The following is a 142,362-nucleotide window of genomic DNA, read 5'->3' as shown; positions in this document are numbered from 1 at the left end:
ACCGAGGATGCAGACTTCCTCCCAGGAGAAAAGACGGTGCACAGTTTCCTCGAAGTGGCCTCATCCTCCCTGGAAGTCCTCCACTGCTGCAGGCTTCTCGCGGCCCCCGAATCTGCTCATGGGCAGTCTCCTGCAGTGGAAGGTGAGCTCCTCCAGGGCTGCAAATATGTCTTTTGCATCCCAAGTGCTTGCTCAGTGCTTGGCATATAGAAGGTCCTTAAACAATGTTTATCCAGTGATCCGGGGAATGAAACCAAAAAACAAAAAAGCGGGACATCAAAGAATAAGGTACAGAACCACACTTCCAAAATAGAAATTTCCTCCAGGACAGGAAAAAGGCATGAAGGCACTGAGGCTCATTGCATACAGCTGCCGTGAAGATTTTGTGTTTGCACAGAGGAACACCTCGAGTGTAGAGCCAAGAAAGAAACAGTGAGTGACACCCCATAATGGCCAGGGTCAGCAAGGCCTCAAATGGCTCCAAAGCCCCCAGGAGACAGACACAATGCACCACCAGTCAGAGTTCTAGCAGATGTCTTAGATCATTCTGGAATAGAGTTAGCTATAACCCTTTCCCTGAATAGATGGTACAGCTGAGGCTCAGGATGCAGGGGGATTGTGTCCAACCACACAGCTAGTCTAGTAACACAAGCTGGACCAGAACCCAGGTCCCCTGATTCTCAGCCCAGGGCTCTTGCCAAAGAACCCTGGACTAGGAGCAGGGCAGGAGCTGGGATGAGGCAGGCAGGGTGCAAAATGTAAGAGGGAGCCGGATGTGGTGGTTCACACCTGTAATCCCAGCACTTTGGGAGGCTGAGGAGGGCAGATCACCTGGGGTCAGGAGTTCAAGACCAGCCTGGCCAACATGGTCAAATCTCGTCTCTACAAAAAATAGAAAAATTAGCCAGGTGAGGTGGCAGGGTGTCGGTAATCCCAGCTACTCAGGAGCCTGAGGCAAGAGAATTGCTTGAATCCGGGAGGCAGAGGTTGCAGTGAGCCAAGGTCGTGCTACTGCACTTCAGTCAGGGCAACAAGAGCGAAACTCCATCTCAAAAAAAATAAAAAAAGAAAAGAAAAAAAAAGTAAGGGGGAGCCCAAAACCTCAGTCATCAAGGTAAATAACATTTTGAAACAATATTTTTTAAAAATCAAAATTAGTCCACAAAAATCCACAAGAAGCAAAATATCATATTTTAAAAGAAAGACTTCAATAAAGTCATGCCCTTGCATTCCTCAATCTCACCTACTGCAACCTAACCCCAGCCCAGACCAGGAATCCCAAGGTGACAATGGGCTGACACCTGCAGGAAGTGGCTATATGGAAATCTGCGGGAAGGTGACAGGATTTGGGGAATTAGAGGAACAGAAAGGGAAAGTGCCTGGGGCAGAGTGTCTGTGGAGAGAGAGCAGAAGAATGCCCCCATCCCAATCCCTGCCTTGACTCAAAGACCAGCCTTCACCCCACAGACACCCAGTGGGATCCCCTGCCCAAAGAGCTAACTCCAAACCAAGAAAATCCCACACCACCCACCACTCTCAACAGATTCCTCCCAAACTCCAACCAAATCCAAGCCTTTTCATCTCAAGGAGGAGATGGGTTTAAAAAAAAAAAAAATGGACAGCTCTGGATAACTTTTCCTGCCCTGGAAAAACAGCCCAGAACTTTATGGCTTACTGACAGCTGGTTATGAATGGGAAGGAAGGCATATTCTTAAACTGCTGACAGTAACTCCCTTTTAAGGTATTTCCTCAGGGCCAGCAATGTCACATTCTCCTCCTGCCCGAAAAATTAACAGCAGTTTTTATTTCAGTGACAAGCTTGGGCTTTTGGGTTAGGCAGGCCTGGGTTCCGATCTGGCTCTGCCATTTACCGCGCGACCCTAGACAATCTGCCAAGATGAAAATTCACCAACTCTTGCTTCCAGGGGCCTGGCAGTAACCGAGACGGCACGATGTGGGTAGGGGGCACACCGCAGGGAGCAGAAGCCACTGCCCAGTGCCAGCACACTGCGTGGGTAAAGGATGTTGGCCAGATCTCCCAGTGTTTCAAAAGAAAAAATTTTACATGAAATCTCCCAGTTTTTAAAGGTCAGCAACTAATTTTAAATTAATTTTTAAAAATTTTAACTCAGTAGGGACAAATAAAACAGGTCTCTGTGCCAGAGTCCACCTCCGGGCCCAGTTGTGGCTCTGATGTCTTCAAATCACCCAGCAACCACCTGGCACCTCGTAGGTGCCCAGCAAGCACCGATGGTTCCCATTTTCTCAGGAAGCTTCCATGGGCATCATCAACATCTCTTTCCACACAACAGCTTGGGGAAGGATGCTTTTCAAGAGGAAAATGAAGATATGAGGAGAAGAGTGAAAAATCTGGAAGGCTCTAAGGGAGGGAGGAACTGCAAAGAGGGAATTCCTTAAAAGGACTTAAAAGGATTTTATTGGACATTGTTTAGCACAGTCAGGGATAAGATCAGGCAGTAATTTAACTCCTGGGTACAGCAAGTGAGTGTGTATGTTGCAGGTAGGCAGGACCAGGCGGAAGTCATTGTTCTCACTGACGGTCTCCACACAGTGTACCAGGTCTTCTGTCTGCAGGTCACTGTGAAATTTGACTCAAGTGCATAGTGTTCTAATAAGCCCAGTCCCATCTCTAGAGGTGGCCATTAGTTCCTATGGATCCTACATGAGAAGAAGCTGGCTTGAGTCTGTCCCGGGACCTCATGAGGGCTCTGAAGTCAGACCCAGCTGGGTGGGGGTTCAAGTCTTCAATATCAGTGGTTCTCAAAGTGGGATCCCCAGACCTGATGCATGAGCATCAGCAGGGAACTCCTCAGAAGGACCCTACGCCAGACCCACTGAATCAGCCACTCCAGGGTGGGGGCCAGCCATCTGGGTTTTAACAAGCCCTCAGGGGGATTCAGATGCACAGTAAAGTCTGAGAGCCCCTGCTCTGCATCCTTACCCTGTGATCATCAGTGAGGAGTCTGACTCTCTGAGGCAGTCACGTCTATTCCAGAAAACTGTCCTGAATTCTCCCAGGAATCACTTCCAGGAATCATTTAAGAAGCCTGCTCTGTATGTGCCTAGCAGAGTGGGGGCTGCTGGAGAGGGGAGAGACAGCACACAGTCCTTGCCCTGATGGAGCTTCATCCCCAGTGGGGACACAGATAATACGCAAGTAAAAAAGATAGAAACATGGCCAGGTGCAGTGGCTCACATCTGTAATCCCAGCACTTTGGGAGGCCTAGGTGGGTGGATGTCTTGAGCCTAGGAGTTCCAGACCAGCCTGTCTCTGCAAAAAATATATTTTGTTTTAAATTGGTGGTGCATGGTGGTGCGTGGTAGTCCCAGCTACTCGGAAGTCTGAGGCAGGAGGATCCCTAGAGCCCAGGAGTTAGAGGTTACAGTGAGCTATGATTGCACCACTGCATTCCAGCAGGTGACAGAGCCAGACCCTGTCTCAAAAACAAGATAGAGAGCAATTTTCTGGCTGGGTGCCGTGGCTCATGCCTGTAATTCCAGCATTTTGAGAGGCTGAGGCTGGCAGATCACTTGAGGTTGCGAGTTCAAAACTAGCCTGGCTAACATGGTGAAACTCCGTCTCTACTAAAAATACAAAAATTAGCTGGGCATGGTGGCACACACCTGTAGTCCCAGCTACTCAGAAGGCTGAGGCAGGAAAATCGCTTGAACCCAGGGGGATGGAAGTTGCAGTGAGCTGAGATCACGCCACTGCACTCCAGCCTGGGAGACACAGAGAGACTATGTTTCAAAAAAAAAAAAAAAAAGACAACAATTTTCAGATGGGAGAGGAAGGCAGAAGCCTGATCCACCAGAAGAGGAGTGTTTCTCAATATGTAATCCAGGGACCCTCTGACAACAAAAGCCCACCCCCACCCCACTCGGGCCCCTTCCCCACACTGCTGGTTGGTCTCTTTGCTGTTTCTCAGACATGCCTCCCTCTCTCCTGCTTGAAGGCCAGTGCCTTTGATGTTCTGTCCACCTAGAAAGCTCTCTTCCCACCTTGCGAGATGGGCTCCTTCTCCTGGCTCAGGGCTCCATGTAACCATCACCTCCACAGGAGCCCTCCCCCATTATTCTATCTAAAGTGGCCTCTCTGGCTTCATTCTGCAATCACGTATTTCAGCAGTTTCCCAGTTCTGCCAAGCCCCCAGTAGAAGGTGAGCTGTTGGAAACTGGTCCTTAGGCAGATCCTTGTCTGTCCAGGCGTCCACCTCACCAGTAAGCCAGTGTTTTTATTCTTGTTGTTTTAGAGGCTGGATCTCGCTCAGTCACTCAGGCTGGAGTGCAGTGGTGCCATCACAGCGCACTATAACCTGGAACTCCTATGCTCCACCCAGCTGGGACTGCCGCGCAGGCTAGTGTGCCCTGCGCTCATTTCTTAGGGTTAACCCTAACCCACTTAATGAGCACCCGCGACTCCCCAACTCGCGCCCCACTCTTAAGCAGAAGGCCTCAGGCTGGTCGGCAGCAGGGTTTCTTCATGTCCTTTCTTGGTTCTCTGATGATAGGCAAAGGCAGTAGAGACAGAAAGGAAAAGAGGAACGGAGTGCAAGGCAAGCGACCCTAAGAGGCCAGCCCTGCCAACAGCACAGATCCCTCCAACTCAATAGATGCCTCCAACCCAATAGATCCCTCCAACCCAATCTCCAGCATCTGTGCAGCATCCTACCAACTCCGAGGCTAGGCGGCCACACTGGGCGCAAGACCCCAAGACCCCAAGACCCCAGGACCTGGTCCAAGTGCCTTGCACCGGCCAGGGGAGTGGACGACGAAGTGCGGGTCTGCTGGCCCGGGAGGGCTCTGGGGCCTCGGCCCCGCGGGACTGGAAGGGAAAACACCTGGCACGGTACGTACTGGTCCTAGGAAGTTGGCACAGCAAGGTGCTGGCAGTCCCTAGGTGCCGGTGGCAGGAAGGGCCCAAGGGCAACATTGGTCTAGGAGGTCGAGAAAAGGCGCGCGATATGTGGCCCCCAGGATGTGGAAGCTTGCTTGGAGCGTTCGGCTCCAGGGCAGCAGCGCGTGGAGGGTCTTAAGGATGCAGTACTTGCCCGGGGTAGGGGGGCGAGGGACCCAGAGGCAGCGGTGCACTTGGACTTCCAGGACTTCCAGGGAAAGGCAGGAGACATGGCGCATGTGGTTCCCAGGATGTGGAAGCGCGTGGAGCGCGGCCCCGGGGCAGCGGAGAGTGAGGCTTTAATATCTGGCACATGTAGACCCTGGGGCGGTGTTGCTAGGGGCCCGGACCCGGGACCACCGGCGCACTTGCACCGCGGGGAAAGCTGACAGGGGGCGCGACCCTAGGAGGCTGCCGCGCCGCCTGGTGCGTGAAGCTCCAGGGCAGCGGAGCGCGGGGACCTTGAAGGCTGGTGCGTGCAGGCGAAGGGGCCGCAGGGTGGTCGCTCCTGAGACAGCAGACGGGGAAGAAGGCAAGGGGAGGGAGGGCGTAGCCCGAGCAGTCCCGGACGCGGGCTCGGGAACTGGCCGCGAGGAGCGCAATCCAGCAGGCGCGCCAGGGCCCCCGGATCCAAGGTGCGGGGTCCCGATTGGGCGCGTGGACGCCCAGTGACGGTGGCGCCGCTGCCACTGTCCCGAAGCGGGGCGAGGCCAGGCGCTGCGCTCTCGGCTGCCCGCCCCTTCTCCCCGCCCCGCGCTCAGTCCCCTCCCTCCGTCCCGCCTCCTGCCTCGCTCCCTCCCTCGGCGGTTGCTGCGCCGCGCTCCCGGCGCACTCGGAGCCCGGCGGGGACCGGGAGGCAGAGACGGGGCGGCCGTGGCTCCGAGGGCGGGAGCTGAGCCAGGCCCCGGGACCGAAGTTTGGCGGCGGCTCCGGGAGGCAGAGCGGGCGCCCCGGGCGGCTTCTAGGCCCCTCTCGCGTCCTCGCCCCGGACCCGTGGGCAGCCGGAGGGGACGGAAGCCGCGGCCGGGCCAACTCCGAGGCGGGGACGCCGCGACGGGAACTTGAGGTGGGAACTTTGCGCGCTGCAGCCTCGCCGGGCGCCACCGAAGCGCGAACCGGACCCCGAGCCTGCAAACTGGGGCTCGGGGGCGGCTGCACGTGGCCGTGGCCCCGAACTCCCTGCGGGGGCCTCAAAACCCGCCTGCGGGGAGGCCAGGGCGACAGAGGACTCGGGAGACACCGCTGGTGCGTGGCGGCGTGGAGCGCGCTTGCTACGGCCAAGGTGCGGGTCCGGCTTCGGTTCATCCCAAGGGGTCCCCGGGATGCGAAGTCTGGGACGTTCGCCGCCGCGGTGACCCCGGCGGGGGCGCATCCCGGCTGTGGGCCGAGGTTTCTCCCCGGATCCCGGGAGGAAGGAGAGTTAGGGATTGGGGTGGGGGAGTGTGTGTCACTTGCTCATTCACTGTATCCTTAGGTACAGTATGGAGCCCCCCTTCACCCCCACCGTGGGCCTGATTGAGTCATTCATTATGAACACAGCAAGCGTTTATTGAGCGCCTACTGTGTGCTAGGCGCTGGGGATACTGAGACAGTTCACTGGGCACCCCAGGAACTGGTAGGAAGGTGGTGGTCTCAGCCTTAGGGTTTCCATGTGGGAGAGAGGCTCAGCCCGGAGGTATGGAAGGAAAAGTTCATTCATTCATTCATAGATTGGACAAAGATTGGTTGAGCACCTATTATAAGCAGCTCATCATACCAAGCGCTCAACAGTCATTCATCCAGTTCACAAACATTTATGGAGGCGCTATGCTGGGGAGAAGTGAAGAGGGATGGGATGGGGGTAGGATAGAATGGGGGCACCCTTCATGCAGCTTAGAGAGAAGTAAGGATTAAGACCCAGGCCCCCCCTTGGGAGGCCGCAGACTTCCGGGGCGGCCAACTGTAGCAGCCCATGTATATAGGCAGAAGTCTTGGTTCATCTAATGCATTCCTTCTCAAGGTGGGAGGTGTGGAAGCTGGAATTGGTTCTAGAATAGGAAGAAAAGATCTTTTCAAGGCTCCTTAGGGGCGGGTGATGGGGTAGGGTGGGGAGGAGTTGGGAAACACTGATCCGACATTACTGAGGAATGCAGGTTCCCACCAATGGGGTTTATGAGTTAAGTTGTCCATTCAGCAGGCATTTTCTTAAGCACTTGCTGTTATTAAGCACTTAAAGGGTGCCAGGCACCAAAGTTACCCAGGTAAATGACAGACACATAGAAGAGGGAGACAGACACATACGCCCCCACCCCCTTTGCTGACTCCCTGAGATAAGTACAGGGGGAAGTGAGAGGAGGGAGCAGGAACTGGTCTGATTCATTGTGGGGTGGGGGAACTTCCTGCCCTATGAATCTGAGCAGAGGTTTATTCATTAGTGTGTGTTTGATACCCCCACACCCATGACGGCAGAGTCCCTATGGAGAGCCTCACCGGCAGCACACCTCCAAGAAAAGTTTGGCACTGCTGATTGGGGCCATGCAGTGGGCACTGTGGCTAGGGCATGCTGTCCTTCTTTGGGGGATTTTTCAGGCTCTGCCAGACCTGAGCTCTACTTGTGCCTCCCCCGGCTTTTGGAGCCCTGCAGAGTCACCTGCTAGGAGGGGAAGGAGGGAAGGTATGTTTGAAAAACAGGCAAGCACTGGCCCCTGGGGATCACCCTCCTCAGTCATTCTCCATTCTCGAAGCCAGCCCGTTCCAGGGGAAAGATGTCTGTCGTGGGACACACTCCTAACCTGCGCGGAACTGCAAGCACACTGGAAAGGAGGCAACCTAGGTTCTTCTCCTGAGACTTGAGAGCCCAGGCCCACAGCCTACAGCCTGGGTTGTCAAGCCTTGGGAGTAAAAAAATCAACAAAACCCCTAGTTTTGCCAAACTCTGGGTTGCCTTTTTGGCCTCTGGGAGGGAGATGTGACAATGGAGGCAGAGGTTACTTGCTTCTCCCCATCCCCAAAGACTTTCCCGAAGCTTGTCCTGGAGCCTGATTGGGGCAGATCTGAGCACCACTTTGAATTCTCTGCACCAGACGCACAGCTGGGCTCTGGCAAGAGGTGAGGGAGGTGCCTCAGGAAACAGAAGAACAAAGAGATGTGTGCTGGATGCAGGGCTAAGTGACGCAAACCAGCTCCAAGGAACTCACCTCCTGGAGCCTCAGTAGGTACCTTGGCTTGGCTGTCCTTTCTCCACCCTGCTTTCCAATGTTGATGAAGAGTCAACATTGCCTGTTGCCAGAGGTCTAGTGGTACAGGAATCTACCCTTGGTTGATGCATTAAGCCCAGAAATGGAGCCCGTGGGTGGAAAATGGCAGCTGGCAAAGCCCCTCTAAATAGAATTAATAAAAAGGGAGAGGCGAAGAACCTAGCTGAAGCACTCCATCGCTGTGGACCGTTTTTATCATCCAGCAGACTGTATTTGATTAACGAAATCAGAAATGAAGTGACTTTGCTACAAATAGGATCTGAATTGTGCCTAAGACTGTCCCTTGCCCTGAGGTGAGTCTTCAGTCTCACACCCACACCTCCCTGGGCAGGTCCGATCATGCTCTCCCTCCAGAGGACTCTGGTAAGCAGGTGTCTCCCTTCCTGCCGTCCTGAGGTCCCCACTGCTCCCCCGAGCCTGCTTCTCTGCTTAATTTTGAGCTACAAGGAGGCAAAGAGAAAAGGATATTCTGGCTCCAGTCCCCAAACACCTCCCCGTAGAAGAAGGCAAACGCGAACGTGCATTTGGTGTTATTTTGCTTGCCTGCAGCACAGCAGGGAGGCTCCCGAGGCAGCCTGTCTTTTTTATAGGGGAGAGGGACACTGGCACTTTTTCTTATTTGGGGGCAAGTGAGGGATGGAGGGAAGAGCCCAGCTCCCAGCGCATAATCTCCCCAGGAACTTGGGCCCCAGCTTTCAGGAGGCTGGGCCAAGGCCCAGGGTGGTGGGACTGTGGCGAGAACGGATGGCAGGTGGCTAAGAAAGATATATTCTCCACCAGGGCACAGCAGCTCTTGGAAATCTAACATGCCAGGACCCGGGCCAGGCTAATGGTTGGATCCATTTTGATTAACGTTTTAATTGGGGATTAATGCAGCCTGACCCGCCTCTGAGTCAGCTCGGCCAGGAGCCCTAATCCTGACAGATGAAGCTATGCTGGCAGTGAAACGCCACAGGGCCTGGGAAAGAGTGGCATGGAGAGAGATGGACGGGTCCCCGAGACGTCCACTAGGAGTGAGGGAATGGCACAGGTTGAGAGGCATGGTACCAGAGAGAGAAACCAAAGCCTGCAGAGTGCAGGAGAGAAATGCTTTCCTCTGGAAAGTTGCCTTGGAAGCTGTGTTAATTTCCTCCTTTCACATACTTGCACACATTTAGTGGCTTAAAGCAATATAAATTTTGTATTATTATTATTATTATTTTTGGAAGACAGGGTCTTGCTCTATCACCCAGCTGGAGTGTAGTGTCACTCTCATGGCCCACCACAGCCTTGACCTCCTGGGCTCAAGTGATCCTCCCACCTCAGCCTCCTGAGTCACTGGGACTAGAGGTATACACCACCACACTCAGCTGATTTTTTTTTAATTGTAGAAACAGGGTCTCACTATGTTGCCCAGGCTGGCCTTGAACTCTGGAACTCAAGCAGTTCTCTCACCTTGGCCTCCCAAAGTGCTAGGATTCCAGGCGTAAGCCACTGTGCCCAGCCTGCATTTATTATCTCATAGTTTCTGGAGATCAGAAGACCAAATGAGACTCATTGGGCCAAAATCAAGGTTATCAGCAGGGCTTCCGGAGATGACTCCACCCTCTGCCTCCATTGTCAACATCTCCTTCCCAGAGGCCAAAATGGCAATGCTGAGTTCGGCAAAACTAGGGGTTTTGTCGATTTTTTTAACTCTGCTCTCTTGCAAATATAAAATAGTGATAAATATGTTTCCCCAGCCATGGACAATTGCCTGCCTCTCCCCATCCTCAGAAACATTCCAAAATCTTGTCCATATGAAATAGAGACTAGAAACCCAGTCCCTGACTCACTGCAAGGGATGGAGACACCACACCAGCTCCCCGAAAGGAAGAAGTGGTTCAAGGAGGCAGTAAAAGGTAGGGGTAAAAGAGGTTTGGCCTGGAGTCCCACAGATCTAGTTTAATTCTGGCTTCATCGCTTATTGCCAGATGTAAGTTTTCACTTCTCAGAGCCTCAGTTTCTTCATTTGTAAAATGGGGGTAGTAGTGATAATGCCCGCCTTTTTAGGAAAGGATGGAGACTCGGGCAATTAAGGCTCCTAGCACAGCACCTGGCACTTAGTGAGTTTGCAGTGGAGGAAGGCTGTGGTTGCTGCTATTTATAACACTTTGTGCAGTTAGCACTCTCTCTACATTCCCTGCTGCCACTCGGAAGAGGGACGGAGAGTATTAGACAGAAAGAACAGGGTCCAGAGAGGCCCGCAGCTTGTTGGAACCCCGGAGACAGACCTGAAAGCAGTTGGGGTCAGCCCAGGACCATCTGTAGAACCATTTCATGCCCCTGATGGAATGTAGCCATGGGGACAGGAGGCCCAGTGACACTGCTCATCCCTGCAGCAAACCTCCGTTCACCAGATCCCCATAATAGCCCCGTGAGGTCGGCAATCTTATCCCCATCTTCTAGAGGAGGAGGCAAGCTCAGAGAGGCCAGCGGTTCAGTGGGTGTGATGACCTGCTCAGGCCACAGCGTTATTAGCAGGAGCAGCAGGGACGACTAGCCACGCCTGGCTTGGACCTTCACTCCATCCCATTCCGCCCTCTCAAATCCCACCCCACAGGTCCTGCACCTGTACCCTCAGTCATGTGCTGACTTCAGGGTGGTCACATGAGAACTGCCACTCAGAACGCCTTATGGTCTCAATGATCATTTATCTTTGGAAGTATGTTCTCAGCCCTCAGCCATAGCTTATAAGCATCACCTTTTTCCTCAAAGGAAGGATAGAAAAATTGCAAGGAGAGTGTCAGTGGATCTCTGAGCTCCTGAATGGAAATGTAATCAAGGCAGCCCCAGTGCAGAAGATTTTTCCCACGAACCAGAAGGGATTCCATTTCTCCAATGAAGCGGGACTCACAGAGCCTTCCAGAGCCTCTAGGAGATTGACACATTGGGCAGGGGAGTCCTGGTGAAAGCCCAGAGCAGCTCCTGTGCCTCCAGCCCCTGGGAGAGCTCCAGGCATTCCCGGTCCCCTCCCTCACACAGAATCTCCAGGAGAGCCTGTGAAAATGCTCATTCCTGGGCCTCCCCTTCAGGTATTCCGACTGGGAAGGGAGGGTCCCAGGAATCTGTATCTCCACCGAGCACCCCGAGCAATTCAGAAGGTTCTGTTGTTTTTGTGCTCTTCATTTTTCTTTTTAAACCTGGGTTAAAACCCGGAGTTGTACAAACCAGCACGCCTCCTCATTGGCCTGTGCCAGGCTGTCTCATCGTACTCATTTTTCTTCTTTGTTCCAATCCCCGTGCTTCTTCCCCTTCCTTTGCCCTTCCAGGCACCCTCCATGTGGTTGATATAGATCCTCACATGTGCTTGAGACCTTGTAAAATATGTAATGTGTGTGTGTTCATTTACATAAATAGCACAGTGCTAGAAACTTCTGTTTCTTTTTCCACTCGGCACACTGTTTCTAAGACCTAAATGTGTTGCTAAATCTCCACCCAGTCCATTGCTTCTGATTCCTGGGCAATCTGCAGGATTCCAAAATCTGCCTCTACGAAGACTTGCCTGTCCACTCCCCTGGGGATGGATGCTAGGGGACCTCCTGGTACCATAAACAACAGAGAACACACATTCTTGTACCTTGTTTGTTACTCTCTTCCATCTGGTTCCCCAGAAGCAAACCCTGAGTGAAGGATTTGAGTGCAAATAATTTATTACTGACAATGTCTGCCACAGCCCTTTGTGGTCCCAGGTCTGGGAAATAGACCCAGAAGTGGGATTCCTGGGTCACAGGGCAGCAGCATCTTCATTTCCCTCATTACCGCCCAGTGGCTTTCCCAGAGTGCTAGGCCAGCCCGCATACCCTCCAGCAACTGGATCCGGGGGTCAGATGATGCTGGATCCAAATCCCAGTGGGTCAGATCAGAAAAGAAGATTCTCTTGGGAAGCAGGGAGGGGGGCAGCCGACTCTTCTCATAGCTTGTGAGAATTCCGAGGCGACTATTGAGGGTTCACTGAGCGTCAGGCATGGAGCCAAGCGCATCACCTATGCCGTCTGCTTTTGTCCTCACCATAACTCAAGGAGGCAGGAGCTGTTTGTAGCCTCATTATAGAGATAAAGAAACTGAGTCTCAGGGGTAGGGCACAACTTGCCTAAAGTCACAGAGCAACTGGCCTTGAACCCAGGTCTCCTGATTTTAAAGCCTGTGCACCCTTCTGCCTCCTCAGCTTAGGGTGGTTGGCACATTGTCCCCCGAGCTGGAGGAGAACCAGAACCAGAACCAGCTTTTTTTTTCAACATCCCCCCATTTTTTTTTTTTTTTTCAAGACAGAGTCTCACTCTGTCGCCCAGGCTGGAGTGAAGTGGCGCCATCTCCGCTCACTGCAACCTCTGCCTCCCAGGTTCAAGCGATTCTCCTGCCTCAGTCTTCCCAGTAGCTGGAATTACCGGCGCCCGCCACCATGCCCGGCTTAATTTTGTATTTTTAGTAGAGATGGGGTTTCACCATGTTGGCCAGGCTGGACTCAAACTCCTGGCCTCAAGTGATCCGCCCGCCTCGGCCTCCCAAAGTGCTGGGATTACAGGCGTGAGCCACCATGCCTGGCCTCAGCATCCCACTTCCTATTGCAACTGTCACAAATTGCCACAAACTGAGTGGCTTAAGACAGCCCAACTGTATTATCTTACAGGTCTGGAGGTCAGAGGTTGGAAATGGGTCTGGCTGGGCTAATATCGAGTGTTGGCAAGGCCGTGCTCCTTTCTGCAGGCTCCAGGGAGCTCATTTCCTGGCCTCCAGCCTTTGGAGGCCACCTACATTCCTTGACTCATGGCCCCTTCCTCCATCTTCAAAGCCAGCAGTGGCCAGTGGAGTCATTCTCATGCCACAGCGCTCTGCCGCTCCATCTCCTGCTTTCTTTTTCCACAAATAAGGACTCTGTTGATTACACTGGGCCCACCCAGATCATCCAAGATAATTTCCCATCTCAGGTCAGCTGTGGCAGCCTGAATTCCATCTGTAACCTTCATTCCTCCTTGCCATGCAGTCTAACATAGTCACAGCTTCCAGGGATTAGGATTAGGACATGGGCATCTAGGGGAATGTGGGGACATTTTTCTGCCTACCGTATGCCCTGCACTGACCACTCTGGCCTGATGTGATGCAGCTTCAGTGGCTACCGGGCACAGGGCACAGGTGAGGCCCCTGCCTCTGACTTCACCATAGCTTTACTACCCCTGCCAGCCTAGCCAGGTCAAAGCTGCCAGGTGACACCCTCACCCCCCGCAAACACACACCCATCAGCTCAGCATTGATGGTCTGGCCCCATCCTGTGGAGACACCCATCTCCACCCTCTCTCCTGGATTTTGCCTGCTTCTTCTTCTGTCCATAATCCCACAGCCAGGAATGGCTTCCTCTGACTCAGCTCACCATAGCGCCACCTATCTGTCGCCTCGGTAAATGGCACCCCTGGAATCCTGATTCTTCTCTTTTCCCCCTCCCCCAGGCCCTATTCCTCAGCCAGTCCTGAGGGCTCTTCCTCCAAAGTTCATCCCAAATCCCTCCTGTTCTCTGGGACTTCCACCACTGCAAACCTTAGTCATTTCCAGAATGACTTCCATAGCCTCCAGCCTGGGCTCCCCAGCCCACCCGTTGTCCACTGACCTGACAGGCACACATGGACTCCTTGTCCCTTGCAGAATAAGCCCCAGCTCCTTATTGTCAGCCCCTTGGCCCTGCTGCACCTGGCCCCTGCCCCTCTCCTCTTCTCCCAGCTTCCCCTCGCTCTGTGCTCGGCATTCTCTGGTCTTTGATCATCCAAGCCCACCCCCAAGCCAGGGAGCAAATTCTTGCCACTCCCTCTGCCAGGTCCTCACAGGACTGGATCCATCCATGCGGCTCAACCCCATGACCCCTCCTCCAAGAAGCCCTCCTTCACCCCTCCAGCCAATATTGCCCCACACCCCACAATAGTCATTCTCCATCTCTCACTTTGCTCTGTCAACAACACTGTAGTCGCTGCAGCCTGAAATGACTTGTGTGCTCATTTAGAAACAGTCTTCCCCACCAGAAGGTCACCTCCATGAGGACAGGGCCTGGGTCTGTCTTGTTCTCTGCCGTGTCTCCGGCTCTAATACAGAGTCTGACACGTGGTGAGTGTTCAGTAACTATTGAATAAACAAACAAATGAGTGAATGAATGACACCTGCCTCCGGACTTCACCTCATCTCCCCCATCGCAGCCTCTGCCTCAAACAGCTTCCTCTCCCCAAGCATCCACAGACCCTCAGAGGCAAAATCACTTAAACCCACCATGCTGTAGAACTAACAGAACTAACACCACGGAGAAATAAAAAATTTCTTGTGAGGATATCAGGCTGCGCGGAAAGCAGTATTATTTTTCAGAAGCCCAGGCTTTGGGGCCTCTTTGATTTATGAACTTTAGTGTAGGGTATAGAGGTGCTGAGCCATCCATCTCACATCAGACCAGGTATCTGCAAAACCAAAGGCCATGGAGAAATATGCCCGTTCTTCCTTTGGCAAGTTCTGGCCTCAGCATTTCCCCAGGGGACTCTGGCTTTAAGAACAAGGTCGTTACTCTGTTTATTACCCTCCTGTTTATTACCCTCCGAGTAGCATCAGCCTCTCCATACTCACCGTGCTCGTGCTGCCAAGACAGGATCACTTTCCACACAGGAAACTCACGTGGGGGCAGGGCGTGAAGGAAATAAATCACTAATTGGGGGAGTTTTCTGCTGGAGGGAAAACTGGGAGGGTTGAAAGAAGAAATTCCTAAAAAGAAGAGGTGATTACAGCCACGGGGATTCACAAGAGCCCTCCAGGGCTTGTGTGAGGCATTTTCCCTTTACCTCCATCACCATTCTTGCCAAACAGAATGTCACTTTTTCTCTTTTCTGTGGTAGCAAAGATGAAACAGCAGAGCTGAAAAGAGAGATCACCAAGGAAAGTGCCTGAAAGGGATTATTCCCACGCCTCCAAAGGATCCTGGCAGGCTGTGCCTGAGGAGATGGGTTCCAATTTTAGGTGAAGTTAAAAACACTCTAACCGTCTAAAATCAAATCACTTTTCTTTCAAACACAGGTGTACCCTAGTTTTCCAAACCCTGATCTATGCAATTGTAGCCTTCCCCAAAGATCAGTGAGTAGTAGAGGGATGATGTGCTTTTGTAAAGCAATTCCTCTTAGGAAGGAGCCCCTTTTAAGTGTGAAACACCCTCCCTCCCCTTCCAGCACCTATTAAAACACTTTCTCATTCATACATACATGTGTTTGTGTATGTGTGTGTTTGTGAGCGAGTGTTTTCCTGAACATGTCCACAGCACCGACCCATATTTAAGTGTTGGAAATGGGTTTCCATTTGGAATTGATAGACTTTTACCACTTGATTCCATCGGGGATTTGTCTAGGGAGAGGGCTGGTGATTTTGTGTTTTTGATTTGTTTCGTTTTGTTTTTTTTAGACAGAGTCTTGCTCTGTCACCAGGCTGCAGTGCAGTGGCACCATCTCAGCTCACTGCAACCTCCACCTCCTGGGTTCAAAGGATTCTCCTGCCTCAGCCTCCCGAGTAGCTGGGATTTCAGGCGCGTGCCACCACACCTGGCTAATTTTTGTATTTTTAGTAGAGATGGAGTTTCACCTTGTTGGCCAGGATGGTCTCGATCTTATGACCTCGTGATCCACCCACCTCGGCCTCCCAAAGTGCTGGGATTACAGGCCTGAGCCACCGCACCCAGCCAAGGGCTGGTGATTTTTAAAAGCAGAGTATTTGACTCCTAGTAACTTTTCTATGCATCGGCTTAATTCCAGAGAGCTCTATAGCTATAATGTAAGGGTCTCAAACTCAAATGCCTATAGGGCCGGGAAGGAAACACACATGAGTGGAATAGAGTGGGTGTTAGGAAGACAATAGTTGGGGATGGGGACTGTGGTGGATTGGAGCATGTGCTGCCTAAAGGAGTAGCCATTTCTCAGTTGGCGTTTGGGCCAAGTGTTGCCAGATATCCTGATTTTTTAAGAGAAGCCAAGGATATGGATTTTTACATGAAATTTCTCAACTTTCAAAAACTTCTCCAAGCCAAGCAAAATATTTGTGAACCAAATTCAGCCCATGAGCTGGTAATGAATAAGCAATCTTGTTCCAGTAGCAGAAACCCTTAGCTTTGAGGGTTGGGAAGGAAGGAGTCCATGCAAGTTGATATTTTGACCTCAGTTCCCCAGAAGTCGCCTTATCATGTTGGTCTCATCAACAGGAAATGTACTCATTTAGCAAGCACTTCTTTGAGCCTTTACAGTGCTGAGCATAGCGATTCAGAGACGACTAAAGCACGTTTCTTCCCCCAGGGAGCAGGCTGCCTAATGAAGGAGCCAGGCTTGCACACAGACAGTTCTAGAACTGGTGGTAAGTGCCGTGAAGACGGATGCACCAGTTGTAAGGGGAGGGGTGCTCAATTTAGCTGGAAGAGCCAAGGAAGGCTTCCCGGATGAACATGGCTGTCCAGTTCACCCCTGCATCCTCAAGGTGATGTTTGCCAACCCCTGAGCAAACATGGCATTGCTTTCATAGTTGTGCATTTCTTTGTCCATTGCTTCTGATTTATGGCAAGTGGTATCTGTTTTCCATTAATGGAAACAATATAAGTTGTCCCTTTAAGATAAATAATAGTAGTCTGGGCACAGTAGCTCACACCTGTAATCCCAGCACTTTGGGAGACCAAGGTGGGCAGATCACCTGAGGTCAGGAGTTCAAGACCAGCCTTGCCAACATGGCAAAACCACGTCTACTAAAAATACAAAAATTAACCAGGTGTGGTGGCACATCTGTAGTCCCAGCTATTCGGGAGGCTGAGGCATGAGAATTGCTTGAACCTGTGGCACGGAGGTTGCAATGAGCCAAGATCGTGCCACTGCACTCCAGCCTAGGCAAAAGAGCGAGGATCTGCCTCAAAAATAATAATAATAATAATAATAGACAATAATTACTGAATACCTACTATGTGCCAGGCACTGCATTAAATGCTCCTATGTACATAATTCACTTAGACCTCCCAGTAATCTTATCAAGTAGGTCACGTGGCTATACCCATTTTACAGACAAGGAAATTGAGACACATCAAGGTTGAGTCACTTGCCCAGGCTGTGTGGCTCCAAAGTCTACGTTCATAACCATTAACCAGGCTTCTCCACCTCAGCATTAAGGACACTTGGGACCAGATAAGTGTCTGTTGTGGGGACTGTCCTGTGCATTGTAGGACATGCAACAGCATTCCCTGGCCTCTACCTACTAATTGCCAATAGCAACCCCAGTCACGACCAGCAGAAATGCTCCCAGGCATTGCCACATGTCTTTTGGGGGACTAAATCAGCCCTATGAGAACTGTAGATCTACACTAAATTGTTTTTTCCAAGCCAAATAAATACCAAAAAACAAAAAAGGTTAATTTAAAATAAAATGTTAAGTAAATAACAGTACATGTGTCACCTGAAAATCCACTAGGATGTCAGCAGCCTGAGATCAGAGACCCCTTGACATTCTGCACACGGCTGCATCCCCAGTGCATAGATGGATATGGGAGAATTGTGAAGGCTGGGAGATGCTGAACAATGTTGTTGCTATTTCACTATTAGGTGAATGTCTTTGTCAGCTCAGGCTGATGTAACCAAATATTAATACCACAGACTGGGTGGCTTCAGCAACACTTATTTCTCCCAGTTCTGTCGGCTGCAAGTCTGAGAGCAGGGCGCCAGCAGCACTCCTCCGGGTTTCACACTTAGATGCCTCCCTGAGTGCTCACATGGCAGAGAGAAAGCCCTAGTGTCTCTTCCTCTTCTTCTTCTTTTTTGTTTTGTTTTGTTTTGTTTTTATTTTTTGAGATGGAGTCTCGCTCTGTCACCCAGGATGGAGTGCAGTGGCACCATCTCGGCTCACTGCAACCTTCGCCTCCCAGGTTCAAGCTATTCTCGTGCCTCAGCCTCCCTAGTAGTTAGGATTACAGGTGCACGCCACCATGCCTGGCTAGTTTTTGTATTTTTAGTAGAGACAGGGTTTCACCATGTTGGCCAGGCCGATCTCAAACTCCTGACCTCAGGTGATCCACCCGCCTCAGCCCCCCAAATTGCTGGGATTACAGGCGTGAGCTACTGCGCCCAGCCTGTCTTCCTCCTCTTATAAGAACAGGAATCCCATCGTGGAGGCTTTGCTCTCATAACCACATCTGAACTAAATGACATCTCAAAGGTCCCACCTCCTAATACCATCCCATTGAGGACTAGGGCCTGCAACCTATGGATGTGGGGGACAAAGATTCCATCCCTAACAGTGAATACCTGCGGAATCTGCATTCTCAGCAAGGTGAAGCTAGGGGTGGCCACTGAGGGTCTTTCCTCCCTTCTCCCCACAGGCCCGAGAGGGATGTGAAGGCCCAAAATGACCCTCTTACCGGGAGACAATTCTGACTACGACTACAGCGCGCTGAGCTGCACCTCGGACGCCTCCTTCCACCCGGCCTTCCTCCCGCAGCGCCAGGCCATCAAGGGCGCGTTCTACCGCCGGGCGCAGCGGCTGCGGCCTCAGGATGAGCCCCGCCAGGGCTGTCAGCCCGAGGACCGCCGCCGTCGGATCATCATCAACGTGGGCGGCATCAAGTACTCGCTGCCCTGGACCACGCTGGATGAGTTCCCGCTGACGCGCCTGGGCCAGCTCAAGGCCTGCACCAACTTCGACGACATCCTCAACGTGTGCGATGACTACGACGTCACCTGCAACGAGTTCTTCTTCGACCGCAACCCGGGGGCCTTCGGCACTATCCTGACCTTCCTGCGCGCAGGCAAGCTGCGGCTGCTACGCGAGATGTGCGCACTGTCCTTCCAGGAGGAGCTGCTGTACTGGGGCATCGCGGAGGACCACCTGGACGGCTGCTGCAAGCGCCGCTACCTGCAGAAGATTGAGGAGTTCGCGGAGATGGTGGAGCGAGAGGAAGAGGACGACGCGCTGGACAGCGAGGGCCGCGACAGTGAGGGCCCAGCCGAGGGCGAGGGCCGCCTGGGGCGCTGCATGCGGCGACTGCGCGACATGGTGGAGAGGCCGCACTCGGGGCTGCCTGGCAAGGTGTTCGCCTGCCTGTCGGTGCTCTTCGTGACCGTCACCGCCGTCAACCTCTCCGTCAGCACCTTGCCCAGCCTGAGGGAGGAGGAGGAGCAGGTAAGAGCCCACGCCCCGCGGGGAAACGCGCCACCACGAGGGAAGGGACTCTGAGCATTGTCACCTCCTCCAGGAAGCCTCTGCTGATTGCACACTGGCTGACTAGCATCCCTGGTCCCTCCTGACATCAGGAATGTTTGTGTGCATGATCTGCCTCCCTGTTAATATGTGAGCATCATGGGGGTCCACGCCTGTGCCTGTCTTGGCCTCCACTGTGCCTGCCGCTGCCCTCCCCCTTGCCAGTGTCTAGAACAGTGTCCAGCACAAACAGGCACTCAACCACTCTTTGTTGAATGAACAAATGAGTGAATAAATGGATGGCGTGAGTTTTGACGTGCCTGGCCTTGCGCGAAGCACATTACATATATCATCAAATTTATCTCAACCACTCCGCCCTTTCTCAACCTTCCTAATCATTTGCATCATAGTAGCCCAGACACATTTTCTGGGTCCTGAAGATAATTTTTATTGATGGGTACATGTGTGTCTACAAATGGTGAGCATTTCTTTTTGTTACATAAGAGAATGGATGGAAAGTTTAGTTACTCCAGGGCCTGACACGGGGTGTGTGCTACAGTCTAAGGGCTCCCACTCATCTGGGAGTTCACGGGAGCCGGAGCTCGGCTGCATGTGCCACCTACATCTTATCTCCCCAGGGAATGCTCCGGCAACCCTGTGGGGGAAGTGTTTTCACACCCACTCGGTATTTGAGGACACTGCTCAACCCCAGTTCTAAGTCCAGTCTGTGTTTGTAAGCATGGAAATACGGTTCCCATGTGGCAGCGTGGGGACCTAATGTAGCCCCACAGGACTATGTGATTGGCCCACACAAGGTTTCCCAAATATTTGACTTGGTTGCCAATATTAAAAGTGAAGTTTTTTCACATAAAAATTTAAAATCTCAGCTTCTTTTAAAAAATCATAAGATCAGGCCAGGTGTGGTGGCTCACACCTATAATTCCAACACTTTGGGAGCTGGAGGCAGAAGGATCGCTTGAGCCCAGGAGTTCAAAATCAGCCTGTGCAATGTAGTGAGACCCCATCTTTATGGAAAAAAAAAAAAATTTAATTAGCCAGGTGTGGTGGCTTGTACCTGTAGTCCTAGCTACTTGGGAGGCTGAGGCAGGAGGATTGCTTGAGCCTCGGAGGTGAGGCTGCAGTGAGCCATGATCACGCCACTGCACTCCTGCCTGGGCAACAGAGTGAGACTCCATCTCTAAAAAACAAAATTTTTAAAAAAATTTTAAGGTTGGGTCCCTCCCCTCCCCCTGCCCCGCCACCAACATACACACCAGCCTGCAGTCCTACACGGCAGCTCCTGGGGACAGCCAAGTCCACAGGGGCCCAGTTCAGTCTCCTTGTGTATGAGACCATGGGCCTTTGAGTTGGTGACTCCTTCCCTGTATATGGGGATTCTGGAAGATTCAAGAAAGACCGAAAGGTCTCAGAGGTACAAATTGTACAGGCAGTGGAGAAATAGGTATGGCAGTGTGAACTGAACGTAAATATCATGCCAGCCAATATTTATTGAGCACTGACTGTGTACCCTGCATGTGCTAAGTGCTTTACGTGCACTCTCGAATTTAACATTAGAAGTACTCACCATGTCAGGAAGTAGCAATAGCTGTTGCATTAATAATCCACAGAGGCTTGCTGGTACTTTTTGTATACATTGAGTTTATTTATTTCTTTTTAAGAGACGGGGTCTTGCTTTGCTGCCCAGGCTGGCCTCAAAGTCCTGGCTTCAAGTGATCCTCCCACCTCTGCCTCCCAAAGTGCTAAGATTACACTGTACTGGAGTACAGTGGTGCGATATTGGCTCACTGCAACCTCCACCTCCCAGATTGAAGCGATTCTCATGTCTTATTTACATGCACTCTCGAATTTAACATTAGAAGTACTCACCGTGTCACGATTTTTCCACTTATGTATGTGAAGAAAGTGGGCCCCCATGCCTGGCTTACAAGTTGAATTTTTAAATGGGTATTAAGAAAATAGCATTCAACTAGTAAGGTTAACTTTTTAAACTTTTTTAAATGAAAAAAACAATTTTAGGCCACGTGTGGTGGCTCACGCCTGTAATCCCAGCACTTTGGGAGGCTGAGGCAGGTGGATCACTTCAGGTCAGGAGTTCAAGACCAGCCTGGCCAACATGGCAAAACCCCATCTCTGCTAAAAATACAAAAATTCGCTGGGCGTGTTGGCACTCGCTTGTAATCCTAGCTACTTGGGAGGCTGAGACATCAGAATTGTTTCAATCTGGGAGGTGGAGGTTGCAGTGAGCCAAGATTGCACCACTGTACTCAAGTCTGGGCAACAGAGTGAGACCCTGTCTCAAAAAAAAAAAAAAATTAGAGATGGAGTGTTGCTATGTTGCCGAGGTTGGACTCGAACTCTTGGACTCAAGCATTCCTCCTGCCTCAGCCTCCTGAATAGCTGGGACTAAAGGCACATGCCATCACACCCAACTGGTAAAATTAACTTTCAATAAGCATGAAGAGTAGTGATGAAGAGGTCAGGGCTAGAGCCAGATGGCCTGAATTTAAATCCTGCTTTCTCCTCTCTAGCTGTGTAGTAGCTGTGGGCAAGTTATTTAAACTCTTTGAGCCTCTGATTTCTCACCTGTCCAGGGCGGATATGAACAGGCCCACCTAACAGTGTTGCAAGGATTCAGTGAGTTCACATGAAGTGATTAGAAGTGATTGGGGCCAGGTGCGGTGGCTTACGCCTGTAATCTCAGAACTTTGGGAGGCCGAGGCAGGAAGATCACTTGAGGTCGGGAGTTCGAGACCAGCCTGACCAACATGGAGAAACCCCGTCTCCACTAAAAATACAAAATTAGGCAGACGTGGTAGCACATGCCTGTAATCCCAGCTACTCGGGAGGCTGAGGCAGGAGAATCGCTTGAACCTGGGAAGCAGAGGTTGCAGTGAGCCGAGATTGCGCCATTGCACTCCAGCCTGGGCAACAAGAGCAAAAAAAAAGAAGTGATTGGGCTGACTGAGTCCACACCACATGAAGGGATTAGAAGTGATGCATAGTGGATGTGCAGAAAGTCCTCTCTTAAGGATTAGGGTCAAGAAGAAAAAGAAAGGAAAGGGAAAATGCTCACCATTTGAGACCTGTCTGGAAATTGCTGTACTTACTATAAATTTCTTCTCAGCTCCAACATCTTTGATCGTGATTTTATCAGGAAAATACTAATAAAGCCACTGTTTTGTTCAACTTCTGACACTTGCTTTTTGAAAAAATAATAATACCTTTGCCTTTTTAAGGATTCAGTGAAAATGCTGTTCTTCAACTTCATTTTGGGGTGCAGTGGGATTCACTGCTTCACATGCTCCTTGTGCACACATTTGAGTGCCTACTGTATGCAGGCACTACAGGGGAGACAGGGTGACCAGGACAAGTCTTCCGACCTCAAGAAGCTTCAAGTCTATTGGGGTTGGGATGGAGTAGTGACACCGCCCACCCCCCCCATCACCATAAGTGTGAGACACAAGCCAAGGAGGCTCTGTGTGGGAGGCCCACTGACACTGCTGGAGCTACTTAGTGGGGCACGCTCCAGGAAGGCTTCCCAGAGGAAGGGGCTTCCCATCCCAGAGGTCTAAGACCTTAAAGCCCCACCAGGTATTAGCTCATATCTCCAGCCTCTAACATATTCCTAGAGACAGAATTGTTCAAGTGGGACTTGTAGAACTCAGCTGTGCCCCAGAACCTCCAAGATGCCCCAGGTTGGAACCACGCTGGCCTCTCCTCTCTGCCAAAGGCCCCTTCAAGGATGAGGCCCAAATCCACTAAAGGACTGTTTACCACCCAGTTATATTCCAGACCAGAGAGGCAAGCTGGCAGCCTGCATGCCAAACCCAACAAAAATACGTGTTTTAGTGGCCCATAGAGTATTTCTTTGCACTGAATTATCACCAGGACTTAAATCAACATTTTATCTATTTAACCAACATTATCACCAACATTTGTCACCAGGAGAGTTCATGTAAAACTGCACATTTCCAGCCTCTTTTGAAAGCTTCGGTGAGGCAGCCTTAGCCTAAATTTGCCCGGGGCAGTGATGGGGGCACTGAACAAGACTATTCCTCAGAGTCCATCGGGAGCCATGGAGGGTGCTAAGCAGAGGAGGAACAGGATCCCTCTGGCTATGTGTGGAAAATGGACTGCAGGGATGAGGGAGCCCAGCGGGGAGGTGACTGCAACCGTCCAGGCAAGAAAGGATGGTAGCCAGACCAGGTGGGAGCAGTGCGGCAGTGGGTTTGGTTCTCTCGCTGTTTTAAATGAAGAGACTTCCTGGGGGTTATACACAAGGTGGTAAGGATGATGCCAGGTCTCCTGTCCTGAGCCATTGGAAAGATGGGATTGCCAAAGGCTAGGGAGGGAAACCACCAGTGGGCAGAGGAAACCAGGATCCCATGGGGAGTTCGAGATGCCCCTCAGACACCCAGGTGGGAGCGTCAGGGAGGCAACCTGTTGGGGGTCTGGAGTTCAGGGCCGAGGTGGGGGCTGGAGAGAGAGATGAGGAGCGGCCAGTGTAGAGATGGTGCTTAGTGCCCCAGGCCTCAGAGTTGGCACAACTAGGGAGAGGGCCCGGGGCCACTCAACCTGGAGAGGTCACCGTCCGCCTGAGAAGCCCAGCAGGGCACAGGGCAGAGCTTCTGTGCTCCTTCCCTGGTGGGCCCGCTGACCTCTCCGGCGTCCCTTCCCCTCTCTCCCAGGGCCACTGTTCCCAGATGTGCCACAACGTCTTCATCGTGGAGTCGGTGTGCGTGGGCTGGTTCTCCCTGGAGTTCCTCCTGCGGCTCATTCAGGCGCCCAGCAAGTTCGCCTTCCTGCGGAGCCCGCTGACGCTGATCGACCTGGTGGCCATCCTGCCGTACTATATCACGCTGCTGGTGGACGGCGCCGCCGCGGGCCGCCGCAAGCCCGGCGCGGGCAACAGCTACCTGGACAAGGTGGGGCTGGTGCTGCGCGTGCTGCGGGCGCTGCGCATCCTGTACGTGATGCGCCTGGCGCGCCACTCCCTGGGGCTGCAGACGCTGGGGCTCACGGCCCGCCGCTGCACCCGCGAGTTCGGGCTCCTGCTGCTCTTCCTCTGCGTGGCCATCGCCCTCTTCGCGCCCCTGCTCTACGTCATCGAGAACGAGATGGCCGACAGCCCCGAGTTCACCAGCATCCCTGCCTGCTACTGGTGGGCCGTCATCACCATGACGACAGTGGGCTATGGCGACATGGTCCCCAGGAGCACCCCGGGCCAGGTAGTGGCCCTGAGCAGCATCCTGAGCGGCATCCTGCTCATGGCCTTCCCAGTCACCTCCATCTTCCACACCTTCTCCCGCTCCTACCTGGAGCTCAAGCAGGAGCAGGAGAGGGTGATGTTCCGGAGGGCGCAGTTCCTCATCAAAACCAAGTCGCAGCTGAGCGTGTCCCAGGACAGTGACATCTTGTTCGGAAGTGCCTCCTCGGACACCAGAGACAATAACTGAGCGCGGAGGACACGCCTGCCCTGCCTGCCATCTGTGGCCCGAAGCCATTGCCATCCACTGCAGACGCCTGGAGAGGGACAGGCCGCTTCCGAGTGCAGTCCTGGCGCAGCACCGACTCCCACGCACCCGGGGAAGGACACCCTCACTCCCACACCCCGGGAAGGACACCCGCACATCAGCAGAGGGGCCCTACCCCTCTGCCTGCAGCCGTGAAAGGAAGCTGGGTCATCAGCCCAGCCCCGCCCACCCCAGCCCTTATGTGTGTTTCCCTCAATAAGGAGATGCCTTGTTCTTTTCACCATGCAAATAACATGCCCAGCAAAAACTTGCTTTATGGGTCTGCCTGGAGAAAAAAATACAAACAGCAGCAACAGCATGTCTGTCTCTAATGTGGATCATGTCCAGGGAAAAGAAATTGATGAAAAAGAGAGAATGCCTTCCATGGGGCTCTTTTAAAAGAGGGAGCTGGGTTTCCCAGCAAAGCCAGCGTGTGGGGACTGGAAGTAAAGGGCCCTGTGTGCTTGGGTTGCTCAGGCCCGGTGGGGCCCTACTGGGGTTGTAGAAAAAGAGAGAGAACAGACACTTTTAGGAAAATGACCTGTGAATACTGTGCTCACTCCCTCGTTTCTCTTTGACGACCCCCCCCTCCGCCGCGCGCCTTTCTTTCTCCCTTTTCCCTTTTATCCTTTTTTCCTTCTCTTCCATCCTCTATTCACCTCTTTCACCCCTTAGGGCTGGTTTTTCAAACTTTCACACAAAGGCACCCCTGACAGTTGACAGGTCATCAGGGGGCCTGTCAGCGTTGTTGACTATGAGGTGAAATCAGTTCATTTTATCTTTAAAAAATCATGTGGGGTTTTTATTCTACTCTGCATTTATTTTAATCTGTGAAAAAAAAATACTTTACATCATATACCTGCATATAAATCTAAACCTAGAGCGGGGACAGATGTTTTTGAAAGGGGGTTTACAGTTCCCTGGGCAGACTGAGAAGCACAATCTGCAGCCCCCACAGGCCTCCCTGTGCCCCCAAAGACCTGCAGAGCACCCACCCGACCTGCGACCTTCAGAGTACCCACCCCACCCGCAACAGGTCCCCGACTTCATATAGCATATGTGACCCACAGTAGAGACAGCGCCCAGGCCAGTCCAGCAGATTCTACTCCAGCTGGCAGGACATAGAGCCCCTCAGTGCCAGGCGTGGGGAGGGGGCTTCCCACTCAGGTCACAGTCACAAGCTTGTCCTAACCCTCAAGGACACAGCCACATCATTCTCATCCCAGCACCTTCACACCTGCTCATCCCTCTGCCAGGGATGCCCTTCCTGCGGAACACTGCATGGCTGGCTCCTTCCCAGAAAGGCCTTCCCTGACCACCTCTCAAAGAATCCACATCAGCACCACCACCACCACTCTCCTCTTAGCCGGCTTGGTCTTCTATATCCACTCATCAACCTCTGAAATTGACTCATGTATTCCTCTTCTTAGTTACAGGACTCAGCAATATGGCTCACCATTGACCCCCAGCACCTCGCACAGGGCCTGCACCTAGTAGGTGCTCAATAAACATTTATTGAAGGAATGTTAGCCAGGTGTGGTGTAGTCCCAGCTACTTGGGAGGCTGAGGCAGGAGAATCCCTTGAATCCAGGAGCTGGAGGCTGCAGTGAGCTGTTATTACACCTGAGAATAGCCGCTACATTCCAGCCTCAGCAACAGAGCAAGACCCTGACTTTAAGTAAAATTAGTAAATTAATTTAAAAAAGAAGGAAGGGAAACAGGAAAGAGGGCCAAAAAGCAGAAGGCATTTATTTTTAACACTGGATACTGAGTTCTCCAAGCACCTCTCTCTCTCTCTCTCTTTCTCTCACCCCTCGCTACTCTTTGTCCTCCTCTCTCTCCCTCTCTGTCTTTCTCTTCTCCTCTCTCTCCCTCTCTGTCTTTCTCTTCTCTTCCTCTCTCTCTCTCTCCTCTGCCCTCTGTCTCTGGTGGCGAGGCCACCGCGATCTCAGTACGATATACACACAGTGATGCAGAGTGGAAATATCAGCTGAGTCACGAGGGCCTCGTTAAAGGCTCCCTTGACACCTGCTTCCAATGACTCACGCCTGAAAAGTAAGTTTTCTGACTAATTAGCGCTACCTTCCCCAGCCCGGTGGGTGTCAAGCAATCGTGCACTGCCGTCATCTTTAATAATGCCTGAGATTTATGGAATGACTTTTTATTCCCCTTGAAAGGGGCTATGAGAGGCAGGAGGCCACTGATAATGCTAAACAGACAGAAATATGGTACCGAAAGAAATATAAAACGGAGCCCTTTAAAATTCAGGGGAGCAGGGAAGTAAAGCCATGTGGGGTTGGGGAGGGATCCCTGAACGGAACAGCACTGGGAGGGAGGAGGAACAGAGGCTGGGGTTGTGCAGGGAAGCCGGGGCCCCTGAGTGGTCAAAGTTTCTGGCATCATCTTGCAGGTTCTGACCTGTCCTGGTGGCTGAGGCAGAGGCACGAACTTGGGCACCTCTCAAGACCTCACTTGAGAGAGGGACAAAGGTACTCCCGATCCTGACCCTCATGCCTGGAGCGGGCCTTAGGGGCTCTTGGCCCTAAGTCCAAAGCTAGGAGGCTTCTGGACACCTAACAATCTGCTTCCAGGACTGCTACTCTAAGATTGTGACTTTTCTACCTCTTTTTAGCAATGGAACCTATCTTTTGCATGGAATCTGATGCAGAAAGCCCAGATATAAATCATATGGATTAAGAGCTGTTCTGATCAAAGTGTGGGGACACAGTTCCTTATGGGAGGTCCCTAATGGGACTCCCTTTTGACCCTGGTACAGACAACTAATTCCATACATGCAGGGGACCATCACTCCTCTGGGGGAAACAGCAAAACAGACCTTTCCAAATGTGTTTTATTTTGTAGGTCATATGGTTTATCCCCTGATTAGCTCAGTGCTTCTCTGGGACTCACAGTTGAGGTCGGAAAGGCTGATTTAAGAATACAGATTCTCAGGTCCCACCTCTGAGCGGGGCCGGGAATAGTGAGGCTCTTGCCTTTGCCCCAAAATGCAAGGGAAAGCCCAAGAAATCAGTAGTGGAGATCAATCATACTTTAATGTAATATTTTTAAAAATCAAAATTACTGCCAAAAAATTCACAATGCATAACATTTCAAAATTGCAAAGGATCTGTCTTTCCACTTACCTTTGTTCTGGTCTTGTCCCGACGCCCCTGGTGTGTCCTAGCAAGACAGCTCTAATCAGTCGTTCTCCAAAGAAGTACAGGTGGGGGTCTTTGGCACTGAATACCACAGCTGCTGGGGCACAGGCGTCCCATCGCATTGATAGGCATCAGGGTGGGTACCGGTGACACCCCCTCCAATGCTGCAGTGAGCATCGGAGACCAGGCCCTTGCCTTCGTGGGGTCCACACAGGGATGGCAAGAGAGACAGACAGTGAACCTGTGACCAGAAGAAAACAATTTCTGATGTTGGTGAACACAAGGGTGACCTGGCAAAGAGTAAGCAGGTGGGGCACAGCCACTTCCGATGGTGCAATGAAGGAAGGACCTGCTGAGGAGGTGGCATTTAAATGGAGACCTGGAGGAGAGGGAGAGGCAGCAGTCCAGGCAGAGGAGACAGACAGTGCAAAGGCCCAGAGGTGGAGAAGACTGGGACATTCCACCAGCCGTCGAGGGAACACGTGGTCAGAGACACAGCCCTCTGCTGGGATGCGCCCAGGGAGAAGTCTCAGAGGTGCATTTCCAGAGTCCCTACTGTGAACCAGGCCCTGTCACAGCAGCAGGGACAAAACTGGACTCCAGTTCTGGGGCCAGAACTGGACTCAGTCCCTGCCCTGGAGTTGCTGGTAATTTGGTGGAGGGAGGAAACTGAGTGAATAAAATATTTCCGCACATGTGGGATGACAGAGGGATGAGGCCACAGAAGCCTAGAAAGACATCAGCTAAAGAAAGCAGGATTTTCACTCAGATTCTACCATTTGCTAAAATGGCCTCACATCTGTTTTCATTCTGAAAAAAGAAATAGGATTCCCACTAATACTTATCTCTCACTCTCGTCCCTCACCCCCTCCCCATCCAGTCCTGTTACCCTATATCCAGAATCCTACCACTCTCCTTCTCCTCCTGTCCTCTCCCTCCTGGATGGCGGCAGGAGCGACTCCTGGTCTCCCTGCTCCCCTGCCTCTCCCCTACAGCAGCAGGAGGACCCTGTTAGAACCTCAGTCTGATCACACTCCACCTCTGCTCAGAGTCCCACCCCTGCACCTCCCCAACCCCAACCCTGACAGTCTATCTTGCTCACAGTCCAAGCCAGAGTCTCTCTCAGCCCCAGCCCCCGACCTGGTCTCCTTGCCTCCCCTTCGCCTCTCCTTTCTGGCTACACTGACCTCTTTTCTATGCATTGAACAAACCAAGCACTATCCTACCTCAGGGCCTTTGCACTTGCTGTTCCCTCTGTCTGGAGGACACTTCCCGAAGATAGACATGCATCACTCACTCACTCTCCTCACTCAGGTCTCTGCGCCAATGTCACCTAAACAGTGAGGCCTTATCTGGCTCCTTCTCCCAGCTCTGTATAAAAGGCCACACTCCCACCATGTCCCCAGTGTATTAAACATGTCTTTTTTTCTGTATTCTGATGCTCTCTCGTCTGGGACCTTGCTGACCCTGGAGGGACTGCCCCTTCCAGAGTTGGCCAATTCCTAGAGATAGTAAACAACTTGCCTGGAATGCACCTTTCCTATGCAAGCCGCACACCCCAGCCAACCTCCTTTACCCTTTACTGAACTCTCAGACTCCAGGCCACTGTCCACCTGACCTAAGCACTCCAGGGCCGGGTACCAGACAGCTAAAGGAAGCCCTCCTGCCCAGAACCTGCTGAAATTAGTCAAATCAGCCAACCCTAAACCTGCTCACCCTGTCCCGTGCCCATTCCTCTCCACAGAAACCACTGTAAACACTCTTGCCCATACTCTCCCCACCTCCTAACTGGCCTGGGTGTGTCCCTGTGTGTCTCGGCTCCACGGTGTGACATGCCACCCTCCTCTTGGGAACTGTGAGTAGCAAACTATCTTTTCAATAGCAGTCCTCACCAGATATGTTAGCCTCACCAAACCTGAATGAAATCAAACCTATATTTTAAAACACCCAGCCCCCTTACCCTACTTTATCCTTTTCTAAAATCCATATTATCAACTGACACATTAAATACATATTTGCGGCCGGGGCAGTGGCTCACGCCTGTAATCCCAGCACTTTGGGAGTCCGAGGCGGGCAGATCACTCGAGGCCAGGAGTTCAAGACCAGCCTGGCCAATATGGTGAAACCCCATCTCTACTAAAAATACAAAAATTAGCTGGGCATGGTGAGGCGCACCTGTAGTCCCAGCTACTTGGGAGGCGGAGGCAGGAGAATTGCTTGAACCTGGGAGGCAGAAGTCGTAGTAAGCAGAGATTGCACCACTACACTCCAGCCTGGGTGACAGAGCGAGACTCCATCTCAAAATGTAAATACACAAAATAAATAAATAAATAAATACCTATTTGTTCTTGGTTTCCTCTCCTCAATTGATGATCAGCTCCATGGTCGGCACGTAGTAGGTGCTCAATAAATATTTGCAGGATAAGTGAATCTGTGAATCCCTTACTTCTGTCCAGAGCACTCCAAAATACTTACATGCATCAGCCATATTTGTTCACATATATGGTGGCATGAATTTTATTAATATCCATGCTTATTTACAGACGCCACAATAATGGCAGGCAAACAACTCCTCCCCCAACAGATCACCTAATGATTTCTGCTGGGAAACAGCCTCCAACATGTGAGGTTAGTACTCCATCAACATCCTTGTATTTTGAATCAAATGTATGAAAAGATACAGTGGGACTTGTGTTTGCAACCACAAAACACAGCCTGAAAGATTTTTTCTTTCTTTTCAGAAAGGAGTGTGCCTTTCACCCAAATGACCTGTAACAGTCCAAGCTCAATTTGTTGAAATAAATGTAAAACCACCAACTGGTCTTGTTTAAAAAAAAAAAAAAAAAAAAAAAAAAAGCAAAAATGCCAGGACTATCTCCTGGGTCTGTGTTATTTGGTAGCTGTCGTTATTCTACTACATTTGTAATTGTATAGGCTTGAGACTCAACAAAGTAGTAACAAGTCCATTTAACAGGGGGCCAGAATGGCTGCTAAATGTACAGAGGCTGCTTCTCCATCAAGATGATTAAATGGGAAATGCCTCACCTTAGAAGCTCAGGGGTCTTTTGCAATTGCCATAAAAATTACTCAGCAGTGGCACTCAACCAACCTGTCTGGAGACTGTCTTGGGGAAGGGAGGGGAGGCAGAGGAAATAAAGCGAGACCTTTATTCTGTTGCCCTCTGCTATTGAATCTCATCCCATCCAAGCTGCTGGGCTGTGGTTGGCTTTCAACAGAGACTAAATTGGGAGGTTCAGCTGAAAGCAAATCTCCGATTGATAGTCTTCCAGGAAAGACTTGGAGTAGACCTCTCAGCCTCCTCCACAAGCCCAAAGCAACAGCTGGTGTTTGCCCAGAATCTCGGGGCAGGGTCTGGGAGAGCGATGAGTGTGTCTCTGCAGGAGGACCTGCCCGTCTCTCTACGCAATTCTCACATACTCACCTGCAGGGACCAGGGAAAGATCTAGAGGGGAAACAAGTAAAACCCCTTGTGTCTGCAGAATTGTTATCTGCACTTGGACTTCTGGATACCCTGGTGCTTGGAGGGCAGACTCTGCTGGCTGCCTGCAAGAAAGCTGTTCACCCTTCTTCCCCACCAACAGGCCCTTTGTTTGTCCCAGGTTTCAGTGTGCACAGTCCCAGGGTTTATGCCAACCAAGATAATCCCATTCCCTTTACCAGTGAGTCATCAGGGATGAGAAGTGACCCAGTCTTGGCCAATAAGACCTTAGAGGAAGCTGGCCTGAGATCACTAGGTGCTGGGGAAACTTCCCTTCTGTAAAGAGCAAGCCTTTGCACCCCTTTCTGCCTTGGGTGCTGTTGAGAGAGGACAGGGGTTGAAGAAGCTGTGGGGACCCCGCCCAGTACACCCAGCAGCCCCCTTCTGTGTCGTCATAACTCCCAGCAGCCTCTTCTCTGACAGGAACCAAAGCATGCAGAGATGCCTGGGTAGTCACGCCCCCACCCCACCAGGGCAGCTAATGGCAATAACTGATGGTCACGGGGGGGCAAGTCTTCAGACCCCACCTCAAGGTGGAGCTTAGTCTGCAACTCTGTTCACACTCGGCGCTCCCTGGGGATCAGGCTGCAGCAAAGCTCCCGCTGAGACCACATCTTTGCTTAACTTCTTCCCCTGCCCCATCCTTCCTCCCTCCTCCTTTACAGGATTCTCCTAAGAGCACTCCCTCAATTCATAGCGTTCACTTGAATCCTCACCTAACATGCACATGAAACCCCACCCCACCCAAATTCCCAGCTAGGGGATTTGCAGAGAGTCTGATCCAAGATGACAGGAGCTGTATCTGGATAGTCACACTTGTGACTGGAATCAGCCAGTGGGAGGAAGGAAACCTAACCTGCTAAGGGTGGTGGATCTGAGGATGCAAAGAGCCTACTGGGTCCATGAAGATAACAATGAGCAGCTGAACTCACCCAGATACTGCCCACCTCCAGACAATGCTTGTCTCTAGGATTTTAGCTACTGCTAGTGAGGGAGACCAACTATCTTAGTTTGCCCGGGACTAAGAGAGTTTCTCAGGATGCTTCATCTCACATTTAATATTTCACGTGAAAATTAGAAAAGGCAAAGGAAAACCAGGACGGGTTGCTCACCCTACTGCTAGTCAGGCATTCTCTGCTTGCAGCCAGAGGCATAGCCAGATGTTGTGAGTATGACCCCCATTTTATAGCTGGAGAAAGGCAGACACAAGAAGCCAAGTGAGCTGAGCACCAAGGATTGTGGTGGCTCCCACCCGTAATCCCAGCTCTTTGGGAGGTGGAGGCAGGCGGATCGCTTGATGCCTGGAGTTTGAGACCAGCCTGGACAACATGGCAAAACCCTGTCTCTACAAAAAATATAAAAAGGAGCCAGGTGTGGTGGTGTGCACCTGTAGTCTCAGCTCTTGGGGAGGCTGAGGCAGGAGGATCACCTGAGCCCAGGGAGGTCGAGGCTGCAGTGAGCCTTATTGCACCACTGCACTCTAGCCTGGACAAGAGTGAGACACTGTCTCAAAAAAAAAAAAAAAAAAAAGAAGAAGCAAAGTGTTGTTATGCAACTACATAGCCAGTTAAAGGCTGGAATTCGTAATCCAATCTTTTGACAATCCAGGGCTCTTTGTACAACACTCATTTCATGAAGGAGGAGCTATCAGGCCCAGGCACAACACTGACTACCAACTTTAGTGGGTGCTGTAGTTGCTCTCCCCAGCATCCATTCCCTGAGTATCTGGTGATGGCCACTGTGACGGAAACTCCAGTGGCCCATCCAACCATCCACTTTCCCCTTCCTCCTTAGTAACAGAGCATCAGTTTTATCCAGGCACACTGCCACTGGGAATAAAGACTGTACTTTCCAGTCTCCTTTACAGCAAGGTGTGGGACAGAAGAATAAGTCCTGGCCAGGAATTTGTAAGCAAAGTCTCGTAGGGAACTTTGAGAAGCCTACTTAAAAGAGAGGAGATGGCCCTTTTTTTTCTTCCTGTTACTAGAACATAGATGTGATTGCTGGATCTGCAGTAGCCCTCTTGGACCATTCATTAGGTGACCACAAGGATAAAAGACAAGGACTGAGGGTGGGAGAGCAGAAAGATGGGAGCCTGGGTCCTTGAGGACACTTTAGAGCTACCAGTCTTGGACTCCTTCCTCAAAATGGGTGTGGGGATTTTTATAGGCCGGAACAGCAAAGACTCTCTCTCTCTTCCTCTGGGAATATCAACCTGAGTAGTTTAGAGATGAGATCCTGAGAATGCAGGATTTTTCACAAAAGAAACAGAGTCAAGGAATAGAGAGAAAAAAACTAGGTTCTAATGACAATCCCTAGATCCAGCAGTTCCCAAAGCCATCCCTTTTCTTGAACTGTTTAGTCATGTTATCTGATAAATTCTCTTTTTACTTAAATTAGTGGGGTTGGGTTTCTGTAATTTTTACTGGCTGATACATACCCGAATCCAAATTAGAAGTCCAGAAAGGGTCCTGCGAACTTCAGCATTTTTCCTTTTGGCCTATCAAGACACCCTTTACAATAACAGTGTCTTAAACCTAGACTTAGCAGTCTCATCGGCCAAGCACATGGGTCTTTAGGCCAAGACAATCCACAAAATTTTCTTAATTTTGTGGTTTCCTTTCAAGAGAGAATAAATTGAGAGGTCCAGCAGTCACATCCGTGTTCCAGTAACAGGAAGAACCAGAGAAAGGCCCTCTCTCCCACTTGAAGGAGCTACACTGAACAGCCACATACTATTATGTGAGTGGGACAAGCTAGAGCAGCAGAAAGTATGACAAGTGCTGGGACACACAGAAGGAACGTGGGCTTTGGAGCCAGAGAACTTCAAATTTGATTCCTTGACAAGCCACTGCCTTGCTGTGTGACCCTGGGCAAGTTACTGAACCTCCCTGAACTTCTAGTTCATCCTCTTTAAAAAGGAAACAATAACATCCTCCCTATTGGAGTGATGTGAAGATTACATGAAACAAAGCAGTACAGAAAGCACCAAGTATCTGGGCCATAGTAAGTGCTCAATAAATAGTAGCTATTGTTAATAACATCACAAGAACTCAACAGCAACAATGAAAAGGGTCTGTTCAATTAACAGCATACATAAGATAATGGAATATGCTTTAGCCTTATTTTGTATAACATTTCAAGGGACTTTCACACATTCCTCATTTGCCTGCAAGGCGCGGCTAATTACAAATGCATTCTCACACTTCGCTACAACAGACTTGGCAGCACCACAATTCGGAGATCTTTTCATTAGCAGTTAGGTAATGAATGTGGGGGAACTGCACTGTTGTACAATTACCCGGCATACAGATTACATCCCTGCGTTCTCCCACCGTGGCTGCCAGAATCCCTGAGCCAGGTGGACGAGTGGCTTCCACGCTGCTGCCAGCCAGCACGGAGCGGTATGATGCACTAGAGCCCGTGCCTGGATCCTGCTTCTACCACACACTAGCTGGGTGGTGTGGCCTTGAGCTAGTTACCTAACTTCTCTGAGTATTGTTTTTCTCATCTGGAAAATGGAGATGATCACTTTCCTCTGAGGGCTGCGTGAGGATGGAGAGAGGAGTAAATGAGATATGTAGTAAGGTGCCTGGCAAAGAAGTTAAATACAGCAACTTTTTTTTGTTTTGTTTTTTTCTTTCCTAAAGCCATTATATTCAGCAGAACTATGTTTCCAAATAGCAGAAAATCCAACTGGCTTCTGCACCAAAAAAACACTGGTGAGGGGGGTGGTTGGAGAGAGGTTATCTACAGGTTCACATAGCTGAAAAGCCCAAAGGTCCTGCCAGCTTCAGGGGCAGCTACACTGTGTCGTGAGAAGTCGGTTTCTCTCCATCTCACAACTTCTGCCATGTTGGCTCCACCCTTGTGTTCCCTGTGGTGATTCTTGGCAGTTCAAGACTCTCGCCTCATGCTGACAACAGGGCTGCAGCAACCCAGCCTCTCATCTTCTCAAGTTCAAGTTCAATGGGAAAGCACAAGGTATCATTTGAGCAGCTCCTACCTAAGTCCTGGGACTCACTGTGATTGGAGCCGCTTAGACCGTGTGCCCATCCCTGAGCCAATCAGTGAGGCTATGAGAAGGCAGTGCTCTGATTGGCCAGGCCTTGGCCTATTGTCTGAAAGTGGATGCGGGATGAAAACAGTAGAGACCGGGGGTGTTCCTCTAGCGCCCTCTACTGAGAAAACTTAACACTGCACTCACTGTAAAGGAATGACGCTTAAAAGGAACTCCGCCCATTACGCAAAGCAGATATTGAAGGGTGACTTTGGAGCTGAGAGGCAATAAATTGATAGCTGACACACACCGTCAAGCCTGGCACTGTTGAGGCATCTGCCTGGCCAGGAGCTGCAGTCAGAGAGAAACTCACAGCTGCAGCCCAGAGCAGGGAGAGAACAGGGAGTAAATTCCCCAGCACCCATCTGCTGCTGGTACCTCCCGTTGCAAACTGAACCATAGAAGGCCGTAGGCAGGGCCGAAGCCGGAAGGCAGGGCCCTTGAGTGATGCAATCCCTAAAGTCGGTCTCTCAGGGTAGAGAATGGGTCTGGGGAACAAACAGGTAATATCCAGCTCTGTAGGTACAATCATTATTCCTGTTTCAGAGGCGGCCCAGATAGGATGAGAAACTTGCCAAAGACACAACTGACCCAGTTCCACCATGGCTGAGCCGCCGAGTCCTGGAGCCATCCTTCCTAAGCAGCAGCGGGAGGGAGCAGGCCTGGAGGCAGTGCTCCTGCTCTCCAAAAGAACATTCCTAGAAGCTCAAATGCCAATATTGTCCCTTCTGGCAATTTCGACAAACCTGCCTCTACTTGCTCAGGAGAGAATGGGGTGGGGAGAAGGGAAGTGAGTTTTTATTTCAATCTCTTTCCAGGGACTGTCTTTCATTTGCACATTGACCAGGTTGCTGCGAGGTGAAAAGAAAGTGAAATAAAAGGAGAAGCAAAAAATGCAAAATGCAAACACATGGTACCCAAGCAGGAGGGACCAAGCAATTGAAAAACAAACTAAATAGCACCTGTGATGGGTGCTGTCTGCATGTGGTGTGTGTGGATTTTTTTTAATTTTTTTTAATAACTAGTGTGGGAGAATGTGTGTGGATTTTAAACAAAAATACATTCATCAGTTGATTTTCACTACAAGCCTGAGTCCTGGACAGTTCAGTGGAGGGAAAGCTGGCTTGTGTTTGCCTTAGGAAATACAGATATGCTTTTGGGGTGGTCACAACTTCTCTCTCCTAGTTATGGCCGGAAGTAGCTGGTTTGCAATGAGCCCGAGGGTGCTGTCAACTCTTGCTACTCAAATTGTGACTGTGGACCAGCGACACCTATGCTACCTGGAAGCTTATTAAAAATGCAGATTCGGCTAAACACAGTGGCTCACGCCTGTAATCTCAGCACTTTGGGAGACCAAGGTAGGAGGATGACTTGAGGCCAGGAGTTTGAGACCAGCCTGGGCAACAGAGCGAAACCCTGTCTCTAAAATAACAATAATTAATTAACTAATTTAGTTTAAAGACAGACATGCGGCCGGGCACGGTGGCTCACACCTGTAATCCCAGCACTTTGGGAGGCCAAGGCGGGCGGATCACAAAGTCAGGAGATCTAGACCATCCTGGTTAATACGGTGAAACCCCATCTCTACTAAAAAAATAAAAATACAAAAAATTAGCCAGGCGTGGCGGCGTGCGCCTGTAGTCCCAGCTACTCCGGAGGCTGAGGCAGGAGGATGCCCTGTACCCGGGAGGCAGAGCTTGTAGTGAGCCGAGATCGTGTCGCTGCACTCCAGCCTAGGCGACAGAGCGAGACTCTGTCTCAAAAAAAAAAAAACAAAAACAAAAACAGAAATGCAGACTCTCTTAGTCCCCACCCCAGACCTGAGGGATGAGAGTCTGCATTTCCATAAGAATCCAGGTGATCGGTGCACACAGTGACATTTGAAAAGCTGGTATAAATCCACACTGGTGGGACCAGGAGCTGGCTGAGAGTAAGGTAAGGGAAGCTGAGTTTTTACTAGGATGACCAACCATTCTGGTTTTCCCAGGACATTCTCAGTTTAGCACTCAACATCCTGTGCAAACCAGGATGATTGGTCATCCCTGCTACTGCCCCAACCACCTCTGCCAGCTTCTGGGGCCCTGGTGCCTAAAATTCCCAGTGAGAAGACCCTGGCTCCCCGACTGACTAAGGCCTAACAGTCGGCTGGGTGTGGTGGCTCACACCTGTAATCCCAACACTTTGGGAGGCTGAGGTGGGAGGATTGCTATGTTAGGGAAGTAAGAGCATAGCAGGGCCAGAGTAACGCCATTTTAAGTTCCACTCCATTTGAGACTAGCAAAGCACATTCCTTGCTGGTCACCACCCACAGTCATGGGATGTTTATAGTAGAGGGAACAACTAAAGGTGCCTGCAAGGACAAGCCCCTGCAACAACAGAGAATCCAAATGTCCCAATACCCATAACAATATATGTTTTCTAAATAATAATAGTTATGCTTTGCTGTACTCACACAAAAATGTCAAGGATAGTTTCGTTTAAATCAATAGAATAATAAATTTTGTCATGCTGTCTGCTCACCCGCATGCAGGCATAGCTTAGTTTAGTCTTTGCATAAACAAGACCTCTATATAAGCAAAGCTTAGGCCGGGCATGGTGGCTCATGCTTGTAATCCCAGCACTCTGGGAGGCTGAGGCAGGACGATCGCCTGAGGTCAGGAGTTCGAGACCAACACGGGGAAATCCCGTCTCTACTAAAAATACAAAAATTAGCCAGACATGGTGGCATGCACCTGTAATCCCAGCACTTTGGGAGGCCTAGGCGGGTGGATCACAAGGTCAGGAGATCGAGACCATCCTGGCTAACACTGTGAAACCCTGTCTCTACTAAAAATACAAAAATTAGCCAGGCGTGGTGGCACACACCTCTAATCTCAGCTACTTGGGAGGCTGAGGCAGGAGAATGGTGTGAACCTGGGAGGTGGAGCTTGCAGTGAGCCGAGATCGCGCTACTGCACTCCAGCCTGGGTGATAGAGTGAGACTCCGTCTCAAAAAAAAAAAAAGAAAAAAGGGGGGGGGGGAGGGAGAGAGAGAGAGAGAGAAAGAAAGAGAAAGAAAAAGAAGAAAAGAAGGAAAGAGAAAGAAGAAAGAAGGAAGGAAGGAGAGAGAGAGAAAGAAAGACACAGACAGAAAGAAAGGAAGGAAGGAAGGAAAGAAAAAGAAAGAAAGGAAGGAAGGAAGGAGAGAGAGAGAAAGAAAGAAAGAAAGAAAGAAAGAAAAAAGAAAGAAAGAAAGACACAGAAAGAAAGAAAGAAAGGAAGGAAGGAAAGAAAAAGAAAGGAAGGAAGGAAGGAGAGAGAGAGAGAAAGAAAGAAAGAAAGAGAGAAAGGAAGGAAGGAAAGAAGGAAGGAAGGAAGGAAAGGAAGGAAAGAAAGAAAGAAAGAAAGAAAGAAAGAAAGAAAGAAAGAAAGAAAGGAAAAGAAAGAAAGAGTAAAGCAAAGATGATGCATTCCTCTGCTTGCTTTCTGAGGATACCCTACTCTGTAACAGAGTAGCTTTCAGTAAACTCTTCCTCTCACTGCGCTCTCCGACTCCCCTTGAATTCCTTCCTGTGCAAGATCCAAGAACCCTTCGTTGGGGTCTGGATCAAGACTTCTTTGTCCAGTAACAGCTTGAGCCTAGGAGTTTGAGACCATCCTGGGCAACATAATGAAAACTCCTCTCTACAAATAATAAAAACAATTAGTCGGGCGTGGTGACATCTGTGGTCCCAGCTACTCAAGAGGCTGAAGTAGGAGGATGGCTTGATCCCAGGAGGTCGAGGTTGCAGTGAGCCATGGTCACACCCCTGCACTTCAGCCTGACCCTGTCTCAAAAAAATAAAAATAAAAAACATAAAGTCTAAGAGGTGAAGGGAGGCCTTGAGTTCTCTGTGGCTTGGTCCCAGCTCCCACCCCCAGCCTCCTCCTTCTCTGCCTCTCCCTTCTCTCTTGGAAGCTCCAGGCACACAGTGGGCTTGCAATCAGCACATGAGCATGCTGAGGCAGGGAGGCCCAATCCGGAGAAGCTGCTGCTGATGGTATCGTGGTTCATGTCTAAACCCTCCACTCCCTACTGTGCTGGCAAACCCACTCTGCACTACCGCCGCTCTCCTGGTGCCCTTGTGCCTTGCTCAGTACACACTTGCAAAGATGCACAGCCAATCTAGTGAGTGAGCAGCATGCAATCAGAGGACTCATCAAACTCAGCTGCCCTAAGACTTTCTTAAGCTCCCCAGTGGTTCTCAGCCCTGCTCAGGCTAGAATTTTCTGAGGGCTTTTAAAATTTATGAATGCCTGGGCCCTGATACCAGAGATTCTAGTCAAGAACCACTGAGCAGAACCCTTTGAATCCACCAGGCATTTCTCACCCACCCCACATTGACCCCAAAGGTCTCAGGGAACTGGGGCAGTGCCGGGGGAGGGGGATGGTTCGGAAACTCAAATGTAAAGCCACTGGGCCCAGGCTGGCAAACCGCATGTGTGAATCGAAGGCTATCAGGAAAGAGAGCTGCCGGGGCTGGAGCCCAAAGGTTGTCAACATGGCAGCCCAAGCAATGTATGTTCAAAGGACAGCAATGCAGGTGGCTAAGAAAAAGCTGCATCACCTTTCAGAGCCTCAGTTTCCTCCTCTGTAAAATGGGCATGCAAATGATAATACTAACCTCAGCCTAGTGCGGTGGCTCACGCTTGTAATCCCAGCACTTTGGGAGGCCAAGGCGGGTGGGTCACCTAAGGCCAGGAGTTTGAGACCAGCCTGGCCAACATGCCAAAACCCTGTCTCCACTAAAAAAAAAACAAATTAGCTGTCTGTGGTGGTGCACACCCATAGTCCGAACTACTCAGGAGGCTGAGACAGGAGAATCGCTTGAACCCAGGAAGTGGAGGTCTCAGTAAGCAGAGACTACGCCACTGTATTCCAGCCTGGATGACAGAGCAAGACTCCGTCTCAAAAAAAAAAGAGAATACCCACCTCATAGTTGTTATAAAGTAAGTCATTGCATGTAAAGCACTTAGAGTATCACTTGGCACATAGCATTCAATTAATATTGCTATAAATACTATTATCTAACAACCACAGTGGTTTATTTGGACGACGCATTGTATTCTAAGTTGCCAACATTTTAAAACCTGAAGCTTTTACGTGAAAATCTAGATTTCTGGTTTCTCTGTAAAACTTGAACCTCTAGGCTGGGTGCAGTGGCTCATGTCTATAATCCTAGAACTTTGGGAGGCCAAGGCAGGCAGATCACTTGAGCTCAGGGGTTCAAGACCAGCCTGGGCAACACAGCAAAACCCTGTCTCTACAAAAAAAAAAAAAAAAAAAAAATAGCTAGTATGGTGGCACATACCTGTAGTCCCAGCTACTCAGGAGGCTGAGGTAGGAGGATTGCTTGAGCCCAGGAAGTCAAGGCTACAGTGAGCTGAGATCATACCACTGCACTCCAGCTTGGGTGACAGAACGAGATTTTGTCTCAAAAAAAAAAAAAAGTAACGCCGGGCGCGGTGGCTCATGCCTGTAATCCCAGCACTTTGGGAGGCCGAGGCGGATGGATCACCTGAGGTCAAGAGTTCGAGACCAGCCTGACCAACATGGAGAAACCCCGTCTCCACTAAAGATACAAAATTAGCCAGGCGTGGTCACACATGCTGTAATCCCAACTACTCAGGAGGCTGGGGCAGGAGAATCACTTGAACCCAGGAGTCGGAGGTTGCAGTGAGCCAAGATCATGCCATTGCAGTCCAGCCTGGGCAACAAGAGTGAAACTCCAACTCAAAAAAAAAAAAAAAAGTGAACCCCTCGCAGCACCAGGCCTGTATTCCCACTGGCTCAGCTGATGGGCACGGGCTACCCCTTGACTCACTGTCCCAGCAGCTAGGGGCAGTCCCCATCACTGCCTGCTCTCCAGCCAGTGTGTCTTTTGTAGCTGCTTAGGGCTGTGATCCTTCTTACAGTAGAAAAATATTCCTCTATTCTTATGGTTTTAACCCAAAGTGAGAAAATGAAAGTCATTGGAGAGAGCATGTGTTTCTTTACCCCACACCTTCTTAATTCATTTACATTCCCTGTGTGACCCCTGGTTTATATGATAGTAGGAAAGAGGAGTTTCCTTGTAAATGCAAAAAAAAAAAAAAAAAAAAAGCCTTAGAGTTCCTTGGGCCACAACACGTGCTATATGCATGTTCATTCACTTCCCTGCTTTAGAGCTCATGTGTACCCAGACTGGTTAATGTGCCAGAAACAAGCATTCCTATACTCCTAACTAGACTCAGGAAGCGGCTGGCTGCACCTAGATTGCAATGGCCTGGATGGCTTCGCAGAGGTAGTGTCTGTTCCTTGTCCTTCACTTCCACCTACTGGTCCTTTCAAGAACTACAATCTTGGGTCAAAACCAAGCTCTCCCCTCTGACGCTGTTTGTAAATATCCACGTTTGTACATTTCTATAAAGGAAAAAGGAAATGTTCTTTTGGACCGTCCGTATCGGCAGGAGAAAATCATTCAGGCCACCTCTAACAGCTGATGTATGCCATCCTTAGGCCCTTGGTGGGATCTCTTCACAATAGTTTTATGGTTTCAACCTCGAATCAGAAGTCAATCCCAGCCGGACACAGTAGCTCATGCCTGTAATCCCAGCACTCTGGGAGGCCGAGATGGGCAGATCACATGAGGTCAGGAGTTCGAGACCAGCCTGACCAACATGGTGAAACCACATCTCTACTAAAAATACAAAAATTAGCCAGGCTTGAGGGCACATGCCTGTAATCCCAGCTACTTGGGAGGCTGAGGCAGGAGAATTGCTTGAACCCGGGAGGCGGAGGTTGCAGTGAGCCGAGATCACGCCATTGCACTCCAGCCTGAGTGACAGAGCGAGACTCTGTCTCAAAAAAAAAAAAAAAAGAACTCAATCCCAAAACCTGGATCATGCAAGCATGAGAAGAATACAGCCTTTTCTCAGGTCTTCACGTCCCTGCCTGTTTCTCATTCTTCTTCAACTCAAATGTCACCTCCGCGGTAGGTTTTACCCTGGCCACCTTTTTAAAGAAGCCATCACCAGCTACCTACCCAGTCCCTCCTTACCACATCACCGGGACTGACTTCATTTGTAGCTAAAATTATTGTTTATGTATTTTCTACCTGTTCATCACCTATTGACCCCAATAGAAAGTAAGCATCCTTCTATTTTTGGTCTAATTACATCCTCACTACCACTCTTCAGGACTAGTATTATCTTTCCAAATACCCACCCCCTTTTCAATGTAAATGAAATGCTTTCTTATGGCAGAAAATTGAGAGTATACATGAAAATAGTGGGGTTTTTTTTTAAGTGAAAATAACCTGCAATTCCACCAACAAAAGAATAACATTTACTGATGGGAACACTTTTAAACTTATAAAACATCACTCATAAAACAAGAATGCAGTAAAAACCTACAGTGAAAGACAATTTTTCACCTATCAGAATGGGAGAATTCACAAAGCTTTATACTTCATTGTCACCAGGGAGTAGAGAAAGAGGTCCTCTCCTGCACAATTGACACAAACTTTTTGGGACAATTTGGCAAAATTGATCCAAACATAACATGCATATGATTTCTGCCCCAGTAATTACATTTCTAGAAAATTATCCTATAGAAACAAGTGGATATATGTACAAAAATGTTTGTTGCAGCAGTTTGTAGTAGAAAAAAGCCTAGAAACTGGTTGAGATTCTTTATCTCAGGGCCACAGACTCTCAGAGGATTCATGGATAGGATTGTATTTCCGCACAGTGGTTGGTTTCCCTTGCATTGTTACATATTTTACTTTATGGATTTAAAAACATCTTCCTGCCAGTCACAGTGGCTCACAGCACTTTGGGAGGCTGAGGCGTGAGGATCACTTGAGCCCAGGAGTTTGAGACCAGCCTGGGCAACATAGCGAGATGCTCATCTCTACAAAAAAATTTAAAAATTAGCCAGGTGTAGTGGTGTACCCCTGTGGTCCCAGCTACATGGGAGGCTGAAGTGGGAGGATCAATTGAGCCCAGGAGTTCAAGGCTGCGGTGAGCTATGATCTGGCCATTTCACTCCAGACTGAGGAACAGAGTGAAACCCTGTCTTTAAAAGAAAAAAGAGGCGGGCGCAGTGGCTCACGCCTGTAATCCCAGCACTTTGGGAGGCCGAGGCGGGTGGATCACGAGGTCAAGAGATCAAGACCATCCTGGCCAGCATGGTGAAACCCCATCTCTACTAAAAATACCAAAAAAAATTAGCTGGGCATGGTGGCATGTGCCTTTAGTCCCCGTTACTTGGGAGGCTGAGGCAGAAGAATCGCTTGAACCCAGGAGGTGGAAGCTGCAGTGAGCCAAGATCGCACCACTGCACTCCAGCCTGGCAACAAAAAATAAATAAATAAATAGTTTTAATACAATTAAAAAATAAAAATATTTTTGGCCAGGCGCAGTGGCTCACACCTGTAATCCCAGCACTTTGGGAGGCTGAGGCAGGCAGATCACCTGTGGTCGGGAGTTCGAGACTAGCCTGGCCAATATGGTGGAACCCCATCTCTGCTAAAAATACAAAAGTTAGCCAGGCATGGTGGCGGGCACCTGTAGTCCCAGCTACTCAGGAGGCTGAGGCAAGAGAATTGCTTGAACGCGGGAGGTGGAGGTTGCAGTGAGCCGAGATCGCGCTCCTGCACTCTAGCCTGGGCGACAGAGCAAGACTTCATCTCAAAAAACAAACAAACAAACAAAAACCTTTTCTGAGCAAAGGTCCATAGGTTTCACCAGACTGCCAAAAAGGAACTAGGGCACAAAAACAGATGAAGGGCCCATTTATTAAAAGGCACTGGTTAATCTGGTTACAGTGCGTGCAGACGGTGGGAGGTTAACTGAGCTGTTAAAAATGAATTCGGTTTATCTACATGCTACTGATCTGGACAATCTCAAAAGTACATTGTTAGCCAGGTGCAGTGGCTCAAGCCTGTAATCCCAACACTTTGGGAGACTGAGGCAGGCAGATCACTTGAGGCCAGGAGTTCAGGACCAGCCTGGCCAACATGATGAAACCTTGTCTCTACTAAAAATACAAAAAAAATGAGCTGAGTGTGGTGGCACATGCCTGTAATCCCAGCTACTTGGGAGGCTGAGGCATGAGAATCACTTGAACCAGGGAGGCGGAGGTTGCAGTGAGCAGAGATTGCACCACTGCACTCCCGCCTGGGTGACAGAGCAAGACCCTGTCTCAAAAAAAAAAAAAGGTACACTGTTAAATGAAAAAAGCAAGGCGTAGAACGGTGTGTGGAACAGTGTGCGATGTATGCTCACATTCGTATTGAAGAGAGGGATATTTGCATATCTCTGCTTGTGTAGGCACACACCATCTCAGAAAGGAGACACAGGACTCTAGTAACCATGGCTGCTCTGGGGAAGCAAGCTGGGGGTCTAGGAGTTGGGATAGGAGGGATACTTAGTTTTTGTTTGTTTCTCACCTTATCTTATGGTACTGAGATACTTTTTACTTCTTATCTTTCTGTATTGTTTGGATTTTTTTTAACATGTACAGACATTTCTTTAAAGTTCAACTTGGTATGTCTTAAACAACTAAAAAATAGAAATAGAAAAAATAAAGTTCAACTTGGAAAGTTTAAATAAATCTGAAGTGTAATCCTTGAAGCCACAACATTTAGTAGACTCTCATTACATTTGTTGAAGGAAAAATAAATACATGACAAATAAAGTGACTACATAATTGCTTTTTAAAAAAAGTTATACTAGGTCAAGTTCAGAGTCCTCCCTGCTCAGAATTCCCTCCCAGGTAGACAGAGCACTGCCAGTCTCTGCGCTGTCCTGTGGACACCCACTGTGGATTCCACAACACACGCCTTCTTCCTGTCGGCCTTGAACCTTTGTGTTGCACTATCTAAATAGCTGGACCTCTAATAAGAAAAAATGTGATCCTGTCTACTTTTTTTAAAAAGTTAGCCTCATGTGGTGCACACCTATAATCCCAGCTACTGGAGTCTGGCATGGGAAGATCACTTAAACCCAGGAGTTTGAGGCTGCAGTGAGCTACAATCAGACCACTGCACTCCAGCCTGGGCAACAGGCTGTCTCTTAAAAAAAACATGGTGGGGAGTATTTGCCGTGCATGGTGGCTCACACCTGTAATCCCAGCACTTTGGGAGGCCAAGGCAGATGGATCACCTGAGGTCAGGAGTTCAAAACCAGCCTGGCCAACATGGTGAAACCCCATCTCTACTAAAAATACAAAAATTAGCTGGGTGTTGGCCGCCACACTGTCTGGGAAGTGAGGAGAGCCTCTGCCCTGCCCCCACCGCCAACAATCTGGGAAGTGAGGAGCGCCTCTGCCGAGCTGTGCAACCCTCCAAGTGTGAACTGACAGCCGTGTGTGTGATCTTTCTGCCCTCCTCAAGTTTGCATTTTTCACATTAAAGTTTACTTTCTAATTAAAAAAAAAAATTGCTGGGCATGGTGGCAGGTGCCTGTAATCCCAGCTACTTGGGAGGCTGACGCAGAAGAATCAGTTGAACCCGGAAGGCAGAGGTTGCAGTGAGCCAAGATTGCACCACTGCACTCCCAGCCTGGCAACAAGAGTGAAACTCCATCAAAAAAAAAAAAAAAAGTTTTTATCTGTAGTTTAAAAAAATGACCAAAAAATTTACCATCTTAACCATTTTTAAGTGTGCAGTTCAGTAGTGTCTGTACACTCACATTGTTGTGCCACCCATCTCCAGGACTCTTCATCTTGTGTAACTGAAACTCTGTATCCATTAAACGCTAACTCTCCCCCCTTCCCCTAATCCCTGCAACCACCATTGTACTTTCTATCTCTGTGAATTTGACTACTCTAGGTGCCTTATGTAAGTGGAATCATTCAGTGTTTGTCCTTCTGTGACTGGATTATTTCACTTAGCATAATGTCCTCCGGGTTCATCCATGTTGTAGCCTATGTCAGAATTTCCTGTATTTTTAAGGTTGAACAATATTCCATTATGCATATATTATATATTTTGTTTATCTATTCAGCTGTCAATGGATACCTGGGTTGCTTCCACTTTTTGGAAACTGCAAATAATACTTCTATAAACATGAGTGTGCAAATATCTCTCCATAATCCTATTTTCTGTCATTGTGATATATACCCAGAAGTGGACTTGCTGGAACATATGGCAATTTTACTTTGAATTTGCTGGGGAACCACCATGCTGTTTTCCATAGCAGCCACGCATTTTACATTCCCACCAGTGATGCAGCCACGCATTTTACATTCCCACCAGCGATGCAGCCACGCATTTTACATTCCCACCAGCAATGCACATGGGTTCCAATGCCTTCACATCCTCACCTGTTATTTTCTGTTGCTTTGATAGTATCTATCCTTATGAGTGTATAATCCTGTCTACTTTTGATAGATGGGGGCATCTGAAATCTCCAAGCCTGAGGCAGCCAAATTTCGAGAAAGCATCAATAATTCAGGCTCCTCTCTGAGAAAAAGAGAAGTGAATCCCTTGTGAGGATAACTCAAAAAATAATAGTATCAAAGCTGGGAGAGAACTTACAGGTCTTCCAATTCAAGCCCTTCATTTTACAGATGGAAAAACTGAGGCCAGAGAGGAGGGGTGTTTAGCTCTGAGCACAATTTGAGCTGGGAACAAAGTGACAGCTTCCATTCCACCTCACAACACTGTGGCCCGGGTCCAAGATAAATTTGCCTCAGTATTTGACAAGAAGGTTGTTCTTTCTGTCTGAAGGCAGAGTGCCCATGCGACTAAAGACAGTATTTACAGTTGTCAGGGCAGCGGCAGTGATGCAGCTGACGCCTCCAGGGCTGGGTGGGGCTCCATGGTTTCAGTCAGGGTGGGGCTCTTGCTCACCCTGGTCCCTGGCTGGGGCAACACTGGGGTGGGGATGGGTGGGGGGTCTCTGTCTGAAAGTTGCTGGCACATTCAGAGCCCTGAGCGAGGACTGGTTCCAATTCCCACCTCACTGCTGTCTGTGCACTGCTGGATAGAGATCCACCTTCTTCCCCCGGAGCCGATGCCCCTCAGCAGAGAGAGGGCTACCAGGTCTTACTTATCTAAGAATCTCTGGCCCCTTGCCCCAATCCCAGCCCCAGGTCCAGGCTCTAGACATGACAGCACCTAAGAGATGCCAGGTGCATACAGCTAAGCTTAGAAAAGGCTGGTTGCACACACCTGGGGACCACAAGCCCCTCTGCTCCTCAATCCTTAGAGAGGCAACAGAGCCGAACCCTGATTCTAGAGCCTGGATTCCAATCCCTCCTCTGACACCTGCCACAGCAGGGACCCAGGCCAAGCCCAGTAACCTCTGCCTCAGTTTCTTCATCTGTAAAGCAGGGATAATAATAGTACTCACCTCATAAGCTGATCTTGTGAATTAAATGAGTTAATATTTATGCAGCTGTTAGAACTGGCTCGCAGTTCACAACAATTGCTATGGTTGCGGTGGTTGGGATGTATTTATTTTAATGTCCATTAAGGGAAAAACTAAACCAGTACAGAAAATCTAAGACTTCATAGCCATTATGCTATAAAACAAAACAGACTAAAGTTGTTTAACAACAAAAAAAACGGATTTAAAGAATGTGCCTTTTTAAAGCACAAGTGTACAGAATGACAAATGTTTTAAAGTGATCTGGCGCCCCCTCCTGGTAATGGACCGTAGCTGTCCTGCCAATCCCCCCATTCTGAAGCTGCTGAGGTCAGCGCTGTCACTCACCTCCCTCCGGGGACTGACTTAGGAGAAGAGTTGGTCCCATGGGAAGATGGGATTCTCCACATGGCCAGACCTGAGAAATGCATCCCTGCCGTGCTGAAGGAGCTCACCGGTGAGCCCACCCACCTCACCGCCGCTGTTCAATAGTTAAGGAAGTGCTCAAAGCTGGAAGGCGACCCAAACTTGGCCAGCCCCCCACTGTGCCCACGCTGAAATCCCTCTCCAGTTTCCCAGCCCTGCACAGCCCTGTAACAGGCTGGTTTTCTCCCAGGAACGTCTGCAGGATTGAGGAAGCCACAGGGCCCACCGAGGAGGCCCTCCTGCTCCGGCAGGGGTGTCCTGTTGAACCCTGCTGGCCCAGTCCCAACAGAAGGAAGGAGTCTCCTTGGCTGGACCCCTGGGTTTTACAGACCGCGCCGCCCAGTCCTCGGGAAGTCCGCAGAACACAGCCCACACTTCTCACAGTGGCCTGGCCCTGCGTCCTCTAACCCTGACTTTAGCCTGTCCCCTCTCTCTCCTTTCCCGACTCCAGCCACACTGGCCCTGCCTCTTCCTCAAACGCACGGAGCTCTGTCTCACCTCAGAGCCTTTGCCTTTGCCGGTGCCTCCACCTGCCTGGGCTGCCTCCACCCAGACCCGCAGGGCTCGCTCCCACCTGCACGTCTGTGCCTGCTCCCATCTCCCTCGAGGGTCCTGTTGGTGCCAGCCCCCACCTCCCTGTGCCACCATCCTTTCTCATTTCCTTCACACCCGTCCCAACAGTGCAATTGTTGTCTGTCTTTCCTGAAGTCTCGTCTATTTCTCCCACCAGCTGTGAGCTCCAAGGAAACAGGTGCCACACCTGCCCGGCTCACTCCACATCTCCAACCCACATTGTTCCACAAATGTGTGTCGAAGAGATGAACACTAGCCTCACTTTGCACACAAGGTAACTCAGAGAAGTGGAGTGACTTGCTTAAGGACAGACAGAAGTGTCTCCAAAGGTCACGCCCTTGACCTGTGCCACACAGCCCAAGTTCAGCATGGCCTCTGAGTAGGGTAGGTCATCCCCCAGTGAAGTCGCTTTTCCCATTTGAGGGGGTCACGCTGGCCTATGAACCCTCCCACATCACTGACTCTGGTGACATCACACAGGCGAGATTCAGCTGCATATGGTGCAATCCCTCAGCCCGTGATTCATTCATTCCGACTGACATTTGCAAAGAATGTGTAGACACAATATAAGTGGAACGTTTCGCTCACAGGGAAGAGGAACGGGTTACTCATTCCTTCAGCCACTAAACTGGCAAGTGAATTTTTACTGCCTCCGAGAGCTGGAGACAAAGGAGGGGCCTATTCTAGATGTGCTTCTAGGCATACTCAAAAACTCAGACACATCACACGGGTGTTTTTAAAAGAGTCATCGAATATTCCAAACCTTATTCAGACTATAAGATGGTTGCCAGAGTGATTCAATCAATCATTCCACAAATAAACAAGGAAAGCATATACTATGTCAGATGGTGACGGAGCCATGGAGAGAAACAAAGCGGGGAAGCCCAAGAGGAGATGCGATTGTAATTGGCATGTTTTAATTTTAAATTATTTAAGTTGACCTGGCACAGTGGCTCATGCCTGTGATCCTAGCACTTTGGGAGGCCGAAGCCAGAGGATTGCTCGAGGCCAGGAGTTCAAGACCAACTTGGCCAACACAGTGTGCCCCACCTCAAATTTAATAATAATAAAAAATAAAATAAATGAATACATGATTTAAGTTAAGTAATGAATGAAGGCCTCCCTGAGAAAGCAACATTTGGGCAAAGTGGAAGGAACAGCCCATGCAAAGGCCCAGAGGACCATGCCTGATGTGTTGGAGGCACAGACATAAGGTGGTGGGGGCAGGGCAAGCAGGGTGGTGAGGCTGGAGAGGAAGAGGGCAGATCGGAGTCCTCTGGGCAATGTGACTTTTACCCTGAGTGAGATGAGAGCCAGCGTAGGGTGGTTTTCTGTTTGATTTTTTTTCTAGAGACAAGGTCTTGCTCCATTTTCAGGCAGAGTGCAGTGACATGCTCAGAGATCACTGCAGCCTCCAACTCCCAGACTCAAGCAATCCTCTGGCATCAGCCTCCTGAGCAGCTGAGGCCACAGGCATGCACTACCATGCCTCAGTAATCATGTGTGTGTGTTTGTGTGTGTGTGTGTAGAGATGGGGTCTCGCTATGTTCCACAGGCTGGTCTCAAACTCCTGGCCTCAAGCGGAAGTCACAGGCATGAGCCACTGCAGCAGGCCAGAAGGGGGGCATTTTGAGCACAGGCGTAAAAAGACACCCCTGAGGTGTTAAGACATTCGCTCTGGGAACAAGAGACCAGAAAGGAGGTGACTTTAACAGTTCAGCTGAGAGGTGATGGTATGTGGACCAGGTGAGTGATGAGAAGCAGGAAGATTCTGCATGTGTTGAAGGTACAGCCCATAGGGTGTTGATGGCAAATGGAATGTGGGAATAAGAAAAAGAGAGGGGCCAGGAGCAGTGGCTCATGCCTGTAATCCCAGCACTTTGGGAGGCCGAGGCGGGCAGATCACCTGAGGTCAGGAGTTCAAGACCAGCCTGGCCAACATGGTGAAACCCTGTCTCTACCAAAAATATAAAAAATTAGCCGGGGGTGGTGGTGGGTGCCTGTAATCCCAGCTACTTGGAAGGCTGAGGCAGGAGAATTGCTTGAACCTGTGAGACAGAGGTTGCAGCAAGCCAAGATCACGCTATTGCACACCAGCCTGGGCAACAGAGCAAGAGTGAAGAGGAAGAAGAAGAAGAGGAAGAGGAAGAAGATGAAGAGGAAGAGGAAAAGGAAGAAGAGGAAGAGGAAGAATAAGAAGAGGAGGAGGAGGAGGAAAGGAAGGAAGGAAAAGAAAAGAAAAAAGAAAAAGAGAGGGGTCAAGAACAATTCCAAGATTTGTGGCCTCGGCACCTGAGAGGATGGAGGCTCCACTTTCAGAGCAGGGGATGGCCGTAGGAAGAGAGGGTTTGGCAAGGTGGGCTCAGGGGAAGTTTAGTGTATCAAACCAAAATTCTGTGGACTCGTAAAGATCAAGATGATCCCAAAATGATTATTCACAGAAACCCAAACATCAGCCCAGCACCAGGAGAAACTGCTTAAGCAGTCTGAGAGCAGAAAGGGAAAAATGTTAAATGGGTGCAGAAACTCATGCTGGAACGAAAGAAGAGATAAAAACAAGCTGCTAGAGAAGAGAAAAGAATGTGCCCCAAGGACCAGAGCATTGCGGGAGGAAGGTAGCGCAGGGAGCCCTCCCTCCCCGCACACAGTCCGAGACCAAGCACAAAACCTCCTTGATTAATCAGTTCCCACTTCTGGTGCCATTAAACCACAAAACCAGAAAGGAGGCGTCTTCTACTCTGCAGCTTCTAATGAATGCCCAGCTCCCTTGGGAAGGATCCCAATCAATAAGGAGTTGAGAACAAAAAGGGCAAAGTCCCTTAAACAGCCCAGAGTGTCTCAAAGCCTGACAATCTCCTCTCGGCAGAAACAGTCTAAATGGCAGCTGCCTTGAATGGACGTCTCTCACATCATACAGTGCCCGGCCCTGTAAGGTGACTAACGGTCCTGTTAACGCCTGAGGACAAACATCTCACATTTTTCAGATTAGCCCCCGCTCCTTGCGACAGCAGGCACAGTTTCTGGACAGTTTTAAATAAAAACAAGAGGGCCTGGTGCCAGGAGAAGTGAGAATTGCAATCCCTGTCAACTGTCACTTTTCCCGACAGTGATGTGGAATGAATGGGTGGCAGCAGATGCAGCTCCTCAGACCCAGTGACCTGGGGCACAGAAGCCCAGAGAGGACCTGGACATATCATCAGAGGTTCCAAGATGGGACTAATCAGGAGGTGTGTGGGTGCCGTAAATCCCAAGGACAAAGAAAGATGGTCCTTCTGGGAGTATGAAGATAAATACGGGCAAAGTTAGCAGAGTCCTCCCTTGGGGCCAGAAGCCTCTAGAATTGCATTTCTGTAGGGGACATCTTTTGTTTCTAGCTGCACAGAGTCTGCCTTGACTTCTGCACATAAAGCCTGGATTTTAATGTGGAGAACTATGTTAATCATGTCTTTTTATTATATATTTTTGCTGCTTTGACATCTTGGGACCTTGCTGACCCAGAAAGGACATTTCCTCCCAGGGTTAGCCAGTTCCTAGAGATAGTAAACAATTGGACTGTGAGCATGTCTTTCAAATACAAACCAACCAATCCAGAGCCCGCACCCGAAGCACCTCCTCTACTGGGCTGTCACACTCCTAGCCACTGTGCGCCTGCCCTAAGGCCACTAACACCCCAAGCCACCAGACAACAAGGGACCAACCCCACCACCCCGCTGAGCTCACTGAAATTATTCAGATGAGCCGATCCTAAGCCTGCCTACCCTGGGTCGCCTATTCCTTCCCACAGCCACAGCGGGAAGCTTTCTGCCCCTGTTTTTCCCTGGAAACCTCTGCCTCGCAACCAACCATGGTACTTCCAAGTGTGGCTTCTCCATGGTGTGTCATGCCCCTTCCTCTTGGGATCTGTGTATACAACAATCTTTTCTTTCTTTCTTTTTTCTTTTCTTTCTTTTTTTTTTTTTTTTTTTTTTGGATACAGGGTCTCACTTTGTTGCCCAGGCTGGAGTGCAGTGCGGTGGTGCAATCACAGCTCACTGCAGCCTCAACCTCCCAGGCTTAAGTGATCCTCCTACCTCAGCCTCCCAAGTATCTGGGACTCCAGGTGTGCACCACCACACCTGGCCGATTTTTTTTAAGAGGCAGGGTCTTGCTACATCATCCAGGCTGCTCTCGAACTCTTGGTCTCAAGCAATCTTCCCACCTTGGCCACAATCTTTTCTTTTTTTTGAGACGAAGTCTTGCTCTTGTCCCCCAGTCTGGAGTGCAATGGTGCAATCTCCGCTCACTGCAACCTCTGCCTCCCAGGTTCAAGTGATTCTCCTGCCTCAGCCTCCCGAGTAGCTGGGATTACAGGTGCATACCACAACACCCAGCTAATTTTTTGTATTTTAAGTAGAGATGGGGTTTCACTATGTTGGCCAGGCTGGTCTCGAACTCCTGACCGCAGGTGATCCGCCCACCTCGGCCTCCCAAAGTCCTGGGATTACAGGCATGAGCCACCATGCCTGGCAGCCACAATCTTTTCAATAACAGGGCGTCTCCTGATCTGTTGGTCTCCTCATTTCTAAATAATAATAAAACCTACATTTTAAAACAAGAACTCCCCTCCCCAACTTGCAGGCCATGGGACTGGATGGTGCTGACCCCATTTACCCAACACCCAGTCCAGATCCAGGGATGGGCCTATGGCTGAGGCCTGGCCAATCAGAATACCCCAGCCTTGCTCACTACAGTTTTCCCAGTGAGAACTCATCCTGGGCCCATAGTTAGACCAGCTGGGAAAGGGTGGCTGCCAAGATGGTCTCCACTCTGCCCTGCTCTCGGCTTCAGTCTCAAGCAGGTGCTCCCGGGGGGCAGCCCACAGGCCCGCTTGACTGAACAGCAACACAGTCAACTGATGTTGTTTCTCCTGCTGTGCTGAGCTGCACAGGTGCAGGAATAGACTGGGAAGCTGGATTTCATCAAGTCTGGGGTTTTGCCGAGAAACAAGGGCACAGAGTGAGCAAGGAAGGGATTCTAGAGGTGGGTGATGAAATCTCAGCTGGAATAGAGGAAAGTGAAAACATGGGCAGGGTGCAGTGTGCAGGCGGTGGGATGGGGGATTGTATGGCCCCGCGGGTCAAGACGTTGCTGGAATTAAAGCTATGGAGGGAATTCGTTGAAAGGCTAGGGGCTGGGCACAGTGGCTCACACCTGTAATCCCAGCATTTTGGGAAACCAAGGTGGGTGGATCACCTGAAGCCAGAAGTTCGAGACCAGCCTGGCCACCACGGTGAAACCCTGTCCCTACTAACAATACAAAAATTAGCCAGACATGGTGGTGGGCACTTGTAATCCCAGCTACTTGGGAGGCTGAGGCAGGAGAATCACTTGAACCCTGGAGGCAGAAGTTGCAGTGAGCAGAGATTGGGCTATTGTACTCCAGCCTGGGAGACAAGAGCGAAACTCCGGTTCAAATAAAAAGGAAAAAAAAAAGGGCTAGGGACAGGTAGATCCAGGCTTGGGGACCCTGAAGCTTAATACTGCAAAGACCCCCTCTGGGAAAAAGGTTACAAAATTATGAATATAAGAGTGAGGGAGGCTGAGGCAGGAAGATCATTTCAGCCAGGAGTTAGAGGCTCCAACCTGGATGACAGAGCAAGACCCTGTCTTAAGAAAAAAACCTCAGTCCTGAATGTGATCCTGCTGCTAGATCTAATTACCAGTTTACAGGAAATACAGAGGACAGAAGAACATGTTAAGCTACACAATGGAGCTGCAAAATCTGGACTGTGGGAAACACTACAGGACAGACAGCCCCATTTCTTCAACAAACATACTGTCAAGGGAAAAGAAAAAATGGAAGGGAAAGTCTAGAGATTAAAAGATACATAAAAGACAAAAAAAGTTTAAAAAAATACAAATATACAAAAGACATGTCAATCAATTGGAATGTGTGACTTTAAATACTCATTCAAACAAACCAGGGGTTTTTTTATCCTAATATGGAGTCTATTGGAAATTTGAGCACTGATAGGATATTTAATGTCATTAAAGAATTATTGTAGGCCAGGATTAGTGGCTCACACCTGTAATTCCAGCACTTTCGGAGGCCAAGGTGGGAGGACTACTTTAGCCCAGGAGTTTGAGACCAGCCTGGGGAACATGGCGAGACCCCTTCTCTATAAGAAATACAAAAATTAGCCAGGTGTGATGGCATGTACCAGCTACTTAGCAGGCTGAGGCAGGAGGATCTCTTGAGCTGCAGAGGTTGCGGCTGCAGTGAGCCGTGTTCACACCACTGCACTCCAGAGTGGGCAATAGAGAGAGAAGCTGTCTCAAAAAATAATAAGTATTATTGTTCATTTTTAAGGTGGGTGCAGGAATTGTTTTGTGATAGTTGCTTTTTTTTTTTTTTTTTAAAGAGATTCTTGCTCTGTAGGCCAGTCTAGAGTGCAGTGATGTTGTCACGGCTCACTGCAGCCTCAGCGTCCTGGACTCAAGCAATTCTCCTGCCTCAGCCTCCCAAGTAACTGGGACCACAGGTGTGCACCACCATGCTCAGCTAATTTTTAAAATTTTTTTAGGGGAAAGGTCTTGCTATGTTGCCCAGGCTGGTCTCCAAATCCTGGGCTCAAGCAGTCCTTCCACCTCAGCTGCCTAATATGCTGGGATTGTAGATAAGCCATGGCACCTGTAGATAGTTGCTTTTTAAAAAAAAAATCCTGACCAGGTGCAGTGGCTCACGCCTGTAATCCCAGCACTTTGGGAAGCTGAGGCGGGCAGATCACCTGAGGTCAGGAGTTCAAGACCAGCCTGGCCAAAATGGTGAAAATCTGTCTCTACTAAAAATACAAAAAATTAGCCAGGTGTGGTGCTAGATGCCTGTAATCCCAGCTACTCAGGAGGCTGAGGCAGGAGAATCACTTGAACCTGGGAGGCGGAGGTTGCAGTGAGCTGAGACTGGCCACTGCACTCCAACCTGGGCAAAAAGAGTGAAACTCCATCTCAAAAGAACAAAAAAACCTTAAGTTTTAGAAATATTTATGGATAAAATTATGTGGCAGTCAGAATTTTAAGATGATTTCCAATTGCCCATGCCCTTGTGTAGGTGAGAATAAATAAATAAATAAAAGAAGGGCAGTAGAAAGGCTGATTAAACCAAAGATGAATTAAAATCTTTCCCTAGGAAAAATATCAACATCTTAGAAGATAGCTGGACCAATATGAAAGGCAAATAAGAGCTAAAATACCAAAACCTTAAAGGACAACAGGCTACACCCAGGTTTCTTGGCTCCTATAGGGTTATCTGAAAAAGGGAGAACACCTGACTGCTACTAGGATCCAAAGAAATCCTCCAGAGGAGAAAAGGTCAGATCTTGGCAGACTGGAGCAGCCTCTGAAGATGGAGGCAAGATATGGAAAACTCTAAAAGCTGCAGAGAGAGAGAGCCCAAATAAAGAGCCAGAAGAGAACTGTCCCCTGAAGCTAGCTTGGTTCTGATTGGAGAGGAGAATATCACAGTAAAATATCAAAATTATTATTGGATGATTTCCAGGTAATGATTTTTCAGATGAGGACACAGGACTTGCCTGTGTCCAAAGAGAATAGGCTTGAAAACCTTATGCAATCCCAGCTCTAATGATAGGTTCAGTAAAGATAAGACAAATCAAAGAGGAACCACAGACTGAGTCCAAGCCTGGTTCAGAAGTGGGTCTGATGGGCCAGGCACAGTGGCTCACACCTGTATTCCCAGCACATTAGGAGGCCAAGGCGAGCAGATCACTGGAGCTCAAGAGTTCAAGACAAGCCTGAACAACGTGGCAAAAGCCCATCTCTACAAAAAACACAAAAATCAGTCGAGTGTTGTGACACAAGCCTGTGGTTCCATCTACTCAGGAGGCTGAGGCAGGAGGATCCCTTGAGCCTAGGAGGTTGAGGCTGCAGCGAGCTGATTATGCCATTGCACTCCAAATGGCAAGACAGAATGAGACCCTGTCTCTAAAGAAATTTATTTATTTATTTATTTTAATTTTTTTTTTTTGAGACGGAGTCTCACTCTGTCACCCAGCCTGGAGTGCAGAGGCGCAATCTCAGCTCACTGCGAGCTCCGCCTCCTGGGTTCATGCCATTCTCCTGCCTCAGCCTCCCGAGTAGCTGGGACTACAGGCACCCGCCACCACGCCGGGCTAATTTTTTGTATTTTTAATAGAGACGGGGTTTCACCATGTTAGCCAGGATGGTCTCGATCTCCTGACCTCGTGATCCGCCCACCTCGGCCTCCCAAAGTGCTGGGATTACGGGCGTAAGCTACTGTGCCCAGCCAAGAAATTATAAAAATTTAAAAAGTAAACTTTTCGTGGGAGATGTCTCCCAATTCAGGGGTCAGGCAATTACAGGCCACCACCCATTTTTGAAAATAAAGTTTTATTGGAAATACAGCCATGCCCATTTGTCTAAGTATCGTCTATGGCCGTTTTCACAGTGTAGCAGTTGAGTTGTGTCATTGCAGCAGAGATCATATGGCTCACAAAGTTGAAAATATTTTTATTCTGGCCCTTTACAGAACAAGCATGCTGACCCCTGTTCCAACTGGATTTACATTCATGGATTATGGACATGTGGACACAAAACGCAGACTGCCTTGCATCCTGATGAAGCTGGAACCAGTATTATTTTCTGCTTTTATCTTCAGCAATAATAACATGGGCCTGGATTATACCAGGAGGTGGGTTGTGGGTGTATAATTTTGCTTGTGTTTGGGGAACAGGGTCTGCTCAGGGCTGAAACTGGCTTCTTTAGAAAAAGTCATGGGCACAGGGCTAGGGCTGCTATTTCCTTCTTGTGTGTTCTCTCTTTCAGCCCTTTAAGAAGGCTCCTGGAGATTCATTCAGCTTTTGAGATGCTAAAGGAATCACACCTAGTTAGGGTAAACAGCTCAGGTTGCAGCTACTGAAGGGTCCTCTACCTGACCATCATAATGAGACTCCACATGGCTGAGACTGAACAGATAAGAAATTAGGGAAGATGAATTTGGACTCTAATTGTTTCGGTCTTACAGCTCATAAGGGTAAGGGGGGCCGGGTATGGTGGCTCACTCCTGTAACCCCAGCACTTTGGGAGGCCGAGGCGGGTGGATCACATGAGGTCAGGAGTTCAAGACCAACTTGGCCAACATGGTAAAAACCCTGTCTCTACTAAAAATACAAAAAAAAATTAGCCAGGCAAGGTGGCACATGCCTGTAATCCCAATACTTGGGAGGCTGAGGTAGGAGAATCACTTGAACCCAGGGGGCAGAGGTTGCAGTGAGCTGAGATTGTGCCATTGCACTCCAGCTTGGGCAACAAGAGCAAAACTCCATCTCAAAAAAAAGCGGGGGTGGGCAAGGATATTTGAGTTCAGCCTTTAATTCCTTTGGACTTCAATTGTACCTTCAGTTACAAGGAATCTTTGGATATTAATTTGTCCCAGGGAATATAATGAAGACTTTATATTCAAATATGAAATATACTGTTGGCTTTTATTATGAGAGTATATTTAATCTCATTACCAAACCTCTGATGAGCCACACTGGACAACAAAGCTGCACATAATTTGAGATGGGAAAGAAATAGGGAATTAATTGTCAGTGAAGAGTAGCCTTTGGGTTGATTTAATGAGCATGCCTTTCCAAGCCCACTGCTGGGCCACTCTGTCTAGGAGGTTCCACGAGGAGCACTGGCTGGTATTGGAGTTCAAGAAGGCAAAGCAGGAATGGCTTCAGAGACCACTATCGCCCCATGGAGGCAACCCACCCCTTGGATGTCCATAGGCCTAATAGTTATACGTAATGGGTCAAGAGAACCAACGCTGGAAGGGAGAGTGTGGAAGGAGGACACCTATTTCCCATTCTTTCTGTTTCCTTGGAGAGGCACTTCCATTAAAACAGTAGCACTCAACTCCAATGTGGCTGCACACTGGGCTCATCTGGAATCATGCGGTCACCTGATTTAGCAACACTAAACATAAGACACCCAGTAAAATGTGCATTTCAGGTAAACAGCAAATACATTTTTAATGTAAGTATCTCCCATGCAATCTTTGGGACATACTTGCATCGAGAAAAAAAAAAGGTGTTGTTTATCTGAAATGCACATTTAACTGGGCATTCTGTAGTTTATCTGACAACCTTGGGAGGGGGAACTCTTTAAAAAAAATAATACTACCAATGAGGCTAGCCACAGTGGCTGGCTCATACCTGTCACCCCAGCACTTTGGGAGGCCGAGGTGGGAGGATGGCTTCAGCCTAGGAGTTCGAGACCAGTTTGGGCAATATAGTGAGACCTCGTCTCTACAAAACACAATTTTTAGAAATCAGCTGAGTGTGGTAGGAGGTGCCTGTAGTCTCAGCTACTCAGGAGGCTGCAGAGGGAGAACTGCTTGAACCCAGGAGGTCGAGGCTGCAGTGAGCTATGATTGTGCCACTGCACTCCAGCATTGGCAACAGAGGGAGACGGTGTCTCAAAGAATAAAAAATAAATAAATAAATTTTTAAATACCAATGCCTTGACCCCTGAGATTCTGGCTTCATTGGGCTGGAATGCTGCCTGAGCAACAGGACTATTCAAAGCACCCCAAGCGGCGGGGCACGGTGGCTCACGCCTGTAATCCCAGCAGGCTGAGGTGGGTGGATCACCAGAGGTCACGAGTTTGAGACCAGCCTGGCCAACATGGTGAAGCCCCGTCTCTACTAAAAAGACAAAAATTGGCTGAGGATGGTGGTGCAGGCCTGTAATCCCAGCTACTTGGGAGGCTGAGGCAGGAGAATTGCTTGAACCCAGGAGGTGGAGGTTGCAGTGAGCCAAGATCGTACTACTGCACTCCAGCCTGGGCGACAAAAGTGAAACTCTATCTCAAAAAAAAAAAAAAGTGCCCCAAGCCATTTTACTCTGCAGCTGAGGTGGAGTGCAGAGCGCTGCCCCAGAGTAACTCCTGGTGTCTCTCTGCCTTGCTCTACCTTCCCACACCCATCCAGGAAGGGTGACTGATGTGGCCAGCTGGAGAGTTTGAGAGAAGGAACTGGGCATGTGTGCCCTGCCTTGCCTCTTGCCTTTTTTTAAGATTGGCCTGGGGGTGGGGGGTTGTCTGCTGAGCAGCAGGGCGGCTCTGTCCCTCTGGTGGACCTGCAGGCTGGGACAGTATGTGTGTGGGAAAGGGTGGGACAGCATGTTAGCAAGACTGGCCATACCTAAGCATAGTCCCCAAATATTAGGTTGGTGCAAAAGTAATCGTGGTTCTTTCCATTACTTGTTTTTTTGTTCTGTTTTGTTTTGTTTTGTTTGTTTGTTTTTGACACAGAGTCTCACTCTGTCACCTAGGCTGGAGTGCAGTGGTGCCATCTCAGCTCACTGCAACCTCCACCTCCTGGGTTGCAGAGATTCTCCTGCTTCAGCCTCTTGAGTATCTGGGATTGTAGGCACCTACCACCACACCCCAACTAATTTTTGTATTTTTAGTAGAGACAGGGTTTCACCATGTTGGCTAGGCTGGTCTTGAACTCCTGGCCTCAAGTGATCCACTCACCTTCGCCTCCCAAAGTGCTGGGATTACAGGCATGAGCTGCCGCACCTGGCCCATGTTTTTGCCATTACTTTTAATGACAAAACCACAATTACTTTTGCACCAACCTAATAGCTTTCTTACTCATAAAGGTGGAATTTTCATCATTGTCTTCCTAACTCAAGCATCTCTTTCTCACTTGGTTCTGAACCTCAGTATGAAAGAAAAGGATGCGAAGCATTGGCCCTCTAAAATCCCAACATCTGCTACCTCCTTTTCCTTTTTTTGGTTTGGCTAATTCGCTCACATTCTTCACGTCTCAGCTCAAAGGTCCTTTTCTCCAAGAGGCCTTCCCCAGACAAAGAAAGTCCCCTGGCAGTATGTATGCTTTCATAAAACCCTCAGAATTTCTTTTTTCTTTCTGGCCTACATTGAAACTGTCATTGACAAAAGCAGAATATCTCAACCTCGACACAATTGACGTTGGGGGTCCAGATGATTCTTTGTGGTGGGGGCTGTCCTGGACATTGTAGGATGTTTATCAGCATCCCTGGCCTCTCCCTGCTGGATGCCAGTAGCACCTCCCCTCCCCCTGCAGTTGTGACAATCAAAATGTCTCCAGACATGGCGGAGTGCCCTACACTATATTATTGTGTTCAAGGCCAGCTGCATGAGTGCATGGTGTGTGCAGCCACAGGGCCCCATGCTCAGAGGGCCTTGTGCTTGGTTGAATGCTCTGCTGTCATCATGATACTCTTTTTGTTTGGTTGGTTTTGGTGCAAATTTAATTTTATTAAAGCAGCCTTGATGACAGCTTGATTTTAGGACTTCGACTTTCAGAACTGTAAGACAATAAATGAGTGTTGTGGCATATCATTTTCAATTGTGTGACAATTCATTGGCTGGCAATGAAATTATTAATAGTTTTTGAACAGGGAACCTACAAATTATGTTGCTAGTTCTCACTGTGTACCTCATTTTTTAACGCTACTCTCCTCATTTCAAAGCAACGATGGGGGCTTTGGAGGAGCAAAGAATGTGTCTACCTTATTCACAGTGCTGTCTTCCCGGTGCTGGTGAAGAGAAGGTGCTCAAAAATATTTGAGGAAGGCAGGGAGTGACGGAGAAGCTCAATTTAGGCCCTGCAGCCACCCCTGGCTGAGAAACAGAGGGAAAGAATCACCTCGGTCCACTGGCGTAAGCTGCTGTATTCATCAGCTAAGCCTTCCTTCCCGAGGCTGCAGGAACATTCTTCCAAACTCTTCAAGCGTGTCAAACGGCAAGTGTCCCCTGTGTGGTCTGTGGGTCTCTCCCTCAGCTCTCCATATGCCATGTCAGCTGGGCCAAGCAGAAATCCCCAGATGTAATAAGATAAGGCCGAGTGACAGCCTTAACACTGAATTTCTGAGCTCGGCTCATTCAAGGCAGCCTTTCACTTTGCATTAATTCTGGCCAATTTAGCTTGTCCTCCCATCTGAAAATCAGTCTACCAGGATGCAATTCTCATAGCCAGGGGAGCTAAGGTCAGCTAGGCAAGTATCTCTAGCAGCAGGAAAATGCCATTTATAGTAAGGCCACTTAAAGTGGGGACCCAAATTTCAAACTAAATAATGAAGGGGAAAAAAATGTTTGATTGGGGCTGCATCTTGAAAACTGATAGTAACATTTCTAAGAATAAGCTTATTTCCTTTCACGGCTTTCTTTCGTAGGTTCCCAGTTTGCAGGGCCTCCCGGGCGGTGGGGTGGGGGATGGGAAAGAGCACGAGGAAGGCTCTGGGTTCCCCTACCATTATGTTTCTTGGTCTGGGAGGGAGATGGTGACAAGAGTGTGTTCAAGTTATGAAAATTAATCAAGCAGTACACTTAGAATTTGTGCATTTTTCTTTTTTAAAACTAGAGGCAGGGTCTCACTATGTTGCTCAGGCTGGTCTCGAACTCCTGGGCTCAAGTGATCCCCTCATCTTGGCCTCCCAAAGTGCTGGGATTACAGGTGTGAGCCACCACACCCAGCCAGGATTTGTGCATTTTTCTATATATAATTTGTTCAATTAAAGATTTTTTATAATGGTTCCAAATTTCAGGAATCTCGAATTACTCGCTTAGTAGGATACTAAGCCTACAAAATATAAAGTAATACTTTACCGTATACTTAAGTCTATGGAGTTGCTGTCTCCTGTCTGTAGGAGTAGAAGACAATTACTTCTTGGCTTGGGTTGGTTTGCCCCTGGTAAGGAGGTTTCTCGTGGCACCAGGAAGGTTTCATGATTCTCCATAAAGAACAGATTTGGCATGTCTTGCTTGGTGCTTCTCTCATTGTGTGTCTAATGATTCCATGGACATAAAAGAATACTGTATACTGAAGGAGAAAGTATGTTTCTTACTTACTGTCCTCAGTCCTCCCCTGAGTGGCTCTCATCAGTATCCTCATCCCAGTAAATAACACAAACATCCACCCAGTCCATCCAGGTGCTCAAGCCCAACCCTGAGGCATCTTGACTTCCCCCCTCCCTCCTCTGATCCTTCAAAGATGTCCACCTCCAAGTCACAGCGCCAATCTGTCTACTTCCCTCCTCTCCACCACCCATTCTAGTCCTAGTGTGGCCGGTTGAATAACAGCCCCCAAAGATGTCAAGCCTGAAACCCTGAAGCCTGTAAATATGTTACTTCCATGGTAAAAGGGACTTTGCAGGTGTAATTTAAGTTAGGAAGTCTGATCCTTTGAGCTGGAGCTGCAAGGTTAAAAAAAAAAAAAAAATCCTGTGATGGGGAGTGTAGCTTGGATTAGCCAGGTGGGCCCTATATAATCACAAGCCCTTAGAAGAGGCAGACAAGGCCGGATGCGGTGGCTCACGCCTATGATCCCAGCACTTTGGGAGCCTGAGGCGGGTGGATCACCTGAGGTCAGGAGTTCGAGACCAGCCTGGCCAACATGGTGAAACCCTGTCTCTACTAAAAATACAAAAATTAGCCAGGCGTGGTGGCACATGCCTGTAGTCCCAGCTACTCGGGAGGCTGAGGCAGGAGAATCACTTGAACCCAGGAGGCGGAGGTCGCAGTGAGCGGAGATGGAGTCACTGTACTCCAGCCTGGGTGGCAGAGCCATACTCTGTCTCAAAAAAAAAAAAAAAAGGGGGGGAGAATGACAGAGTTTGTGAGGGAGAGTTGGACTGAGGGCATCACGATGGAGTTAGGGGTTGAAATTGATATACCATTGGCTTCGATGATGGAGGAAGGGTGGAGAGCCGATGAAGGCAGGCAGCCTCTAGAAGCTGGAAAAGGCCAGGAACAAATCCTCTCCCAGAGCTTCCAGAAAAAAAGCAGCCCTGATCACACCTTGATTTTAGGACTTCTGACTGCCAGGAAGGTAAGAGAATAAACCTGTGTCAAGCCACTTCGTTTGTGGTAACTTGTCACAGCAGCAATAGGAAACTGACATTCTTAGGTGCCATCACTTTTCACCTGTGCCTAACTGAGCCCCTGCCTCTGTCCTTGCCCCATAATCTCCCTTTTTCACAGAGGGGCCAGAAGAATCTTGGTAATATAGAAACAGGGTCTCTGCACACCAGCACATTCTCCTTTTTTTTTTTTTTTTTTTTTTGAGACGGAGTTTCAACCTTTTGCCCAGGCTGGAGTGAAGTGGTGCAATCTCGGCTCACTGCAACCTCGCCCCCCGGGTTCAAGCAATTCTCCTGCCTCAGCCTCCTGAATAGCTGGAATTACAGGCGTGCACCACTACTGCCCGGCTAATTTTTTTATTTTTAGTAGAGACGGAGTTTCGCCATGTTGGCCAGGCTGGTCTCAAACTCCTGACCTCAGGTGATCCACCCACCTCGGCCTCCCAAAGTGCTAGGATTACAGGCGTGAGCCACCGCACCTGGCCACATCCTCCTCCTTAAAACCTCCCATGGGTTTCCATGATCCTTAGAATAAGATCCAGCCTCCTCACCATAGCCCACGATGCCTTGTACCATGCACCACCTGGCCCCGGCCTTCCTCTTCCCATTCATTGTGCTCTGGCCTTAGCTGGCTTCTATGTGTCTCCCAACTCGAGATGCTCTTTCCAGCCTCAGAACCCTTGCACTTGCTGTTCCCCTTGCCTGAATGCTCTTCCCAGCTCACCTCGTGGCTCCTGCCATCTCCTTCAAGCTTCTTGGCTGAAATGGCCCCTTGCCAGGGGTCTTCTCTGGCTACCACCCCAGCCCCCAGCCATTATTGCTTCTTACAAATCACAATCTATGACTGTATAACTGGTTATCTGTCCTCTCTCTCTTCTACTAGGATGTAAGGTTGTATGGACAGACGCCCAGTCTGTCTTGTTCGTGGTTGTGTCCCTCTGTGTCAGGCATCAGTACCTGACCATTTGTAATGAGCATTAAATATTTCTTAAATGAACCCGTTGTGTTTCCTTGGCATGACCTAAATGACTTCCCCATTGCATGTCCTCTACTTATAATAAGCACTCAGGTTCTAGTTCTGATAGAATAGAAGCAAATAAATAGGAAACTTGGGCCTTTGTGCAAGGTCAGGGTTGTCAAGCCTACAGACATGGGCAGACGTTTCTCTACAGGGCAATGGGCATGAGGATAAAATACATAGCAGCTGTTGATTAATTAAATAGTCCTAAGCTGAGGTTGCAGTGAGCCAAGATCATGCCAATGCACTCCAGCCTGGGAGAGAGAGACTCTGTCCCCACCCAAAAAAAAAGGCAGCAGCAGAAAAAAACACCTAGATAATTCACAACTGTTGTTTTTTAAATCGTGAATAATTGAACTAAAGATTGGAAACCAGAGTCAGTGTCAATCCACAGTACTTCATAATAAACTATCCTATTTTTCACCCAAATTCTGGGCTTGGTTTTTGTTTGTTTGAGACAGAATTTCACTCTTGTTGCCCAGGCTGGAGTGCAATGGCACGATCCCAGCTCACTGCAACCTCTGCCTCCCAGGTTCAAGTGATTCTCCTGCCTCAGCCTCCCAAGTAGCTGGGATTACAGGCGCACACCACCACGCTCGGCAAATTTTGTATTTTTAGTAGAGACGGGGTTTCTCCATGTTGGCCAGGCTGGTCTCGAACTCCTGACCTCAAGTGACCCACCCACCTCGGGACACTGCCTGTGTAATACACCAGTGTCACACAGAGGATTCCCCAAGATTTCACTCTGGAGTTCCACATCTAGAGAGAAGGAGGCATACCAAATGTCTCAGAGTACATTTCTATTGTATCTGGAATACACTTCCGTGATTGTCAGGACATAGATTGCTTTCTATGTCCTGACAGGGCATGAACACATATGAAGCAATGACAAAGTTTTGCTTAGAGTCAGTATAGCATGACACTTAGGGAATGGGCTCTTCAACCAGAGCATCTGGATTCAAATCCCAAATAACACAGTAAGTGCTCAAAATATTAGCTATTATTGTATTTAGAATAAAAACCAAACTACTATGGTCTACAAAGTTTATGATGTTCCCTGCTTCTCAAACCTCACCCTGTCCCACTCTCCCTAATTGTTTGCAACCCAACTTGCCTCTGCAGTTTCTTGAACGGAACATTCCAAGTTTATTTACCTTGAGGTCTTTACAGTTATTTTTCTCCCAGTATAGAATTTTCCTCAGATCTTCTGTAACTGGCTGTCTCTCACCTTTCAGGTTTTGGGTTTAATGTCATCTCTGAGGCCTTCCATAATTAAGCTATTCAAAACAGATCCCCCCCCCCCCACCCTAATATGTCACAGTTTCATTTCTTTTATGGCACTTATCAGTAATTTACTTATCACCATTTAAATATAAACTCCTCTACAACAGGAAACCTCTTGCTCATTTTTATTCCAAAACCTAGAAAAACGAGTACACTGAAGGCACTTGATGTTTGTTATGAAAAGGAAACAAAAAAAAAACCAAGTTCAGGCTGGGCGTGGTGCCTCACACCTGTAATCCCAAGCACTTTGGGAGGCTAAGGCAGGAGGGATGCTTGAGCCCAGGAGTTTGAGATCAGCCTAGGCCACATATTCAGACCCCATTGCTACAAAAAATTTTTTAAATTAAAAAATGGCTAGGCATGGTGGCACACAACTGTAATTCAAGCTACTTGAGAGGCTGAGGTGGGAGGATCACTTGAACCCAGGAGGTTGAGGCTGCAGTGAGCTGTGATCACAACACTACACTCCAGCCTGGGCAATGAAGCAAGACTTTGTTTCAAAAAACAAATTATGTTCAAATCCTATCTTACCATAAAAACCTAGCTACAATCCCCAGAGAAAACCAAATTTCACATACTAACATATGCCAGGTGCAGTGACTCATGCCTGTAATCCTAGCACTTTGGGAGGCTGAGGTGCACAGATCACCTGAGGTCAGGAGTTCAAGACCAGCCAGGCCAACATGGCGAAACCCCATCGCTACTAAAAATAGAAAAATTAGCCAGGTGTGGTGGCAGGTGCCTGTAATCCCAGCTACTCAGGAGGCTGAGGCATGAGAATCACTTGAACATGGGAGGTGGAGGTTGCAGTGAGCCAAGATTGTGCCACTGCACTCCAGCCTGGGGGAAAGAGCGAGACTCTGTCTCCAAAACAACAACAAAAAACAAATACTGAAATAGATCTGGGTTGTGTACTGGGTACCTGTTATATTTTTAACAGCCCATCTTTTGAAAAATATTTCACTATTTGGGAAAATCCCACATCACGAGTTCTGTCTTCCTATTGTAGATATCAAAATAGAAATTCCCAGCCTCTCTTGCAGCTAAGATGTAGGCATGTAATTAGACTCTGCCTACCAGGCACCCTCATAAGGCTTGACTCAGAAAAGAATAATGTAGTGACTCTGTTTCTCGACACATGGACTATGGCTGAAGTGTTGGGCTTTCTGGGAGAGCGGGGGGGCCATGTCAAGTGAAACTGGTGAGACTATAGTGGCGTTTCCTCTGGTACTTGATAGGGCAGCACAACATAGACACTGTTCTCCTAAGGCCAGTTTTATGCATGATTTCGGGCATCATTCCTAGAAGTATAGCCTTGAATCTGTCCCCAAAATTCTCAAAAGCACCTCCTATCACTTTAGTAAAACCCTTTTAACACTTAGCTAGTCAGCTTCTCTTGCCTGTCCCCAGTGACAACCAGGTTTATAGGAACTACAACTGTCTATAACTTTAGGACGTCAGTCTTTAGAATATGAAATTGTTCCTGTGTCTCGCTATTTGTTTCCTGCTATGTATCAGAATCAGTTGTCCCTGGAAGAAGGAGATGAAAAACACAGGCCAGCCATCTTTGTTCTTCACTCCAGGTCACAGTCATTTACTTCCATAACTCGTTGAGAGGAACAGTCATAAGAGACCTGCTTCATCTTTATAACAGAAGGGTATACCATACTTTAAGTATACCTGTTCAAAGAATTAGTTACAATGTTTCACAGTTAAAAAGTGATGACTAATTTTGAATTTGTTAAATACCACCTTCTTATAATAAAACAAGATTCTATATCACAAATTGCAAACTCGTAAGTGAATCTGGTCTACAAAGGGTTTTTTCTGGCTTATGATACATTTAAGCTTTAAAAAAAATGGTTAACAGAGATACAAAGATTTTGTAGTTATATCTGTGATTTCTGCCATTCTTAAAAAACAATAACAGCGGCAATTGATGATTATAAGCCTGCACGCAGCAAGTAGTGAGGGAACAGGCCCCCTTTTGACAAGCCATTAGTTCATCCGGCCACTGATAGGCACTCACAAATCAAATTTTTACTTATAATGTTGTTGTCTATATTGGAAGTTGGTGAGACTACCTACTATTTTATGAAAATGTTAAGTAAACAAACATAAAAACATTTTACATTAGTATAAAATGCTGGAATAAAAAAACATTAAATCAAAAGAGAAAAGGCAAATTAAAGGGGGAGAGGCAAAGGGTTGGGACTTTGACTTGAAAATTCCAAAGCAAGTCAAACCATAGTATGCAATTTAAACAATGTTATATGTGTGCAACATAAGGTGGACCCTGAAGTTAACTTTAAGAAAACAGCAGCAATTTATGAGACACTGACAGACTACAAAGGTGGTTTCCTTTATTTTGGTAAACTTTAAAGATCTCGGGAGGGTGTGGTGGCTCACGCCTGTAATCCCAGCACTTTGGGAGGTCGAGGCAGGCGGATCACGAGGTCAGGAGTTCGAGACCAGCCTGACAAACATGGTAAAACCCCCTCTGTACTAAAAATACAAAAATTAGCCGGGCGTGGTGGCCTGCGCCTGTAATCCCAGCTACTCAGGAGGCTGAGGCAGGAGAATCGCTTGAACCTGGGAGGCAGAGGTTGCGGTGAGCTGAGATTGCACCACCGCACTCCAGCCTGGGCAACAGAGCGAGACTCCATCTCAAAAAAAAAAAAAAATCTCATTTTGATACTAATTCAAAATGCCAAATAGAATGACCCTCTTTCTGAATAATTAAAACAATTTACATTTTAAACATGTATTTATTTCTGTAGGATGTATTCTATCATCTGAAATATTAATAAGATCCAAGAATTTCTTAACTGAACAGTAAACAGATCCTAAGTATATAATCTATGAAAATGATTTAGAAAGCATTTTAACAGGAGGAGGTGGAAAATAAGGACAGGTAAATGATCTGCAGTTTAAAATACAAAATCCTGTCACGTTACATCTCACATGTCCAAGACACCCTCCGTGTGCTGAAAAAAAAAAATGATGGTTCTCAGAAACAGTATAATCCATTAATAAGTCATCCAATACATAACAATTTTTAAAACTCCTTATAAAAAAGGAGTCCATGTATTCACAGATACTGTAGAATCCCCAGCTCCTATGTATATTACTGAAAAATGCAAACAAGTGTATCTTTGAGGTATTATGGCAATCCACATCTTTCTCATCAGACTATACCAGTCACCTTAGTACTGTGGAAATGTTCCATCGATTTTGGTAGCCCAGGCCATGAGGCCCCCCACAACATCCCGAACTGTTAAAGGGTCTAACTCTTGAGCTGCTGATAAGGACTGGAGGATCTTCACGGCTTTCTGTGAGTCATTTCCCAGTTTGCAAATCACATAAATGGGGACAGCAGCCCCTTCTTGTGTGCCCTGCTTCTCTTCCCAGATTGCTTCTTTTAAGAGTTTCAGGCTCTCCGCATCCCTGCGTTCCAAATGTTTCAGAGGGATGTGTAGGGCATGAGGCAAACGACAAATGTCCACCTCCACCTGAGGCCTGACGTCCAGCAACAGGTGGAATGCCCCAGAATCCAGAAGTCGCTTATAGTCGGTGACAGAAACACGCTCCTCTGGGCTCAGTAATTGCAGGGAGCGGCATTTATCAGTGGCTGAGGAGCCACAGAAGGCTTCATAGTCCAGCAGATCAGTCACAGTGGGCCGTTCCCCGCAAGCTGCACAGTCGAGCCTGCGGCTCCGCAGCCGAATAGAGCGGAAATGCCCTCTCAGGGCATCAAAGAGCAACAAGCTGCCACTGTAAGACGGGCCCAGACCCGCAGCGATTTTCAGCACTTCCAAGGCCTGCAGGCAGCCCAGGACCCCAGTTACGACACCGAGCACCCCGCCGTCCGCGCAGTTGGTCACTGTCTCCGCTGGGGGTGGTTGGGGGAATATGCAGCGATAGCAAGGCCCACCGTCATAATGGTAGACTGTGATTTGGCCCTCGAAGCGCAAGGCACTGGCAGACACGAGGGGCCGACCCGCCAGCACACATGCGTCATTAACCAGGTAGCGAGTGGGCACGTTGTCCGAGCAGTCAGCCACCACATCATATCGGCGGACCAGGTCTAGGGCAGTGGCTGGCGTAAGGGCCTGAGTGTACGGCACGCATTCCACTGCCGAATTGAGGCGGCGCAGCGAGGCGGCGGCCGAAAAGGCCTTGGCCTGGCCAGCCAGTGCCTCGCCATGCAGCACCTGGCGGGCCAGGTTGCTCATCTCTACCACGTCATAGTCCACAAGGCCAAGGCGGCCCACGCCGGCCGCTGCCAAGTACTGCGCTAGTGGACAGCCAAGCCCACCGCAGCCCACGATTAGCACGGACGCGGTCCCCAGGCGCAGCTGTCCGTGCACGCCCAGCTCGGGCAGCACTAGCTGCCGGCTATAGCGCAGAATCTCATCTCGGGACAGAGCGGCCTTCGGCGGCAGCGGCGACACCTGAACCAGCCGTTCTGGCTGCGGTTCCTGCTCAGCCAAAAGGGCCGACGCCAGCTTCTGCTTCAGCGAATTCAATTCCTCCTCACGTTGGGCAACTTCAGCCCGTAAGGCGAGTACCTCCTCCCGGGAAGCCATGGCGACCTCTTCCGGAAGTTGTCGTGAAAGGCATTTCCGCTTCCGGCTCCTGTCTCCTAGCGACTGGGATAAACTAAAAAACTTTATGGAGTTTGGGAAAAGGTGATGAATAGATATTTACTTCCTGAAGAAACCTTCAGATTAAAATTTAAAGATGTATAAATCCAGGATATTTCTAATTGAACCACGCAATGGCCCTAGAAGAACTAGCGATCAATCACACAGATCATCCCCCGCTTCCGAATTTGGTACGGTCCAACCCGTCCTTTTCCGCGCCGCATTACGTAATTCCGCTTCCGGCATCTGGCTCAGTTCCGCCATGGCCTCCTTGGAAGTCAGTCGTAGTCCTCGCAGGTCTCGGCGGGAGCTGGAAGTGCGCAGTCCACGACAGAACAAATATTCGGTGCTTTTACCCACCTACAACGAACGCGAGAACCTGCCGCTCATCGTGTGGCTGCTGGTGAAAAGCTTCTCCGAGAGGTAGCGCACCAGGTCTCCCTCCCCGAAGAATGAGATGAGCTGGCTTCCCCGGCCCGGGTGTCGGCAGCTGGCTGCGCGTAGCGGCCCTGTCCAGCCTACTTTGCCTCACGCAGGAAGGCCCGGGGAGGGGGCCACCCTGCGAGGGAAGCAGAGGCGGATGCTTGTTGGGTTTTGTTCGTGTCCTGGGTTCTCATTCCTGCCCTTGGGTTTTGTGAGACTTTCGATTATCTTTATTATGAAGTACTCCCGTCCCCCGCCTTTCCGTAGAAAGGTTGGCCACTCTTTTACTTGGAAGCGAGGCTGAAAGCGTGATCCCACTCCTCCCTCTGGGCGGTCAGGATCTGCGGCAAGAGCCGGGAGTCCAAGCGAGAGCTCTCACTCTCCACTCCGGTGCCGAGTGCTTATATAAGCATGAGGTTTGGTGTGTGTGGGTTAGGGAGCTATTGCTGGGCACGATAACCTTTCTGGAAAGGAGAAAGCAGAAGGGCATCTTCGCTGATCACTGGTGGATGTTTGGTGTGATTGTTAGAAGCGGGATGGGGGGTGGGTGGAGTTCGAATTTGGAAGTGTTAATGCAGTCTTTTTAAAAACTGCAAAAAATCCTGGAGTCAGTACGAAGTAACTTGTTTCACGATTGCACAAATGGGATCATGCTGCGAAATCTTTGAAGACTTTTTCTCCTATTAACATGTACAAACATAGCAAATTAATTTGGAAGTTAGGTAACATTCCATATGGCTGTGTTATTTATTTAATCAGGTCATGGCAATGAACTGGATTATTTCCAGCGCCTTTTGGTTGTTTCTGTTTTTTGGCTTTTGCTTTGCAAATGAGAACAAGGACTTTGTTCACACCATATTTTCCAGCTAAATTTAGAAAAGTGCTTGACACATGGCGGTGCTCCTTTATTGCATCAGTGTTGGCAGCAGACACGTTCATACTTTTACTTGTGTGCTGGGGATAAATTCTTCGAGGTAGGATTGCTGGGTCGACAGAAATGTGCTTAAAATGGACAGTTACTGCCAAATTGCTCTAAAGAAAAAAAAGGTTGTACAAGTTTGGACTCTCCATTCTTCAGAGTGCCTGTTTTCCCATCAACCAGCCCGCCTGAGCATTAAACTTGACATTGTTGGAAGTCCTCATTTGTGAAAACCATTGCTGTTTTGATTGTATTTTCTTGAATAACTGCCTTCATATGCCTTGCCCCTCAGAGTTTTACAATTTTTATTTTTCCTGTTTAATCTTTTAATTTTGATTTCTATAAGCTCTAAATTAAAGAAATTAACTGTCATACAACCGATCTCGTTCAGAGCTTGTATTCTAATTTTGCAAATTTTTTTTGCTGTTTTAATTTTTTTGTGTAGTACAATTTATGTTTCCTTTTAATGGTTTGTGAATGAATCTTTTAAGATCAAAATTAAGTTTGATAAAGGAAACAAAACTTTTCAGATGCAATCAAATTACCTGAAGTCAGCCCAGCTTGGTACCTTTAAGCTGCCTCACCCTCAGGTGGTGTAGCTGCTTTGAAGTGGTAGGGGACAGTAATTTGCTTTTAACGACCCCATTTTGGTTATGGAATTTCTCTTTCAGCACGTTAAAATCACCGTACATATTTTGGCATGTAAAGGCACCAGTGCCCAAATTTAAGGCACAGTGGGAAGCCAAAGTCATTGTTCTACTCTTGGAGAATAGATAACACGGGGGTTTGCTTTCTTGTCTTCAAAGTTTGCCGGGGCTGACTTGTTAAAGCCTTTAACAGTGGAATATGTTTTCTGGTTGATTTTCTTGTATTTGTTTCTTTTTTCTTTTTTTTTTTTTTGGAGACGGAGTCTTGCTCTGTTGCCCAGGCTGGAGTGCAGTGGCGCGGTCTTGGCTCACTGCAAGCTCCGCCTCCCGGGTTCTTTTTAGTAGAGACGGGGTTTCACTGTGTTAGCCAGGATGGTCTCGATATCCTGACCTCGTGATCCGCCCGCCTCGGCCTCCCAAAGTGCTGGGATTACAGGTGTGAGCCACCGCGCCCGGCCTCTTGTATTTGTTTCTTAAAGCAGGACCAAGAGAAAACGGAATGTTATGTCGTAGGTATTATTTATCCACCAAGTATTGTGTTGGTTTGTTTTTAGACTAGAAACTACCACCTGAGATTAATGGAAAGTAACAGATGTTAGTTCTGAAGCACAGTGGAATCTTTTGTAATGCTACTCTGCTTTTGTTTTTTTAATTTGATGATGTGAGGTAATAGGCACAACTATTTGAAATTGTGGTTTAAGATTGTGTCACCATTCTAAAAGGTTTTTTTAAAGGTGAAATTAAATCAGATTTATACTTGATTATTCTATTTGGATTAGATTAACAAGAATAATCACTCAGAGTTACTCAGTTTGGTTTGAGTTACCATGTAAAGTACTTTTGAAATATTTTATGTAACTAAGATTTGCTATTAAGGTTCAGAATATTATTTCCAAATAGGTAATAAAATTTCATATGGCTGGGCACGGAGGCTCATGCCTGTAATCCCAGCATTTTGGGAGGCTGAGGCGGGCAGATCACGAGGTCAGGAGATTGAGACCAGGCTGTCTAACACAGTGAAACCCCGTCTCTACTAAAAATACAAAAAATTAGCCGGGCGTGGTGGTGGGCGCCTGTAGTCCCAGCTACTCGGGAGGCTGAGGCAGGAGAATCGCTTGAGGCCAGGAGGCAGAGGTAAGCCGAGACTGCGCCACTGCACTCCAGCCTGGCAACAGAGCAAGACTCCATCTCAAAACAAAAAAAAATTCATATGATACATAGGTCATTACGTGATTTTCTTTTGAACTAAAAAGTATGTTCTCTGTGTAGGAATTCTTTATTATCTCAGGACATTAGCATGTTTCAGCAACATACTGGGTTTGGAGGTAAAGTACTAAATGTTTGACATTTATTTCATTTGATAATTGAAGTTTTCCTCAACGATTAATATAGCAATACATATCCATTTATACTTTTAAGGAATTAGTAATTTTTAAATTACTTTTAAATTTGAGAACACTGTCATCAATCATTAATACAAATTTAATTTTTTTAGTGGAATCAACTATGAAATTATAATCATAGATGATGGAAGCCCAGATGGAACAAGGGATGTTGCTGAACAGTTGGAGAAGATCTATGGGTCAGACAGAATTGTAAGTTATAAGAACATTTTTCTGTGATATGAATTGTGATTATGTAGGGGAAAGATGAGACATGAACAGTGCTTAAATTCAATCTATTTGTTTAGAAACTGAAAAGATAAAGAGCAACTTACGCATTTGGGATTTAAATGCATTTTCATTGTCCATAAAATTTTACATATCTTTGGTATGTTGGGTCAGTGGTCATTTTACAGCAAAGAGTGAGCTTTTGGATGAACTCTGTTTATAACTAATTCTGCAGATAAATTTTCTTGAAGGGGAAAAATTAAAGCATGATACTGAATTGACAAGGAATATTATATAATTGGGTTGTAATTGGTAGTGTGTGTGTGTCTTAATCTTTCTTGCTCCCTTTCGTTAAGTATTCTCATACTTTCATTAGAGAATACTGCCTGAAATTAAGAGCGTGTAGGTAGAAAAAGTTATTGTTTTCTTGTGAAACATTAATGACTTCTCAGAGTACTTGGCATTTTTAGTCTATAGAATAGTCTTGTGGAAGTAGATTGTATTAGTCCTAAACGTTAGATTTACCCACTGCACCTTGAAACTTGTTATTCTAATATAGAAGTTGCCTAGGCAAATATAGAGTTTATTTTATAATGGCTTCATGAATTTTATTTTTGGTCACTGGTTTGGATTTACAAATGTTTATGTATACTTGTGAGCTCTTTTATAATTTATATTCACAAATTATTGCGGACCAGAGTTTTTCAGTCTTGGCACTATTGATGTGTGGACAGATTAATTCTTTACTGTGGGGGTTGTCGTGTTTATTGTAGGATGTTCAGCACCACATCTGGACTCTTCTCACTAGATGCCACTAGAAACCCCCCTCCCCACTTGGCAACTGCAAATGTTTGGATATTGAGATATTTCCTTAGGGGAAAAATTACCCTTTGCCTCCAGTAGAGAACCATTGGTATAGAGAAAGAAGTCCCTTTGAGAACGTTTATTATTATTTATAGTTCAAGAAATGGTGAATTAATCATTTAAAAAAAAACAGTCACTCAGTCTAAATATTTTTGATAAATCTCAGTAATAGAAATACTTTCTACTTAGAGGTGAGTGTCAGTTGTATGAGGTCTTGGTGGCAAGTTTAAAAGAACTGTGTTACTCACTACATGGTAAATGTAGTTCTAGGAATTCTTTCAGTCTGTCTCACAGATGAGTAACTCAGGTCTGTCATGCCTCAAGTCTTCTCTGAAAACCTTCTAATGGATAGGAATACAGAAAGAGGTAAAAAGTTGACAAATTTTCAGGCTTCTAGCAGAGACTTTCAGTAATGCTAGGTTTGAATTTTTGGCCAGTAGTTCCCCAAGTTTTCTTTTAGAAGCCCAGGGTGAAGGCCACTGATTCACAACACTCTTTGAGTTATGTGCTGCCATTTAATCTCGGACCATCAACCAGACAATATTTTGAATACTTTTGTCATAAAACCTCAGCCTTAGGATGTGATTGATTGATTTTAGGGAATGGTTACTAAACTGACCTTTCAAATTTTGAAACAACATTTTCTTCAAAGACATTTTTCCTATCAACCCAATAAAATTCAAAACGAGAAAAAAAGTTGCATTCACTGTTATGATTTCCCTCTACTACCAGATAAAATTCCTTATTCATTCATTATTTTATGACATTTAAATAAGTTAAACTAGAAAATGACTTTGAAAAAAAAGACAGTATTAATCCATGCTAGGGATGACACTTGCTTTTAGTGACATATGTATGTTTCGTTGGGAAAATGAGGGATTATTGAAACCATGTTAGAATACCTCAGATGAAGTATTCACCACAGATGCTTTGTCAGCCTTTCAAACTGGCTGAAATGAGTCTTTCAGAAAAGAAGCCAAAGAAGATATTTTTAAAAATTCTGTAGGTGACACAACTGAAGCAAGAGGTTAGGTCATTTTTAATGACCTAACTAGGTAGGACCATAGAGAAATTGGGGGCACTTACTCTGAACTATTCACAGTGCTTACAAGGCAGAGATCTGAAATTGTGAAGGACTTCAACTGCTGTGTGTTGAATGCTTCTATTATGTTTGGTTTATGTAGTTTGTTTCATCTCCCAACTTGAGATCAGATAAAGTCATTTATATTTTGTCACATTTTCTTCCAGCTTTATTGAGGTATAATTGACAAAGTTATATATATTTAAAGTATACAATGCGATGGTTTGATACACATATACATTCTGAAATGAATACCACATTTGGGGAATGAACCTGTCCATCACCTCATGTAGTTACCCTTGGGGGCAAGTTGACAGTGATGAGGACAGTTAAGATCTGCTCTCTGTAAATTTCAAGTATATAATATGATACTATTAACTATAGTCACCGTGCTGTGTAGTAGATTCTTAGAACTTTGTCTTACATTTTTTCATTATTTTAGTTTAGTATTTTAAAAACTTACTCTGATAATAAAATGTAACACGTTTATTATTCTTAAAACATCAAATGTAAGATAAAAAGGTTTGACTACTTGAAAATATTAAACTTCTGTCCATTCCCAAATACCAAAATATTTCTAACAAGATCAGTACCCCAACCAACCAGATAATTCATAAGACCAAAACTAGAAATGGCCAGTAAACAAGAAAAAAATACTGAGCCTCACTGATAAATGAAGATTTACAAAACAGGAGGAGAGTACATATTAGCCTTATTAGCTGAAGATTTATTTTTATTTTCTCCTTTCTTTTTAAACCCAGTGTTTCTGAGAGTATTATAGAACAAGTCCACTCAAATACTGTTGATCCTAGTATAAATTGATACTGTTTTTCTGAAGGATCATCTGGCAGTAATCTCATGACCCTCAAAAATCGTTAATACCTTTGTAATAAGTATAAAGCAGTTTATGAAACTGTATATGTAGTATAGTCTCAATTCTGTTTTTAAGTAACTTTTTTCAAGATTGTCTGTGATAAGTTTTACAAAGGTTCTTGTCAAACAAATTTATAGTTTCCCATAAAAGTATTTTATAAGCAGTTGTGGCAAACATACTTCAAAAAGTATATGCCTGGCATTCTTGCAAGCACTTTATGTGAATCCACTTGCTTGTTCCTCATGAAAGCAAGTGAGAGAGGGGGCTTTGTCGTGTCTCTTTATATTCTCAAGATCACATGGCAAATGAGCAGTGGCCAGGATTCAAACCCAGGCATTGTGGTTCCAGGGTTCATCTTCCTGTCTGTAATGCTATCCTGCCTCACATAGAAAGGGGCCATCAGATTGATATGAAGAGGCAAAAAAGGATCAGGGGAGGGTGGAGAGGTGGAATTAAGAGTCTGAAAGTAAAGCATACCAAATAGAAACAGTTTGGATTTCCTACATAAGAAATAAACAAGCACATCTTTGTAAAGTATAAATGTTACCAGTAAAACCGAAGTTGCCTTTGATGACCATTTTCTTTATTTTTATTTTTTTCGAGATTGGAGTCTCGCTCTGTCACCCAGGCTGGAGTGCAATGGCAAGATCTCAGCTCACTGCACACTCTGCCTCCTCGGTTCAAGCAGTTCTGCCCCAGCCTCCCGAGTAGCTGGGATTACAGACCTGCACCACCATGCCAGCTAATTTTAGTATTTTTAGTAGAGACTGGGCTTCACCATGTTGGTCAGGCTCTTCTTGAACTCCTAACCTCAGGTGATCTGCCCACCTCAGCCCCACAAAGTGCTGGGATTACAGGCGTGAGCCACCACGCCCAACCTGATGAACATTTTCTATTAGGCATCCCATTCCCTTGCACAGGGGAGACCTGGGTCAACAGTTTGGTGCGTTTTTTTGTGCATATATGTGTGTATGTGCATTTGCAGAACTAGGTAGTGTGGTGGTCTTGTTTTTTAAAACATAACTGCCATCTTCCTGTATCATCACTTCTAATTCTGTCTTGGCGATCTTTTGTCACCAGCTCACCTCATTTCTGTTAATGGCTCCATAGTACTCTAATATTTTATATAAACCTTTGAAGATTCTGAAAATTATAAGTATCATAGTCTCCTTGTCCATGGTTTTGCTTTCCATGATTTGTTACCTGCAGTCTGAAAAGAGGTAAGTACAGTACAAGAAGATTTTTTGAGTTAGACCAAGTTCACATAACTTTTATTACAATATATTGTTGTAATTGTTTTATTTTATTATTGGGTATTGTTAATCTCTTACTGTGCTTAATTTATAAATTAAACTGTGATAGGTGTGTATGTATAAGAAAAAGTATATATAAGGTTTGGTACTATTGGAGATTTCAGGCATCTCCTGGGGGTCTTAGAAAGTATCACTTGGGGTTAAGGGAGTGTGCAACTGTAACAAAGTTATCTTTGTTTGTTTGTTTGTTTTTTTGAGACAGAGTCTCACTCTGTCACTGAGGCTGGAGTGCTGTGGTGTGATCTCAGCTCATGCAACCTGTACTTCCCGGGTTCAAGCAATTCTTCTACCTCAGCCTCCTGAGTAGCTGGGATTACAGGCACGTGCCACTGCGCCTGGCTAATTTTTGTATTTTTAGTAGAGATGAGGTCTCACCACGTTGGCCAAGCTGGTCTCTTAACTCCTGACCTCAAATGATTCACCTGCCTCAGCCTTCCAAAGTGCTGGGATTACAGGTGTGAACCACTGCATCTGGCCAAAGTTATCTTTTCTTAAAAGAAAGATTTTCCAGCTAAAACAGAGTTGTAGAAAATCTCAGATGAGCTTTAAAAAATTTGCTTTTTCAGGGCAGATAACAGATGGGGATCAGTAGTTTGTCAGAAATTATTCACAAAATCAAATAAAATCTAGCTGTGATCTGATATATCCTGTTTGATTTTGTTCAGTGACTTGCAGTTATCATAGATGCTTATTTGAACGTCTTTCCTTCCTGTAAGCTCTTACCAGACAGCAGTGTATTTTATCCATCTTTATGCAAGATGTACTTTGCTATAGATACAAATTGTGACTTAAAAATTTTTAAATGTGGGGATAGTGGAGTAAAAGTATAGAGGATTTCTTTTTAGCAGTTAGATTGTTATCAGCTTAAAATAGCCTGTTATCACTATAAGATGGGTTTTGTAAGTCTCATGGTAATCATAAAGGAAAAGCCTAAAGTAGATTCACAAAAGATAAAAAGTAAGGAATCAAAGCATAATAGTACAGAAAATAATCATAAAGGAAAGGAGAAAGAGAAAGAAGCAAAAGATCTACAAAACAACTAGAAGCAATTAACAAAATGGCAGTAGGAAGTTCTTAAATTACATGTTGGTAATTACCATGGATATAAAGGGATTAAATTCTCCAAAGACCTGGAGTGACTGAATGGATTTTTTAAAAAAGAGCCAACTATATGCTTCCCACAAAAGACTTGACTTGTAAGGATACACATAGACTCAAAGTGAAGGGATGGAAAAAGACATTCCATGCAAATAGAAACCTCCAGCAGATTGCGTATGGCGAAAAAAAAAAATTCATCCTGCTTTAATTGAAAATGCTTTGTTGAGAGATTTGCAGTCAGAGGCAACCTGCTTATATACTGGCAAGTGTAGAAGGGGACAAGATAGACAAGACATGCTCACTAATGAGTCTCCCTGAACCCCATACCTCAGAAACGTAGAGCACAGTGAGAACTTTGGCATTTGACTTTTTAAGTGTCCAGCCAAAAGGAAAAACTAAACAAATAAAAGTCAGGCTCCAACTATTAAGCAAAAAGATTTAGGAGGACTAAGTGATTGACCAATAGTAAGAAAAGAGAAAGAATTTAATTAGGAATATGACATGTCCTTGGACCAGTAGAGGAGATGAGGTCATCCAAGCATAAGGTCAAGATAAGTTAATAGAGGAAGAGTGATATTAGTATTCAAAACCCAAAGGGAATCAAGAGAACAAACATCAGATTTCCCAAGAAGGTGTGAAATAATGAGGTAAGTCCTACATTTTTCTAGGAAGGAATCAATAGGTTTAAAAGGAAAATCAAGTGTAGATGTAAAGACAAATTATTTAAAATAGAGTGAGTGACACCAGAAAAAAAAAGTTTAAAATTTTGATTGTAGGGTCAGGGTTAAAGAATGTTGCTTTGCCGGATGGGCGCAGTCGCTCATGCCTGTAATCCCAGTAATCCCAGTGCTTTGGGAGGCCGAGGTGGGCGGATCACGAGGTCAGGAGATCGAGACCATCCTGGCTAACACAGTGGAACCCTGTCTCTACTAAAAATACAAAAATTAGCCAGGCATGGTGGTGCATGCCTGTAATCCCAGCTAGTCTGGAGGCTGAGGCAGGAGAATCACTTGAACCCAGGAGGCGGAGGTTGCAGTGAGCCGAGATCACGCCACTGTACTCCAGCCTAGGCAACAGAGCGAGACTGCATCTCAAAAAAAAAAAAAAAAAAAAAAGAATGTTAGCTATGTTAAACTATTTGGTTTGTTACCAACTGCTTTTTTTTTTCTTTTGGCAAAAAAATATTAAGGATACTTTGCTTTAAGTTCTAACAAGTGCAACTATATTTCTATTAAAGTGAGTATGCACTTTTGAATAAAATAAAATTTAACATGATAAGATTTCTGTTTCTTTGTGTAAAATGCTATTTCTTATTCCTACAGCTTCTAAGACCACGAGAGAAAAAGTTGGGACTAGGTAAGTCGTGTAACCTCTAACCCCTCACCCCTGCTGCTTGCATGGTGACATGAACCAGTGTGTATTGTCCCAGTTTGGAATAGGGCCAAAGTACAGTAACTTCCTATGATGGTTTTTAATGATCTTAATGACATTTAAATGGTATAACTTGGGTCGCCTGTATAAGTCAAGGCCCACTCAGGAAAATAGAAACCACTGTAAGTCTTTCAGTGTAGGGAATTTAATACTGAGTCTCTGGTTACACCCCTGAAGGAGTTCCTGAGAAACCAAATGGAGCAGTGAGGCTACTAAGATTAGTAACAGCTGGAGGTCACTGCCACCCCTAGGGATGGAGCAACAGCAGGAAGAGATGTTGTTACAGCCCAAGAACCTGGGCTGCCCAGAGGGAGCTAGAATGATGGGGCGGGGGCTGCCTAGCAGGAGCTAGAACTGTGGGAAATTCCCAGTCAGAGGTAGGAGGGAGAGTAACAGAGGGAGGACCACGTAGACTTTTCCCTTTTCCCCTCCCTGCAGTCTTCTACCTGTACCTCCCAAAACTGTTTGGCAGCCAGTTGACAAGAGAATCTGGAATATGTAGTTCACTACAATATAGCACAGAGTAGGGAAGGGCCAGAGAATGGGTCTGAGGGCAAATATCTTCGACCAGCATGCTGCAAACCTTGGAACATTCTTTAAGTTACAAGTTTAAAAAGTTACTCTTTTATTTAAGGCTGGGCGCAGTGGCTCACAAATGTAATCTTAGGACTTTGGGAGGCCGAGGCGGGCGGATCACGAGGTCAAGAGATCGAGACCATCCTGGCCAACATGGTAAAACCCCATCCCTACTAAAAATACAAAAATTAGCTGGGCGTCGTGATGCGCATCTATAATCCCAGCTACTCGGGAGGCTGAGGCAGGAGAATCGCTTGAACTCAGGAGGCAGAGGTTGCAGTGAGCCGAGATCACACCACTGCGCTCCAGGCTAGCGACAAAAACAGTTATTCTTTATTTTTAAAAAAGGAAGCTTTTCCAGCTTTTAAACATACAGCATTATTGAAAAGCTCGTATGAGCTCAGTAATTCTGAGAGGAAACTCTGCCTTTATTTGTGCCAAAACTTAACATGAAGAAAGCACAATGCTTAACTGGAGTCTGCTATCTTGAAGACCATCAATTCCCAAGCATCAAATGTTCTCAGTATCTGAACCCAGAAGATTCTTTGGGATTCAAAAAAATCTGGAAACTGCCATGAAACCAAAAAGTGTAAATATTCACTCCTTTATCTTTTCGAGACAGTCTTGCTCTGATCCCCAGGCTGGAGTGCAGTGGCACAATCTCGGCTCACTGCAACCCCTGCCTCCTGGGTTTGAGCTATTCTTGTGCCTCAGCCTCCCGAGTAGCTGGGATTACAGGCGTGTACCACTATGCCCGGCTAATTTTTGTTTGTTTGAGACGGAGTTTCGCTCTTGTTGCCCAGGCTGGAGTGCAGTGACACGATCTCGGCTCACTGCGATCTCTGCCTCCTGGGTTCAAGCAGTTCTCCTGCCTCAGCCTCCCAGGTAGCTGGGATTATAGGCATGCACCACCACGCCCAGCTAATTTTGTATTTTTAGTAGAGACGGGGTTTCTCCATGTTATTAAGGCTGGTCTCGAATTCCTGACCTCAGATGATCCGCCTGCCTCAGCCTCCCAAAGTGCTGGGATTATAAGCGTGAGCCACCGCGCCTGGCCAATTTTTTGTATTTTTAGTAGAGATGAGGTTTCGCCATGTTGGTTAGGCTGGTCTCAAACTCCCTGACCTCCAATGATCCACCCGTCTCAGCCTCCCAAAGTGCTGGGATTACAGGCATGAGCCACCACACCCAGCCAATATTCACTTCTTAACAAAATAAGTTAGAAGAGTTCAGCCTTGCTCATAAGACACTTGTGAGGGGTCTGGACTAGAGAATGCAGGAATCCCCAAGTCCTGCTCCTGACAAGTTACCCTAGCCTGCCAAGTCCCTGTGGGACTTTGAGGCATGGAGCTGGCTAAGTAATTGTCATCTAGGCCTTTGGCCCCAAATACCAGAGCAAGGGTCTAGTGTACCAGGCTTATGGTGTAAAAGGCACTCCGTGTGTAGCTTTTGTGGAAATGGACTTAGAGCTGGGAAGAGCAAAAGCAGGGAGCCTTGTTAGGTGGTCATCTAAGCATCAGAAGGTAGTACCTGGAACTAAGTGAAGGTGGAGAAGAAAAAGGGAATTGAAATGTTTTGGATGGAGAATCAATAGGACTTAATTACAGTTGAGAAGTTATGGTTAAAGGCAGGAAATCAAGAATCATCTCTAGACCTGTGGATGGAGCAGTTGGATAGTTGGTGCCTTTCCTGGAGAGGTGGCCTGTAAGAGAGAGGTAGAAAATTGGAAGATGATTTTGCAATGTTATCTTTGAGATTTCTGAAATACCCAAGTGGAGATATTAAGTAGGAAGCTGATTTGTAAATGTGGAGCTCATCAGTGTCTTAGGGGGATGCCAAGGAAACACCAGATAGGTTTTTAAAGCATGAGAATGTGATAATTTTTACATAATCTCAGACTTTTGAACTTATTAAACTATTTCTTTGCTAAACTGAAATAGAGGTATGATCTATTCTATTAAATTGACATCTGAATGGGGGTGTGTGGCCAGCTACCTTCTTGATTATATATGTAATATACATGAACTTATGTACTTAAGGTGAAAAATACCAATTTATTAATATGACTTCTGGAGGACTAATGTGTGCTCTTCAGGTGCTAAACAATTTCCTTCATGTTCAAATGCATATGTAAAGATTTCCGTTGATTTTCTTGAATGGATATACTTTCATTTTTAGGAACTGCATATATTCATGGAATGAAACATGCCACAGGAAACTACATAATTATTATGGATGCTGATCTCTCACACCATGTAAGTGGTATGTTTCTTTATTAGCTATTTATGGTAGTCTTAGCCTATTTTACTGACTTACTGTTTATTCTTTCCAAATTTCAGCCAAAATTTATTCCTGAATTTATTAGGTAGGTACTATTTCTAATATTTGAAAGAAATATGACTGGAACCATTTATCTTACTGGTTTTGGGCTTATTTTCATTTTTTATTAATCAAAAATACACATACTATTTTTTCTATCAAAAATATAAACAAAGTTTGGGAAGTCAAGGTAGGAGGGTTGCTTGAAGTCAGCAGTTTGAGACCAGCCTGGGCAACAAAACAAGTACTTGTCTCTACAAAAAAAAAATAAGAAAAATTAGCCAGGCACAATGGCATGCGCCTGTAGTCCCAGCTACTCAGGAGGCTCAGGTGGGAGGATCACATGAGCCCAGGACTTTAAGGCTGCAGTGAGCTATGATCATGCCTCTGCATTCTAGTCTTGGTGACCCTGAGACAGAGTGAGACCTTGTCTCTAAAATATTTATCTGTATAGGTAGTAGACACACACACACACACAACACACATTTGAGACTAAATGATGTATTTTAGGAGTCCTGAGGAGCAAATCAACAGGTAGTTCGTTATCTGAATTCTTTCAGACCACAGAAAAAGGTGGAAGGTGGCTTCTCTGATAAATGGAATTAAGCCTTGAGTTATTAGAGTAAAACACCATGAACAAAAGAGTTTATTCCAGGAATGCCAGAATGGCTTATTATTGGTAATCACTTATAATTCATTCATTATGTTAACAATGTAGTGTGGTTAAGTCTGTAGATGCTAAAGGAGATATTATTTACTACTATTTTCTAGTTAAAACTTTAAGAATAGAAGGAAACCTCTTAAGCATAATCAAAATAACCCAGTCCTAATACAAATATCACACCAAATAGTGAAATGCTGAATCATTTCCAATACATGCATTAATACAGGCATGCTAGCTATCATTAAACATGGAAATGTTAATACAGTAAGACAAGAATTTAGTTAAATGTTAGTAAAACATACACAATTATATTTGTTTGTAGGCAATATAATTAAATTCTTAGCCCAAAAGATCACAAAACCTCTGTGAATAAGATTTGGGAAGCTGTCCTGAGTTTAAGCTAGATACACAAAACCAGAATCAGATTATTGTCCCTCCAGTTCAGGGAGTTCAGGGAGTTCCCACTAACATCTAGGGAAAAATCCAAGTTCCTTCCCTTGTCCCTCAAGCCCCTATGTGTTTGTTGGCCCCTGCCTCCCTTTCTGACCTCTGCCTTGTGCTCTTTCCTTTTTGCTTTCCATGCCATAAGCATGCTTCTGAGTTCACAGAGTTCTATTTTCCTTTGCCTGAAATGCTGTTTCCATGCTCCTTGATGACCATCTGCTGCTCATCCTTCAATCTCTGCGTAAAGTCACCTTAGACCTTTTTTGCTTATATCTCCAGTATACAAAAGCCTCTTTAACCTGTAGAGTAGAAAATGGGCAAAAAGATACAAACAGACCATCTGTAGAAGAAATCCAAATGGCTAATAAAAGAAGACGTTCTTCCTGGGATGTAGTCAAGGAAATAAACACAAAATAACTGTGTGTGACCATTTTATTATCCATTAGTTTAACAAAGTTAAAAACTTTTAGAGCAGTAATATCCAGTACCAATAAGATGGTAAAAAATGGACACACAAATATTGCTGAAGGAAGTATAAGTTGCTATAACCCTTTTGGAAAATATGTGTTCAAATTTGGGAAAATATGTGTTAGAATTAAAAATACTCAGGCTTGGCCGGGTGCGGTGGCTCACGCCTGTAATCCCAGCACTTTGGGAGGCTGAGGCGGGTGGATCACGAGGTCAGGAGATCGAGACCATCCTGGTGAACACAGTGAAACCCTGTCTCTACTGAAAATACAAAAAAGTTAGCCAGGCGTGGTGGTGTGCACCTGTAGTCCCAGCTACTCGGGAGGCTGAGGCAGGAGAATGGCGTGAACCTGGGAGGCGGAGCTTGCAGTGAGCCGAGATTGCGCCACTGCACTCCAGCCTGGGCGACAGAGTGATACTCTGTCTCAAAAAAAAAAAAAAAAAATACTCAGGCTTCATTTGGGCAATTCCAGTATATTCCATTTTGGGGAGTCTAAGCAGTAATACATTTATAAAAACGTTTATTGTGGCCAGGCACAGTGGCTCATGCCTGTAATCCCACGCTTTGGGAGGCCGAGGCAGGCAGATCATGAGGTCAAGAGATTGAGAGCATCCTGGCCAACATGGTGAAACCTCGTCTCTACTAGAAATACAAAAAATTAGCCGGGCATGATGGCACTCGCCTGTAGTCCCAGCTACTTGGGAGGCTGAGGCAGGAGAATCACTTGAACCCGGGAGGTGGAGGTTGCAGTGAGCCGAGATCGCGCCATTGCACTCCACCCTGGCAACAGAGCGAGACTCCATCTCAAAACAAAACAAAATAAAACAAAAAAGTTTATTGTAGCACTGTTTATTGTGGTTGAGAGGGTAGGGCACCATGGAAACAACCCCAGAGGTGTGTGAGTTGAATATTCTATGAAGTAGTTTTGCAGTTATTAAAAAGAATGGGAAAGAGCTCTCTTGACCTGTAGGGATGTCTGTGATTCCATGATTTGCATTGTTTTTGTTTTGAGATGGAATCTCACTCTGTCATGCAGGCTGGAGTGCAGTGGCGCAATCTCAGTCACTGCAACCTCCACGTCCCAAGTTCAAGCAGTTCTCCTGCCTCAGCCTCCAGAGGAGCTGGGAATACAGGCACGTGCCACTACACCTGGCTAATTTTTGTATTTTTAGTAGAGACAGAGTTTCACTATGTTGGCCAGGCTAGTCACGAACTCCTGACCTCAAGTGATCCACCCGCCTCGGCCTCCCAAAGTGCTGGGATTACAGGCATGAGCCACCACATCTGACCCTATATTATGTATTGTTAACTGACAAAAACCAGGTCAGATGTACTTTTTTTGCATCCCAATTTTGTAAATGCAACCAAAAATCCTAGGGGTGTATGTGTGTCTTTATCTTTCTCTAGGCAAAGAAAAGTGTGGCAGGACATCAGGCTGTTTTTAGTATTATTTGCTTCAAAGAAGGCAAGAACAGAATGGAAGGGTATTAGGAAAATTAATTATTTTGAGAGACAAGGTCTTCCATTGTCACCCAGGCTGGAGGTACAGTGGCACAATCACAGATCACTGCAGCCTGAACCTCCCTGGCTCAAGCCATCCTCCTGTTGCAGCCTCCCAAATAGCTGAGACTAAAGGCATGTGCCACCGTGCCCGACTAATTTTTTTTTTTTTTTTTCTGAGATGGAGTCTCACTCTTGTTGCCCAGGCTAGAGTGCGGTGGCGTGATCTCGGTTCACTGCAGCCTGCCTCCTGGGTTCAAGTGATTCTCTGCCTCAGCCTCCTGAGTAGCTGGAATTACAGGCACCCGCCACCATGCCAGGCTAACTTTTATATTTTTAGTAGAGATGGGGTTTCACCATCTTGGCCAGGCTGGTCTTGAACTCCTGACCTCGTGATCCACCCGCCTCGGCCTCCCAAAGTGCTGGGATTACAGGCGTGAGCCACTGCACCCAGCCTGTGTCGACTTCTCTTAAAAGTTTTGTTTGTGTAGCTCATGAAAATGACTGTTGAAAGCTCAGTGGCTTTTTCTAATTGACAGCTAATTTATTCTACAGGAAGCAAAAGGAGGGCAATTTTGATATTGTCTCTGGAACTCGCTACAAAGGAAATGGAGGTGTATATGGCTGGGATTTGAAAAGAAAAATAATCAGGTAGGTACGGTGTTACAACTTCTTTATTAGTATAACTACTGGAAATGTATTCATAGCAAGTATTTGGATTAGCTATCATGCTGCCTGGGATTTGTGGGATCAGGTTATAACTTCCAGTAAATATTCCCAGATTCTTACAGTTTTTCTTGTGATTAGAGCCTGGATGTTTTTTATTAAGGAAAAATCAGCATAAACCTTTGGACCTTTGGTAGAAATGGTCTCATTCAGCAAAAGTTACTGTACTGGACCTTCAGTTTTATGTGACCTGTTCCATACTTTTGGACTACATATGTAGGGTTTCTCCCCATAATTATAGTGTAATTTTAATTAAGATTGATTTCAGACAGACCTGGGTTAAAGTGTTAGCTCACTGCAACCTCTGCCTCCCGGGCTCAAGCAATTCTCCTGTCTCAGCCTCCCGAGTAGCTGGGACTGTGGACATGCGCCACCATGCCTGGCTAATTTTTGTTTTCGTAGCAATGGGGTTTCACCATGTTGCCCAGGTTGCCCTCGAACTCCTGAGCTCAGGTGGTCTGCCTGCCTCAGCTTCCCAGTAGCTGGGACTGTAGGCACGTACCACCACGCCCAGCTAATATATATATATATATGTATATATACACACACACACATATACATATATACACACACACACATATATATACACACACACATATATACACACATATATATGTATGTGTGTATATATATATGTATGTGTGTGTGTATATATATATTTTCACATTTTTTTTTTTGTAGTGATGGGGTTTTGCCATATTGCCCAGGCTGGTCACTCCTGGGCTCAAGTAGTGATCCACCCATCTTGGCCTCCTGGGATTACAGGTGTGAGCCACCGCGCCTAGCCAGGTCTTCTTTCATTGACTAAAAATTTCTCTTTTGTTCTAGATAAATAACATTTTTATGAAATTAATGTTACATTTATGAAATTAGCATTTTAACACTGTTCTTCGATGTGTTTCTCTTGTTTATAAATTGTATTTTGTAAAGAAAATCTGATTGTTTTATTTGGCAGCCGTGGGGCCAATTTTTTAACTCAGATCTTGCTGAGACCAGGAGCATCTGATTTAACAGGAAGTTTCAGGTACAGTGAAAATTTCCACTATTTTTATATAACTTCTTGGCTTACTTTCTTTCTTTACAATGGATATTTTAAAGAGACACTTTACATTTCCACCTTGTTTTTATTCTGGGATACTAAAAAGGCAGACTAAAATTCCTAGAAGTTGCTAATGAAGCCTAAACATCTCAAGGAGACATGCGCTTTTCCTTTAAAGAGCTGAAGGCAGTTAGGTTTGTGTGCTTGTTAACATGAGTATTAAGGCTCAACTGCTCTTTGGAATGTTGCTATTACTGATAATCTCTTCCAAAGAATAGCACGTACTTAATTTTCTGTATTTCATATGAATACTTACAGCATTGTCTACAGAAAAGGTTAAACTCTTTAATATTTATATAGAGCTCTCTCAGTTACCTTGTTCTCCATATGTTTAAGGAAATTTTTGTTGTTCAATTTGGTCAAAGCTTCGGTCCCTCTGAGTTTTGTGTGTCTGTTTCTGGGTGTATGGGGTGGTGTTCTAGATTTGCTGTAGTAGATGTGAGCTGCTTTGTGTGACTGACCATGGCAAATGACAAAACTTGCCAGATTTTTTTTTTTTTAATCTCTGAAACTATAAAATGCCCCTGCATCTACTTTAGTGACCCCAAGCCCCCCAAACATTACTTAATAATTTCTACTAGTTGATACTTTTTTCCACTAAATAATGTTGATTCTTGGGTCCTTTGCTTAATGCAGGAAAATCTAGGTCCTTAAATGTGAGAATTGACACACACACACACAAATTAGGACCTGGCTGTTGACAGTCAAAAAGAAAAATGAAGCCTCTCTAGAATTAAAAAGCAAATAGACTGGAGAGCTGAACTTGGGGATAAAAGAGAGGGGAGGCTATACCTAAGGCTAAAGAGTCATTTGTGATATGATTAAGATCTCTGATTACGGATGGGCGGTGGCTGGTGGATGGGCAGTGGCTTCTGCCTATAATCCCAGCACTTTGGGAGGCCAAGGCATGTGGATCACTTGAGGTCAGGAGTTTAACACCAGCCTGGGCAACATGGCAAAACCCTGTCTCTACTAAAAATACAAAAATTAGCCAGGTATGCTGGTGTGCGCTTGTAATCCCAGCTACTCAGGAGGTTGAGGCAGGAGAATCACTTGAGACCCAGAGGCAGAGGTTGCAGTGAGCCAAGATTGTGCCACTGCATCCAGCCTGGGCAATAGAGTGGGACTCTGTCTGGAAAAAAAAAAAAAAAACAAAAAAGATCTCTGATTGCCATGTGGCAACAATGCAAAGAATAGTGGCACTCACAAAATCTCCGTACAGAGGGAAGGGCCAGTGTGGATTTCACAGGCCACAGTTTTGATGGTTTTGAATAAAAACGTAGGGTAACTGGTAACTGGTTGTGAAGATAGAGGCTGTGAAGAAAAACACAGCAGGGAGAGGAATGGGGTGAGGGTGGTTTGCTGCATCAGAACCATACAAGGATTAGTGGAGGGGATGGGGGTTGAAGGATGGCCTGGGAGTTCTGGATTTTCATGTATTGACAGCAGTGATTAGCTGTGTTCTGTATAAGTGGCAGAGCAGCCAAACAGACAAAAGTGAACCTGTTAATTGCACAATTTTTTTTTTCTTTTTTCTGAGTTTTGCTCTTGTTGCCCAGGCCGGAGTGCAATGGTGCGATCTTGGCTCACCACAACCTCTGCCTCCCAGGTTCAAGAGATTCTCCTGCCTCAGCCTCCCGAGTAGCTGGGATTACAGGCATGCACCACCATGCCTGGCTAATTTTGTATTTTTAGTAGAGATGGGGTTTCTCCACGTTGGTCAGGCTGGTCTTGAACTCCCGACCTGAGGTGATCCTCCTGCCTCAGCCTCCGCAAGTGCTGGGATTACAGGCGTGAGCCACCGCACCCAGCCCAAAAAATTTTTTAAATAGGCTGGGCGCAGTGGCTCATGCCTGTAATCCCAGCACTTGGGGAGGCCGAGGCAGGTGGATCACGAGGTCAGGAGATCGAGACCATCCTGGCTAACATGGTGATACCCCGTCTACTAAAAATACAAAAAATTAGCCAGGCGTGGTCACGGCGGGCGCCTGTAGTCCCAGCTACTCGGGAGGGTGAGGCAGGAGAATGGCGTGAACCCGGGAGGCGGAGCTTGCACGAGCCCAGGTTGCACTGCACTTTAGCCTGGGCGACAGAGTGAGACTCTGTCTCAAAAAAACAAAAAATTTTTTTTAATAGTTAAATCTCATTGTCTTCTCATAAGAGTGGTGGTTTCTTAAATACATGCAATAAAGTTCACTTGTCGCTAGACAAAGCCCATTTTTGCATTAAATCCCTAGATTTAGGAAGCAGGTGCTTTTTACAAAATAAGAAAAGGAATCCTGGAAAGGCTACAGTCAATATAAAGCCATTTAATAGCATAGACCACCTGGATCCTAATCGCATTTATGGGATTATATGGCTTCATGTAACATTTTATTTTACTAGCCACAGTGTTAAAGTTATCATGTGGGTGGGGAGGAAGGAGGTGGCAGTGGAAAGAAATATCTTAGAAAATGATTCTTAAGGGGAATAAAGCAACTCTTAAAGAGAGGAAATATTTCATGGCCTAATCCCAATTTTAAAGGTAATGCTGGCTGGATGTGGTGGCTCACACCTATAATCCCAGCACTTTTGGGAGGCCAATGATGGAGGATATCTTGAGCCCAGGAGTTTAAGACCCCAGCTCTGGCAACATAGTGAGTCTCTCCGTCTCTACAAAAACTAAAAAAAAAAAAAAAAAAAAAAAAAAAATTCTAAGTTATTTAGCAAATATTTAATGGCCTTTCTTGCTTAGCCTGGCATGGTGGCACATGCCTGTAGTCTCAGCTATTTGGGAGGCTAAGGTAGGAGGATCTTTTGAGCCTGGAAAGTTGAGGCTGCAGTGAGCCATGGTTGTGCCACTGTACTCTGGGCAACAGAGTGAGACCCTGTCTCCAAAAATACAAATATATAAATAAAGGTAATGCAGAAACATAGTCCCATCGGTATCATAGTTCTTCCCACCCCACAATCCCAGTGCTCCCTCCCCTAACAGCATCTGACATATTATATATCTTTATTGAGTTTTTAAGTTCACTCCTTAACCCCAAAACATAAAAAAAAAAACCTGAAACCCAGTACATTGGTCAATAAATATTTATTATTGAATAAATATTGCTACCATCAGATTCTCCTCTCTCCATATTTATTCCAAATTGATTCCTTTGAATCCTTAAGGAAACTATGTGGATAAAAGAGTGCACACACTAAGCTGTCAGGTTCTTCTAAGGGCTGTGCTGTCCTATACCCACTTCATAGTCAAAAGATAAGGTCGCCTTAGAAGTCTAAGGGAAAAAAAATGTGGATTCAGGGTGAAACCCTGAGGCACAGTAGGTCCAGATGGCCTTAACTTCGAAGAGAACAAAGTTACACCAAACTGCCTCTTCTTGCTTTCTCCCCTCTCCCCACAAAAAAAGGTAGAAATTGCTGCCTCCCTACGAACTGAGACACTGATCTTTAAAAAAAAATAAAATAAAAATAAAGTAAAGTGTGACTCTGAAAATAGGGAGCTCCCTGCTATTTAGTTACTGAAGAAAGTGCTTGGGTTTACCCACTGGACCGCCCAACTCTGCTGTCTTTGTAAATCTGGTGTTTGGCCTGCAGTCCATCTAAAGTTAGGCTGCACATTCACCCACTGTTAAGTGTCTAACTGTGACCTCAATTGGTGATAGGTGAATCCCACCAGGATTGTTTCTATCCTTTGATGCCTCGTTCCTGTTTTAACCTAGCTTCCCTAGCTCATCCTAGAGCAACTTAGTTTATCCTGGGGAATTTATAAAGGAAATCATGAGAAATCAAAACTCATCATAAACATTTATTGGGAAATGACTGTGAATTATGAGGTTCTTTCTTGTCATCTAATATATATTGTTGCTTCATGATCATCTGTCCACCCTGTTGTTTCAATATTTGGAACAGTTTCTTTCAACTTTAAATTTTAGGGAAATCTTAAATAATGGATGGTTCTGCATGAAATGATTCATTTTACTGTATTTTACTAATTTCTGATAGTATGGTGGGAAAATAATTCTATAAAAGATACTGAGAATTCATTTTCAAAATTATTCTAAGTGATTTAGCAAATATTTAATGGCCTTTCTTGCTTAGGACAAAAATGTATCATAATCATCAAGTGTGGGAGCTTTTCTGTTTACCAGTGGCCAGTGAAAGTTTTAGGCTTTGTACATACCAGTGAACTCTTTGAAAGGTCAGGATACATAGGCATGTGTATTTATCCAGAAGTTGATACATATTTTTGATTTCTTACAGATTATACCGAAAAGAAGTTCTAGAGAAATTAATAGAAAAATGTGTTTCTAAAGGCTACGTCTTCCAGATGGAGATGATTGTTCGGGCAAGACAGTTGAATTATACTATTGGCGAGGTATGCAACTGATGCTAAATAGTGTGTCATGTTCCTGGTAAAGGAGCAGTAAGGTTTAGAATTTTTATAATAAAAAGTTTAACTTTCATAACTGCTAAATTGTGGAGGTCTTCTAGTTGTTTAGAATATTCACGCACAAAGGGTAAAAATTCACACTAGTACATTTGAACAGTAAGATTTAAAACATTAACAGTCAGCATTCTCTTTTAAATAATTAAAAGTTCCTGGTACTTTTTCAATCCTAGCCCTTCTAACTAATCAGCATTATGGACTGAGTCTCTTTGCTTCTTTTCCTTTTGTCACCGCCAATGGCCACCATACTTTAAAATGAATGATGAGTTCCATATGTCCATTTCCTGTTAGTAAGTGAAGACCAGGAATTACAGAGCAAGGAGGTGGTGATCTGTAATATTAAGGGCTAGTTAGTGAGCTCTTAGGGTAGGGAAGACTCTCCTCATTTAATAGTAAAACTCTTATTCAGAGCAAGAAAATAGCTATGGAATGTCACTTCTCTTGTGGAAGTTACAAGCTATTTTACTTAATGCTTAAACCATTGTAGCTAAATTTGACAAGTGAAAAATCTACGCAAAAGGCCATTTTACTTTTGGAGTATAATTTTTCCTTGAAATGCAAACTGAAACTTGAGTAAACCAAGGTAATACCTAGAATCAGTGCTTTTTAAACAGTTGCAGATTTGGTTCATGTGACCTATCTTTAGATAATGCATGTTTAATTTTAAAGACTTGGAGATACACACAGTTGCTTTAATAATCCCCTAATTTTATACTTACTTTAAGGACCTCTGTTGTAGGACTAATCTTTTTTTTGTTGTGTTGGTAATGTGGTATACCGGCTAAGCTGCCTAATTGTTTTTAAAGACTAACGTTAATTTTTTTTTTTTTTTAAACTAGGTTCCAATATCATTTGTGGATCGTGTTTATGGTGAATCCAAGTTGGGAGGAAATGAAATAGTATCTTTCTTGAAAGGATTATTGACTCTTTTTGCTACTACATAAAAGAAAGATACTCATTTATACTTAACGTTCATTTCAGTTTAAACATGAAAGAAGCCTGGTTACTGATTTGTATAAAATGTACTCTTAAAGTATAAAATATAAGGTAAGGTAAATTTCATGCATCTTTTTATGAAGACCACCTATTTTATATTTCAAATTAAATAATTTTAAAGTTGCTGGCCTAATGAGCAATGTTCTCAATTTTCGTTTACATTTTGCTGTATTGAGACCTATAAATAAATGTATTTTTTTTTTGCATAAAGTATTGCTGCCTTCATTAGAGTATGTGAATGTAGAATTTTTTACATGGGGAATAATTTGAAATAGTCTTTATAAAAACTGGAATCATAGATCTTTATACCTAATAGATCTCAGAAGTAAGATAATGTTAACTGATGAAATGTTTATGGCTGTGTCTGTATGAATTGAAAAAGAAATACACACCTCTGCCCTTTCCTTAAAAATGTATCTCAAATTTCTTAAACTAGAAAATACATTTAGAGCAGGCATTTACAGTTCGGTTCTTTTCAGCTGTTGAATTGATGAAACATTTCATCTATCAAAGCAGGTCTATTTAAAATGCATATTGTGAATTGGGAAACAATTTGACAGCAGTTGATTACATAGCCGTTTTTTTCTCTTTTGAGCAATAACCTCTATCAGTAAGGAAATATATTAATGACACTGAGGCAGAAACTTAGCTGCTACAGTAATTTTTAAACATCTTACTGAATTATATAACAATTTTTTTCTCAAAAGACTTGTTTTCATATTATTTAAAGACCCTCAGCAAAGCTCACATCCCTACTAATTTGAAAAATCTCTGCCTTAAGCTCTTCTCTCCATTTAGAAAAGTGTTCTGCCAGTTAAAATTTGGGCTAAGCTATCCAATAAAGCCAGGGCAAATATTATGTTTACCCACTTTCTCTAAAGTAGGTATTTCAGAAGAGATCAGTTAATTTCTAACTGTAGCATAGGTTATGGTCATGTAGTATCTTTTAAAATTTGAGTAAGGGCATGCTTTGAGCAAGTAAGTTTAAGTTGACTTTCTTCTGGAAATAAAAGTAAGAGGTGTCTCAAAATTATTTATTGAACAGTATTCCTAATTACTCCATTTTCCTGGCTTAAATTGGCTGCTGAAGAAATTGAGGCCAGGCACAATGGCCCATGTCTATAATCCCAACACTTTGGGAGGCCAAGGCAAGAGGATGGCTTGAGCACAGGCATTTGAGACCAGCCTAGGGAACACAGGGAGATCCTGTCTCTACAAAAATATAAAAAAATAAGCTGGGTGTGATGGCACTCACCTGTGGTCCCAGCTACTTGGGAGGCTGAGGTGGGAGGTTCACTTGAGTCTGGGAGGTCAAGGCTGCAGTGAGCTGTGATCATGCCTGGACAACAGAGTGAGACCCTGTCTTTTTTAAAAGAAAAAAAAAATTGAAAATCTGATTTTTCATTTGCATTTCTCTCTGACAGTTTCTACCAGAAATGAATCCCAGACTATAAAACCTGTGGTGTCATTTCAAACATTAAAACCACCCCCTCCCACACTTCTATAGTTGAACCCATAGTACACATTCCAATAAGGGCCACTCTTGTTCTGTTTCCCTTATGTCTAGAACTGTCCAGCTGGCCAGTGAGGGAACTGCTTTCCTTGGGGAAGAGACTTCTCTCATTCATAACAAGAAAATTCATCAGTGCTTGATGTGAAATTAGTTTTAAGCTAAGATAATAGAAATGTAATATTCTCAGTTTTTTTGGAGTGGTTAGAATTTATTTTTTCTTAACCTAAACTCAAAGTTGAGTTCTCAGTGCCAAGTATGTGGAGCAGAAATTAACAACCTTAGAGAACCTAATATAGAGATAGTACTGCCTTCTCAGATACTCACTAGAGTAGATAATGTTTGCCCTTTAAATCTTTTTAGTTATTCGCACAATCATTATCACAACACTGTCACTCTTGGAATTTACCATAGAGAGAGTATTTGAGCAGTGAAGACTCATAGCATTTGGAAGTCATTTAGAAAAGAATCTGGAATATTTAGATGCATTTTTGTAGTAAATCTGGTGCTTAAACACTGTAAAATTAAATATTTACATCTGAATCCAGCATCCCATTTTGCTTTGTAAATGAGGCCAAAGATGAAATCCAGATGTTTTCCCTTTGTATTTGTATTATCACTATATGGAATCTAAGTATATCTAAGGAAAACTAAACTTAAACTTACTTTGCTTATTTCATATTAGTTTTTATCTGTCTTCTGCAGTGTGCAATTAGATTCTTTAGTTCTCTGAATCAAATGCTTTGCCCCAACCCCTTTTTCCACGACTGTTTTCAGCTGTTTTCCCTTGAAATACTGACTTGGTTTTTAAAGATACATTTTATCACAATTGCAGAAATGTGTTGTATAAAAGTTTGTTAAACAGGGCTAACTGAAGTCTTAGATGTTGAACAGCTATGTGTAACCATAATTTATACTACTTGCAGCGAACTCAGATTATTTTCGGATGTTAAGTGCGGCTTGAAACTATGTTAATTTGAAATCTAAAGAAACAGCAAAAGACAGGTGTATTTACGTAAAGATCACATATTAAGGAAACAGGCTTGGTTAATTCCTCACTATTGACATCTATTACTTGTCAATACATTTAACCAACCAATGATACTTTAAATCATAATGTTACTTTGACCAACCTACTTTAAAAGGTTGGTTCAAAAATGTTGAGGAGATAATGTATTGGTTGGGATTGACCTAAATTTACAAAGCAACCATGTGCTGTCTTATGCTACCCAGATTGTGGGAGCACCAAAAGCTATGTCCCTAGGACTACAAAGTGTGTTGTTCAAGGATCTTGCAGAGAGCCAGTGCCCCTATTGGTAACATCACTTCTCATCCTTAAGTTTCACCAGTTGGGTGGCCTCAAGGCACTAGGATTCCCATTTTTTTTTTTTATTCAGGTCAAAGAGAAGAGTCCATCACTGTGACTGGGAAGAATGTCAAGTCACAGGGTAACGGCGGACCTTAATAAAATCTTGGCCTGTCTGCACCGAATACCCCACCAGGAAGGGCTAAGGCATCCATGGGGTTGTGTCTCATCTCAAGTCGCTGTGTGAAGCACGAGGCCCTCACACCTCATTTAAGGCAGGAGGCGTCAGTGGCGACCGGCCAGGTGTCCCGGCGCCTTCCCGCCGCTTCTCAGCCGTGGAAGCGCGGGCATCTGAGCACGTGGAGCCGCCCCAGGCCGCCCCGCACACCCCCTCCCGCCAGATGTAGTCCAGGCCCAGCTGGGCCCGCGCAGGGATCCCCAGCACGGCCACCTGACTGAGTGCTGGGCGTGCTGCGGCCCGCTGCTTCTGCCTCCGCCGCCGGCGCTGCGGCCAGAGGAAGGCGCCCGCCGAGCACACGGGCCCCGGGAGCGCACTGCGGCCATTATTCGCGGCGCCTCCTAGTGGGTCAATGGCAAATCCGCCTGGTTCTCGCGAGAGCTCCCCCCTCAGTGGGGATTATATAATTTCCCTCAGGCGGGGGTGGGGGTGCTGAGAGCACCCTCCCTCAGGAAAAGTTAGGTGCAAGCAGGGGTGGGAGTAAGAGGAACCCCCCTGGGGAAAAGGGGGTTGGGGTGCTGTCCCCACTGCCCCCCCATTTAGCTGGACAATGAGTCCTCTTATGCTAATGAGGCACTTACGTCACTTCCGCTCTTTCTCGGCCGCCATTTTGGCTAGGGCAGGTTCGGGGACTCGGTCCGAGGCGCTTGTATTGTCTGCTGAGGGGAGACGCGGGATCAGCCCCCTCCCCCGCCCGTTGCCGCCGCCACCTCCGCCGGCCCGGTCTCCCCTCCGCCGCCAGCCGGGATCCATGAGCTGAACTCCCGCCCCCCCGGCCGCCGCCATCTTGTGCCCCCTCCCCCTCCCGCAGGCAGCGCTAAGGGGGATTTTGGCGTCTTCTCAGACACAGCTCCCTCTCTCGGTCCCCGCTGCTGAGGAGCGAGAGGAGCGCGGCCGCCGCCGCCCGCGCCGGTGAAGCCGCCTCTCCCACACCCTCCGTCTCCTCCCTCCGCCCCTCCTTTGTCTGCACCGCTCGACGACGCCGCCGCCGCCCGCCGCTCTGCTGCGCCCGCCGCGCCCCCCGGCAGCACCCGCGGCCGCGGCGCGAGCCGGAGTCCGCCGAGCCGGAGCGCGACGAGGCCCCGGGCGCGCCCTCCCTGCTGCCGCCACCGCCGTGCCGCCGCCATCCGCCCGCCGCCGCCTCCGCCGCCGCTGTCCGGCCCCCGAGCACGCCGGCCCCGCGCGCGCCTCGAGGCCGAGTCAAGGTAAGCCCGGCGCCGCCGCGCGCGGACTCGCGGCCCTGCCCTGCCTCGCCTCGCCTCCCGAGCCCGGCCCGCGCGGCCCCCAGTCCAGCCCGGCCCCGGGCGCGGGCGCATTGTTGTTCGCATCGCCGCCCTCCAGCCGCACACACGCTCCTTTGCACACCCCGGCGCCGACGGGTCCCCCGTCCCGGCACGGACCGCTACCCGACTCTGCTCTGGAGGTCCAGGCGCCTCCTCCTGCAGCCCGACCATCTTCTCCGCCCCGTGAGCCCACCGAGGCCAGCAGCCTTTGCAGCTAAGGGCATCGCCCCCACCCCGCCCCCAGCCAGCACCGAGCTTCTCCCATCCCTGGAACTAATCCCGTCCGCCCCCCACCCCCAAAAGGAGCCCCCCCCACGCACACCCCCATGCCTGGAACCAGTCTTCTGCCAGGTCTGCCCACCTTTACCTGGGGGAGGGGGGACGGGGTTTGGGGGGGCGGGGAGCATGCATGGCATGGAGTGAAAGTCTTTGCCTCCCCTGTGCAATCCTTCCTCCCCAACCTGCCAGCTTCCCTCCTATCCTGACCACAGTTCACCACCATCCCTTTTCCCCAGTCTCAGCTGCCTGGTCAGCACCACTTTCGAACATTCTGAGCCCCAACTTTGCAGTAAGGTGGTAGAAAATGGAAACCCAGAGAGCTGCAAAAAGATTTTCTTTTAATGTAATGAATGGGGAGTAGTTTTGTGAACACCCTCGTATTCACCTCTTCTTTCCTCTGGGCGGCCTGCCTGCCTTCCCCTCCCCCCCAACCTTGATTCCTGTCTGCTGGAAAAGGCGCGATTGCTTCTCTTCCTCTTCTGCCCAAGACCAAGACTCTAGGTCTGATATCCTTTTTAGCCACACACACACCCCCCACACACGAAGTCTTCTTAATCTTCTTGCATTTACCAGTTCCTCTGGACACTTCTTGCCATAACCCCATTTCGCAGACAAAGGCTTAGGAGGGAAAAAGAACCAAACTGTTTCTGTGTTTGTCATGTTAATGATGTCCATCTCCACACACCCAGTTCCCATCCCTGATGCTTCTTGTGTCTGTATCTTGAACCTTCAGAATGAAAAGAAAAAAATCTCTTGGATAGCTTGATACAGTTTCTTTAGAAATCTGCATTGTTGCTTCTGGTTTATGGCCATGGAGAAAATACCAGCCCCCACCCAAAATGCACCGCAGCCAAGTCGGCTAAAGGCGATGAGTGTTGGAGTCAGTAGGGGGCGCATTCTCTGCACTGGGTAAGGCTGCAGAGGGGGGAAGGGCCCCCGAGCTAGAACAGGATGTGCTTCACAGCGCCTTCTACAGACCATGGGAAAATGGGCCCAGCAAGACATACTCGCACTCTTAGTTGGTGAGCTGACAGCAACATGGCGAAGGATTAAGTGAGTCAAGAGCAGTGATTTTACTTCTTTTAAAGAGCCCACCCTGCATTTTAGAAGTTTTCTCCTTTTACTTTTTCAAAACTGTTGGCCCCCAGTCCACATTTGTTCTTGACGAATCACCTTGACATATCCTTGGTTCGGATTCCCTTCCTCTGGAGTTCTTCCACCTCAAGTTTTGAATGTGTCACCATATCTTTCCGAAGTCTGGTGGTAAAGGAGGTTTGAAACCTGAAAGTAACAGGTTTGGGGGCATAGCTGGTTAACTCCTTTCTTCATAGGCCAAATCTTTCCAATTCTTTGAGAGTTAAAAATCATTCTTGAGAGATGTTGGATTAAGTGTGTAGATGGGTGTCATGATTTGCAAAGCCTTGTTGGTAAACATCAAGCCCATGTTGGGTTCTTCATTGTCGAACTCAAGTGTTGATTGTAAAAATTTCGTTTCCCTCCAAATTTGGACTTGTAATTGCCATTCATTATCCCAGCAGCCAACCACCTTTACAAAAATGTTGATACCAGTCTTCTGTGAGCACCCACCTTCTTAGGGTGTGTTGATTTCTATAGATTTTACTCCTCTTGTTATTTCCATAGGTGTGAGATGCACAATGCGAAACCTAGGCCCCAGCTTTTACACCATGATGCGCAGGGTTGTACTTTTTGTACTGAACTGATAGGTGGCCTAGTGGTTATGCCCTGTACTACCATTTTGAGGATCTGGACTCCGTTTCCTGCCTTGCTCTTTGGACCACATTGTCAATTCACACCGGTGGGTATATTCATTTTGGAGGGTGGGAACTGCAGCAACAGGGAAGCCAGAGACTTCCTCCTCCTTGATCACCACCAAAACCAACACTTCCAAAATTTCAGCCTAGCCACATTCCTCAAGGAACCGGTTAGAGCTGGTTGCAGTAGTGGGTTCTGAACACTTATAAGAAATTACTTACAGCTTTTTTAAGAGAAATTTTTACAGATGCTAATATTGTAATCATTTGCATTCTACACCCCTTTGTATAAAGTATTCAGTTACTATTACTTTGATAACCCAATCTCTAGAGTTGCTAAGCTTCTAAAAGCCTTAAATGTCGGATGAAAACATGCTTTTCCATGAACTTGTTCTTGCTACCAAAGATTGACACTGGTTGATGTTTGTGGGTACCTTTAAGACTTTGTTACAAGTATGTTACATAAATACACCAAGATAAGTTTATGGGGAACTGAATGGGTGTATTCTTTGATACCTAGTTAACCAGTTGGTGCTTAACAGGAGAATTTTTCATTGGAGAATTGCTACCAAGTAACATTTTGGTGAGTGAAAAGGAGGCCCTTTGGTACAGGTATTTGACTAGAGACATTGCTTCTACAATTTCTTAGTCATTGTGAAAAATCACATATTTAAATGGGATTATTTAAATTTTTAGATACTGTATAGTATTTGTAGGCAGGTATAGTTTTTATCTTTGTTTGATGTTTTATATGCAGTTATTTAAGTTCTGAAAATGAGCATATAATTTGAAGACAACTTATTTAAGGGAATGTTTGAAATGAAGTTTGTCGAGGGGCTTTTGTTTGATTTAGCAAATGAGATACAGTGTTGAATGATGTCCTAAGTGGTAACTGCCATTTTCCCTTAAAGGAAAACTTGCTGTGAGCTCTTAGAAAGCATGTATTCTACAGTTTCAAAGGTTTCTTGGTTTTAACACTCAAAAAATAAGGTGAGGGCAGGCGAGGTGGCTTATGCCTGTAATCCCAAAACTTTGGGAGGCTGAGGCAGAAGGATCACTTGAGGCCAGGAGTTCAAGACCAGCTTGGGCAACATAATGAGATCCTGTCTCTACTAAAAAAAAAAAAAAAAAAAAAGTGAAACAATTGGGCTTGAAGACTGGAATTTATAGTAGGTAAACTATATACTTCATTAAAGTATAGTAAAAGGCTCAGTTAACTAGAGTGTGGGGAATGGGTATTCTGTTTAACTGAACTTTAAGTAGAAATTTCTTTTTTATCTTGGCCTTTGTTGTTGAAAAATTTCCTGAGACTAGCTTATTAGGAGCTATATATTGAAACTAACCTCTTTGATTTTGGTTATTATAGTCCCTGTATAGAAAATATAGGAGATTGGGCTGAAAATCTCTTAATGACCCTTGGCCCTTCCAACCTTGGAAGTCATTGATTTTATACATGCCCACTGTGAATTTGCTTTGCTTTGCTTAAGTTTATCTTTTTCTCCTTATACCAGAGTGCAGGAAGAGTTTTAATACTATTTATATTAAAATAAGAACTTCACGACCTTGAACAGATTGTTTTGGTACCACTTGCAAGTAACCAACCAGTAGGCTTTTATCAGGCAAAAATGGCTTATTATTTATATTTGATTATTAAAAGCATGGGTATATAAGGCATACCATGTGAAGTTGTTGCTTTCCTTGTAACTACTTACAAGTTTTGAAAGTATTAAAAAGTTAGTATTTTGAAAACTAAAATACTCAGCAGTTTATTGGTTACATAAGATGATGTTGGCTACAAATTTTATTTTGAAAATTGCAACTTAATAAGGAAGATAGAGCTGTTTTATAAAGGAGAAAGTAGAGATTGATACTTCATAGGGGAAAGCAAAGAAAAACTTCAGCATTTGTGTTTCTTCTTTTGAGAATCACATATAAGTAACAAAATTGCATAAATTTTAATAGACCTAGGCCAGTTGATTTCATAATTGGGGTGTGTGTATGTATGTATACATACACATAAAATACATGTGGGTTTTCTAGAGCTGGAAATGATTGTCATATTATTAAATACAGATGAAAAGTTCAAGTATCACGTGCAGTTTGGGGAAAGTACATTTAGTTTTGAGATGTAGTTTGGGGACATTACATCTAAGTGTAGTTAAAAAAATAACAGAATTAAACTTTATATGCGTATTTTTTCCAAGTAACCTATTTAAATCTTAGTGAAATAAAGATTTTTAAAGTGATATGAAAGAAAAAAATTGGAAGTTTTTATTTTACAACATTAGAAGCATTATTGTGGTTTACACCAAAGTACCCATGACTGTTGTGTAAATAAGCTACTTGTTCAACCTGGAGTTCCAAGGGACTTTTTAAAAGAGCATCATAAAGTCTGTTATGTCTTACATAAGGTAAAATAACTTTCGGTGAGAGTTTAACCTTCATTCTCTTGCCTGAGAGGCATGTACATTAAGAGAAACATTGCTCCCCTATGTGTAAATAATTTAATTATAGTTGGATTCACAGAGCTTGACTTGTTAATTAGCATCGTATAAACTTAAAGTTTTTCCTCTCCTAGTTTTTCTGTGTTGTTTGTTTGTTTGTTTGAGACAGAGTCTTGCTCTGTCTCCCAGGCTGGGGTGCGGTGGCCCAATGTCAGCTCACTGCAACCTCTGCTTCCTGGGTTCAAGCGATTTTCCTGCCTCAGCCTCTGAGTGGCTGGGATTACAGGTGCCTGCCACAACGCTTGGTTAATTTTTGTATTTTTAGTAGAGATGGGGTTTCGCCACGTTGGCCAGGCTGGTCTTGAACTCCTGACCTCAGGTGATCCATCTGCCTTGGCCTCCCCAAGTGCTGGGATTACAGGTGTGAGCCACCGCACCCAGCCCCTCTCCTAGTTTTGTAAGAGCTTGTGATAGTAACTGGAGTAAATGCCGTATTTTGCTGATGTACATTACTGCCAGTTAATACCTTTTATGTTGTTAGTTTGGAAACTCGGTGTTTGAAACTAGTATAAACCAAAGCCCCATGCTAATTAACTGAATTGATACTTTGAATGTAAAAGCTGTTTCTTGTTTTTACATTGGCACTTTCCACCTTGATTGTTGAGATACTTTATTAGATAAAACCATCCATGCTTTGCCCATTGTGGGTGGCCATTGTGACTTCATGGTTTTTTGTTGTTTGTCTGATCCTGTTTATTAGAAAGTGAGGAGAGGATGATTATGTTCCTTCATCCTCTCAGTGTCTTAGTACTCCCTACACCTGCGTTACGTTATGACCTACCTTTGCAATCTGCCAGTTTTGGGGTCAGCTTAAGTGAGAATTCATATTCTGCTTCACTGGAATGAGAAGGCTCTCCTCATGTATTATCATGCTTCTCAAGTTGGTATATATAAGCCAACTTGATTAGTGTGTGTGTGTGTGTGTGTGTGTGTGTGTGTAGGAAGTCACAGATAAAAATTTAGCCAGCTGTGGAAAGTGACAGTTTTGATTGCAGGGCACACGTTTTTATTCTAATCAATGAAAAATGCAAAATTCATATTACTGTTTTAGTCCTGGGTCCTGTCATCTCTGTGTATTAATTCAGTCCTCTGCCTTAAGGAGTTCCCTGAGATTTCACTTACAAGCTTTGGTATTATTGATCCCTACCTTGGTTCCAAGACAGCAGCTACAGAAAGCCTGGAACCTCTCAAGAATTTCAGCAGTGTTCTAGAAATAAAGATTTAGAAAATAAGAGGAAAGCATGGACAACGTTGGATAGAGTTTACAAAGGGAAGGCTGCTCTGAATATACGCCACAGTTTTAGATTTAAGTTAAAGATTTAATTTAAAAGCATACACGTAATCTAAAAGAGTTATGCATTATTTGACCAGCTGTTAGAATTAAAAATGAATCTGCATATCCTAATACCCTCTTCAGTAAGGGTATAGATTTGTAATTGAGTCACTTAGCTGTGGGTTGTGTTTATATGTCACTTCTCATGTGACTGTGATGACTTTAATAAGGATGTGCTGTTTAAGTGTAAAGGCCCCCTTGCTGGCCTTTATGGTATTATAGTATTGATGGCTTGTCTGTTTTATTTTCCAAGCACTTTATAAACTATTCCCAATTTTCTCAGGACTATCTTTGTTTCACAAGTAGGGAAATCAAGGCACTACCACATACAATGATGAAATGGGCCACAGAGTATGTCTGGGCTGGTTCCCAGGCCTGTGCTTGCAACACAGGCCTTTATGGTGCTCTTGTAAGCTGTTTGGCTAATGGGGGCTCACATGAATGCTTCCCATTTCACAGTGAGGTTTTATGCTTCCATGTGAGCTTAAACCCAAGGATCCCAATGGCGTCTACATGTAAAGAAGCTAGCCACACCCCCAGCAGGGAGAGTATGGGTGTAAATTGTGCAGGTGGCAGTTAATTGGAGTAGCATATTTCTGCTTTGAAGTTAACTGTATACGAATCTAAAAAGAAACTTTGTTTATGTTCCCTTTTCTTTTCCCAGTTGTTTAGTTTAAGACAGTCTCCTGAGCAGTTATTTTTTTCTTAGATAATTGCTGGCTTTTACCCTTTCTTTTTCTGAATCCTTCATGCTCCATTTAAGAGCTTGTGGAAACCTGTGCTTCAGTTGACATTCTGTAAAGCTCTGCTCTTCTGGTGGAAGCTCGTGACTTGGGAACCTTTTGAGTGGTCTCTTTTGAGAAACTCCTGTCTAGTGGAAATCTGGTGGAATTTATTAAAATTTTAAATTCGAATTTTAGGTTGACAGAATCTTTGCTCTTGTGAAAGAAGTGAGCTGAGACTGGGAGTATCCAAATGCAAGAAGTGCTCAGAATTCTGCTTCAAGATCAGTTACACTTGAAAACAGCAACAAGAGGTTGGGTGCGGTGGCTCACACCTGTAATCCCAGCACTTTGGGAAGCCAAGGCTGGCGGGTCACCTGAGGTCAGGAGTTCGAGACCAGCCTGGCCAACATGGCGAAACCCCGTCTCTACTAAAAATACAAAAAATTATCCTGGTGTGGTGGCACTCACATGTAGTCTCAGCTACTTGGGAGGCTGAGACAGGAGAATCACTTGAACCCGGGAGGCGGAGGTTGCAGTGAGCCAAGATGGCACCACTGCACTCCAGCCTGGGTGACAGAGAGAGACTCCATCTCAAAAAACATAAAAATAAAAAACAGCAACAAAAAATGCAAATAAAACTTCTCTGAGGAAAGTGTAAAATATTGAGCCATCAAGTGGCAAAACCTGGTACAAGAATGCTTTTGAAAAGCTACCTTTGGTGAAGCCTTGATCCTGGGAAATGGCTTAGAAAAACTTGAGAACATAGTTTAAATAAATTATTCTGTTACTCAAGAATAGTGAAAGGAATGTATTTCCTATTGTGGGAAATTATTTCTGAGTAGTTTTGGTAGAGCATAAAAATGTATTATTAGGGGATCAAAATAACGTTTTATGTCATTTAGATACAAAGACTTGGCATGCTTCTGAAATAATTTATAAATGGACATATCTGTGTGTCCTCTTGTGGTGCTGTGATACATAGTGGTTTTCGTCCACCATGGTTCCTGGCTCATAACACCCATAACCCCATTACCGTGTTTTGTTATAATATAGGGTATGTTAGGTCTCAGAAAATAATCTCTGACCTTCTCCTGCTCTCCTTACACGTGTCCCAAGGCAAGATTCTAATCTTTACCCAGCTTTCTGATTGTAGGTCTTGAGATCCTCCCTAGAGAGAGGGTGTTGGCCCTATACCCCGGGGAAGGGAAGTAAGGTTTCCTATATGAAGCTTTTATAAAAACCCAGGAGGACCAGGCGCGGTGGCTCACGCCTGTAATCCCAGCACTTTGGGAGGCTGGGGGCGAGCGAATCACAAGTTCAGGAGTTTGAGACCAGCCTGGCCATCGTGGTGAAACCCCATCTCTACTAAAAATACAAAAAAACTTAGCTGGGCTTAGTGGTGGGGGCCTATAATCCCAGCTACTCAGGAGGCTGAGACAGGAGAATTGTGTGAACCTGGGAGGCAGAGGTTGCAGTGAGCCGAGATTGCACTGCACCACTGCACTCCAGCCTGGGAGACAGAGCGAGACTCCGTCTTAAAACAAACAAACAAAAACAACACAGGAGGACTGGGTTCAGAGAGCTTCCAGATAGTTCAACACACCTGGAGGGTGGCGCCCCCAGAGAGGGTATGGAAGCCCAGTGCCCTTATGCATTTCTTTATCTGTATTTTTTATAATAAACCGGTAAACATAAGTGTTTCCCTAAGTTTTGTGAGATGCTCCAGCAAATTAATAGAACTCAAGGAGGGGGTCTTGGGAACCCCAGCTTGAAGCGTCAGTCAGAAGTTCTGGAGGCCCAGACTTAAAGCTGGAGTCTGAAGAAGGAGAGAGCAGTCTTGGGGACTGAGCCCCCATCTTGTGGAATATGACACTATATCCAGGTAGACAGTGTCAGAACCAAATTAGAGGATACTCAGCCGGTGTCCGCAGCTTGGGAGAAAAACCCATACGTTTGGTCACAGAAGACCACTTCACGACTTCTGTGTGGTTGTGAGGGCAGAGGAAAAACACAGTTTGAGAGTTTTCCCCTGAAGCACCCCTTAAGGGCTACTAGTGAATTATTTCCCTTTTTCACATTGATCTTAAGCCAGATTTTCCTCTTACAGTGACAGCAAGTGGCTGTATGCCTGTGGAGTTCTTATGTAGGCAGTGGAGTGCTAGAATCACTCTTTATGCTGTGTCCCTGCCTTGCTGCAATACCTGTTTAGAGTGAAGTAAACTGGGATGTGCTCCTCACCTCACAGTCTCCCTAAATCTAAATTGGTATATTATAAAGTATCCTCAGTCTGTTTTTCTTGTTTAAGTACTGAGGCATCTTCTTCCGCTTTCAAATACAATTTTAGGTGAACTCTTAAATTGATGAAGGGTCAGGGGGCCAGACCTCTGGCTGCCCAGCTTTCATCTTATCCCTCAGGCATCATCTTCCCTCTCTTTGTATACATAACTTAAACTCTTAGAGGAGTTCAGCCTGAAAACAACTGGTTCTACTGGTGTGCTGGAAATTCTGGTGGTCACTGCTAGAATTCTTTCCTGAAATCTGAATACGGAAGGTATCAGGATAAGCAGCAACACAGTAGCAGTTTTCCGGTTGTGGGCACCAGTCTTGTAGTCTGAAAATCTTCCTAAAAGACCAGTGACTCCACATATTTTTTAAAACATAAGATATGCAAAATCTAGATGACACCTTTATGTTTCTACATAACTGTAAGTCACCTGGGTTTATTTAAGATAGTTGCAGATGTTCAGTTGCCTAAATATTTTAAGTGTCACTGAGCTTGTAAAGTTAAGAATGTGCTAACCTGAGTATGAATGGCTCACACAGATGTAAAATATTGTATAAAAACATTACTGTGCATGATACATTGTAATGTGTACAGGAACAGATGTTGTTATGGCAACCACATCTGATTCTCAGTCATAATAGTTTGAGCTTTTTGGAGAGGTTATGCCCTGGTGTGAACTCAGAATTTTCAAAGTGATTATTTTAGTATCTCATCTGGTTTAAGGTAATAATGGTAACTGACTTAAGCATTAACTTGCATCATCTCATTTAATCCTTCTGACATTAAAACAATGAGATAGCGTCCTTCTGCTTATGCCATAAGAAAACAGACCTCTAGAGGTTAAATAACATGTTTAGGATCACAAAGCTAGTAAGTGGCAGAGCAAGAATTTAAATACAGATCTGTCCAACTGTAGGGTGGACCACTGCATCTTTATTTTCTAGCAAAGAAAAGCTTTACTGTGCTATGTCACCCTACCTCTTGTTAAGGAGGTTTGAAATTATAAGGTACAAATTTTTTACATATGGCCGATAGGTAAGTTTTTGTCCAGGAAAATAGTAGTATTAGCACAAATTTTGACTTAGGCTATAAGCTTCACCTGTGAACCTTTTCTTTTCGCCTCGTTTTACTATCACCCCAGTATCCTATTATCTCACTACCTAAGGCAGTGATGGTTTCTCAGACCTCTTAGATTGAGAAGATGTGGCATGGGTGTAAGCTCCCTCAGGTAATTCTGAGGGTTGGGTAGGTCTGGTATCTACTCTTTTACCTAGTTGACTTCCTCCAGGCCTTTTTTTTTTTTAAATGGAGTCCAGGCTGGAGTGCAGTGGCGCGATCTCAACCTCTGCCTCCTGGGCTCAAGAAATTCTCCCGCCTCAGCCTCCCGAGTAGCTGGGATTACAGGCGCCGGCCACCACACCCAGCTAATTTTTTGTATTTTTAGTAGAGATGGGTTTCACCATGTTGGTCAGGCTTGTCTCAAACTCCTGACCTCAAGTGATCTGCCTGCCTTGGCCTCCCAAATTGCTGGGATTACAGGCGTGAGCCACCGCGCCTGGCCCTCTGGACCTTTCTTAATGGGACCTGCTGAATACAACCAGATTGATGCTTTTTTTTTCTTTTTTTTTTTTTTGGAGGTGGAGTGTCGCTCTGTTGCCCAGGCTGGAGTGCAGTGACTGCAACCTCCGCCTCCCGGATTCAAGCAATTTTTCTGCCTCAGCGTCCTGAGTAGCTGGGATTACAGGCACACACCACCACGCCTGGCTAATTTTTGTATTTTTAGTAGAGACGGGGTTTCACCATATTCGCCAGGCTGGTCTTGAGCTCCTGACTTCGTGATCTGCCCATCTTGGCCTCCCAAAGTGCTGGGATTTCAGGCGTGAACCACCACGCCCGGCCTGGATTAATCCTCTTAAAGTGCCATTAGAATCATGTCCCTTCTGTACTTCGTTATCTGCAGCATCTCCTCGGTGCCTACGAGACATGGCAGCAGACTCCAGCTTCACATTCAAGATCCCCATCCTATCCTCACGCTGCCTTTCCAGTCATGTCGTTCCTTGTTACTCAGAAGCTTGACATAGCAACCATTCTGACTCAGTGGAGTTGAGCAAGGAGTTCCTAGAACACCTTGCTTTCCGGCCTCTGGAACTGCGCCAGAAGTCTTCTGCAGTAAATGCAGATTCTCCGCCTAAGTTAATGGCCCCAACTCAGCAGCTGTTGCCACCCTCCCTGCTGAGAATGAACTAAACATGAAGCCTCCTAGGATTTAGTTTATGACACATCTGATACATCGCCTCTTTTACTGCAAATATTTATTGGATGTCATATCTGTAAGCTTTTTCTAGGCAGAGATTCATTCATTCAGTCTGCATTTATTGAGTGCCTGCTTTGTTCTAGCCATTGACATAGATGTTAGAGATACAGCAGGGAAAAAAACCAAAGTTCCAGGGTCTCCCTTTGTAACGCAGGCTGGAGTATAGTGGCACCATCATAGCTCACTGCAACTCAAGCCATTCTTCCACCTCAGCCTCCCAAGTAGCTGGGACTATAGGCATGCACCACCACACCTGGCTTTATATATATATATATATACACACACACACACACACGTATATGTATATACACATATACGTATATATATATGTATTTAACATAGTTGCAGATGTTCAGTTGCCTAAATATTTTAAGTGTCACTGAGCTTGTAAAGTTAAGAATATGCTAACCTGAGTATGAGTGGCTCACACAGATGTAAAATATTGTATAAAAACGTATTGTATAAAATACGTGTATATATATATACGTATATGCGTATATACGTATATGTGTATATACACATATACATATATATATGTATTTTTTGCAGGCTGGTCTTGAACTACTGGGCTCAAGCAATCCTCCCACCTCAGCCTTCCAGAGTGCTGGGAGCTGGGAGCCACACCTATGAGATGGCACCCTTGTCTTGCTGCATATTTTAAGAGTTCTGTTTAGTCCATCAATTGAGGTCAGAAAAGTGAATGTGCTGAAAGATAATATGTAATGATAATTTGTAGACATAAATGCCAGCCGTGTCAACTATTTCAGGTGATATTTTACTAAATCTCTGAGATCACCTGTGATGAACTTTTAAAATAAATAAAACTTTTAAGTCACAGTGTGGTTATAATTTTTGTATAATTGGTAGGTAATGTGATGAACCAGGCTGTTTATTTACCATTAGGTTGTTGGTTTGCTATTAATGAACTACACCAGCATGAGAGAAAACAAAACTTCCTTAAAGTGCTAAAATTAAATTTTTCATTATTCTGTTACCTTTCAAAAGCTTTCCATTTCATTTTTCCCAGGACCTCTCCTCTTGTTTTTCTACTTTTGTAGCGGAAACTTAAGGTAATTTGAAATTTTAACATATGGGAATTCTCTGAAGATCTTTTCTCTACTGCCACATGCTCAAGTTTGCAAAACAAAGTAGTTGAACGTCTCACTGAAGTAACCCAGCTGTATTAAATCTATTAGTTAAGGCAGAGTGAATCAGGGCCTTCATTGCCAAAAGTAATATAATATCCTGTTCCTGGCCTCTTGGAGTGGAGCAGATTTGCCAATAACGTGAACTCTCTACCATTTTTTTTTCTTTAAGTACTTAAAGGTTTTGGGGCCACCTAGGTTCCATTAATGTATTACCACTCATATTAAATGATTATAGTGTTAAAAATGGTCTGGAAATTTGTATAGACCTTCACAATGCTGTGTTACATCCACGGTTTGTTCTAGAGGTTCTGTCCTTTTCTGGGTAATATTAACAAATGCTTAATATTCACATTTTGGTAAAGAGATCTATCAGTGATAAATGCCCCTGATTTTGAACCCAGACTACCCTGCTGTTGAGATTATAAGCAGACTTTGTCTGCTTCCCTAATCAATACTGCTGCCTTAAATTTCCCAGTAGCCACTTTAAAAAAAAAGAATGTGTTTATTTTTAATTGTTGTAAAGTATACATAAACTTTACCATTTTAGCCTTTTTTAATCTTGCAGAACTGAAACGCTATACCTGTTAAACAATAACTCCTCTTTTCTTCCTTTACCCAGCCGCTGGCAACCACCATTTTACTTTTCTGTTCCTATGAATCTGTTTATTCTAAGTACCTCATGAGTGGAATCATACAATATTTGGCCTTTTGTGATTGATTTTATTCACTTAGTATAATGTTTTCAAGGTTCATGTTGGAACATGTATCGGTACTTTATTCCTTTTCATGGCTGAATCATATCCCATTATGTGGATAGGACCACATTTCATTTATCATCAGTTGATTTCAGTTGTTCCTATTTTGGGGGTATTACGAATAATACTGCTGAGAACATTGATACACGAGTTTATATGTGGTCCTGTGTTCCCGCTTCCCAATTGCTTATGTAACTTTTTGGACTTTTACTGTTCTCCCAGTTTGACTGGAGCCTGGAGATAGTTGAGAACAGACCAGCCTCCTACCAACTCCCTCCTTTCAAAAGGAAGCCTCTAGTTTCCCAAGGGACTTTCAGAAGACCATGCTTAGAGTATTCACAATGGGAAGATAATAAAGGGGAGACATAGGATATATCTGTTTTTTGAAAAGCTGGACTGTTATTTAAGGATACCAAGGTTGTGGTTTTCATTTTACAAGATATTACTATTATGATTTGGATAGAAAGAGATTCTTCAAATGTGACTATCTAGTGACTGTTGGCCTCCATGGTGATGGTAAGAGTGATTTAAGACAAGTGTCTTTAGAGTTGAATTCTTCTCTGGATGTGATGGAATCATCTGACTGACTTGAGATACGTACAGATTCTTAATCTCTGTGTTACTGCTTCAGCTGGTTTGGCTGAGCCTTTTAATTTTTGAAGACCATTTCAACCTCGGGTATTGAAGTTCTGGCACTTTTCAGATGTATGTAGGGAACATGTTGCTGTTTGTTTTTAGTGAATGCCAGAGATAGGGTTTGGTCTGCATGGGTAGTGAGAGGAGTGCTGCATCTCAGGTCTGGAGGGTGGCCTCGAGACTCAGCTCGCTCATGGGCAAGCAGTTGCTTCACCTCAGCTGCTAATTTGTAAGATGAGAAGAGTTTAGATTAGGCAGCTCCTAGGTTCTTTCAGTGATTCAGAGTGCTGCTTTTTCATAACAGATTTCAGTTGATGGTGTGATTTGGAAGATGAATCTCAATCTTTTGACTTTCCTAAGGCCTGTACTGGACATTTGTTTTTTAGTTTTTGGTTTGGTTTTGTTTTTCCCCCTCAATTCAGAAACAGAATGCTTGTGTTCCTGCAGTTGAGGAGACACTGAAGACTGGTGATTGTTACTTAGATTCCATCCAAACTATCTTTTTCCTCATCAGCTGAACAAGCTAATTCTGAAAAGGCACTGCATATTTTTTAAAAATTTTTTATGTTATATGTATGAAGTGGATGCCACTGACACAAATGTATTTTTCAGGAGCATTAATTGAAAAATAATGTCCAGAATTAGAGTAGTGTTGTCTCACTCGACCATCTCCTGAATATGTCACATCTGAATAACAGTTTATCCAGGGAACTAGGGAGATTGACAAGCTGGAGCTTATCCTTTGGAGAGTGGCCTATGAGATCAACGGAAGGAATGGTGAGAAGAACTGATCTGGTTACTGGGAGAAGAGGGGCGTGTCTTAAAATTTTGAAAGGCTGTCATGTGACTAGGGAATTTATAGCCTAACTGAGAGCTATGGGCAGGTTACACAGCGTTGTAAAGCATAAACTTGTGAACAGAAGTTGTCCAGTGTGGAATGAGCTGCCTGGTGGGATTTTGTGCCCCCTCTTACTTGAGGTGATCAGGCAACAATCTTTTAGAGCATCTTTTTTTTGTAGAAAGGATTCACACATGTTGATGGAAGGTGACAAAAAACATTACTTTGACTAAACGTTTTTGTAAAGAATGCTATATTTAGATAAATACCATCTTTCGCCTTGCATAAATTTATACTCCCAACTAAAGAAATAGTTATAAAAATATAAAGAATAATTGATAACAGTTAAAAACTTGAAGAAAATCAATGTTTATTTTTGGAGGCAGTTTTGTATTTGGTTATCTTTTATTATCAAACTGAGAGAATAGTAAAAGTCCAATGAAGTTAGTAAGAATAGAAGAATACAGAAACTGGTTACATTTCCTGCCTGCTTGTTATCTTTATTAAGAGTGTTATAATATGATTATCCTAGGCAATATAATTGATGTTCATTATTCAGATTTAGCTTTCAGTACATACGTGTCATCATTTGCAAAGTAGTTTTCTTTCTAATCTTCCTGGTTCTCTAACTCCCTCACCCCCCTTTTTAGCCTCAGTACTACTGTACATTTTCCAGTAAGCTTAAGGAAAGAGGATACTAAACTTTATTTTCTTACCTCTCTCTTGCTGCACAGTTTTATCTGCTAATCCAGAAGAACATTCTGCCCCTGGATAGTCAGAATTACGTGTTTTATGGATTGGGGAGGGAGGGGAGGAAAAGGAGGAGGCATCAGAGCTGCCTTTCTATGAAGAGTTTCCGGCATCTGGAAGCTCTTTTGCCCAGGCTTATAGGAGAATGGAAATCAGCTACCTCTGTTCAGGGCGGTGTATTTTAGAAAAAGATTGAGTGGGGTGATTGTTTCCAGACTGGCTGTAGGCTCTCAATCTTAAAGCTGTATAAGATTAATTTTTTAAAATGCAAATATATAAACGTTTTTGCAACTGGTTTGATTTAAATGTAGGGCTTAGTGGCACATGTAAAGCAAATAAAGTATGTTCACTACTTCAGATGCAAATCCTAAAATAGGAACAGTAAGGGCTCATTGGCTATAAGAAGAAATAGGGTTTTACCGTGACCACAGTTTTTGACTCAATGAGTGATATAGACAGGTATTAAATATGTTGCTAAGGTAAAGGCAGGAAGGAAAGAAAATGCATAAATACAAAAATGATTTTTTTTCTTTCAACATTTTGTTTTTTAGTTTCTGAAATAGAAATCAATACATTTTGTTCCATAATCATTTTAACAAGCTTGACCTTTTTTCAGTATAAGCTGACTCGATATAGGTGCTTTAAAACTTCCTTTTTAAAAAACCATACGTTTTATCTTGGCAAATAGCTCATCAAAAAAAATACATGTGTACATGGGAAGTTGTTTTTCATTATTTTCGAGCACAACCCCCAACTTAAAATTTGGTCCACTGAAATATGTAAATATTCCTCCATATCACAAAAATAAAATCTCATGGTTGGGAAAAAAAAACAAATGTTTGGCATAGGCCTGAGTAAGCTTGAAAAACAAGTTAGGACGTTTAACTGTATGGAGGAACATCACGGAGTCCACCTAGAACCATCTAGCAGAATGACTAGCCTGTTGCTATTGGAGCTCTTGTATTTCAGAGACTGATACAAGGTGCATGCTCGGAGGTTGCTGAAGATTAACAGCAGCCACAGAATCACTTACTCAGAATTAGCCGAAATTCAGTATACAAGAATATGTGACAAGAGTAGAACAGTCAACAGTTACTCAGTGCCCGGAAAGCAAGCTGTAAGTTTAGAACAAGAACCTCAGCAGGAACAACAGTCAACATGTTCATGAGACTTTGAAGGTGAGAAAACATTTGTAGATGATGTCCTGTGCCCAAGTATGTTAGTTTCCAGGACACTGGGGACAGTATCACAACATAGAAAGTAAGAAGAAATCCAAGCTGTTTAACCTTCTACCATTCTCTTGAGTATTAAACCCAGGCCACATTTGGCCACTTGCGGGGTTTCTTTTCTTTATTCTCTATGTAAATATTGCTCCTTGGGACACCAGCAGTTTTGCTTCTTCCACTCTTATCACAGGCTAAGTGTGGAGGAGTGTTACCCTCAGTGTCTTGGATGTTTGTGGATGCTTTGTAATACAGAAGGATATGAATCATCTTGAAGTTACCCTTGGCTGTGGCCTGGTGCTTTGCTGTAGCCTCATAATGATCCTTACCATCTGGATTAGCCCCACCTTCTAGTAACAGGAGAGCAATCTTATGCCTGTTTTTGGAAGCTGCATGATGTAGGGGAGTAGAGCCATTTTGATTGACAGCATTCACTTGAGCACCTTTTCCCAGAAGGGCTTTTACAGTCTCATTCTGGCCAGCACAAACAGCAATCTGAAGAGGAGACCAATCTCGCATAGTCTTTATCATTTACTGGCACTCCAAGTTGAAACAAAAATTCAACAATTTATGTATGTCTGGCTGAGCATGCCCAATGCAATGCACTTCTGTCCTGGCCAGTTCTCATAGCCAGGGGTTTTATTGGGCAGAATCCTCTCCTTCACCTCCTCCAGCTTCCCTCTGTAGGTCAAGTTGCAGACCATAAGTTTAGACACACACCCCTCTGTTTTGCTTTCCCAGGATTGATGTTTTCTTTCTGATTAGTTTCTATCTTAACAGGTACTAAATGTTTCCACACAGACATAACAAAATCTGTTCTTTAAATAAATAAAATTATCGTCACAGGTAGCAGTTAACTGATGCTTTGATTTTGTTCATGAGAATCAAATGCTTGTCCCTCTTAGAAAATTGCCAGCATAACTTAACATTTTTTAGTTAGATCATTGGTTTAAGGAAACTTCAAAAATCTTACTCTTAAACCCCAGTGGGGGTTATAAGATAAATATAAAATTTCTTGCATCAGCATCAATTGGAGTAATTTAAATATCAAGGATCTGAAATTCTTACATAGTAACTTGGGTTGATGTTATCAAAAAGTGAAATTGTTTATATTGTAGTAGCCTGATTGTCTTCCTAATTTTTATTAACTTAGAAAATACAGCTACCTTTTTTTTTTTTTTTTTTTTTTTTTTTTTTTTTTGTTGAGACGGAGTCTCACTCTGTTGCCCAGGCTGGAGTGCAGTGGCGTGATCTCTGCTCACTGCAACTCCCACCTCCTGGGTTCAAACGATTCTCAGGCCTCAGCCTCCCAAATAGCTGGGATTACAGGCATGTGCCACCATGCCCAGCTAATTTTATTATATTTTTAGTAGAGATGGGGTTTCGCCATGTTGGCCAGGCTGGTCGCAAACTCCTGGCCTCAAGTGATCGCCCGCCTTGGCCTCTCAAAGTGCTGGGATTACAGACATAAGCCATGGCGCCCATCCTGACAGCTGCCGTTTTCTTCACTAGTAATAGCGTCATTCCTAGCCCTTGATTCCACACTCTTCTATTCTTCCAACCCCAGGTAAAAGATAATCCCAGAGAGACTGTGTTTTTCTTTACAACTTTAGGGTAGAAATGTTTTTTAAAAAATCACAGTGTGAACTTTATTTTCTGATCCTTTAGGTTTACTGTGGATTCCCTATCACTTCATACTTTGATCAGACTAATAATATTTGGTGAAGATTTTCAGTAAACTGTCAGAATTCTGCTATAGCCATCAAACTTCATGCTTTGGTTTGATTGCCCACTAGGCCCGGATTCTACATTTCAGTAACCTGCCGCTTTTGCGTAAATTTGCATCATGGGCTTAGTTTAGATTAGTGACTATTTCGTGGAGGTACTTGGGGGCAGGGAATCTTTTTTTTCTCTCTTTCAACCTGAGCACCTCTAGTTTTTATCTTTTTTATATTTCACCTAGGATTCCTTTGGAAACGGGTTTCACAGCTTTTAAAAAATAAAAAGTTTGAAGCTAGGTGCAGTGGCTCACACCTGTAATCCCAGCACTTTGGGAGGCCAAGGCAGGCAGATCACTTGAGGTCAGGAGTTCGAGACCAGCCTGGCCAACATGCTGAAACCCCATCTCTGCTAAAAATATTTTAAAAAATTAGCCCAGCCTGGTGGCGCGTGCCTGTAATCCCAGCTACTCGAGAGGCTGAGGTGGGAGAATCGCTAGAACCTTGGGAGGCAGGGGTTGCAGTGAACTGAGATTATGCCACTGCACTGCAGCGTGGGTAACAGAGGGAGACTCCCGTCTCAAAAAAATGAGGTCTGAAAATCACTAGTTTAGGCTAAGTTATGTTTAGGTGTTAACCAGGAAGAAGTAATGATCCTTGTGTAGCTCTCAGTGCAATATTAGATATGCTTTTCTTAGTGGAAATGAAAGTTTTGCATTCACTAGTGTAACTGATACATTAGTCATCACTTTGGGTTATGTTCAGGTTTTGGTTCCCGAACATTATAAAGTGGCAAAGTTACACCTGCAGTTGAAGGAAAGTAGGACACACTATGACACACTAGATCCTCACTTGGAGTAGTTTAAAATGTAATCTGGACAAGTTGGACTTAGAGGCTAGCTTTTTTCTTCTGGCTTATCTGTGCCTGTTCAGAGGTAGCTGGGTTGTCTTTTGCTTATCTAAAACAGGCTTATCTTTTTGTTTTGTCTTTCTTTCAGATGATACTAGTAAATGCTTTTCTGCTTTTTTTCTGCCCCTAAAAATACAGACTATATGGTGCCATCCTTGATGTGGTAGCTCTGCAGAACTACCATAGACAAGCTCCACTAATTCTTGGTGTGCCAGATCCTGCAGACCTTACCTTGAGCCTGCTAAACTGGGACTGTCATCTGTTGGGTGATGCCATTGCACTACAGCCTGGGCAACAAGAGTGAAATTGTCTCAAAAAAAAAAAAGAAGAAAAGAAATGAAATCTGGGCTTTTAGTGTATCCATCACCCAAATAATGTACAAGGACACCTTTTTCAGTTAGTGTTGCTAGGAAAATTGGATTGCCATAGTGCAGAAGAATGAAACTAGACCCCTATCTCTCACGGTATACGGAAGTCAACTCAAGATAGAAAAAAGACTCAAAGTGAGACCTGAAACTAGGGAAACCTGGGGAAAACTCTCATGGACATTGGTCTAGGCAAAGAATTCATGACTAAGACCTCAAAAGCACAAGCAACAAAACCAAAAATAGATGGGACTTAAACTGAAAAAGTTTCTGCACAGATACATATATCATGCGCATATGGTTTTAATTTATCTGTAGCCTAGGGCCTAGATGAATCTCAGATTTTCATTCCAGCTGTCTGACTCTTGCTTTGTAAGAAAGCACATGAATAGGATATGGGCCTGGATTAGTAAAACATTAATGTTTGGGCCCTAATCAGTAGATGTGGGTATAATTTGCAAAGACTAATAGGAATGAGTATGGCTAGTTCGCTCAACAGTGTTAGTCTCCAAAATTGAACGTTGGCTGGGCACGGTGGCCCATACCTGTAATCCCAACACTTTGCGGGGCCGAGGTGGGAAGATCACTTGAGCTCAAGAGTTGGAGACCAGCCTGGGCAGCATAGGGAAGACCCCTATTAAATTTTTTTTAAAAATTAGCTGAATGTGGTGGTGCATACCTCTAGTCTCATCTACTTGCGAGGCTGAGGCAGAAGGGTTGCTTGAGCCCGGAGAATTGAGGCTGCAGTCAGCTGTGATCATACCACTGCACTCCAGCGTGGGTAACACAGAGTGAGACCCTTTCTCAAAAATAATAATAATTGAATGTTTACATGTAGTTCATCAGATGGCATGTGCTTACCAAAAAGCTAGTTACTCTCTATTTATTTATTTAGAGGCAGGGCCTTACTCTGTCACCCAGGCAGTGGCATGATCATTGCTCACTGCAGTCTTGAACTCCTGGGCTCAAGTGATCCTCCCACCTCAGCCCCCTGTATATCTAGGACCACAGGTCCACACCCATGCTTTCTTGTAGAAACATAGGTCTTGCTGTGTTGCTCAGTCTGGTCTCAAACTCGGCCCCCTAACATGCTGGGATTATGGGTATGAGACATTGCACCCACACCTAGTTACTTTCAGTCATAAATCACTTGCAAATGTTAATTTTGTTATTAATAGTTCATTGAGCTTTCTCTGAATTCTTCTAGAATTTAGGGTGTTTAACTCTTTTCATATAGTGTGTTTTGTTTTTTTTACTTGATGAAATCAGAGCCAAAGCATTTTTTGCAGTAACTTTCATCTTACAAACTCCTGTTCTTTCTACTAGACCCAGTTCACAAGTGTAATTATTTTGCATAAATGCCCTGTCTTCCCTCTTAATTATTCACTTTCTCTTCTGTGTCCGCCTGCCCAGTGGGTCTGTCAAGACTTTTGGTTGTGAGTGACATGAACTTAGCTTAGGCAGAAACGATAATGTGTTTGTTTATATATTGGGAAAGGCTGGCATAGGGAAGTGCTGTTCTTCGGGCACAGCTGGATTGAGGACCTTAAACAATATCAATAGAAATTGTTCCCTTTGCTTCCTTCATGTGATGGCAGGTCCCAACTCTCCTTTTCAGCGTCACTGTCACCGCTGTTTGGGGGACATGTCCAACTCTACTGGTCATTATCTTACATAGATGAAATATTCTTAACTAGTCAAACTGAGTCATGTATACTCTGCTTTGCTGGAAAAGTGACTTTCTGTCTTCCATCAATCGTGGCAGAGGCGTTTCCAAGAGGAGGCTGGGCAGGCAAAAACAAGTGTCTAAACCCTACTGATTGAGGGCTGGCTATGTGTATTCTAGGCTGGAAGAAATCGACTGTTGAAGGGGAAGAAGAACCATGTCTTACTCATCTCTCTATTCCTAGCACAGTTGAGTGGCTAAGTGCAAGTGCTCTGAAAATGACTGTCTAACAGATGAACAATATATGAGTTTGTTAAATTGGATATTTTTCCTTTTTTATGTCGTGAGCTGAAAGGTTTGGCTGAAGGGAGCTAGTTCTCCTTGGTATTGGAATAATGATGCTCATCTGATTTCTTTTTTTTTTTTTTTTCTTTTTCTTTTTGAGACAGAGTTTTACTCTTGTCTCCCACAGGCTGGAGTGCAATGGTGCAATTTCGGCTCACCGCAACCTCCGCCTCTGGAGTTCAAGTGATTCTCCTGCCTCAGCCTCCCTAGTAGCTAGGATTACAGACATGCGCCACCATGCCCAGCTAATTTTGTATTTTTAGCAGAGACAGGGTTTCTCTATGTTGGTCAGGCTACTCTCCTGACCTCAGGTGATCCGCCCGCCTCGGCCTCCCAAAGTGCTGGGATTATAGGCGTGAGCCACCATGCCCGGCAATTTTTTTTTTTTTTTTAATGGCCATCCTAATAAGGAGGCAAAAGAGAAAGGATTAGCTATCCTTCTGCATGTCAAAACCCATCTCTGGGACAATTTTTAGCATTAGTGTTAAGGTTTCTTTCTCCCTAAGAGTAATAATTACCTATATTTTAGTTTTTAGCTCTCTTTGCATTCAAAAGTGAGGAAAGGGCCCTGAATTTCAGGCAGAGACAATTTCTTATCTATTCTGTTCCCACCCCTCAGTTACTTAAGTATGGATCCCTTGTCCACATTTATAAAGGAGAATCAAATAGATAACCTTTTTTTTTCTTTTTTTGGAGACAGAGTCTTGCTCTGTTGCCCAGGCTAGAGTGCAGTGGCTCGATCTCGGCTCACTGCAAGCTCTGCCTCCTGGGCTCACGCCATTCTCCTATCTCAACCTCCCGAGTAGCTGGGAGTACAGGTGCCCACCACCACGCCCAGCTAATTTTTTGTATTTTTAGTAGAGATGGGGTTTCACCATGTTAGCCAGGTTGGTCTCGATCTCCTGACCTCGTGATTCGCCCGCCTTGGCCTCCCAAAGTGCTGGGATTACAGGCGTGAGCCACTGCGCCCAGCCTAGATAACATTAATGAACACTAGAGCCAGCTATTGATTTGAACTTAGGTTTCTTAACAGCAAGCAGTAGACGCAAAGAAACATAGGGTCCTTCTCTTCTTTTTCTTATCACCCATAATGATTGACTGATAGAGTTTGGTTGAAACTTTTTTCCAAAGAATTGTTTGGCTTCTTATAGTTCAAAAAGCTCACAAGAAAGGGTAACAGTGACCCCTTCTGGGATGGGGAGCTGCGTGGCTGGAGGGATAAGAGTGAGAAGGAAGCCTTCTTTGCTTATATTTCTGAATTGTGTGCTTGTTTGATCTACTGAGAAACGTATTTAAAGCAAAAAAAAAAAAAAAACAACAAAAATCTTTGCAAATGCTTTTGAAGGTGCCAATGCATATGACTGTTATTTCAGCTGCAAATGGACAAAATCTTAGAGAAATGATCTCCATGAACAAATGCAGGGAGGGCACACTTTGTTCTGGAGAAAGGGAGATTATGGAATTTCCAAGGTTATTAGGAATGTCAGAAATATGCATATGAAGAGCATTATAATCTTTACACTGAAAGATGTAGAATGTTCTGAGTTAACATGAACATAGATTCCTGGCCAAGCATGGTGGCGCACACCTGTAATCCCAGTACTTTGGGAGGCCAAAGCCAGCAGATCGCTTGAGCTCAGGAGTTCAGGACCAGCTTGGGCAACATGGCAACACCCCATCTCTACTACAAAAAAAACACACACACACACACACAAAATATAGCCAGGCATCTAGGTAGTGTACACCTGTAGTCCCAGCTGCCTGGTGGGGCTGAGGTGGGAAGATCACTTGTGCCCAGGAAGTCGAGGCTGCAGTGAGCTATGATTGCACCACTACACTCCAGCCTGGATGAAAAGTGGAACTCTGGCCAGGCGCAGTGGCTCATGCCTGTAATCCCAGCACTTTGGGAGGCTGAGGCAGGTGGATCACCTGAGGTCAGGAGTTTGAGACCAGCCTGGCCAACATGGTGAAACCCTGTCTCTATTAAAAATACAAAAATTAGCACGATGTGGTGGTACGCGCCTGTAGTCCCAGCTACTCAGGAGGCTGAGGAAAGAGAATTGCTTGAGCCTGGGAGGTGGAGGTTGCAGTGAGCCAAGATTGTGCCGTTGCACTCCAGCGTGGGCAACAAGAGGAAAACTCCGTCTCAAAAAAAAAATTGCCGGGCGCGGTGGCTGTAATCCCAGCACTTTGGGAGGCTGAGGTGGGCGGATCACGAGGTCAGGAGATCAAGACCATCCTGGCTAAACGGTGAAACCCCCATCTCTACTAAAAATACAAAACATTAGCCGCTCATGGTGGTGGCGCCTGTAGTCCTAGCTACTCGGGAGGCTGAGGCAGAAGTATGGTGTGAACCTGGGAGGCAGAGCTTGTGGTGAGCCAAGATCGTGACACTGCACTCCAGCCTGGGTGACAGAGCGAGACTGTCTCAAAAAAAAAAAAAAAAAAAAAGTGGAACCCTGTCTCAAAAAGAAAATACAGATTTCTCCTAGTTGCCAAGCCTACAGCAAAATAACATTTTTTGGTACAGCATTTCCCAATAAGCAGTGTCACTGCTTTATTTATAAGCCTTTTAAATTCAAAATAGATAAGTAAACCCAACACCAACTCTGTGGCTGAAATACCGCTTTTTATAAATTACAAGTTTCTTACAACTAAGTTCCCTTATGGGCATACTCACTTTTTCAGAAAAAAATACTTACCAGGCAGTGAGATGCTTCATCTTAATGTCTTAAACCGACTTTTTAAGCTGTGGGTAGGCACTTAGAAGAATGGGTTTTTCTTTCCCCCAAGCTGCCGCTTGATTCTTTTTTATGTTTTCTATAGACTAATGACCCCAGTGGTGGCCACATTTCCAAATCTTTTATGTCTTTGTTTTTCTGAGATTGTTGAGCCACTCATCTAGGAGGCAGGGAAACCATTAATGGCTGGCTTCTGGACACATCTGTTATGAAGTGTGAAGCAGAGTTAACTCAGGAAGTTCCCAAAGAACTAAATTTTGGCCCATAGAGAGTTTATGAAATGAACAGAGAAACAAGATGTCTCTTCCCAGTCTTAGGTATCTGTGGGCATCCATTTTAATACCTGGTTTCTTCAGAATTAGCCTGTGACACTTTTCTGTATTTCTGAAATATTTTTCTAGCATGTGCTTCTCTCTGAAAGACCTGGTTTGTAGTAATTGTGTTTGTTTTTTGTTTGTCTGTTTTTGAGACGGAATCTCACTCCATCGCCAGGCTGGAGTGCAGTGGTGCGATCTTGGCTCACTGCAACCTCTGCCTCCCAGGTTCAAGCGATTCTCCTGCCTCAGCCTGCCAAATAGCTGGGATTACAGGCACGTGCCACTACATCCAGCTAATTTTTGTATTTTTAGTAGAGTCGGGGTTTCACCATGTTGGCCAGGCTGGTCTCGATCTCTTGACCTCGTAATCTGCCCTCCTCGGCCTCCCAAAGTGTTGGGATTACAGGCGCGAGCCACCACGCACAGCATGTAGTAACTGTTTTAAATTAAGCAAGTGATAAAGAATTTGCTGGTTTTAAGCCACCACAAAAGATGGTTTAAAACAATTTAGCAATAAAATTTGGACAAAAAATAATTGATTTGGTCTTAATTTATATCAGAAGTGACTTCTAAGTCTGTAGTTGGCTTCACAATATGCAGATTATTAGCATAGCAGAGAGGGCAGGGGACACCATAGTCATTGCTTCATAGTGAGCGGCAATTCTATCTTCAGTATAAGGCCCAGAAGGTTTTTTTGAAATACTTTTCATTTTTGGCCCCAATTAGACTTTGGTATTTCATATAGAATATTTTGAGACTTCTAAGTTAGGGTAACATACCCAGTTTCAAAATTTCTAGGGGTTACTCTTTGATTTTGGTAGATTTCACTCTTTATCCTTTTATTTTCCATTTTTTATAGTTAACGTTGATTTTGGATTAGAATAATAAATGAGGCAGCATTTTATTACATTTGGATTAGTTGACTTGCCATTTACAGATGATATTGCTATTACAGAGTAACAGCCTTTATTAATTAGAAAACTGGATTTGCATATATTAAATTTTAATTTCTGGTGCTTTGCCTTTTGTTTTTGCTGTTTTGGGTTTTAGAACTACTTTATATCCTGCGAAATTGTGTTAGATTTGCATTATTAAAAATTGATAAATTTTTACCATATTATGGGAAGCATTTATGATCTCATTAGAAACCATACATATTCTCAACTGCCCAAGTTTTACTAATTTTATTTTCTCATTAAAGACAAACTTTTGTTTTAAGGAACTTGGGAAAGTTGATATGAATTTCTAATTTAATGTATTAGGTCATTAAAATAATTCTTGAGTTCCCTTACACACATACAGGCTTTTCATTTTTTCAAAAGTATCCTCCTTAAAGTCTGTAACAGTTAACATTTTTGGGTACCTTTGCCCAGGTATGTCGCAGGCAGGGGTGGAGTGGGGGCATGCATTGGTCGAGTCACATATCATTACTGTATTTAGTTTGGGGAGTATACAGAAACTTAAGGTTTTTGGTTTTTGTTTGTTTGGTTTGGTTTGTTTTGTTTTGTTTTAAGAATACCGTAGCAGTAGGCAGGACAGTTCCAATTCAACAAAAACCTCTTTACCCTGGCACTCAAAACTGTAATGATGATGAACTGGTAAGCATTTTTCTGTTTTCAGATGTTCAACATCAAAATGAGAAAAGCACTAACACTTGATTTAAAAATAATTGATTGCTAGTATTTCTCTGATTTTCAACTTGAAGTTCATTACTGAACTGTTTTTTTTAAGTCTTATCAGAAGTGTGCCAGATTAGACTCATAGTCAAAATGTCCTGTTAAAAACTGGGAAAATCAGAGAGTACTTATTTTGCCTGCCTGCTTTAAGTATTCAAAATACAGTAGATATGTGCCCGGCTCAGTGGCTCACGCCTATAATCCCAGCACTTTGGGATGCCAAGGCAGGAGGATGGCTTGAGTCCGGGAGTTTGTGACCAGCCTTGGCAACATAGTGAGATCTAGTCTCTACAAAAAATTTTAAAAATTAGTTGGGCATAGTGGCATACTCCTGGAGTCCCTTCCTCTTGGGAAGCTGAGGTGAGAGGATCACTTGAGCCCAGAAGGTTGAGGCTATGGTGAATCATGAGTGCACTGCAGTCAATGAACCATGAGTGCACTGCACTCCAGCCTGCGCGACAGAGCAAGACTCTGTCTTAAAAAAAGGAAGGAAGGATGGATGGATGGATACATCAAGCCATATGCACATGAAAGCAGGTGTGTGTCTGTGTGTGTACACACTAGATGAGGATATCTATGCACCTTTTTTGTCAGATGGGTAGGGTTTATGATCCTATCATCAGTGGAACTAGTAAATATTACAAGTTGTACGTGTTTTGACTTTGACTTAAATTTTTTTTTCCAATAGAAACTATGTTCCAACTTCCTGTCAACAATCTTGGCAGTTTAAGAAAAGCCCGGAAAACTGTGAAAAAAATACTTAGTGACATTGGGTTGGAATACTGTAAAGAACATATAGAAGTAAGTAGCATGTCATTTTTAAATTTTAACATGACTCAGCTTCTGATCCATTACTTTGTGTCAGTGGCCAAGATGGCTAAATCTTAGATGTGATTCTGAATTTCAGCCACAGTAGTAGCTTCACGAAAGCATTCTTAATAGCATTAACTTGTGCCTTTCTCCCTAAAATGGGCTTTTTCATTTTTGCATCCTGAAGCAAAAGGCTACCATTGAGGACTTAAGCATGTCAGACATTGAACTAGGTGCCGTAAAGTTGTCTATACATTTAATCCTTAGAACAACCATGGAGGCGGGAGGCAGTGTAGCAATTCTTATCTCCACTTCACAGATGAAGAACAAATAAATAGGCCCAGCCTTGCAGCTGAGAAAGTGGCAGTGTCTGTGGGACTCAAAGCCTGTTCTCATTCTGATACGCCTGAATGTTCTGGTTGACCTTCTTCTAATTGTTGAGGCATGCTTGTGTGGGTGCTTGTTGTCTCTTTCCTTAGGATTTGAGCATTTGTTGCCCCTTTTGACCCATCATAGACTATTACTTTCCCCCTTGTATAACAGTTTGGGCTTTATGAACTGTTTTTCAAGCTGTTTTATTCTATGAGCTTTATAACAGCTCTGTGGGATAGCCATGCAGTGGTCTCCTCCTTTTCAGCATCTCACTGTTCCAGGTCTTATGGTTTGTTGGTCAGAGCCCCTGATTGAAAAGAAATGTTTGAAGCTGTTTCCCCCACTAACCTTTAAGTTCTAGGTGGCTAGGGAACATAGCTACCTTGTTTATCCATTTAGCCCCAGCACCTAGCACAGTGTTTTGCACATAATAGGTGATCAGTAAGTGTTTGAAGGGAATTGGAAGTAAAAAAGCAAATTCATTCATACAACAGGTTTTCTTATTTTGAGTTCCACTAATAATACTTGAAGAGTATGTCATGGAAACTGAAGCTGCTCAAAAGTTGACTTCTCTAGTTATGTTGTTCCAAGTGTGGAAGTAGCGCTTCTCCAACCCCAAAGTTCAGGTAGATCTGCCCAAATGAAACAGTCCATTCACTTTGCACTCTGTGGGGTCATCTTCATAGAAATAATTAATGCCAACATCACAGTACATTTTCTATCATGCATTTGATTTGTTCCTCCTATGATTATTTATGTGTAGACTTCATTTTCCACCTTGAACTGTGAACTTTTTAGGAACAAGTGGGATTTTACCCTAAGACTTTTAATCTTCCTAGTGTGGAGGGAAGTGGACCATTAAATTTTTACAGGAGAGTATAAATTTAACATCATACTGCTTAACTTTCTTTGAATAGCTTTCTTTCTGCCTTTTTGGGTTTGAAATTTGAGTTTTCTTCCTGATCTGATCTCCTGCCCCCTCCCCTCGAAAAAAATCTTCTTTTTTTTTTTTTTTTTTTTTTTGCACAGAACCAGAAATCATATTTGCAGTGCTATAAGCAAACATTGTTAGACACCATTCCAGTACTGTAACTGATGAGTTAGAGTACAGTACTCTAATGAAAAGTGCTTTGATATTAGTGTGTGGCTGAATTTTTTACTTAATTAGAACTTCCAGCAATTTCCTTGGAAACCTGACTGACCATCAGGAAAGTGGTTGGTTGATAGAAAATGTAGACTGCAACTTCCATATGCCTTTTTATATTTAAGAGCCTTATCACTCCTAGTTTAAGTCCTTGTTGACGTTGGTTTTCCTGTGCCTCTCCCCATCTTAGTTAAGAGGTGGGATTTACATGTAAGATTGGGTTAGCGTTTATACCACTATGTTTTTGTAAACTTATTTCACTGTTTTCTAGGATTTTAAACAATTTGAACCTAATGACTTTTATTTGAAAAACACTACATGGGAGGATGTAGGACTGTGGGACCCTTCACTTACGAAAAACCAGGTAAGTGGCACAGGAGACTTCCTCAGACGGCAGCATGCTTGGTATACTCCCTTTTCAGCTCTAGGCCTTTTATAGCAGTGCAGTGATTGTGGGCAAGTGCCAAACATCGAAAGTGTCAAAATTCATTTCATATTTTCCCGACCAGTGGGAAGACTAAGAAAAACTTTTTGTCCTTTTTTGTCATTGGACTAAAACTTGAGGTGTAAGAAGAAACAAAATTTTGTTACTTAAAAGTTACGAAGCCTGCTGTATCCCACCATTTCCCTTAAAAGTGCTCTGGCTCTGTTTTTCTGCATCTGTGTTGCCATTCTTGTTTTTTCTGCACAGAAAAAGACAAGACCCTTCCTTACATTTAAGCTTTTCTTATTTCCCTATGTTGATGGCACCCAACTTCTGTGGGAGGCCTGGGGAAGTGACTCTGTAGGATGTCAGTGACAGAGAGAGAAAACTTTTTACAAATTGGCATTAAAAACAATATTAGCAGTGCCAGCAAGTATCAATAGATGATGATGATGATGATGTCATATAGGTGATATTTCCTTCTGCATAGAGAGAGATAATTGTCAATTTAATTTTTACCATTACCTATTTTAGGAGTGATTCTCATTCTGCGTTAATGATCTGTTCATCTATTGGAACATACTTTTCAGGAAATTAGTACTCAGATATTTGACTTTTTTTTTTTTTTTTTTTTTTTTAAATACCCCAGGCAAAGGTACTAACCAGCAGTCTTAGAATGAGAATGCTTTCCAGTGGGACACGTCATTTATTTAATTCAGTTTTATCAATCTGAAAGCCTCATAGCTGAATACTAAAGAAGAGTTGAGCTTTGAGGAGAAGCAGAGTATTTCATCTTGGTTCAAACCAGTATCTGAAACAAGTAGGTTTCTAGGGAGAAAAGATAATCTCTTGCCAAGCATGTCAGTTCACCTGCCTTCATCAAAGGACTGACTGCATAAGTGTTCAACATTCATAATTCTGAAAGTTGCTCTTTGATACCAGTATATTCTATAATGTATTATTGGCTTTTAAATACCACACCCTCCTCACAGTCTGTAGGACATTTTTATTTAACTTCTTGATTTGAATCAAAGCAGCTATTACTTCATTAGCTCTTTTGAAGTGTTCTTGGTTGAGAAGGAACAGCAAGGCTTATAGAAGAAAGCCAGCTTTTCAAATCAGTCTTTCTTTTGATCAGCGCTGAATCTGATACTACACTGTACTTTAATCAGAGGAAAAAATGGAGATTTGCCTTTTTTCTATGAAAATTTATCCATAATGGGGAAAGGAATAAAAGATATAGCTTTATCTCTTGTAATTGTCTAATTGCACTAAAACATTCTGGGCCCTGAATTTTACCGCAGTCATTCACCACATAACATTTTGGTCAGTGACGGACTACATCTACAACAGTGGTCCCATAAGAATATAATTGAGCTGAAAAAACTTGCTACCTGATGACATCATAGCGCAACATATGACTCATGTTTGTAGTGATGCTAATGTAAACACACTTGTGCTGCCAGTCATATAGAAGTATAGCACATACAGTTATTTACAGCATATAATACCATCATGCATTGCTTAATGATGGGATGCATTCTGAGAAATGCCTTGTTAGGTGATGTCATTGTCGTACAAACATCATAAAGGGTACTTAACACAGACCTAGGTGGTATAGCCTCCTATACCCCTACGCTATATGGTATGGCCTGTTGCTCCTATGCTACAAACTTGTATGGCATGTTACTATAAGAGAATACTATATACTGAATACTAGAAGAGTGATTAACACAATGGTATTTGTGTTTCTAAACATAGTGAAGCGTAGAAAAGGTACAGTAAAAATACAATATAAAAGAAAAATTGGTACACCTGTATTGGGCACTTGTGGAACTGGAAGTTGCTCTGAGTGGTGACTGAATATGAAGGGACATTATTGTACATCACTGTAGACTTTATAAACACACTTAGGCTACATAAAAAATAAAACTTTAAAATTCTTAACTTTTGAATCTTTTGTAATAACACTTAGCTTAAAACATAAACACGGCAACCTGCTCGGGTCCCCTTCCACACTGCGGAAGCTTTGTCATTTCACTCTTCATAATGAACCTTGCTCCCCGCTCAAAAAAAAAAAAAATTGTACAACTGTATAGAAATATTTTGTCTTCATATACTCACAAGCTTTTTCCTAGTCTTAAACTTTTTTTTTTAACTTTTTAAACTGTTAAAAACTAAGACACAGACATAATTAGCCTAGGTCTACACAGGGTCAAGATCAATGGTATTACCATTGCCACCTTCACAGCTTGTCTCACTGAAGGTTTTCAGGAGTAGTAACACACATGGAGCCATCATTTCCTGTGATGGCAGTGTCGTCTTCTAGATACCTCCTGAAGGATCTGGCTGAAGCTGTTTTAGAGTTAACTTTTTTTAAAAAAAATATAGAAGTAAGTGGTACACTCAAATAATGATTAAAAACTCATTACTGGCCGGGCACGGGGCTCATGCCTATAAATCCCAGCACTTTGGGAGGCTGAGGCGGGTGGATCGCCTGAGGTCAGGAGTTGGAGACCAGCCTGGCCAACATGATGAAACCCCCCCCTCTACTAAAAAATAAAAAAATTCGCCAGGTGTGGTGGCAGGTGCCTGTAATCCCAGCTACTCGAGGTTGGAAGTGGGAGCAGGGGAGGCAGGAGAATCGCTTGAACTCAGGGAGGTGCAGGTTGCAGTGAGCTGAGATCGTGCCATCGCACTCCAGCCTGGGGGACAAAAGCAAGACTTCATCTCAAAAAAAAAAAAAAAAAACCTCATTACCAAAATCCTTGCATACTTAAGTCCCACAGTTGGCCCTGGAGAACCTGCATATATCAGAAGCTAGCCCTCTGTATAAGAAGTTTGAACGTCCCAAGAATACTGTATCTTTGATCTACATTTGTTTGGGAAAAATCCACATATAAGCAGTTCAAACCTATATGTTGAAGGGTCAACTATATAGTAAATACTAGGTGACAGAAATTTTTCAGCCCCGTTATAATCTTGGGGGAACATAGTCGCATATGCAGTCTGTACTAGACAGAAACATCAGCACATGACTTCCTGATAATGACAATTAACTGTATTACCAGTTTGTGTATTTACTATATATACTTTTTATTTTAGAGTGTACTCCTACTTTTTAAAACAGCTTTTCATGGTAACTGGTAGCAGCCTCATACAGCTTGTGTTCACTGTGTCTCTTGATTGCATCATATTCTTGTGCATGGTTTAATCTCATGGCATTTTGTTCATCATGGCCCCTAAGCATACAAAATCCATAATGTTGCCAGTAAGGGGCCATGTTGAGTGATTGACTTGGAAACCATTAGAAGTGATTAAGGGCTACGAAGGTGGAGAATCAGTGATGGTTATTTCTTGCCAGTCAGGCTTGTCCCATTTTACCATACCTATGATCTTGAAGAACAAGAACAAAGTGACAGAAGCTGTTAAAGCATCTGCTTCATTGAAGGCAATGAGACTAACAAAAATTCAAGAAGGGCCTTTATCAGACACACGGAAGCTTCTGATGACCTGGACTGAAGAGCAGACACAGGTGCACACGGTGCTGTGTACCTCTCAGCACCATAATGATCCCAAAGCAAAAAGTGTGTTTGAGGTGTTGAAAGAAAAGGCTGGACCTGGCTGTGATGTTGAATTTACTGCTAGTTCTGGGTGGTTTAAACAATTCAAGAATCATTACTCATTACATAATGGGAAAGTGGTGAGTTTGTGAGTGCTGATGTAAAGGCAGCTGAAGAATTTTGGGAAATTCTAGATAAGCTGAGTCTGGAGGAAAATCACTTGCCAGAACAAATTTTCAATATGGATGAAACCTTTCTGTTCTGGAAACAGATGCCTGAAAGGACTTTGATCCATGAGGAGACCAAAGCAATGCCAGGCTTCAAGGCTTTTAAGGGGATGACAGTCTTGCTTGGGGGCAGTGTTGCAGGCCACAAATAGAAAGCCTTTGTGATTTGGCACGGTGAGAACCCTAAGGGCTTCAAGCATATCAATACACACACACTTGGCCAGTGCACTGCAGGAGACATAAGTAGTTGTGGGTGACCCAGCTCCTCTTTCAAGATGCCCTCCTGAATAGATATGCCTGCAAAATGGAGAAGTAGTATTGAGAGAATAACATACCCTTCAAGCTTTTGCTTATTGTCAGTGATAAGCAAATGCCTCCTTTAAGTGGTGTTTTTCATCCCAGTATCAAACACCACCTCTTTGATCCAACTGATGGAGTTACAGCAGCTTTTAGGGCGTACTATCTGAGAAAGGCCTTTATCCTGTCATCGCAGCTGAGGGAGACACTGAGAAGATTCTGATACAATTCTGGAAGGATTGCAATATCTGTGATTGCATTAAGAATCTTGCTTGGGCTTGGGTTGATGTCATCAAGGAGTGTATGAATGACATCTGGAAGAATACACTCAAGAAGTTTGTCCATGACTTAAAAGGATTTGCATAAATCACCAAGTCTGTGGTTGAGATGGCAAACAACTTTAACCTGGGTGTGGATGAGGACAACAGAGGAGCTCCTAGAGGTGATTCCTGAGAATTGACTGGTGAGGAGCTGTGGGAACTAGAACAAGAACGCATAGGTGAAGAGGAAAGAGAAAAGGAAACTGCAGGAAAAGCAAAAGAAGAACCTTCAAGAAAATTCACAGTGAAGGATTTAACAGTGCAGACCTCAGCAAGTTCCTTAAGTTTGAAAACACGTGGCCAGGCTTGGTGGCTCACGCCTGTAATCCCATCATTTTGGGAGGCCGAGGCGGGTGGATCATCTGAGGTCAGGAGTTCGAGACCAGCCTGGCCGACATGGTGAAACCCTGTCTCTACTAAAAATACAAAAAAATTAGCCGGGTGTGGTGGTGGGCGCCTGTAATGCCAGCCACTGGGGAGGCTGAGGCAGGAGAATCGCTTGAACCCGGGAGGCGGAGGTTGCAGTGAGCCGAGATTGTGTCATTGCACTCCAGCTTGGGTGACAAGAGCAAAAAAACTCCGTCTTAACAACAACAAAAAAGTTTGAAAACATGGATCTCAATACCAAAAGGTTTTTATTAATAGAGAAGAATATTCATGGTTCGTTATCTGCTTACAATCAAATCTATGATGAAAAAAGGAAACAAAGCACCGTGGACTTATTCTTGATAAGTGTGACACCTCCTCAAGAAGAGCCTAAGGCGGGTCCTTCCACTGTTATCCAAAAGAAGGCATTGTTACCGTGGGAGATGGCAGTTCCATGTGTGTTACTGTTCCTGAAGACCCTCCAGTGGGACAAGATGTAAAGGTGGAAGAGAGTGATACTGTTGATCCTGACTCTGTAGGCCTAGACTAATGTATGCGTTTGTGTCTTAGCTTTTAAGAAAAAAAAATGTTTTTAAAGTTTTTGGTTTTTTTTTTTTTTTGAGACGGGGTCTTGCTCTTGTCGCCCAGGCTGGAATGCAATGGCACGATCTCAGCTCACTGCAACCTCACTCTCCTGAGTAGCTGGAATTAGAGGCGCCCACCACCACGTCCGGTTAATTTTTTGTATTTTTAGTAGAGATGAGGTTTCACCATGTTGGCCAGGCTGGTGTCGAACTCCTGCCCTTGTGATCCACCTGCCTTGGCTTCCCAAAGTGCTGGGAAAGTTTTTAAAAAAAATTTTTTTTCAAAGCTTATAGAATAGGCATATGAAGATAGAAAATATTTTTGTACAGCTGTACAATGTGTTTGGGGGGGGTGGTTTGTTTGTTTGTTTGTTTGTTTTTGAGCCAGAGTCTCTCTATGTTGCCCAGGCTAGAGTGCTGTGCTGTGATCTTGGCTCACTGCAACCTCTACCTCCTGGGTTCAAGTGATTCTCCTGCCTCAGCCTCCCGAGTAGCTGGGATTACAGGTGCCTGCCACCATACGCAGCTATTTTTTTTATTTTCAGTAAAGGTAGGGTTTCAGTAAAGGTTTCCACATGGTTTCACCATGTTGGTCAGGCTGGTCTCAAGCTCTTGACCTCAGGTGATCCACCCGCCTGGGCGTCCCAAAGTGCTGGGATTACAGGCGTGAGCCACTGTGCCCGGCCAGTCTGTTTGTGTTTTAAGCTAAGTATTACTACAAAAGAGTCAAAAAGTTAAAAATTTAGAAGTGTATAAACCACAGCAAGCTGAGGTTATTATTGAAGAAAGAATATTTTTTAGGGCTGGGCACAGTGCCTTGCAATCCCAGCACTTTGGGAAGCCAAAGCAGGAGGATTGCTCGAGCCCAGGAGTTCAAGGCCAGCCTGGGCAACAGAGGGAGACCCTGTCTCTACAAAATTTACCCTAGTGTGGTAGCACATACCTGTAGTCCCCAGGACTGAGGCGGAGGTGGGAGGATCGCATGAGCCCAAGAGGTTGAGGCTGCAGTGAGCCGATTGTGCCACTGCACTCCAGCCTGAGCAACAGAGTGAGACTTTGTCTCCAAAAAAAAAAAAAAAAAAAAAAAAATTTTTTTTTTGTTTAGTAAAATTTGTGTCGCCTAAGTGTTCATAAAGTCTACAGTAGTGTACAGTAATGTCCCAGGCTTTCATATTGACTCACCCAGAGTAACTTCCAGTCCTGTAAGCTTTGTTCATGGTATCATTTATCTTTTACATTGTATTTTTACCATACCTTTTCTGTGCTCAGCTATGTTTAAACATACAAATATTTGCCATTGTGTTAATCATTGCCTGTGGTATTCAGTACAGAAACATGCTGTACAGGTTTGTAGCCTAAGAGCAATAAGCTATGCCATGTAGCCTAGGCGTGTAGTAGGTTCTACCATCTAGGTCTGTGTGAATACACTCGAGGATTTCACACCATGATACATTTTTCAGAATGCATCCCTGTGGTTTAGCAACACATGACTGTGTAGTAAACCTGAAGTCTTTAGCAACTTCCTTCATTTAGGTTATTCTTGTTATTTCTAGCTGCAAAATGTTTATCTTGAAGTCATTTGTCTTTGGTTTAGCTAAAATGTGACTTTTTTCCCCTAAACATTGAGAAAGAACTTAGCATTGACTTTTTAATTTACACTGAAAAAAATATTTGGTTTAAGATAGCTTTTTTTTTTGAGTTTCTATTTTATAGTTACTAAACAAAAGGAAAAAAACATACTAAAATCAGTGCTTTTTTTTTTTTTTGAGACAGTTTTGCTCTTGTCACCTAGGCTGGAGTGCAATGGCACGATCTCGGCTCATTGCAACCTCCACCTCCCAGCTTCAAGCAATTCTCCTGCCTCACCCTCCTGAAGTAGCTGGGATTACAGGCGCCCACCACCACGCTCAGCTTATTTTTTTGTATTTTTAGTTGAGATGGGGTTTCACCATGTTGGCCAGGTTGCTCTTGAACTCCTGACCTTAGGTGATCCACCCACCTCGGCCTCCCAAAGTGCTGGGATTACAGGCGTGAGCCACCGCATTATTAATCAGTGCATTATTAAGAGTGCCCTGGGGGGGATCTGGAATCTGTTAACTGCCTATCTGAAGTGGCATTCTAATTCTAGTTTTTGTGTTTACTTTAGGACTATCGGACAAAACCTTTCTGCTGCAGCGCTTGTCCATTTTCCTCAAAATTCTTCTCTGCCTACAAAAGTCATTTCCGAAATGTCCATAGTGAAGACTTTGAAAATAGGATTCTCCTTAATTGCCCCTACTGTACCTTCAATGCAGACAAAAAGACTTTGGAAACACACATTAAAATATTTCATGCTCCGAACGCCAGCGCACCAAGTAGCAGCCTCAGCACTTTCAAAGATAAAAACAAAAATGATGGCCTTAAACCTAAGCAGGCTGACAGTGTAGAGCAAGCTGTTTATTACTGTAAGAAGTGCACTTACCGAGATCCTCTTTACGAAATAGTTAGGAAGCACATTTACAGGGAACATTTTCAGCATGTGGCAGCACCTTACATAGCAAAGGCAGGAGAAAAATCACTCAATGGGGCAGTCCCCTTAGGCTCAAATGCCCGAGAAGAGAGTAGTATTCACTGCAAGCGATGCCTTTTCATGCCAAAGTCCTATGAAGCTTTGGTACAGCATGTCATCGAAGACCATGAACGTATAGGCTATCAGGTCACTGCCATGATTGGGCACACAAATGTAGTGGTTCCCCGATCCAAACCCTTGATGCTAATTGCTCCCAAACCTCAAGACAAGAAGAGCATGGGACTCCCACCAAGAATCGGTTCCCTTGCTTCTGGAAATGTCCGGTCTTTACCATCACAGCAGATGGTGAATCGACTCTCAATACCAAAGCCTAACTTAAATTCTACAGGAGTCAACATGATGTCCAGTGTTCATCTGCAGCAGAACAACTATGGGGTCAAATCTGTAGGCCAGGGTTACAGTGTTGGTCAGTCAATGAGACTGGGTCTAGGTGGCAACGCACCAGTTTCCATTCCTCAGCAATCTCAGTCTGTAAAGCAATTACTTCCAAGTGGAAATGGAAGGTCTTATGGGCTTGGGTCAGAGCAGAGGTCCCAGGCACCAGCAAGATACTCCCTGCAGTCTGCTAATGCCTCTTCTCTCTCATCGGGCCAGTTAAAGTCTCCTTCCCTCTCTCAGTCACAGGCATCCAGAGTGTTAGGTCAGTCCAGTTCCAAACCTGCTGCAGCTGCCACAGGCCCTCCCCCAGGTAACACTTCCTCAACTCAAAAGTGGAAAATATGTACAATCTGTAATGAGCTTTTTCCTGAAAATGTCTATAGTGTGCACTTCGAAAAAGAACATAAAGCTGAGAAAGTCCCAGCAGTAGCCAACTACATTATGAAAATACACAATTTTACTAGCAAATGCCTCTACTGTAATCGCTATTTACCCACAGATACCCTGCTCAACCATATGTTAATTCATGGTCTGTCTTGTCCATATTGCCGTTCAACTTTCAATGATGTGGAAAAGATGGCCGCACACATGCGGATGGTTCACATTGATGAAGAGATGGGACCTAAAACAGATTCTACTTTGAGTTTTGATTTGACATTGCAGCAGGGTAGTCACACTAACATCCATCTCCTGGTAACTACATACAATCTGAGGGATGCCCCAGCTGAATCTGTTGCTTATCATGCCCAAAATAACCCTCCAGTTCCTCCAAAGCCACAGCCAAAAGTTCAGGAAAAGGCAGATATCCCTGTTAAAAGTTCACCTCAAGCTGCAGTGCCCTATAAAAAAGATGTTGGGAAAACCCTTTGCCCTCTTTGCTTTTCAATCCTAAAAGGACCCATATCTGATGCACTTGCACATCACTTACGAGAGAGGCACCAAGTTATTCAGACGGTTCATCCAGTTGAGAAAAAGCTCACCTACAAATGTATCCATTGCCTTGGTGTGTATACCAGCAACATGACCGCCTCGACTATCACTCTGCATCTAGTTCACTGCAGGGGTGTTGGAAAGACCCAAAATGGCCAGGATAAGACAAATGCACCCTCTCGGCTTAATCAGTCTCCAAGTCTGGCACCTGTGAAGCGCACTTACGAGCAAATGGAATTTCCCTTACTGAAAAAACGAAAGTTAGAGGATGATAGTGATTCACCCAGCTTCTTTGAAGAGAAGCCTGAAGAGCCTGTTGTTTTAGCTTTAGACCCCAAGGGTCATGAAGATGATTCCTATGAAGCCAGGAAAAGCTTTCTAACAAAGTATTTCAACAAACAGCCCTATCCCACCAGGAGAGAAATTGAGAAGCTAGCAGCCAGTTTATGGTTATGGAAGAGTGACATCGCTTCCCATTTTAGTAACAAAAGGAAGAAGTGTGTCCGTGATTGTGAAAAGTACAAGCCTGGCGTGTTGCTGGGGTTTAACATGAAAGAATTAAATAAAGTCAAGCATGAGATGGATTTTGATGCCGAGTGGCTATTTGAAAATCATGATGAGAAGGATTCCAGAGTCAATGCTAGTAAGACTGCTGACAAAAAGCTGAACCTTGGGAAGGAAGATGACAGTTCCTCAGACAGTTTTGAAAATTTGGAAGAAGAATCCAATGAAAGTGGTAGCCCTTTTGACCCTGTTTTTGAAGTTGAACCTAAAATCTCTAACGATAACCCAGAGGAACATGTACTGAAGGTAATTCCTGAGGATGCTTTAGAATCTGAGGAGAAGCTAGACCAAAAAGAGGATGGTTCGAAATACGAAACTATTCATTTGACTGAAGAACCAACCAAACTAATGCACAATGCATCTGATAGTGAGGTTGACCAAGACGATGTTGTTGAGTGGAAAGACGGTGCTTCTCCATCTGAGAGTGGGCCTGGATCCCAACAAGTGTCAGACTTTGAGGACAATACCTGCGAAATGAAACCAGGAACCTGGTCTGACGAGTCTTCCCAAAGCGAAGATGCAAGGAGCAGTAAGCCAGCTGCCAAAAAAAAGGCTACCATGCAAGGTGACAGAGAGCAGTTGAAATGGAAGAATAGTTCCTATGGAAAAGTTGAAGGGTTTTGGTCTAAGGACCAGTCACAGTGGAAGAATGCATCTGAGAATGATGAGCGCTTATCTAACCCCCAGATTGAGTGGCAGAATAGCACAATTGACAGTGAGGATGGGGAACAGTTTGACAACATGACTGATGGAGTAGCTGAGCCCATGCATGGCAGCTTAGCCGGAGTTAAACTGAGCAGCCAACAGGCCTAAGTGCCAGGTTCCCTGGCATTGGTGACATGCTGCAGCCTGGAACTGATCTCCAGTGTGACTGCAAAGCTGTCTTCTCACTGGTACTGCCTTGTGAGTACTGGTTGGACTGCGGGGCATGTGGCCGCTGCAGTTCCAGTGGTTATTTCTAAGTCTATGACACGACAGGCTGATCTTGCTTCAGAACCTTCTCTGACAGACGTGGTAACTAAATGTGAAAAACCAATAAGCTGGTGACTCATGAATACACACGAGGAAAAGCAGAGGTTTATTTTATCTGCCTTTTCAACATTTCTTTCCCTCTGTGAAATGATTGGTCAGATGTCTTTGAGAAGCGTTAAACTAATTCACATGGTAGTGTAGGGCCAACATACAAGCTACCAGTCTAATGTGTATAGTAGACTTTGGGAAAAGCGATTTTTTTTCATGTATTCATTCTGAATAGTTGAAATGTATATTTGTACAGTCTTTTAGACCTATTCAAGTGATGCTCATGATCCTGTTACTGTGTGCCCATCATAGATTTCTTTTTTTAGTGTTGCCCTTGCTGTGTAATAAACGCTCTATCTAGTTTACCTAGCAAAAGCTCAAAACTGCGCTAGTATGGACTTTTTGGACAGACTTAGTTTTTGCACATAACCTTGTACAATCTTGCAACAGAGGCCAGCCACGTAAGATATATATCTGGACTCTCTTGTATTATAGGATTTTTCTTGTTCTGAATATCCTTGACATTACAGCTGTCAAAAACAAAAACTGGTATTTCAGATCTGTTTTCTGAAATCTTTTAAGCTAAAATTACATGCAAGAATTGACTTTGCAGCTACTAATTTTGACACCTTTTAGATCTGTATAAAAGTGTGTTGTGTTGAAGCAGCAAACCAATGAGTGCTGCATTTTGGATATTTAGTTTTATCTTTAGTTCAGCACCATCAAGGTGGATTCATTTATACCATCTAATATATGACACACTGTTGTAGTATGTATAATTTTGTGATCTTTATTTCCCTTTGTATTCATTTTAAGCATCTAAATAAATTGCTGTATTGTGCTTAATGTAAATATTTGCTTTATTACACATGACAGTCCTGTGTGTCCATTATATCTTTTGCCATTTAATGCCATAACTCTTTCATCAGAGACGGCCGCCACAGTCACAGAGGAAACTTGTGGAAAACGCAAGATCTGCCATCTGCAAATAGAATGCTCTCTCTTGAGGCACCTGGTACAAAATCTGTTTTTCGTTTTTTTTTGTTTTTTGTTTTTTGTTTTTTTTAAACCGAAAAACACCCTTGAGTTTTTCAGTTCACCTTTTGTTAAGGAGCAGAGCCTGCATATATATGTAAATGTCTCAATGATTAAAAAAAAAAAATGTAAACATGGATTGGCATTAATTTGCAAGCAGAATCTTAATAGCCTGATGGGTTTTTTGTTTGTTTTTTTCTTCTAGATGAAGTTAAGCGTTCGTTTTCACCTTACGATGGGAACAACTGTAGCGCAGGCAGCTCTGTGCCTCTATGGCCACTCTTGGCCCTCTTGCTATTAAGGGAAAGGCTTTGAAGAGCACAACATTTACAGGGCTGTAAAGATGGAAGGAGCTGGTATTTTTACCATGCGTAGATTCCCAAGAGAACTTGTGCTAAAAAGCAGAAAGTTACAAGGAAGCAGAATTAGGCCAACATTTCCAGCAATTAAAACGATGGGAAACTCCAATCCGTGAAGAGGCTGGTCAGTCACCTCAAGGATACTGGCCTAAAGAAGTCTGAAGTGGCTGATGTCCATAACTTCTGAGTCCGTTTCCAAAAGACTCTTGTTAATGCTGTTACCAGAGAGTAGAGATTTGACCAGCGTCTCCCTAAAATGGTACGCTTCTCAACAACAGTACAGGAAGAAGTGCAAGAATAGACTAGAACCTTTAAGGAATTTGGGGCTGGAACAGAGCTATGTTGCATCTGTTGTTATACAGGTAGATTATAAATTCTACATGCACCAGCCAAAACTTAGGACAGGATGCCCCCAAATTAAGATATTACAGATTACCAAATCAGAAATAACCAGCTGGATTTAGGCCAGCTCACATTTATTTGGAAATTACCTTCCCTGATTAACAGGCTTCTGAGTTGTACGTGGAGGACTAATGAGACTTGTACAAGACACCACAGGGCTTGGGGTCCAGGTCCCAGTTGGATGTCGGAACAGAGACAGATAAGTGTTTCCTCATTAAGGTGGTGGGAGTGTGCCTTTTGGCATTCAGAAAAGGGTTTAGCCACCCTAAGAGTTGGAAATAAAGATTCCCAACTGGAAATGTTGCAGAATCCCTACAAGTGTCTCAATAAAAGCCATTTTAAAAGAATATTGTTGCTACTGTTTGCTTTTCGAATAATCTGGAGATCGTTGGCTATGGCAACGTGCTGCCACCTAATTAGAGAATGCCTGTAAATGTAGGCTGAACAATTCTAACATGAGAAAACCTAAGTATCCTACAGAGGTTTGGTGTGTTTTGTTTTGTTTTTGTGGGGGTCGGGGGGGTGGGGAGGTGTGTTTTTGGCCCTGCAGGTTTTCTTGTGGGAATGAGTTCTAGTCAGACAAGCTAGGACTGTGGCTTCTCTCCCTGTTCATCACATAGAGCATTTTCTCATCCTATCTTTGGTTCCTTGTCATTGTATAGGGAGAGAAGAATCTTTATCAAACAGCTTCATTCCCTCTTGAAATTCAAGCAGAAAGGGTATCTACGCCTCATATTGCTCTAGAGTTGTACGTCAGTTTGATCCCAATGCCTGCTGCCCCTTTGTAACAACATCCATTTCTAGCATGAACAAAATGAGTGCCAAATTTGAAAACCGGGATGTATTAAAGACGGGAGTTTCCCATCTGAGATGCTTCACGCTAGAAACAATTAAACCTGCTTATTGCCAAATAAGTACTGCCATACAGAAGTGTAGTTCCTTTACTACTTAGACCTCAGACTTAGCACTGAGTCCTCGAGATGAGGCTCAAGAATTATCACTAGGTGGTTCGTTTTTTCTTTGTTTTTGAGATGGAGTCTTGCTCTGCTGCCCAGGCTGGAGTGCAGTGGCATCATCTGAGCTCACTGCAACCTCCACCTCCTGGGTTCAAGCGATTCTCCTGCCTCAGCTTCCCAAGTAGCTGGGACTACAGGCACGTGCCCCCATGCCTGGATAATTTTTTTTTTGTATTTTTAGTAGAGAGAGGGTTTCACCGTCTTAGCCAGAATGGTCTCCATCTCCTGACCTTGTGATCCGCCCACCTCAGCCTTCCAAAGTGCTGGGATTACAGGCGTGAACCACCATGCCCATCCATCTCTACGTGGTTCTATGCCACTAACATTTGAGAACCATTTAGCTTGATGGAAATTTTCTTTCCCTAATGAAATTAAGTAGAACATGTTGAACACATGGATTTTGCAGAGTATCAGGTAGTGGTTTTTTTTTTTTTTTCTGCCTGTTGTGACCCTTACTTCCAGCCCCCCTGCTGAGCAATAATTAGGTGCCAGTTGAGGCACGTTTCACCAAAATGTCATGGAGGAACATCTCAAAAGCTTCCAGAAGACTAGAAATGAAGAGGCTGCTCCCACCATTAGGAAATGGCATTCCAACATACCAATTATCAGTGGTCACCATGAGGTAATCTAGAAGAAAAACATCTTAGCTGATACAAACTTGACAGGCAGGTTTGAAAATAAAAGGCATTTCTCCCAGCTGCTGGAAAGTTGGCTTGAAAACTTGACCAAAGGAAGGTCCCCATTTGCTAATTCTTTGCATCCTGCTTCCCACCAACTTGTGCCACTTCAGTAACAAACTACTCGCTGTAACTTGGATGTAGTGGAGCTACAGTATAGGTGGGGTTGTGTTTTAAAGTCAGCACATAAGATTTGCATATAGTCAAAATCACCCCCTGAAAATTCTTGTCATTATTTCAAAGTGTCCAACCAAGAGGAGGGGATGTGGGAAGGAAGGTCCCTAGTCATTTCCAGGACAAATCTTCCACGCTATTTAATGAGTCTGGCTGCATGTGTGTGTTTTCAGCATACAG

General features: G+C 45.1%; 5 protein-coding genes and 1 pseudogene across 25 annotated transcripts; 3 read left to right on the top strand and 3 right to left on the bottom strand.

Annotated features, from left to right (window-relative positions):
• The first annotated feature begins 5,726 nt into the window (after positions 1–5,726).
• On the top strand, positions 5,727–25,195 carry KCNG1 (potassium voltage-gated channel modifier subfamily G member 1). Of its 4 annotated transcripts, none has more exons than XM_063659013.1 (4): positions 5,727–5,984; positions 15,038–15,153; positions 18,527–19,326; positions 24,054–25,195. In XM_063659013.1, exons 3-4 carry the CDS (start codon positions 18,553–18,555, stop codon positions 24,819–24,821), a joined length of 1,542 nt encoding a protein of 513 aa, XP_063515083.1. In that variant the 5' UTR covers positions 5,727–5,984; positions 15,038–15,153; positions 18,527–18,552; the 3' UTR covers positions 24,822–25,195. The 4 variants fall into 4 exon arrangements, with proteins under 4 accessions (XP_063515083.1, XP_063515082.1, XP_054324200.1 ...); XM_063659012.1 differs by having other exon boundaries at positions 15,033–15,153; XM_054468225.2 differs by lacking the exon at positions 15,038–15,153.
• A 42,552-nt stretch (positions 25,196–67,747) lies between these two features.
• Positions 67,748–70,770, bottom strand: MOCS3 (molybdenum cofactor synthesis 3). The gene has a single exon (XM_054466500.2). It carries the CDS (start codon positions 70,768–70,770, stop codon positions 69,388–69,390), a length of 1,383 nt encoding a protein of 460 aa, XP_054322475.1. The 3' UTR covers positions 67,748–69,387.
• A 154-nt stretch (positions 70,771–70,924) lies between these two features.
• DPM1 (dolichyl-phosphate mannosyltransferase subunit 1, catalytic) lies at positions 70,925–94,525 on the top strand. The gene is made up of 9 exons (XM_054466501.2): positions 70,925–71,250; positions 74,312–74,411; positions 80,979–81,012; positions 83,842–83,918; positions 84,003–84,028; positions 87,615–87,710; positions 88,741–88,809; positions 93,133–93,247; positions 94,159–94,525. Exons 1-9 carry the CDS (start codon positions 70,925–70,927, stop codon positions 94,261–94,263), a joined length of 948 nt encoding a protein of 315 aa, XP_054322476.1. The 3' UTR covers positions 94,264–94,525.
• LOC129021327 (circumsporozoite protein-like) lies at positions 84,464–98,901 on the bottom strand. Of its 13 annotated transcripts, none has more exons than XR_010125142.1 (4): positions 98,776–98,901; positions 97,951–98,025; positions 95,571–95,674; positions 84,464–85,389 (listed from the first exon to the last, which is right to left on the bottom strand). XR_010125142.1 is itself a non-coding variant. In XM_063659086.1 (2 exons), the coding sequence occupies exon 1, from the start codon at positions 98,494–98,496 to the stop codon at positions 98,047–98,049; it is 450 nt and encodes a 149-aa protein (XP_063515156.1). In that variant the 3' UTR covers positions 93,407–93,650; positions 97,951–98,046. The 13 variants fall into 13 exon arrangements, 1 of the variants encoding a protein (XP_063515156.1); XR_010125139.1 differs by having other exon boundaries at positions 95,571–95,678; positions 98,776–98,898; XR_010125138.1 differs by having other exon boundaries at positions 95,571–95,678; positions 97,951–98,028; positions 98,776–98,853.
• ADNP (activity dependent neuroprotector homeobox) lies at positions 98,445–140,662 on the top strand. Of its 6 annotated transcripts, none has more exons than XM_054466498.2 (4): positions 98,445–98,574; positions 125,640–125,752; positions 127,549–127,641; positions 135,205–140,662. In XM_054466498.2, the coding sequence occupies exons 2-4, from the start codon at positions 125,645–125,647 to the stop codon at positions 138,310–138,312; spliced, it is 3,309 nt and encodes a 1,102-aa protein (XP_054322473.1). In that variant the 5' UTR covers positions 98,445–98,574; positions 125,640–125,644; the 3' UTR covers positions 138,313–140,662. The 6 variants fall into 6 exon arrangements, with proteins under 6 accessions (XP_054322473.1, XP_054322474.1, XP_054322472.1 ...); XM_054466497.2 differs by lacking the exon at positions 98,445–98,574 and adding an exon at positions 100,609–100,747; XM_063659084.1 differs by lacking the exon at positions 98,445–98,574 and adding an exon at positions 101,268–101,286.
• LOC129021587 (26S proteasome non-ATPase regulatory subunit 10-like) lies at positions 115,170–124,684 on the bottom strand (annotated as a pseudogene).
• Positions 140,663–142,362: the final 1,700 nt, after the last annotated feature.

This window comes from Pongo pygmaeus, chromosome 21 (genome assembly GCF_028885625.2).
Source record: "Pongo pygmaeus isolate AG05252 chromosome 21, NHGRI_mPonPyg2-v2.0_pri, whole genome shotgun sequence".
NCBI classification, from domain to species: Eukaryota; Metazoa; Chordata; class Mammalia; order Primates; family Hominidae; genus Pongo; species Pongo pygmaeus.
Note: the sequence above shows the minus strand (reverse complement) of the source record. Positions and strands in the feature narration are given on the sequence as shown.

Bases quoted from the DNA above. Each gene is read 5' to 3' on its own strand.
- KCNG1 (XM_054468225.2), top strand. From the start codon at position 18,553: ATGACCCTCTTACCGGGAGACAATTCTGACTACGACTACAGCGCGCTG. The intron at 19,327-24,053 runs GTAAGAGCCCAC...CCTCTCTCCCAG, and splicing joins TGAGGGAGGAGGAGGAGCAG to GGCCACTGTTCCCAGATGTG.
- MOCS3 (XM_054466500.2), bottom strand. From the start codon at position 70,770: ATGGCTTCCCGGGAGGAGGTACTCGCCTTACGGGCTGAAGTTGCCCAA.
- DPM1 (XM_054466501.2), top strand. From the start codon at position 70,925: ATGTATAAATCCAGGATATTTCTAATTGAACCACGCAATGGCCCTAGA. The intron at 71,251-74,311 runs GTAGCGCACCAG...TAATTTTTTTAG, and splicing joins GTGAAAAGCTTCTCCGAGAG to TGGAATCAACTATGAAATTA. The intron at 93,248-94,158 runs GTATGCAACTGA...TTTTTAAACTAG, and splicing joins TGAATTATACTATTGGCGAG to GTTCCAATATCATTTGTGGA.
- LOC129021327 (XM_063659086.1), bottom strand. From the start codon at position 98,496: ATGGCGGCGGCACGGCGGTGGCGGCAGCAGGGAGGGCGCGCCCGGGGC.
- ADNP (XM_054466495.2), top strand. From the start codon at position 125,455: ATGGATACATCAAGCCATATGCACATGAAAGCAG. The intron at 125,489-125,639 runs GTGTGTGTCTGT...TTTTTCCAATAG, and splicing joins CCATATGCACATGAAAGCAG to AAACTATGTTCCAACTTCCT. The intron at 125,753-127,548 runs GTAAGTAGCATG...ACTGTTTTCTAG, and splicing joins ACTGTAAAGAACATATAGAA to GATTTTAAACAATTTGAACC.